Source organism: Somniosus microcephalus, chromosome 10, assembly GCF_052327205.1.
Source record: "Somniosus microcephalus isolate GS21.2 chromosome 10, FLI_Smic_1.0, whole genome shotgun sequence".
NCBI lineage: Eukaryota > Metazoa > Chordata > Chondrichthyes > Squaliformes > Somniosidae > Somniosus > Somniosus microcephalus.
Genome location: NC_140996.1, coordinates 207,196,176 through 207,340,354, shown reverse-complemented (window position 1 = coordinate 207,340,354; position 144,179 = coordinate 207,196,176). Strand labels below are relative to the sequence as shown.

At 45.1% G+C, this 144,179-nt stretch overlaps 2 protein-coding genes across 4 annotated transcripts; one reads left to right on the top strand and one right to left on the bottom strand.

Annotated features, from left to right (window-relative positions):
• Window positions 1–53,625: 53,625 nt before the first annotated feature.
• Window positions 53,626–118,222, top strand: ube3a (ubiquitin protein ligase E3A). Of its 3 annotated transcripts, none has more exons than XM_085999539.1 (11): window positions 53,626–54,049; window positions 73,708–73,752; window positions 78,961–79,274; window positions 89,194–90,440; window positions 104,310–104,454; window positions 106,624–106,829; window positions 107,727–107,891; window positions 109,072–109,227; window positions 109,331–109,404; window positions 113,372–113,515; window positions 114,917–118,222. In XM_085999539.1, the coding sequence occupies exons 1-11, from the start codon at window positions 53,997–53,999 to the stop codon at window positions 115,035–115,037; spliced, it is 2,670 nt and encodes an 889-aa protein (XP_085855665.1). In that variant the 5' UTR covers window positions 53,626–53,996; the 3' UTR covers window positions 115,038–118,222. The 3 variants fall into 3 exon arrangements, with proteins under 3 accessions (XP_085855665.1, XP_085855666.1, XP_085855667.1); XM_085999541.1 differs by having other exon boundaries at window positions 54,005–54,049; window positions 79,157–79,274; XM_085999540.1 differs by lacking the exon at window positions 114,917–118,222 and having other exon boundaries at window positions 113,315–113,495.
• Window positions 118,223–125,441: 7,219 nt separating this feature from the next.
• Window positions 125,442–132,872, bottom strand: LOC147112044 (uncharacterized). The gene has a single exon (XM_085999542.1). It carries the CDS (start codon window positions 132,724–132,726, stop codon window positions 131,539–131,541), a length of 1,188 nt encoding a protein of 395 aa, XP_085855668.1. The 5' UTR covers window positions 132,727–132,872; the 3' UTR covers window positions 125,442–131,538.
• Between the last annotated feature and the right edge of the window lie 11,307 nt (window positions 132,873–144,179).

Below are 144,179 nucleotides of genomic sequence, written 5' to 3'. Positions count from 1 at the left end.
AAGGGTCGGCCAGCTCGGCGGCCTTCTCCCCAGAGGGGGGAAGGGTCGGAGGGGAGTCCAATTGCTGGGCCCAGCGGCGTCCAGCAACGCAGGAAGGGTCGGCCAGCTCGGCGGCCTTCTCCCCAGAGGGAGAGTCCGGCCTCCAGTCCGGAGATGGTCTTCGCCGAGGAGATGGAACGCCTCCGCGGACTCGGAGCGCCGACACACGGAGCTCATGGGGGTAGTGGCACGGTTGCCTGAGGCCATCGAGTCCCTCTCTCGGAGTGTGACCGACGTCAGGGCCTCACAGGCCATCAGTTTGGCGGAATTCAGGGCAGAGCAGGCAGCGAGTCGGGCGGCATTCGGGGCAGATCAGGCAGCGAGTCGGGCGGCATTCGGGGCAGCTCAGGCAGCGAGTGGGCAGCTGATCAGTGGTGCCGTGCAGTCACTGGGTGCTCTGATGAGGTCACTGAACAGGTCAACACGGGCACTCACTGCTGCCACACTCGCTGTGTCAGCCAGGCATCGCCAGGGCACCCGGCGCGCTGCAGCAGCACAGCGGTCTGTCCCTCGGCAGATTGGTGCGCATGCTGCAGTGCTGGCCCGGGCGAGTGCCAGTGTCTCAGGCGACCAGCGAGCGCCTGCCATCCACCAGCTTGCCCCCATTCCTCCAGCCACCACTGCCACTCCCCCAGTGGAGCTGCCAGGAGCTGCTGCAGCGACTGATGCTGGCCAGCCACAGCTGCAGCATTCAACAGCCGCCCGCTCGACGGCCAGACCTCGACTAGGCCGACCCCCAAGGGCATCTGCCGTCACGACATGTGCCCCTCAGGAGCCTGCCCCCAGCCTTGCAGCAGCCAATGGCCTTACTTTGAGGAGGAGCAGCAGGGCGGGCAGGGGCCACACAAAGATGGCCAAGGCATCGCCCTAGCGGGCCAAAAAGTCGAATGTGTGGCCAGTTGTGTTTGTTTTTTGAGGCCGAGAATTGGATGTTTGTTTTTTGAAGGCCGAGAATTGGATGTTTGTTTTTTGAAGGCCGAGGATGTGATGTTTGTTTTTTACGAAGGCCGAGGATGACGGCCATTTTAGTTGCACTGTTTTGTTAATCCTCTCCAGGTTGTGGGAGCGAGTAATGTGTTTGAGTGTTTTTTGGGGGTTTCGTCTGTTTTTGGTTTTCATGTGGGAAGGGCCCTGAGTTTGTACAATAAAGCATTTTATTTATTAACATTGTCCATGTTTGATCTTTGAAGTGTTTGTTGCCTTAACCGGCTGAGGGCTTGCGGAGCGGCTGCAATCATGTTCTTTCATTGGCACAAGCCATTCCCTGACAGGGGGCCTAGAAGTGACGTTCAATAAGCCGCCGACGGGCGGCCCTTGGACCTTCTGCCTCCCTCCTGGGCTGGTACTCCTCGTCCTCCTCCTCCTCATGCTCCTCCTGCTCCTCTTCCTGAGGTGGTGGTCCAACGTGAGGTGGCAGTGCCTGAGTCCTGCGGATAGCCAGGTTGTGCAGCATGCAGCAAACGACGACGAATTGGGAGACTCGCTCCTGCGAATACTGGAGGGCTCCCCCGGAGCGATCAAGACAGCGGAACCGTTGCTTGAGGACGCCGATTGTTTGTTCTATGATGTTCCTAGTCGCTTGATGGCTCTCTTTGTATGCCTCTTCAGCAGGGGTCGTGGGCGCGCGGAGCGGGGTCATGAGCCAGGTACACAAAGGATAGCCTTTGTCTCCGATAAGCCATCCTCTTGGGTGAGGCTGTGCCTGGAACATGTCAGCCACAGTTGTCTGTCGCAGGATAAAGGCATCGTGGCTGCTGCCTGGAAAGCGGGCATTGACAGCTAGGATGCGCTGCCTGTGGTCACACACCAGCTGTACGTTGAGGGAATGGTAGCCTTTCCGGTTGCGGTAATCCTCGGCATGCTCCAGAGGTGCCCGCAAAGCCACATGCATGCAGTCAATGGAGCCCTGCACCATGGGGAAGCCCGCTATTCTTGCAAATCCCACTGCACGCTGCTGCTGCTTGTCCAGGGTCATGGGGAAGGAGATGAATTGATGTCTCCTTCTGAAAAGGGCATCGGTCACCTGGCGGATGCAGCAATGCACGGCGAACTGGGAGATGTTAGCGATGTCCCCAGCAGCGGATTGGAAGGAGCCGGTGGCATAGAAGTTGAGAGCCACCGTCACCTTCACTGCCACCGACAGAGACGTCCTGCGCATCAGCTGTGGCTGCAGATCTCTGTGAAGCAGCTGGCAGATGTCTGCAACCACCTCCCTTCTGAATCGCAGCCTCCTAACACACATCACGGCAGACATGGTCAGATAGGAGGACTGCTGGCGGTATACCCTGGGTGGGTAAGGCCTCAGTTGGCGACACCTGTTGCCCCCTCTGCATCTAGCCAGGGCTGCCACTCTCTCACGGCGTCTGTAAGCCCTTCTGGCATAAGGCTGAAAGTCAGCGTTGGCACCCAATGCAGCCCCCATTATATGCTGGCAAACACTGAGCTCTCAATGAAGGCAAAGATAATTGCTAAGCTCTGGCCTGAGCCAAAAATACCTGTCCTAGTGTTGGTCCAAACCAGTAAGCTCTCCTCCTTGGTCTCTCTCCAAAAAACCGTTGCACAAGAGTGAATGCTGCAAAATAGCTGGCCTTTATAGTGCAGGGTAAGTGCCCTTTAATTAGCGCTCCCCACGGCCCGCCTCGGCTGTGTACCGTTCCACTTCACAGTCGTTAGGGCCGCCCGGCGCACAATGGGCCGACGCGAGTGAAGTTCCGGTTCGGGGCGCACAAAGGGCGTTGCACTAGGAAATGACGTCATGATCTGCGCGCGCAGCAGGGCGCGCGCTAAGACTTTGCGCCGGCGCTAAATGTGTACTGAAGTTGGGGCGAGGCGCAGATCGTGCTGCGCCCGGGCGCTAAGCACCTAGCGCTCGAGATCTACTCCTCCTAAGGCGCTAACCGTTGGCGCGCCCAACTGAATTTCTAGGCCTGTATCTTTTACTGTTTCTTCTGCTATTTGCTTTGATTTTGTGTCTGACACGGGCAGCGCAGCAGTGACCATACTCACATGAACATCCACGTCTTCTTCAGTAGAGCTCACATGACTCATTGTGGGTGCTCGGGATAGTGCATCTGCTAACACTATGGGCTGGATTTTGCTACGGGGGCGGGTTGGGGTCGTGTTCCCCACATTTCGTGTTTCCCACACGAATCCTGAACGATGTGGGAAATTGATGCAATTTTGATTTTATAGCCCAATTGATTCCCCACGTGTGGGAACCCCTAGCTGGAGAGCTTTTCAGGTGGGAAGCTCGCCTCCGATGACATCATCACTGCTGCTTCATTTAAGGGCTTCCACAAGCCTTGCTCACTTCAGCAGACTGCCAAGCTTCTGGCCCTGGCAGCTGCTGCTACCATCATCAATCATGGTGACACATCGGAGTAAGGCATCCCCCAGAGTTGACGAGCCAGCCCTCCAGGCATTGGTGGAGGGAGCGACAGAGAGCAGGGAGGTGCTCTTCCCCTCCTCAGGGAGGAAGAAGCCACCCCAGCAAACCAAGGCTGTGTGGCTGAGGGTGGCAGAGCAGGTGAACGCCAGCTCGAATACCAGCAGAACATGGATCCAGTGTCGGAAACGCTTCCATGACCTTCTGCGCACTGGAAAAGTGAGTATCATGTTCCCATCACTCTTAATCTGATCCCCATTGCCTTTCCTCACCAGCTCTCAGCTTTACCAATCTCTTCCTCCACATCCCACTTGACACTGACATCCATGCACCCTTTCCCACTCCCTCTCTCTCTATGGTCACATTCACCTAACTAATGGACTATGCAGCCCTCACACTCCCTATCACTGTCATGCTATGAAAACAACTTACATCACATAGGGAGGGCCCTTGGTCTTGCCATCTCACTCCATCTTTCTCTCCTTCTAAGCATCTATGCCATCGATTCTCTACACTCACTCCTTCATTCTCGCTCAAACTCCACTTGTCTCCCCCATTGCAGGAAAAGAGAGCTCACAACCGAAGAGAGCGAGCCAGGACAGGTGGAGGGGCAGCCTCCTTAGCCCAGCTGACCCCATGGGAGGAGGCGATCCTGGAGATCGTCGGCATCCAGGACGACACACAAGTGGGGGACGGAGAGACCGGTGCAGCAGAGCAAGCTGGTGACAGAAGAGTTTTCCAACTCTCTCAATTGCATTGCATGACTCGCTGATAATGACTTGGAAGCTCTAGCAGATGGACCTCTGATCATCTGCAATAAGCACTGTGCAGGTAACCCTGGCCTCTCATCTCTGACACTTTCCTTTACTCCCCCACAGGACCATCGCAAGCTCCCGTCTCCAGGACGCAGGAGGAGGTTCAGCCTCAGCATCCAGACTCCTCAGAGGAAGCTGCAACCTCTGAGGGCGCAGCGTCAGCAGAAGGCAATGCACCCAGCACCAGCGCAGACACTCACACACCGGTGGGACCTTCGGGACATAGAGTAGTGTTGTCACCTGGTGTATCACAGCTCACAAGTGAGCCTCAGCAGATGGTGGAGACAGGGACAGCAGTGGAGAGTCCTAGTCGGAGGGCGCAGCACTCTCCCAGCTCGGCTCAGCTGCATGTCGACCCTCTGCCTCTGGGTCCATCCACAGTATCAGCGGTGATGGCACTCCAGGAAAATATGCAGGAGCCTCTGGCAGGTTTTGTCTCCAGGGTTGCTGCGAGTGTGGAGCGAATGGAGGAGTCCGTCGCTGGCACTGCTGCTCAGACATGTTGAGGTAGCTGACCCTGCATCTGTAGACCCTGTTTGGGGGGTATCTCCTGCGCCGACGGCCTTCCATGCGCTGGCCCCTTCTGGCCTGTGCATCCTCAGGTGGGGCAGCAGCAGCTTGGCGCAACTGTTGTTGCTGCTGCTGTTGGGCGGCCTCATGTAATATCCAGAAGGGCAGGACAAAAATGGCTCCCATGCTTCTGGTAGATGCCTCAGTTGAGGAAGCGCTCAGTGAAGGTGGCGAGAGGGGTTTCCCAGGAGGTCACACTGGAGATGGTTGTCAGGCTGCAAACTTCCAGAGCTGTGGGTATGCCTTCTGAAAGATCCCCCAGACCTGAGAGAGCAAAGTTATGCCACCTGCAATTAAAGCCTGTTCAAATCTGCCATTTAATGGTTGAGCTGCAGCTGCTACTCCGCAAGTCAGTTGTGCTCCCGCCAGGTTTCAGATGTGTGTTTCCCACCAGGCGTGTTTCACGTGGGAAAATGAGTAAACTTGCAAGTGGTTAGGAAAATGGGATTATAGAGCCAATTGAGGGCTTGTTAAGGGCCTTAAGGGCCTATCCCGCCTCCTGGAGGTGGGACGGAGTCGGGACCAGCAGACACGAATTTAGGAAAATTGCGTGGAGGCGGGATGGAGGCGGGTTTGGGCCCGCACGCCAGTTTTGCGATTTTTATCCCCCACATGCCTCCAATCCCGCCTCCCCGGCCCTAGCAAAATCCAGCCCTATGTGTTTGCCTGGTGTGTAGATCAGTTCAAAGTCATATCTTTGCAGCTTCATCATGAGTCGTTGAATCCTTGGAGACATCTCATTCAGGTTCTTTTTTATTATGGCAACCAGTGGGCAGTGGTCTGTCTCAACTATGAAGGTACGAAGTCCATATATGTAGCCATGGAATTTTCTAGTCCAACTACCAAGCCTAGACATTCCTTTTCAATTTGGGTGTATCGACACTCAGAATCAGTCATAGACCTGGAGGCATCGGCAACAGGCTTCCAATCTTCACCCTCTGCTTGTAGCAAGACCGCGCCTAGGCCATCTTTTGATGCATCCGTTGACACTTTGATTCTCTTTGTTGGGTCAAAGAAGGTGAGTACAGGTGTGGTTGTCAGCACTGTTTTGAGATTCATCCACTCTTGTTCATGTCTTTCTGTCCATGCAAACTCATTTGTTTTATGTAGCAGGTCTTGCAGACAGGTTGTCTTGGCTGACAAGTTAGGAACGAACTTTCCAATGAAGTTTATCATCCCCATGATGCGTAGCACTCCTTTTTTGTCAATGGGTCGGGGCATGTTGAGTATGGCATTTACTTTTTCCATATCTGGCTCTATTCCTTTACCAGATAGATTATCTCCTAGGAAAGTGACTTCCTGGACGCCAAACTGACACTTGGCTTTGTTGAGCTTCAGTCCATTCCGGCGTATGCTCTGTAACACTTTAGTCAGTCTCTCTTTGTGTTCTTTCAATGTGGAGCCCCAGATGATGATGTCATCAACATAGACCCGAACTCCTTCCAGACCTTCAATTATGTGTTCCATCGCACTATGAAAGATTTCAAATGCAGATATTATCCCGAAAGGCATTCTGAGGAAACAATACCTGCCAAATGGTGTGTTGAAGGTACAGTATTTGGTGCTTTCTTCATCCAGTTTTAGTTGCCAAAATCCTTGTGAGGCATCGAGCTTTGTGAAGTATCTGGCACCTGACATTTCACTGGTGATTTCTTCTCGCTTGGGAATCTGGTAGTGTTCACGTTTTATGTTTGCATTTAAGTCCTTTGGATCCATGCATATTCTTAGATCATTGTTCTTTTTCTTTACACATACCATAGAGTTAACCCAGTCTGTTGGCTCTTCGACTTTCCTGATGCCTCCTAGCGTGGTCATTCTGTCCAGTTCTTTCTTGAGCCGGTCACGCAGGGGTGCTGGAACTCTTGTGGAGCATGTATCACTGGCTGAGCATCCTCCTTTAGCTGGATCTTGTAAGTGAATGGTAGAACTCCAAATACTTTGAACACATCCTGGAAATTACTCACTACAGAATCCACCGAGTCATCTGGTCTGCTTATGGCACAGTTTATACGGTAGACTCTCTTGACCAGTTCTAAGTCCTCACAAGCTTTGTCACATAGTAGTGAATCAAGTCCTTCAGCCACAACAGAAAACAAGAGATGATGCACTTTGTCTTTGACTGTCACTTTAAGCCTGCATAAACCTAAGCTATCTATTTTCTGTCCATTATAGTCCTTCAGTAGTACTGACTTTTTCTGTATTTTGGGCTTTTCTTTCATGTTTTTAATGTCACTCATACTGATTAAGTTTGCTTTTGCCCCAGTGTCTAGTTTCAATGAAACGAATGCTCCATTTACCTGCAGTGGGATCATCCATTTGTCCTCTTTTACTGCATTAACTTTATGTTCAGCATTGTCCATTCCTGAGGGCTGCACATTTTCTGTATCCTTTTTGATATTGTCACATGACACCATTCCTACAGAAAATGTCTCACTTCCTGTGTAATGTCCTCAATCACATTAACTCATTGCCCTTTCTTAGTTTTTACTTTTGAAAAGCATTGTTTGGCAAAGTGATTCTTTCCATGACATTTTGTGCACATTTTTCCAAATGCTGGGCATTGTTTTAACTGGTGTTTGTAACCACAGCATTTACAATTAAAAATTCCTTCCTCTGATTGCTTTTCATTTCTGTTCTGCCCACGTTTCTTCCCTTTGTAGGACACAGCACCGACAGCAGCACTATCACTTACTACAATTGCATTATTATTAATTTCACTGAAAGTCTTCGCGTGCTTTTGAGCTAGCTCACTGGCTTGGCATATTTTCACAGCATTTTCCAATGTTAGTTCGGTTTCTCTCAACAGACATTCCCTGACCTTTTTATCATGAATACCAAACACAATCTGGTCACGAATCATGGATGATTTCAGTTCAGAGAAATTACATGTCTGTGCTTTCAGTTTCAGATCGGTCACAAAGCTATCAAAAGTCTCATTTTGCTGCTGTGTCTGTGAACGGAACACGTATCTCTCATAGGTCTCGTTCTTTTTGGGAGAACAATGTGTATCAAATTTCTTTAGCACATCGTCCAGTTTTTCTCTGTCCTCCTCTTGATTAAATACAAATGTATTAAATACCTCTATCGCCTGCGGGCCTGCAACCGTGAGCAGCAATGCTATTTTCCTTGCGTCTGGCATCGTACCGAACCTGATGGCAGCAAGGTAGAGTTCGAATTGTTGTTTGAAAGTCCGCCAATTGCAGTCGACATTCCCCATGAGTTTCATACCCTCCGGTGGCTTCAAAGTCTCCATGTCGCATTTCACAATATTCAGCAGATTTTACCAATCCTGGTACCATGTTATGTTCATTAATAACTAGTCGTTTTCATTGTGAACAGCTAGCTTCTAGCTAGTCACTTTATTCATGCCATGTGGACTTCTACAGCATCCATCTTGACTACTGCCTTCTGGGTAGCCTAGTGCATCGTGGGTAGCCCCACTCTTATATACATACAGCTCCACCTAGTGTACCATTCTAGAATGACATGTTACTGATCATTACAAATGGGAGCACCCCAAGAGGGAGGGGGAGCACTTGCAGTAGCACCCCTCCTCCTGCTTGGTCCGCTACCATTGAACTTTGGGTGCAGGGGCGCTAATTTTTTCAAGGTGCTAAAATTGGCGCCCCGGTGAAGTTATCACCCGAAAGGGGGCGCGAGCCAATTTCCCCACCCCACAATCTTTTTAAACTTTAATTTAAAAAAAAAATTTGTTCATGATGTTTCAGCTTCTACCTTATCCCCATGTGAACGTCTCAATCTTTATTTCGCTCTTTGTAACCTTTTTTAACAAGTCCGGATAAAAGCAGCTTCTCATTTCCCGCTTTGCTGTCTGTGAGAATTCTTCAACATGAGTGGCTGCTTAGACAGCGTGTTGACGTCACAGCAGCTCTTCACTGGGAATCTCCATGACAGAGCGTTGCAATCAATTGAACGTTAAAAACATCAAACTTTTCATCACAGAGATCGCGAGATCTTTGTGTGAAGCTTTCTTCGGGGCCAGCGGCGACCGCCTTTGCTTCGTCGCTGACCGCAAATTACAAGCCATTAATTTATTATTGAACCCGTTACTACTGAGTTTCTGCTAATGAATGCGAGTTGTGAGTTTTCAAATAAATAAAATGATGCCCTAGAGAGTTATCCTGTGAATTCAAATCTATTCTGGATAAACTAATAATTATTTTAACTCTATCAAGAACTAAGCAATGTGTTGTTTTTCACTGATAATTAAATCACAATGTTCATGGAGTCTGCTTTGAAGTTTAACAGTTCCAGCTACTGACTGCCAGACAACAATATCCATGGCAAGTACTAAGGGGCCCACATATTTCAGAACATAAGAAAACCTCACAAGTTAAAGAAAGTTCATCGTGCCTCCAATTTTAATATTGGAATATCTTGTACCTTTGAGACTCATCCAATGTTTACTATTCTAGTAACTTTGAATTTGATTGAAAAAACTTATGGCCTTTGCAATAAAATAATTGCATCTCGTTAACTTTGCGCCTTTTTCCCAGAATCCTAGCACTGAGAAGTCATAGAGTCGTAACGGCACAGAAGGAGGCCATTCGGCCCATCGGGTCCGTGCCGGCTCTCTGTAGAGCAATCCAGTCAGTCCCATTCCCCCGCTCTATCCCCGTAGCCCTGCAAGTTTATTTCCCTCAAGTGCCTATCCAGTCTCCCCTTGAAAACACTGAGTGTCTCCGCTTCCACCACTTCCGTCGGCAGCGAGTTCCAGGTCCTCAGCACTTGCTGCGTAAAAAAGTTTTTCCTCACGTCCCCCCTGTATCTCTTGGCCAAAACCTTAAATCTGTGTCCCCTAGTCCTTGTACCATCAACTAGTGGGAACAGCATTTCCCCGTCTAGCCTATCCAAACCCGTAATAATCTTCTACACCTCTATCAAATCACCCCTCAACCTCCTTTGCTACAACCAGTCCTTGTAGCTAAGATCCCCACATCCCCAGAACCATTCTGGTAAATCTCCTCTGCACCCTCTCAAGGGCCTCCACCTCCTTCCTAAAGTGTGGTGACCACAACTGGACGCAATACTCCAGCTGTGGCCTAACCAGCGCTTTATAAAGGTTCAGCATAACTTCTCTACTTTTGTACTCAATACCTCTATTTATGAAGCCCAAGATCCCATATGCTTTGCTAACCACTCTCTCAATATGTCCTGCCACCTTCAGGGACTTATGCACATTAACTCCCAGCTCCCTCTGTCCCTGCACACTCTTTAAAACTGTGCCATTAACTGTATATTGCCTCTCCCTGTTCCTTCTGCCAAAATGCATCACCTCACACTTCTCTGTATTAAATTCCATCTGCCACTTGTCTTCCCATTCTACTAGCCTTTCTATGTCCTGTTGCAATCAATTGGTATCATCCTCACTGTTTGCCACACCCCCAAGTTTGGTGTCATCAGCAAATTTAGAAATTCTACTCTGTATTCCAATATCCAGGTCATTTATATATATCAAAAAAAGAAGTGGCCCCAGCACTGACCCTTGGGGAACACCACTGTCTACCATCCTCCAGTCTGAAAAACAGCCATTTACTATGACTTGCTGTTTTCTATCCTTAAGCCAATTCCTTATCCAAGCTGCCACTGACCCACCTATTCCATGAGCCTCAATTTTGTTAACCAACCTTCCATGTGGTACTTTGTCAAATGCCTTCCTAAAATCCATGTAGACAACATCCATTGCATTCCCTTCATCAATCCTCCCTGTTACTTCATTAAAAAATTCAATTAAATTAGTCAAACACGATCTGCCTTTTACAAATCCATGTTGGCTCTCCTTAATTAGCTTAAACCTCTCCAAGTGCCCGTTAATTTTTTCCTTGATTATTGTTTCTAAAATTTTACCCACCACTGATGTTAAATTGACCGGCCTGTAGTTACTGCGATTGTCCTTACACCCTTTCTTGAACAATGGTGTCACATTTGCCACTTTCCAATCTTCAGGCACCTCCCTCGCATCTAGGGAAGATTGGAAAATTATGGCATGCCCTTCCGCTATCTCCTTCACTAATTTCCTTAGCAATCTGGACCAAGTGACTTATCCACTCTAAGCATACCCAGCCTTTCTAGTACACACTGTATCAATTTTCACAATTTCCATTGCTTGTACCTTTTCCACTTCTATCAATATTTTGTCAGCATCCACCTCCTTAGTAAAGACCGATACAAAGTACTCATTTGTGGTGGAACCACCAGAGGATTACGGACAATTGTATATAATTCCTTTTACAGCAATGTAGTACAGCTGGGGGCTGCACCTTTAATGTATCTGTTAACTGTACTAGGGCTTCTTTCCTGTACTCCGCGTGATGACGTCATGCCGTCCGTCATGTGATCTCTCAACGGCGGGAAGAACGTGATGACGTCATGACGTCAGAGCTCGGAACCTTCTAGCAGTAAAGCTCGGAACCTTCTAGCAGTTGAGCTCGGAACCTGTTAGCAGTTGAGCTCGGAACCTGCTAGCAGTTGAGCTCGGAACCTTCTAGCAGTTTCCAGAGAGACTTTCAAGCAGACCAGACCTATTTGCATTGTATCCTACAGTTTCCTGTACAGCTTCGTTTGTTCATTAAATTTTATTGTTTTTGATTTTCTGAGTCGATCTCAATTCTTCGGCTAGGAACCCCAGTTTCTACATTGGTGACCCCGATTTCTTCGAACAATTTTCGTTGAAGTTACATCATGGACATGAACGCCGTCACCCTCAAACTGCCGCAATTTTGGGAGCAACAACCGGCCGCGTGGTGGCCCAATTTGCAATCCGGGGAGTAGCAGCGGATTCGACCCGTTATTATTACGTGGTTTCCGCCCTCAACAGCGCCACGGCCTCGTGGGTCGTCAGCCTCCTCGAGAGTCCACCGAACAATGGCAAGTACGAAGCTTTAAAAGCACGTTTACTGCAGATTTTTGGTCTGTCCAAGTCGGAGCGCGCTCGCAGACTTATCTCCATGCCCGGCCTCGGGGACTCAAAACCCTCAGAGCTCATGAGCCAAATGCTCACGCTTTTGGGCTCGGAGTCGCAATGTTTTCTGTTCCGCGAGCTGTTTCTCTGTCAACTACCAGAGCCAGTACAGACGGCCTTGGCCAATTCCGCGATCACGGATTGTGCTGAACTCGCTGCGGAAGCGGATAAAATATTCACCATCTCACAACAATCTTGTGCAGCCACGAGGCGCCCATCCCCCACAAGAGCGAATCCGACTCCTCCTCCTGCAGGCTGGTGTGCATACCACGCTCGTTTCGGCACGAAGGCCAGAAATTGCCATCCGCCCTGCAGTTTCTCACCAAAAAAAAAACCTACCTCAAACCAGCGGTTTCTGAGAAGATCAATAAGGCCTAAGGGACGCGCCGGAGTTGCGATGGCCGTCGGGTCCGCAGGGAAACTCCTATACATTACAGACTCCCTGTCGGGGCGACGTTTTCTCTGTGATACTGGCTCCCAGTGCAGTATCCTACCAGCGTCGAAGCTAGATCTTCAATCCGGCGGTCAAGGTCCCCCCCTCGAGGCAGCAATGGTGCGGCCATTCGCACGTTCGGAAAGCGTAGGGTCCAGTTGAGTTTTGGCGGCCAACGTTTTGTTTGGGAGTTCATCACGGCGAAAGTCTCACAGGCCATCCTGGGGGCAGATTTCTTCTGCGCAAACGGGTTTTTCGTCGACATCCGACACTGCCGGCTAATCAGTGCCTCCACTTTTCACTCGGTCCCCTGCCACCGAAGCACCGCGATGTCTTGGTCAGTTGCCTGTGCAGTCCCATCTCCAAATGAGTTCTCTCATCTTCTCAGTGAGTTCCCTGAGCTCACCAGGCCCACATTTTCTTCTTCAGTTGCGAGGCACGGTGTGGCGCACCACATTACCACGACAGGATCCCCCGTTTATGCGAGAGCTCGAAGGCCAGAACCCGGTAAACTCGCGGCTGCCAAGGCGGAGTTCCATATAATGGAACGCCTGGGTATTATTCGACGTTTGAATAGTCCTTGGTCCTCGCCATTACACATTGTTCCTAAGCCGGGCGGCGGATGGCGACCATGCAGCGACTACAGATGCCTTAATGAGGCTACCACACCGGATCAGTACCCAATTCCTCACATTCAGGATTTTTCGGCCCATCTGGCAGGGAATTCCATCTTTTCCAAAGTAGACCTCGTCCGAGGCTATCATCAAGTGCCCGTGCATCCTCAGAACGTCCACAAAACTGCCGTCATCACACCTTTCAGGCTCTTTGAGTTCCTTCATATGCCGTTTGAGCTGAAGAATGTAGCACAAGCCTTCCAACGTCTCATGGATTCCATGTTGCGCGATCTGCCGTTCATCTTCGTCTACCTAGACGACATCCTTATTGCCAGTAACAGCACAAAAGAACACATTACGCACTTGCGTACCCTTTTTTCTCGTCTCAGCCAACATGGCCTTATTATCAACCCGGCCAAGTGCCAGTTTGGGTTGCACAGCATTGATTTCCTGGGACACAGAATCACCTCAGAAGGCGCCGTCCCGCTGGCCACGAAGGTGGAAGCAGTCACCTCGTTCCCTCTTCCTCAGACCATCAGGGCCCTCCAGGAATTTCTGGGAATGGTCAATTTTTATCATCGGTTCGTCCCCAAGGCTGCATTGTTGATGCAACCTTTGTACGAGGCCCTCAGAGGTAAATCGGGCAAAGGCCCGATCGATTGGACACCCCAGATGGACCAGGCTTTCCTCGACACTAAGAACGCTTTGGCTGCTGCGACCATGTTGGCACATCCCCTTCCGGGCGCAACCATTGCCCTTACCACCGACGCATCTGATTATGCCATCGGGGCAGTACAGGAGCAGTGGGTCGACAGCACATGGCAACCACTGACTTTCTTCAGCCGCCAATTGCGGAAGAACGAACGCAAGTATAGTACTTTTGATAGGGAGTTGTTGGCATTGTTTCTGGCCATCCACCATTTTCGCTTCCTACTGGAAGGATGCTCATTCACGGCTTTTGTAGACCACAAACCACTTACTTTTGCTGTGGCCAAGACAGCGGAACCATGGTCGGCACGGCAACAACGTCATCTTACGTACATATCTGAATTTACGACCGACATACAACACGTCTCGGATTGTCTCTCCCGCGCCCAGCTCCACGCAGTACACCTGGGGGTCGACTATGTTGGTTTGGCAAAAGAACAGAAGGCAGACCCTGAAGTGCAGGCATACCGGACCGCACCTTCCAGCTTACAAGTGGCTGATGTCAGTTTCCAGGCCACAGGGACCACACTCCTGCGTGACATCTCGATGGGCGTCCCACGTCCAATCGTTCCAGTCGAATGGCGCAGGAGAATTTTCGACACTATCCACGGGTTGTCACACCCTGGCATGAGAGCGTCACAACGACTCATGGCAAAGAAATTCGTCTGGAAGGGCATGCATCTTGACGTCCGTGACTGGACCAATACCTGCGTGAGTTGCCAGAAGTCCAAGATACAACGCCATGTTTAGGCCCCAGTTGCCACTTTTCCGGTTCCGGAGCGTTGATTCGACCATGTGCACGTGGACCTGGTTGGTCCTCTTCCTTCCTCTCGCGGGTACACTCACCTGCTCACCGTGGTAGACCGCACCACCAGGTAGCCAGAGGCAATTCCTTTGGTTGCCACCACAGCGGCAGACGTCTCCAGAGCCTTCATCTCGTCATGGGTAGCTCGGTTCGGGATACCGGCTGACATCTCCTCCGACCGGGGGCCTCAATTTACCTCTGAGCTTTGGAACGCCGTAGCTCAAGGTTTGGGCACCAAGCTTCATCGTACCACCGCCTACCATCCACAGGCGAACGGTCTGTGTGAAAGATTCCACAGGTCCCTTAAAGCCACACTGCGTGCTAGTCTCCGTGGGCCTAGCTGGGTGGACAGGCTCCCTTGGGTGCTGCTAGGTCGTCGCACGGCGCCTAAGGACGACCTGCATTCTTCTTCAGCAGAGCTGGTTTACGGCCAACCACTCAGAGTGCCTGGCGATTTTCTTCCTCCTCACATGGAACCCTAGTCCCCAGCTCAGCAGCTCGTCAGCCACCAGGAAGCGGCTAGGAATTTCATCCAAGTGCCTACGTCGCATCATGACCTGCAGCGCTCCCATGTCCCGGTGGATCTTAAGAGCGCAGAATACGTGTTCATTCAGCAGGATGCTCGCAAAAACCCGCTCAAACCGCCTTACACAGGTCCGTTCCGCGTCAGGTGACAAGTCCTTCACAGTCGACGTCGGCGGTATGCCTGACCACATCTCCATCGACCGGTTGAAACCGGCGCATCTGGATCTGAGCGAACCAGTCGTCACCGCTCAGCCGTCTCGTCGTGGTCGTCCACCGTCGACTGCCGGTCCAGTACAGCCACAGTCATCCGCCGAGTCGCCAGTGCCCGCCTCACCGGGTCGACCACAGCCGGCCTCTTCTTCTCCTCCGCCTGCGGCGTCATCCCAACCACAGCCAACGGCCAGTTCGTCTTCTAGCGCTCCGTTCCAGCTGCCGGGGTATCGCAGTCGGTCGGACAGACTTGTCAGACCCCCTTCTCGGTTAAAAGTAATTCTGGGGGGGCGCATGTGGCGGAACCACCAGAGGATTACGGACAATTGTATATAATTCCTTTTACAGCAATGTAGTACAGCTGGGGGCTGCATTTTTAATGTATCTGTTAACTATACTAGGGCTTCTTTCCTGTACTCCGCGTGATGACGTCATGCCGTCCGTCACGTGATCTCTCAACGGCGGGGAGAACGTGATGACGTCATGACGTCAGAGCTCGGAACCTTCTAGCAGTTGAGCTCGGAACCTTCTAGCAGTTGAGCTCGGAACCTGCTAGCAGTTGAGCTCGGAACCTGCTAGCAGTTGAGCTCAGAACCTTCTAACAGTTTCCAAAGAGGCTTTCAAGCAGACCAGACCTATTTGCATTGTATCCTACAGTTTCCTGTACAGCTTCGTTTGTTCATTAAATGTTATTGTTTTTGATTTTCTGAGTCGATCTCAATTCTTTGGCTAGGAACCCCAGTTCCTACACATTGAGTATTCTAGCCTCGCCCTGCACCTCTAAGCATATATCGGCCCAGAAATTCGGGTCTCCACGGGTGAGTACGCATGGGGTACGCACCCGTAGGCCCAATGGAAGTGCCGGTTTTGTGCATGCACTGCGCATGCGTGGGAAACCGGCACTTCCGTTCCCCTGAAAGAAGGGGTTGAGAGGTGGAACGCGTGCGCCAGAGAGGCGGTGCGTGCGCATCGAACTTACGTTTTTTTTCCAGGTTTTTCCAGGAGGGTAAGTCTCCAGCAGTTAAACTTCAAAAAAGCAGGCGCAAGGCCTGCTTTTAACAAGGTAAGTGGTGAATTAATTAAAATTAAAACATTTTTTCCACAGGTTTATTATTTTTAAATACTTTAAAGAAAGGTAAGTTTATTTTTAGCCCCGTTAGAAAATGTAATTAATTTTTTCAAAAATTTAAATTATTGTTTAAAATAGTTATTTCATGTAATTTATAGTTATTTTAAAAATGTGATGTTTTTTAAAAATTTATTTGAAGTTTTAATGATGTTTTAGGGCTTATAGTATTTATATAGGTTTGACAGTTCTTCCTGTCAAACTTATGAATGAAGCATTCCCAGCTACCATTGGCTCTCCATGACCCACGTGATCCCAGGGGACGCATCGAACTAACTGCGCCCCTGGGATACGCAAGCACTGCACGCCGGCAGTTGGAGGAGGCCCAGGATCGGAATCCCACGCAGACCCACAGCTCAACGGCCGGCGCGATAGGTAAGTGCAGGTCGGGGGCTGGCACCCGCGGGAAGCCCCCGGCCCGAATTTCTGGGCCATCACCTTTTTTCTCCCTAATAGGCCCCACCCTACCTCTTATTACCCACTTACTGTTTACATGCCGGTAGAAGATGTAGCCAGTTCAAGGAATATTAACTTGATTTATTATTGATGGATAATGTTGCTATCTTAGTGATTTGTCCGGTCAGATATTTGTTGGGTTATTCATGGTTCCAAACAAATATTCAATGACACGGAGGGATTTCCTGTAGTTAGAAACATAGAAGATAGGAGCAGGAGTAGGCCATTCGGCCCCTCGAGCCTGCTCCGCCATTCAATGAGATCATGGCTGATCATCCAAACTCAGTACCCTGTCCCTGTCTTCTCCCCATATCCCTTGATCCCTTTAGCCTTAAGAAATATATCTAACTCCTTCTTGAATATATTTAATGAATTGGCCTCAACTGCCTCCTGTGGTAGAGAATTCCACAGGTTCACCACTCTCTGGGTGAAGAAATTGCTCCTCATCTCTGTCCTAAATGGCTTACCCCTTATCTTTAGACTGTGACCCCTGGTTCTGGACTCCCCCACCATCGGGAACATCCTTCCTGCATCTAGTCTGTCTAGTCCTGTTAGAATTTTATAAGTTTCAATAAGATCCCCTCTCATTCTTTTAAACTCCAGCGAGTATAAGCCCAATCGACCCAATCTCTCCTCATACGTCATTCCTGCCATCCCAGGTATCAGTCTGGTGAATCTTCGCTGCACTCCCTCCATGGCAAGAACATCCTTCCTCAGATAAGGCGACCAAAACTGCACACAATACTCAAGGTGTGGTCTCACCAAGGCCCTGTACAACTGCAGCAAGACATCCTTGTTCCTGTACTCGAATCCTCTCACTGCGAAGGCCAACATACCATTTGCCTTCTTAACCGCCTGCTGCACCTGCATGCTTACCTTCAGCGACTGGTGCACAAGGACACCCAGGTCTAATTGCACTTCCCCTTCTCCCAATCTATTGCCTTTCAGATAATAATCTGCCTTCCTGTTTTTGCCACCAAAGTGGATAACCTCGCATTTATCCGCATTATACTGCATCTGCCATACATCTGCCCAATCACCCAACCTGTCCAAATCATACTGGAGTTTCTCGGCATCCTCCTCACAGCACACACGCCCACCCAGCTTTGTGTCATCTGCAAACTTGGAGATATTACATCTAGTTCCCTCGTCTAGATCATTAATATATACTGTGAATAGCTGGGGTCCTAGGACTGATCCCTGCGGTACCCCACTAGTCACTGCCTGCCACTCGGAATAAGACCCGTTTATTCCAACTCTTTGCTTCCTGTCTGCCAACCAGTTCTGTATCTAAGTCAGTACCTTGCCCCCAATCCCATGTGCTTTAACGTTACACGCTAATCTCTTATGCGGGACCTTATTGAAAGCCTTTTGAAAGTCCAAATACACCACATCCACTGGTTCTCCCTTATCTATTCTACCAGTTACATCCTCAAAAAATTCCAGTAGATTAGTCAAGCACGATTTACCTTTTGTAAATCCATGTTGACTTTGTCTGATCCTGTCACTGTTTTCCAAGTGCTCTGCTATTACATCTTTTATAATGGACTGTAGCATTTTCCCCACTACCGATGTCAGGCTTACCGGTTTATAATTCCCTGTTTTCTCTCTACCACCTTTTTTGAATAGTGTGGTAACATTAGGTACCCTCCAATCCATGGGAACTGTTCCAGAATCTATAGAATTTTGGAAGATGACCAGCAATGCATCTACTATTTCTAGGGCCACTTCCTTAAGTACCCTAGGATGTAGATTATCAGGCCCTGGGGATTTATCGGCCTTCAATCCCGTCAATTTCCCTAACACCATTTCCCTACAAATACTGATTTCATTCAGTTCCTCCCTCTCATTAGACCCTATGTTCCCCGACATCTCTGGGAGGTTATTTGTGTCCTCCTTTGTGAAGACAGAACCAAAGTATGTATTTAGTTAGTCTGCCATTTCTTTGTTCCCCATTATAAATTCCCCTGATTCTGACTGCAAGGGACCTATGCTTGACTTCACCAATCTAGAAGCTTTTACAGTCAGTTTTTATGTTCCCTGCAAGCTTACTGTCATACTCTATTTTCCCCCTCTTAATTAATCCCTTTGTTCCCTTTCACTGGAAATTAACAAAATTAGGGAGTCTATGATCCTGCAAATTTAACTTTTCAGATTAAGGTATATATATTTTTTTAACCAAAATGAGCCAGTCTCTGCTAAGTTTTTGCTCGTGCAGGTGAGTTGTTATTTTTGAACATAATTAAAAGATTACTTATAATTGATTCACCCCAGGGAGTTATCCTGTGATTTGGAATGCATTCTGGATAAAGTAAGAATTCTTTTAGCCTTATGTAGAACTAATCAATATGTTGTCTTTCAGCAATAATTAAATCACAACATGAGTGAGACTTGAAAGGTTTGTGATGTTGATAACCCAACTGAACTACACGCTTGCAGATTATGACTTTATTGGAACAACCCTCCCTTCATCCAATTTCTGCTTTTAATCGCATTACCCGCTCAAAATGGCAAACACAGGGGTCTCTGATGATTCAGTAAGTTTGTGATAATCGATACAGACCAACATGGGTAAGAAAAGAAGAAAACTTCAAATGGTGAAAATCTGAAATAAAAATAGGAAATGCAGGAAATCTTCTTCTTCTCTTCTTCTTAGGCAGTCCCTTGGAACCGAGGATGATTGGCTTCCACATTAAAAATAAATTCTCAGGTGACTGATGAGTCCAATGTGGGACCTACAGTCTCTGTCACAGGTGGGGCATACGGTCGTTGAAGGGGCGGGTGGGTAGGGTGCTTTGGTTGACGTGCGCTCCTTCCACTGTTTGTGCGTGGCTTCCGCTTGTTTCCGGCGAAGAGGCTCGAGGTGTTCAGCGCCTTCTCGGATGCTTCTCCTCCACTTTGTGCAGTCTTGGGCCAAGGATTCCCAGGTGTCAGTGGGGATGTTGTACTTTTTCAAGGAGGCTTTGAGGGTGTCCTTGAAGCGTTTCCTCTGCCCACCTGGGGCTCTCTTGCCGTGCTGGAGCTCCAAGTAGAGCGCTTGTTTCAGGAGTCTCGTATCGGGCATGCGGACGCATGCATAGCCGTTCCATTAGCAGTTGTAAAATGAACTAGACTGATGTCTTGGTTACATGTCCTTTGCCTGAACTGAAATTCTGACCGAGTTTGCTTCAACATTAACTTATCTTCTCTCATCCTAGATGCTATGGGCATTGTATACTCCAGCATTTCTATTTTTAGTTCACACCAGCAAGATCCCAGGTTCAATCACTAATTTGTTGCTAAATTAACTAATTGCAGCTGTGAAGAAGGGGGGGATGGGAGGGAATGGTGGTGCCACTACAGTTGGCCTCAGCATCCCTAAACAAGTGGAGAAGAGATTTTAAAAATCATCCAGGGTTCCTGAGCACTATTCTGTGATGCTTGTTGGAAAGTGCACTGGAGGCCTTGGTGCAGGAGGTGAACATGGAGGAGAGAGGTCCTGTTTCCAAAGGGGGCCAGGAGGCCCGCCAGGAAAATGCGTAAAATCCAATGAGAGCAGATAGCCGTTGTGGTGAATGCCAGCAGTATAGTCCCGAGGACTTGGACACAGTGCAGGAAGAGGTTTAATGACCTCACACGAGTGGTCAAGGTCAGTAAATTCATCTTCAAATTCAATATCCTACCATCTGTACCATTAGCCTCATACACTGCTCAATGCACCACACCCCCATCACTCACCTACCAACAATCTCTACCAAACACGACTCATACCATACATTCATAACTTCACAACAACCTCACACACTTACCACTGCTGCAAGCCTCACACCCACATTGCACAGCTTGCACACACTGTCAGCTATTCAACCATGACAGATATATCACCCAGACACATTGCACCACATTCACTGACACACTTCCCTTTCTCGTGCAGGACAAGATGGCTCACAACTGGTGCCAGCAGGATCTAATGAGTGGGGGACAGGCGGGCCTGTCTAAACTGACCCCGGTGGAGGAGATGGTGCTGGCCATTATTGGAAGGGCCATCGCTGAGCCCGTGACCAGCAGCGGGGCTGAAAGAATACAAGATGCCGGTATCCTCATACGTAATCCTTCTTTTCACATCCCGCTTCCCCTTCATCCCACAATCTCTTCTGATTTACCATCTGCACATGGTGTAAGCATGCACCTCTTGCTTTCTCCCCCTCCCTCCCCTCACCACAACCTTACCCTTGTGCCTTTCTCCTTTCAGCTAGCCAAGAACTGACACCTGGCCAGGCATTGGTGGAGGAGCAGGAAATCGAAGAACACCAAGGCACTGATGATGAAGACACAGCACCGTCATTCGATTTCACACTCGCAGCCACCAGCTCAGATACTGACATTGCATGTAATTTAGAGGATAGGTGGACGTGGTGAGAGTGGCATGCAGCCAGGACAGGGGGAAAGGATAGCGCAGGTGCCAGCTCCCCGGAGGGCAAGGTCACACACGAGTTCTGCAACACAGGACTCAGATGAGGACTTCGAAGGGGCAGCCTACAGAAGAACGCTGATGGGTATGCACAACGAAAGGCTGGGTGCATTGGCAGGCCTGCCATTAAGCCTGAGTGCAATGTCAAGAAGCATGGAGGAGTCTGGCACCAACCTTGCACAGGGCTTTGCGCAGAGGTTGGAGCCCATGATATCCAGCATGGAAGTGATGGGTAACTCCATTAGTGCACTTGTGGACCCAACCGTGATGCAGAGCCTGATGGCTAATGTCGCAGCTTCCATTGCAGTACGTCAGAAGCCACCCAATGTCTGAATGCTGCAGTGGAAGCTCAGAGTTCTGTCATGCAAGCTCAGATTGCTCTCCTGCAGGCTCAGCTTGCTGCCATGCTAACTCAGACTGCTGCCATCGTGGCTGCTTTTACCAGTGTGGAAAGGGGCTTGCAGGGTGTCACAGCAGTCCAGCAATCTGTCCTCCAACAGCTTACTAGGAATGCTGAGGTGCCACCCCGGGGAAGTGGCAGTGACTCTGTGAAGCAAGAACCTGCTGTCCTCTCGCAGGATGACAGCATTTCTGCTCCCACCACTGCCACTCCATCAGTGCCCTTGCTGCTGCCTGTCTGCCAGCCAGCCCAGACTGCAGCCGCCCATGCCGAGGTGGTGCAGTTCGCAGCTGGGCCTTCTAGGCCCAGAGCTGCTCGAGGTCATCCTGCAAGGCCATCTGCAGTGTCCCCCGCTGAAAGTCAGCAGCCTTCCACCAGCAATGCTGCAGCCATTGGGGTAGCATTTCGTAGGAGCACTAGGACAGGCAAAGGCACACTGAAGACAGGTACTAAGGGAATGCACAAGGGTGATCAGTTGACTTTGTTATCTAATATTGGATGGATCCATAGAATAGAATTATAGAATGGTTACAGCACAGAAGAAGGCCATTCGGCCCGTCGAGCCAGTGCCGGCTCTCTGCAAGAGCACTTCAGCTAGTCCCACTCCTCCGCCCTTTCCCCATAGCCCTGCAAATTTCTTTCTTTCAGGTACTTATCTAATTTCCTTTTGAAAGCCACAACTGAGTCTATTATATGATACTTTATCAAATGCCTTTTGGAAGTCCATGTACACCGGCCCAGAAATTCAGATCGGAGGCTTCCCGCAGGTGCAAGCCTCCGACCTGCACTTACCTAGCGCGCCAGCCATTGTGCTGTGGGCCCACGTGGGATTCCGATCCTGGGCCTGCTCCAACTGCCGGCGCACAGTGCTTGCATATCCCAGGGGCGCAGTTAGTTCGAAGCGTCCCCTGGGATTATGTGGGCCAGGGAGAGCCAATGGTAGCAGGGAATCTGTATTCATAGATCTGACAGGAAGACCTGTCAAATCTATGAATACAATTCAGCCCCAAAACATAACTGAAACTTCAAATAAATTATTTTTTTTAAATCACATTTTTAAAATAACTATAAATTACATAAAATAACTATTTTAAACAATAATTTAAATTTTTGAAAAAAATTTATTACAGTTTCTAACGGGGCTAAAAATAAACTTACCTTTCTTTAAAGTGTTTAAAAATAATAAACCTGTGGAAAAAATGTTTTATATTTATTTAATTCACCACTTACCTTGTTAAAAGCAGGCCTTGCGGCTGCTTTTAAAAACATAGCTCCTGGAGACTTACCCTCCCGGAGAAACCTGCAAAAAAAACGGAAGTTCCAGGTGAACGCGCTGCCTCTCCGGCGCACGCGTTCGACCTGTGAACCCCTTCCTTTAAGGAAACGGAAGTTCCGGTTTCCCATGCATGCGCAATGCATGCACAAAAGCGGCACTTTCGTTGGGCCTACGTGTGAGTACCCAGCATGTACTCACCCGTGGGGACCCGAAGTTCTGGCCTATTATATATATATATAGTTCTGTATCAAACTCGCGAACTCAATCTCTGTACACTCTTTGGTGAGGAGTTGCAGAATTCTGGGGGAGTTTTCCGGACCCTCATAATATCCAGAACGTTACAGTCTAGCTAAACTTATTAAAAGTGCTACCTGGAGGACGGTAACATTTTCAGGTTGTTCCTTTCCTTTAGGGAGAAATAGTCCAGACATTTAGACCCAATTAAGCGTCTTTAGGATTCGGCTACTTCAAACTTTAGTTGAAAGTGAACGTCTGAGGAATACGCCTGATCCAGGGTAGCCCTAAAGGGGCTAGGACTAGTAATTATCCCTTCAGTTTATCCTTACACTCTTTTTTGAACAAGGGTGTAACATTTGCAATTCTCCAGTCCTCTGGCACCACTCCCGTAACTAAGGAGGATTGGAAGATTATGGCCAGTACCTCCGCGATTTCCTCCTTACCCTCCCTCAGCATCTTAGGATGCATCCCATCCGGTCCTGGTGATTTATCTATTTTAAGTACAGACAGCCTTTCTACTACCTCCTCTTTATCAATTTTTATCTCATCCAGTATCTCCACTACCTCCTGAAGTAAGATTAAAAAATGAGCGTAACAGGGCACGTTTAGTGGAACGCAATTGCGGCAGCAAAATGTGTAAAGATGAAATGTACTAATTATTCGTATGTTTAATTGCAGAAATGACCATACCAGTTTAGAGAGATGAAACTTACAAAAAGAGACAATAACATAACCCTTTCCTGGAAAACGAAACTTAGTAGTGGTCAAGAGAGAGAGGGTCTCGTTTCTCAGAAATCACATGACCTGATGACTCATTTCCAAGAAATCAGAGGGTGCACAGGCCCCTGCAGTGAAAAGTGAAACTTATGTTATAGGCTACCTTGTATAAGTTGGACACACCTAGTTAGTGATTAATGTATAAACTTTTTAATCGATTGGATCTCTGAAGAAGGAGGGATTGGAAAATGTGTATAATTGTGTGGACTTTGAGAAGCTTGTTAGAGTTTGATTCAGACGTGATCTGGAGGCTCTTCTCAGGCCTGAGTAAACCATTTTGACTTCAATTAGTGGTCTGTCTTTCTTTCGACAAGCTAGTGACGTCGACCATGTATATCACTTGGTCTGCACTTTGGGGGCTTACATCACTCCTCTTTCACTATAAGTTTGGCAGTATCTACTTCCTTGATGAAGACAGATGCAAAGTACTCATTTAGTACCTCCGCCATACCCTCTGCCTCCATGCGTAGGTCTCCTTTTTGGTCCCAAATCAGCCCCACACCTCCTCTTACTACCTGGTCATTATTTATATGCCTATAGAAGACTTTTGAATTCCGTTTTATGTTAGCTGCCAATCTATTCTCATAGTCTCTCTTTGCCCCTCTTATTTTCTTTTTAATAAGATGGATTGATGTATAAAGTTGGTTTGGAATATTTGTTTTGTAGCAGCTTTTATTTCAGCATTGTGGCCAAGAGGATGCTGTGATGGTCGCTAACAGAAGGAAGGTAAGGTGTGGGACTATTGTTGAATGGGGAATTGGGTTTGCGTTCACTGATACCGCAAGTGGATGAGTCGATCACGGACAGCCCGGGCAGAAAGGGACTGTCTGGGTTGCCTCCTCCCTTCCACTTCCTCCTCTTCCGCTTCCTCCTCCTCCTCTTCCTCCTCCTCCTCCTCCTCCTCAGCTGGTCGCCGCATGCCTGGTGTCCTGGTGGCAAGCGCTGTGCTGTCATGATGGCGAGATTGTGGAGCATGTAACAGACCACAACGAATCTTGAAACGCGCTCTGGCGAGTACTGCAGGGCTCCTCCAGAGCAGCCCAGGCAGCAGAAGCATTGTTTAAGGATGCCAATGGTCTGCTCTATCATATTCCATATGCCAGCATGCTACCCACGTGTACGTGGGTTGTGCAGTGGAGTCATGAGCCAGGTGGTCAGCGGATAGCCCTTGTCGCCCAGTAGCCACCCTCTGGTTTCTTGTGGTGGCTCAAAGGCTGAGGGAACAGTGGACTGGTGCAGAATAAAAGCATCATGACTGCCGCCAGGATACCAGGCATTCACCATCATGATGTGCTGAGCATGGTCACACACCAACTGCACATTCAGCGAGTGGTACCTTTACAGTTGCGGTACATCTCAGCATTTAAATGTGGTGCCCGCAAAGCTACGTGCGTGCAGTCAATGGCGCCCTGCACCATGGGGAAGCCCGTTATCCTGGCAAAGTCACGTGCACGCTCGGCCTGCTTCCCTCTGGTCAGAGAGAGGACAATGACCTCCCCTCTCCTGGCATAAAGAGCGTCTGTCACCACTCTTATGCAGCAGTAGATACTGAACTGGGAGATGTTACAGATGTCGCCTGCTCCAGCCGGGAAGGATCCCGACATGAGGAAATTCAGCGCCACGATCACCTTCACAGCCACTGGCAGTGCTGTCCTTGCCCTGGTTGCAAGAGGTGGCAGAGTTCGGTGAGCACCTCCTTCGTAAAGCGTAGATGCCTCACACACTGCTGCTGGCTCAGGCTGAGGTAAGAGAATGGCTCTCGGAAGACCCGAGGTGGGTAAGGCATCCCACTCCTCCTCCTCCCTCTGTGAGCAGCTTGTCCTCTTCTTCGCTGCCTCTGCTCCATCTCCCTGTCATGCTGCAGGCCAAGGGGGTTGACAACCAGAGCACCCATGACTGGGAGCAAATGGTCTGACCAGAACCTTGAAGACAGAACCGAGGACTTTTCCACTTGCAGCACCAGTCTCTGTCACCTCACCAACTTTAAACAACCCTAGAAAGCTCCAAACACTTCCACAAACATACACACAGTCAGTAGAAATTAATCAGCAACTAACTTGAGAGAGTTTGCTGATCCCTTTAATTATCACTGGCGTGGGGCCCTTGCTGCTGCTGCACGCATGTTCAGCTGTCCCAGGTTGAGACAGGGCATTAGCTCCAGTGTTGAGGATGAAAATGGCAGCGCTGGTGTCAAATCAGCGTTGCACACTGATTGACGTCACGATCCGCCTACTCAACATACTTCTGGCGCACGCTCCTAACGCCCACCCTACCGCCCTCACCAACATGGCGTCCGGCGCAGCCTGCACCAGAAGTGAGCAGGTGCGGCACGGACGCATTTTTCGGCACAAAACGGCACCCGTAGCGCCGAAAAATCGGGCACTACGGATCCGAATATCTAGCCCATAAAATCATAGAATGGTTACAGCACAGAAGGAGGCCATTCAGCCCTTCCAGCCTGTTAAGTCTGTGTGTTATAGTGAGAATTACTACACAGAACACAAGAGTAAACTCAACAGGACTTTACTGGTTGGAGGTCGGACTATATACGTTATACAATATTATTACACTGTGCTTATATACCGGTGTGGTCACCACCGGTATTACGTATACAGCAGCCAAAGAAAGTAGTACCTTTCTTAAGGTGGACCAGGCTTAAGTTCTCTTAAGGTGGAACAGGTTACATACACCACAATCCTCCCTTTTTAGCTTAACAGTCATATCCCCAAATAAACATAACATATATACATATATAACTTCAGGTATAACAGTTCAAAGGTTCAGTCTCTCAGGAGGCTTTCTGATTCGGCTTGGATAACGCCTTTCAGTGGTCTCTGATTCTTGTTGTTGAGGTGCCTCCTCTAGTTGGTTGCCAATGTATTGGGTGTCATCATCATCAAATACATTCTCGGCTGAGGTAGATGCTTCAGGTTCATGAACGTCTTCCACAGCTGTCTCTGTCACAACCATGGGTTCGACCCTTGCTCTCGACTCTACCAGTTGATCCGCATGACGCCTTATCACATTATGACCAATATCTACGGTGTACATCAGAGGTCCTTGTCTGGCCCGGATTGTTCCGGACTGCCATTTTTCGTTTCCATAGCCCCTTGCCATCACTGGTTGTCCTACGTCGAAAGTTCGAGTGGTCTTGCTGTTAATATGCCGAAACTGTTTGTTTTCCACTTCCCTCCGCACATTTGGTTTTAACAAGTCCAACTTGGACCGCAACCTCCTGTTATAAAACATCATAGCAGGACTTTGGTTAGTCACGGCATGATCGGCGTTTCTATATGACATCAGGAACTTATCGACCTTGTGTTGCAGCGGAATCTGATCATCATTCATGGCCTTAATAGCCTTTTTGAATGTCTGGACAAATCTTTCAGCCAACCCGTTTGTCGCCGGATGATATGGGGCAGAGGTATAATGTTTAACTCCATTCTTCTTTAAGAATTGTTGGAATTCTTCCGATACAAACTGTGGTCCGTTGTCCGAACAGATCTGTTCTGGCAATCCGTTCCTTGCGAATATTGTTCTTAACACCGCAATTGTCTTTTCTGAAGTAGTGGTATTCATCTCGATGACTTCTGGCCATTTGGAATGTGCATCCACCGCGATTAGGAACATGGAGTCCATGAATGGACCAGCAAAGTCAATGTGTACACGTTGCCATGGGGCTGAAGGTCATTCCCATGGGTGTAGCGGTGCTATCGGAGGTGCATTTTGCACTTTTTGACACCCAGCGCAGCTTTTCGTTAACTCCTCAATCTGTTGGTCAATACCCGGCCACTATACGTAAGCCCTAGCAAGACTTTTCATTTTAACTCCCCCCAGATGACCTTCATGTAGTTCTTTTAAAACTCTTTCCCTTAACTTGGGAGGAATAATCACTCTTGCCCCGTACATCAAAGTACCATGGCAGACGGACAGCTGGTCTCGCCTTGCCGAGAATGCCGGTAACAGAGGATCACCCCGTGTTGGCCATCCTTTCACTGTCACCTCGTAGACTCTGGACAGTGTCGGGTCGTTCCTGGTTTCTCTTTCAATACTTGCGTTGGTGACAGGTAAACACTCGATAATGGTCGAATGAAATAACTCAACAGGGTCAACTTCCGTCGTGCCTTCATCTTCAGGTAGTGGCAGGCGCGACAGGCCATCAGCATTGCCATGCTGTTTCATACCTTTGAATTCTATCTGATATTGATGTGCCCCTAAGAAAAGAGACCATCTCTGGAGACGCTGTGCTGTCATCACCGAAACACCCTTCTTAGGGTTAAAAATGGACACCAACGGTTGATGGTCCGTCAGAAGTGTGAATTTTTGGCCCTGTAGGTAATGATTAAACTTCTTCACTCCCCATACAAGGCTAAGGGCCTCCCTATAGATCTGCGCATAGTTGCGCTCAGCGGAGGTCAATGATCTGGATGCAAACGCGACTGGCCTTTCTGTGCCATTTGGCAATTTATGTGAGAGTACTGCCCCAATACCATATGGAGAAGCATCACAAGCCAACCGAATAGGCAGTGTCGGGTTGAAGTGAGCCAACACTTCCTCTGAGGTGATCAATTCTTTGCTTTTGCGAAATGCCTTCTTACAGTTTTCGCCCCAGTCCCATGGTACCCCTTTCTGTAAAAGAGCATTCAATGGATGCAGCACCGTGGATAGATTTGGCAGAAATTTATGGTAATAGTTAATTAATCCTAGAAACGACCTCAACTGAGAGACATTCTCCGGAGCGGGAGCCTTTACAACTGCCGCTATCTTGTCAGGAGACTTATGAAGCCCCTCCCGGTCAATGACATGGCCACAGTACGAGATCCGCTTCTGGAAGAACTCACATTTCTGCCGATTTACTCTAAGTCCATACTCTTTCAGTCTGTTGAGCACCAGTTCCAAGTTAGCGAGATGCTGTTCATCACCATCACCTGTGATCAGAATGTCGTCCAGGTAACATTGTGTGCCTGGAATTCCCTGTAATACCTGCTCCATGGCCCTTTGCCAAATTGCTGGAGCCGATGCCACTCCAAAAACCAGCCTATTGTACCGGTACAACCCTCGATGCGTGTTGATCGTGAGGTATTGGCGTGACTCTTCTTCAACCTCCATCTGCAAGTACGCCTGCGCCAGGTCTATCTTGGTGAAGTGTTTCCCGCCAGACAGTGAAGCGAAAATATCCTCAATCCGTGGAAGCAGATACTGCACCGTGTGAAGCACTGGATTAACGGTGATTTTGAAATCTCCACAGATACGAACCTTCCCTGGATCTCCTGGCTTATTGTTCGCAGGACGTTTCATAACGGGAACAATGGGCGTAGCCCACTCACTCCAATCTACTTTAGACAGTACCCCTGAACGTTCTAGTGCTTCCAGCTCCGCTTCAACCGCAGGTCGTATTGCATAGGGTACCGGTCTGGCTTTAAAAAATTTTGGTTGTGCATGTTCATCAATCTTGATGTTTGCCGTAATTCCTCTCAGTGTTCCCAGTCCCGGCTGGAACACCTCTTTAGCCTCATCTAATATTCTGGACAATCGTTTAGGTTTGACAGCTGTTTCCCCGGAATCTACCGTTAGTGCTTTCAAGGAGTGCCAGTCCATATTCATTTTCCTAATCCACTCCCGTCCTAGTAGTGGTGGACCTCCTTCAGGTAGCACATATAAGTCCATTACTTGGCTTCCTTCGCCCTTATGGATCACTTCTACCTCTATTTTTCCGATGGGGTACACTCTTTGCCCCGTATACGTTTTCAATATAATCTCCGTATCCTGTAAGGGAATATGTTGGAATAACCTTCTGTAATCTTTCTTATTCATGACCATCAATGCCGATCCAGTGTCCAATTCCATTTTTACTTGGACTCCTGCTATCTTAAGAGTGACCCAAATTGTCTGGAGGTCTGTATCCTTACCAACGTTGTGTATTCCTAAGCTATCCAGTTCATTACTACTAGCGTCTGAATCTGACTTCTGTTCGGTCAAACTGTTCTTTGTCACCTTGTGTACCTTTGCATATTTTCCTTGCGGTGACTTTTTGTTGCTGGTCTTCTTTCCTGACCGGCATACTTTAGCTATGTGGCCAAGCCTGCCACACGTTCTGCATTCTTGGTTTTTACACCAACACTGGTTCTGATCGTGTGTTGTCTTTCCACAACGATAACATTTGACAGAACTCAAACCCAATTTGTTTGTACCGAGTTCCGGTGGCCGTAGCTGCATTACTGCCGTGCCTCTCGCTGCGGCCTCGTGTGCTGCTGCCATAGTGACCACCTTCTCGAGAGACAGCTCATTCTCCTCGAGCAGTCGCCTTTGTGTATCCTGTTTAAATAAACCACACACAACTCTATCTCGAAGTGCCTCTGTCAGTCCCGTTCCAAACTGACAATATTTTGCTAGCTTACGTAATTCCATCAAATATTCAGCATTGCTTTCATTTTGCAGCTGTCTTCTATCGTAAAATTTAAATCGTTCCGCTGGCATCAGCGGCGTGGGGTTAAGATGATTTTTTAGGACAGTAACAATCTGTTCGAACGTCTTATCCGCCGGTTCATCTGGTGATAACAGGTGTTTCAATTGCCCGTATGTCTTCGCACCCATTAAGTTTAGTAATGTTAGTGCTTTATCTGCCTCAGGAATTTTATTTGCCTTACAATAGTTTTGTATGCGTTCTACATACATAGCCCAGTCTTCTATATCACTGTCGAAGGCATTAATGTTCCCATGTTTAGGCATCGTAGCAATTTATCGTATTTTTAATGTTATCTAAGATGGCAGCTTCCCCCTCTTGCCGTCGTCCTCTGCCCACAAAATGGCGGTTTTCCCGCGCTTGGCGGTCTTCACCCGTCCCCCGACGCTGTCTCTGCTTCACCGCGGCTCTCGCGCCTTCAGTTTCCCCAGACGCTGTGCCTTTAGCCCGAATGCAGCCCTTATCTCTGGTCGCGATCGATGTCCCGCGCTGCGCCTCTCGCTCAAAAGCGGCCCGGCCCTTATCTCTGGTCGCAATCGACCTCACCGCCCTTATTCCTCCGTCTTCCCAGCCCCGTCTGTACAGCCAATGCGGTTGACTTTCTGTCGCGTCGCTGCCCGGCTTACCCACCACGAGGTAGTGGAAGAAGCTGACAGTCGCTGATGGAGGCTTCGAGGTCAGGATGTCTTCTGCACTCCGGTTGCTCGATGCCTGCCGCTCGACGTGTCTTCCCGTAGGTGATGAGGGTGGAAACCTCTCTTCGACGTCCTGTCTGTGGACGAAGTCGCCGTGGAAATTACTGCAGCAGGGTAAGAATCGGACTCATCGCCACTGTTAAGTCTGTGTGTTATAGTGAGAATTACTACACAAACCACAAGAGTAAACTCAACAGGTCTTTACTGGTTGGAGGTCGGACTATATACTATATACAATATTATTACACTGTGCTTATATACCGGTGTGGTCACCACCGGTATTACGTATACAGCAGCCAAAGAAAGTAGTACCTTTCTTAAGGTGGACCAGGCTTAAGTTCTCTTAAGGTGGAACAGGTTACATGCACCACACAGCCCATGCCGGCTCTCATGCAAGAGCACTTCAGCTAGTCCCACTCCCCCGCCCTTTCCCTGTAGCCCTGCAAAAAAAAATTCTTCAAGTACTTATCCAACTCCCTTTTGAAAACTACGATTCAGTCTGCCTCCACCACCCTTTCAGGCAGTGCATTCCAGATCTTAACCACTCGCTGCATAAAAATGTTTTTCCTCATGTCGCCTTTGGTTCTTCTGCCAATCACCTTAAATCTGTGTCCTCTGGTTCTCAACCCTTCCGCCAATGGGAACAGTTTCTCTCTATCTACTTGGTCTAGACCCCTCATGATTTTGAACGCCTCTATAAAATCTCCTCTCAACCTTCTCTGCTCTAAGGAGAACAACCCCAGCTTCTCCAGTCTATCCACATAACTGAAATCCCTCTTCCCTGGAATCATTCCCGTAAATCATTTCTGCACCCTCTCTAAGGCCTTCCTAAAGTGCAGTGCCCAGAATTGGACACAATACTCAAGTTGAGGCCTGACCAGTATTTTATAAAGATTCATCATAACTTCCTTGCTTTTGTACTCTATGGGCTGGATTTTATCAATGGAGGCGAGTAGGAGGTGGGACTCCCACTTTTGGGGTTGTAGTCCCGCCTCCATCGAGTTGTGGCCAACACTCTCGATTTTCCCCTGATTGACCTTGTTGAGCCCGCCCAGCAGGCTCAGCAGGCCAATTAAGGGCCACCCGGCAACAGGTGACATCACAGATTGACATTTCATCTGTCAAGAGCTTTTGACAGATGAAATATCAGCGTTTGACAGCTCTTTGAAGCTGTCCAACACTGACAATCTGTACTCAAAGTTAATTCCTTCCTCTCAGGCTGATTTAGAGATCTCTCCAGAACAGAAAGCAGAGGCTGCAGATTTTCACAGCTCGTGGCCATTCTGCTTTCTGTGCCGGTGAGATGAGGGATTCCCGAGACCTGAAGGAAGGAAGGCTGCATTATTAAGTAAAGGTAAGTAAAACTTATTTAAACACTTTACACACACCAAAGACACTTACCTCTGCACTCATGCACCCATTACTCACCTGAACACCGGACATCCTGAACCCTCCAAGCCCTTCAGCCTGACGGTCCACCTCGCTAACTTGGCGTGGTTTGGAGCCGTTGGGAAGCCCACACTTCAGGGATAAAAATAGGGATTAGGTTAAAAACTGCCTGTTAACTATCGGTTAATAGGCAGTTAATTGGCACTAATCCCCTTCCCGCCTCGGGGAGGAGGCTCCTAGCACAGGTCGGGTACCCGCCTCCTGTGAAACGGGCATGGAGGCGGGTTGGGGGCGGGATGGGTTTGTGCCCCCCGATTTCATGATTTTAACCCCCCACATGCCTCCAATCCCGCCTCCACGGCCCAATGAAAATCCTGCCCTATGCCTCTATTTATGAATGGTGTGGAGATGCCGGTGTTGGACTGGGGTGGACAAATGTAAGAAGTCACACAACACCAGGTTATAGCCCAACAGCTTTATTTGAAATCACAAGCTTTTGGAGCACTGCTCCTTCATCAGGTGAAGTGGAGAAATGCTTATATAGTCAGAGAATAATGTCAGATGTTTTCAGGTAATCTTTCTAACTGCCATTTATCACACCTCGGCAGAGGGATAATCACAGCAATCAAAGGTGTGAATGGTGTCCAAACAGGTCAGTCAGGAAAACATTACATCAAAGAACAATGAGGTGGGGTCACAAGGGGTCAAATGTTGCAGATGCTGGGGTCTGTATGAAAAACAAAAAAACAGACAAAAAACATTTTTTTTGCTGGAAATCACAGCAGGTCCGGCCGCATCTGTGTAGAGTGAACAAGCCAACGATGACTCGAGTCTGGATGACCCTACATCAGGTGGGGTTACATGTAGCGTGACATGAACCCAAGATCCTGGTTGAGGCCGTCCTCATGGGTGCAGAACTTGGCTATCAGTTTCTGCTTGACAATTTTGCGTTGTCGTGTGTCTCGAAGGCCGCCTTGGAGAATGCTTACCCGAAGATCGGAGGCTGAATGTCCTTGACTGCTGAAGTATTCCCCGACTGGGAGGGAACACTCCTGCCTGGCGATGTTTGTTTCCAGGAACTGCTACTTTGTGTACACAAGGGATTATCCACTTCAGACTGCGGTTTCGGGTGACCACAGAACAATGGCCTTCTGTTTACACTCCTCCCAAGCTGTTTACATAGTAATACAGCTCCATTCAAAACCCACAGGATGAATGGAAACGGTTCAATAGCCCATCACACACAATGAAGACACATCCAAACTGCAGCTTTGCATTCAAAGCTCAGCACAGAAGAGACATTTGAACTAAGAAAAGGAACAGTTTAAAATGAATGGGTTTGGATGAATCACCCATTACTGGACAATGGGGCAGTTGGGTCCCTTTTGTTTTAGCCCAGAAACATCCGGAGCTGGGCAGGCCCCAAAAGGGGGTATAAAAGATAGCTTCCCAGAAGCTCTCTCGCTCTCTGGCCTTGCCTCCGTGTGCCTCTACAGCGTGGGAGTCTGCCTGTGGAAGTGAAACACCAGCAGTTTACTTTTAAAACACTGGGGTGTTTTTCACTTCGGGGCAGTGAAGATCTAAGTTCGCAGGGCACGGAGCTGGCATTGCAGTGGTGAGCATATATTTTCTGGCCTTCCACAAGGCAACGGTGGCATAGTGGTTAGCACTATTGCCTCACAGCACCAGAGACCCGGGTTCGAATCCGGCCTCGGGCGACTGTCTGTGTGGAGTTTGCACATTCTCCCCGTGTTTGCGTGGATTTTCTCCGGGTGCTCCGGTTTCCTCCCACAGTCCAAAGATGTGCGGGTTAGGTTAATTGGCTATGATAAATTGACCCTTAGTGTTAGGGGGATTAAATACGTGGGGTTACAGGGATAGGGTGGGATATGTAGGGGTTACGGGGATCGGGTGAGATATGTGTCGGTGCAGGCTCAATGGGCCGAAATGGCCTCTATCTGCACTGTGGGGTTTCTGTGATTCTGTGAACTTAGGATAGGCATGGGGGTGGGAGTAAAGTGGGAATTTTGTTAGAATTGTGATTTTAGTCGATTTCCCTCGTTATGTCCGTTTTTCCTCCCCTAGTTAAGTAAGATAGTGTTGCACCTGGCAGAGAAGTGCTATAGTGAACACTGGATTCAGTATTTAAACCTGTATTAAAAGGGAGTAGCTGTTTTAAAGTACTGTATTTAAAACTGTATTAAAAGGGGTGTTGCACCTAGCAAAAGAGTGCTGTGGTGAATGCTGTTAGCTGTTTTTAAAGTAACTGCATTAAAGTGCTGTGTTTTTTTAAGTAAAAGCCACTAAGCTAAGGTGCTGTAGTGAGTAAAGGGTCTTTTAAGTAAGAAGTACTGGATTTAAAATAAAAGCAGTGTTGCACTGAGCAGGGAGCCCTCTAGTGGACACTGAGTGTACTGCGTGTATTAATCAAAGGAGAGTTGCACTGAGTAGGGAGCCCTCTAGTGGACACTAAGTGTACTGCGTTTAAGCAAAAGTGTTGTACCAGGCATAAGAGCCATATCGATTATTTTAAGTCATTTCTTTCTTTTGTTTTCAATAAATACTGCTCTGTTTTGCACCCAAACCACAAGTCACGTTGTTTTCTGTCTACATCACCACCGAATAAGTCTGGGGGTCAGAACTCAGGAATAGGGGAGCGCTTCGAAACCGCAAGGGGGTCCCTGGAGCAGCTCAGAGGCTTCTGACTGGCCAGAGACAAATAACCCCAGCCCCGCTGTTAATTCCTTACAATGGGGAGTCAAGACCAAGGCTGAGAAACATCTCAGGGCTGCTCCTGCTCTTCTGACAGCAATTCCAGCGAGTTAACGCCGGCAGTTCCGAGGAAATTTCTGGCCCAAGTGTAGTCTTCTGGTGAAGCAGGGTTAGAGGCCAGGGGATAATTGAGCCATGGCACACAGATGTAATCCAGCCCACATTTTTAAGTCATTTAGTCTGTCATTATTTTAATATTTCCATTTTAAATTCCTATCTTCATATTTATAATGCAAACTGAGTGACCACTAGGGGACAGGTGCAATTAGAGCGTGACAAGTTTACATAGGTGCCAGCCGTGACTCATTGGGAGCCCTCTTGACTGAATCAGAAGGTTATGGATTCAAGCCCCACTCTTGAGACATGAGCACATAATCCAGGCTGACACTCCAGTGCAAAATTTGGAGAGTGCTGCACTGTCGGAGGTGATGTCTTTCGGATGAGATGTTACACCGAGGCCCTGTATGTCTTCTCAGGTGGATGTGAAAGATCCCATTGTTCGAACACTATTCAAAGAGCAGGGGAGTACTGGTCAAAATGTTCCCCTCAACCAACACCTAAAACAGATGATCTTAAACATTTATTTAATCACTGTGCACAAATTGGTTGCTGCTTATCCTGCATTACAGTAAGTGACTATACTTCAAAAGTACTTCATTGGCTGTATAAAGCGCTTTGGAACGTCCTGAGGTCATGAAAGGCGCTATATAAATACCAGTTCTTTACAGCAAATTTCCATTATATTTGAGGGCAGTGTTTATAATGAGCAAAAGTGGACAGGATCTCTCAACAGTTTCCAGTTCTGATGAAAGGTCATAAGAACATAAGAACATAAGAAATCGGAGCAGGAGTAGACCATTAAGCCCTTCGAGCCTGCTCTGCCATTCAATAAGTTCATGGCTGATCTTCTACCTCAACTCCACTTTCCTGCACTATCCCCATATCACTTGATTCCCTTATTAACTAAAAATCTATCGATTTCTGTCTTGAATATACTCAACGACTGAGCCTCCACAGCCCTCTGGGGTAGAGAATTCCAAAGATTCACCATCCTCTGAGTGAAGAAATTTCTCCTCTTCTCAGTCCTAAATGGTCGACCCCTTATTCTGAGACTGTGGCCCCTGGTTCTAGACTCCCCAGCCAGGGGCAACATCCTCCCTGCATCTATTCTGTCAAGCCCTGTAAGAATTTTGTATGTTTCAATGAGATCACTTCTCATTCTTCTAAACTCTAGAGAATATAAGCCTAGTCTACTCAATCTCTCCTCATAGGACAATCCCCCCATCCCAGGAATCAGTCTGGTGAACCTTCACTGCACTCCCTCTATGGCAAGTATTTCCTTCCTTAGGTAAGGAGACCAAAACTGTATACAATACTCCAGGTGTGGTCTCACCAGGACCTATATAATTGCAGTAAGACATCCTTACTCTTATACTTAAATCCTTTTGTAATAAAGGCCAACATACAATTTGCTTTCCTAATTGCTTGCTGTACCTGCATATTAACTTACAGCAATTCATGTATAAGGACACCCAGGTCCCTCTGAACACCAACATTTCCCAATCTCTCACCATTTAAAAAATACTCTGCTTTTCTATTTTTCCTACCAAAGTGGATAACTTCACATTGCTCCACATTATATTCGATTTTGTCATGTTCTTGCCCATTCGCTTAACCTGTCTATATCCCCTTGAAGCCTCTTTGCATCCTCCTCACAACTTACATTCCCACCTAGCATTGTATCCTCAGCAAACTTGGATATATTACATTTGGTTCCCTCATCTAAATCACTGTAAATAGCTGAGGCCCAAGCACTGATCCACGTGGTACCCCACTAGTTACACCCTGCCAACCCTAAAATTACCCATTTATTCCTACTCTCTATTTTCTGTCCGTTAACCAATCCTCAATTCATGCTAGTATTTTACCCCCAATCCCATGAGCCCTAATTTTGTTTAATAACCTCTTGTGTGGCACCTTATCAGATGCCTTCTGAAAATCCAAATTCACTATATCCACTGATTCGCCCTTATCTATCCTGCTAGTTACAAAGAAATCATTGTGGACTTCAGGAAGTCTAAAGGCGGAAGTCACACCCCCATCCACATCAATGGGGCTGTGGTGGAAAGGGTGGACAGCTTTAAGTTCCTCGGAGTCCACATCACGGAAGACCTCTCCTGGCCCCTCAATACCTCCTCTCTGGTGAAGAAGGCCCAGCAGCGCCTATATTTCCTAAGGAGGCTGAAGGGATGTAACCTGTCACCCCTGATCCTCTCTAACTTTTACCGCTGCACAATAGAGAGCATCCTGACGAACTGTATCTAAAGCCTGCACATCTGCCAATGCACTTTATTATGGTTATGTTTATGTTAATATACGACAAGCCAAATGTATGTTGAATGTTTAAATGTCTTAATCTAAATGTGCACTCTCGGGAGCCGCAAGCCTACATTTCGTTGTACTGCACTTGTGCACTAACAATGACAATAAAAGTTGATTTGATTTGATTTGATTTGAACCTCATCGACCTGAAATGTTAACTCTGGGGGAAAAATTCAGTAGGTTAGCGCCTCCCATTAGTGCCTGCAGAGGTACAAGCTACTGCCGGGGACTTCAACACCAGGCAGATCGTGACGTCAGTGAGCATGAACGCTCACCGGGTGCCCAATCTGCAAAATTGTCACCACTTACCTTAGCGCCTCAACCGGACAGCAACAGGGCGAACTGGCGCACAACTCCAGGAAGCCAGCTCCCGTGATGTTATTTAAAGGCATCAGCATTAATCACTCACAACTGTCAGGGCAGGTTAGTTTCAGTGATTTCTTGTCAGTTTCAGCCAATGGAGCAGTTTGAGTAATTTCAAGCTTCTTTTTTAGCAGCAGTCTTCTGGCCAGTGCAAAGTGGCTACATTTATTGTTAAAAGATTCAAACTACTACACTTGGCAGCATTAATGGGGGCTGTATTGGCGCCATCTTGCCCTCCAGGATCTACGACGGAGGGAGCATAGGCAGCGAGAAATACGGGAACAAGTGCGCAGAGGGATGAGGAGGGACATCAGGGCTCTCACCAGGAGGCTTTACCCTCCAAGGGTATTCCAATAGCATTTCTTCTACATTCAATTAAGCGAGGAGCAGTGTATTAGATGGCTCCGCATCACCAAGGTGGTGGTCACAGAACTCTGCTACCTCCTCCAAACAGACCTCCAGCCTCAGAGCAGGATGACTTAAACCCCAGATCCCTTTTGCTCACCACATGCCCATCATACCATCCCTGTGTCATACCATATCACAGCGTCCTCCTGGGCGCAAAGGTGAAATGAGAGAGACCACAAAGTAATGCAAACTCCATGAATAAATTTATGCATAAACATATCACACATATCACAATCATTCTAATAACTAATGACCCTTGTACCCGCCATAATTGAATAACTGTCATTGCGTACAAGGCGTGAGATGTGGGTGTGAGTGTTGGTACGTAGAGATTGTTGGTGGGTGCATGCTGAGGGTGTGGTGCTTTGGGCAGTGTGTGAAGCTTGTGGTACAGATGGTGGTATGTAGCATTTGTTGAAGCATTCAATCACCCTGACCACCCAACTGAGGTGGATCTGCCAGCTCCTTCTCCTTGTTGTGCTTTTCCTTGCTGAGGCAGATGCACAGCCAGCAATGCTGAGAATGAGGTGCTGCAATATCAATGAAGCTCCCCTTTAAGTATTGGGAAATGTAAAGTCTGTGGGTTGTACAGTGATGTGCCTCAATAATTCCGAGACTCGATGTTAGCGAAACAAAACAAGGCTTTTATTAACTTAGAAAGTAACACGTAAGAGAGAGAGGTATCTTCCTTCTGGAGACTGAGGCCAGACTGAGCTAGCTTACAAAAGGGGCCAGGTATGGGCGGAGCCCTACACACACAGCACATTCCAGCACATTCCAATAAACAATACAATGAGGACTGGGGGAAGGGAAATGACACTGAAACCGACCACAGTCACAAGCAGTGATGAATGGAATATTTCATCACATTCACCCCTTCTATAGATTTAGTCTGTTCGGGGGTTTGATAGTCCTCTGCGACCGACGTGGCTGTTGTGGTGCCGCGGGTGTCGGCTGGGTGTCCCCGGTAGTCTCCTGGGTCTCTGCCGGGGGTGCCGCCAGGGTTGTTGAAGGGGTAGTTGGTGGGGGTGCCGTTGGTCGATGTTCTTCCGGGGGTGATGAAAGAGTAGTGGGTGGGTAAGAGTTGCTGTGATCGTTGTTGCTGCTATTGCCGTGGTTGTTGTCGATGCCGGCTGGGGCGACGTCTTTTATGGACACGGTGTCCTCCCTTCCGTCGGCGTGCCGGACATATGCGTATTGGGGGTTGGCGTGGAGTAGGTGTACTGGCTCCACGAGAGGGTCCGTCTTGTGGCCCCTCACATGCCTTCGCACGAGTACCGGACCTGGGGTGGAGAGCCATGACGGCATGGATACGCCTGAGGTGGATTTCCGGGGAAAGACAAACATTCGTTCATGAGGCGTGGCATTAGTGGCCGTACACAATAGCGACCGTATCGAATGGAGCACATCCGAGAGGACTTCCTGCCAGCGGGAGATAGGGAGGCCCTTGGTCCTTAGAGCTAGAGTGACTGCTTTCCATACTGTCCCGTTCTCTCGCTCCACTTGGCCGTTACCCCGGGGGTTGTAGCTGGTGGTACGGCTCGTGGCGATCCCCTTGGACAGCATGTACTGGCGTAGCTCTTCACTCATGAAGGACGCCCCCCTATCCGTATGGATGTAGCTCGGCATACCGAACAGGCAGAACAGGCTGTTGAGGCATTCGCCTTCATGTCTGGGCAGGGGAAGGCGAATGGGAACCGGGAGTATTCGTCCACAATGTTCAGGAAGTAAGCATTGCGGTCGACGGACGGGAGGGGGCCCTTGAAATGTAAGCTGAGCCGCTCAAAGGGCCGTGTAGCTTTGATTAAGTGGGCTCTATCTGGGCGGTAGAACCGAGGCTTGCACTCAGCGCAAGTGCGGCAGTTCCTGGTCAGAGACCGAACTTCCTCAATCGAGTAGGGTAAGTTACGGGACTTTATGAAGTGGAACAGCCGCGTGACCCCTGGGTGGCAGAGGTCGTTGTGGACGGTCTGTAGCCGATCCCCGGTGGTGCTGGCACACATCCCTCGTGAGAGGGCGTCAGGGGATTCGTTAAGGGCCCCTGGCCGGTAAATGATGTCGTACTCGAAGGTGGAGAGCTCGATCCGCCACCTAAGAATCTTATCATTTTTAATCTTCCCCCTCTGTTTATTATTGAACATAAACGCTACCGACCGCTGGTCGGTAAGTAGGGTGAAGCGCTTGCCGGCTAGGTAGTGGCGCCAGTGGCGCACTGCCTCCACGATGGCTTGGGCCTCCTTTTCCACGGAGGAGTGTCTGATCTCGGGCCCTTGGAGGGTCCTCGAGAAGAAAGCTACGGGCCGCCCCGCCTGGTTGAGGGTGGCCGCCAAGGCGAAGTCAGACGCATCACTTTCCACTTGAAATGGAGTGTTCTCGTCCACTGCCTGTAGCGTGGCCCGCTCAATATCCTGCTTAATGCTTTTGAAGGCGGCGTGGGCCTCAGCAGAGAGCGGAAAAGAGGATGCTTTCAAGAGGGGGCGGGCTTTGTCGGAGTAGTTGGGGACCCATTGGGAATAATAAGAAAATAACCCCAGGCACCTTTTCAGGGCTTTGGGAGTGTTGGGCAGGGGCAGCTCCCGTAGGGGGCGCAATCGGTCGGGGTCTGGTCCGATTTCCCCATTCTCCACCACGCTGCCTAGTATGCAGAGGCGCGTGGTGTTGAAAACGCACTTGTCCTCGTTGTAGGTGAGGTTGAGTTTTTGTGCGGTTTCCAGGAACCTCTCGAGGTTCGAGTCGTGATCCTGCTGATTGTGGCCGCAGATGGTGACGTTGTCGAGGTAGGGGAAGGTTGCCTGCAAGTGGTGGTCATCGACCATGCGGTCCATCTCCCTCTGAAAAACCGAGACCCCATTCGTCACCCCAAAGGGGACTCTGAGGAATTGGTAGAGGCGTCCGTTCGCCTCGAAGGCGGTGTACGGGCGGTCCTCTGGTCTGATAGGGAGCTGGTGGTACGCTGACTTGAGGTCGATGGTGGAGAACACCCGGTATTGGGCGATTTGGTTCACCATTTCTGATATGCGGGGTAGCGGGTAGGCGTCTAGTTGGGTGTACCTGTTGATCGTTTGACTATAGTCGATCACCATCCGTTTCTTCTCGCTACCCCTTACCACTACCACTTGGGCGCGCCACGGGCTGTTGCTGCGTTCAATAATGCGCTCTTTCAGGAGCCTGTCTACCTCGGTCGCGATAAACCGCCTGTCCTCCCAGCTGTATCTCCTGCTTTTGGTCGCTATTGGCCGGCAGTTAGGGGTAAGGTTCGCGAATAGCGAAGGCGGCTTTACCTTCAGGGTAGCCAGACCGCACACTGTGAGGGGCGGCTGGGACCCACCGTACTTGAGCGTGATGCTTTGGTGGTTGCACTGGAAATCCAGGCCCAAGATCACGCTCGCACATAGGTTCTTCATGATTAATACTTTAAAATTATCGTATACAGTTCTGTTAACGCCCAATTGTACCGTGCAGTAACCCAGAATGGTCGATGTCTGGGTTTTATCAGCCATAGAGATGGTACCCTGAGCCGGGACCACCTTTAGGGAGAGTTGTTGTGCCAGTTCAGGGTGGATAAAACTCTCCGTGCTTCCACTGTCAATTAAACATTTAACCCGGCACCCGTTTACCTCGATGTCCACCATTGATTTGGATAGCGGGTGCGGCCTGGTCTGGTCCACTGTGACCGATGCCACTGTAGGGCCCTGATCGATACAAGATGGCGTCCACGCTGTCTGCTCATAAGATGGCGGACCCCACGAGGTCGGGCAAGATGGCGTCCAAGATGGCCACTCCCACGGCGCACACGCGGCGGTGGCGGGTTTTCCGGCGGTTGGTTTTCCGGCGGGGTTCCCTCTGCACACCTTCCCGAAGTGCCCCTTCTTACCGCACTTAAAGCAGGTGGTGCCTTTCGCCGGGCATAGGTTTCTGGTATGTTTTGGCTGCCCACAGAAGTAGCAGTTGGGTCCCTGACGTGTCGCGGCTGTCGTAGGGCTTCTGGGGGGAGAGCGGGGCCCCGCCAGTGTCGGGCTGCTGGGCGGGGAAGATGCCTTCCAAGATGGCGGCGCCCTCGGTGCACACGTGGTGGCGTGGACGGCGCGGGCTGAAGAGTAGGCGTCCGAGTTTCTCTGGGCCACATCCAGGGATCGCGCGGTGTCCGCAGCCTGTTTCAGGTCCAACCCCGTTTTTTCCAGCAGTCTTTGCTGGATGTAAGTGGAGCTGAGGCCTGTGATAAAGGCATCGCGAACAAGCTCGTCAGTGTACACTGCGGCTTTTACATCTCGGCACTTGCAGTCTTTGCCAAGCATTTTCAGGGTGCTTAGGAACTCCTCCACCGATTCCCCAGGTCGCTGTGCGCGAGTAGCGAGCAGATGCCTAGCATACACCTCATTCGTAGGCTGCTGGTAATGCGCCTTTAAGATGTCGCAGGCGGCCAGGTACGTATCGGCGTCTTGGATGAGGGGGTAAACCCGATGGCTTACCCAATTCCGCAGAATTCCGAGTCTCATCCTCGCAGCGTCCGTAGCGTCTTTGACGGCTGCGGAATTGTCCAGGAAGAATTCCATACACTCAAACCAGTGTCCGAAGCGTGCTGATGCGTCCGGAGCATGTTGATCCAAATCCAAACGTTCGGGTTTCAGGAGTTGATCCATAGTGTTGAAAAATAAGTTAATAAAATTGATGTGCCTCAATAATTCCGAGACTCGATGTTAGCGAAACAAAACAAGGCTTTTATTAACTTAGAAAGTAACACGTAAGAGAGAGAGGTATCTTCCTTCTGGAGACTGAGGCCAGACTGAGCTAGCTTACAAAAGGGGCCAGGTATGGGCGGAGCCCTACACACACAGCACATTCCAGCACATTCCAATAAACAATACAATGAGGACTGGGGGAAGGGAAATGACACTGAAACCGACCACAGTCACAGGCAGTGATGAATGGAATATTTCATCACATACAGTTAATAACGACACAGACTTCAGGAATAACAAACAAACAGGTCTTTACTATTCGAAGGTCAGGGCGAATCTGCCCAAGGAATCATGCCACAACACTTATATACCGGTGTGGTCACTGTCAGTATTACAGTATACAGAAGCCAAACAAGTAGTGCCACACCTAAAGTAGTTCTCTTAAAGGTGAACGGTTACATACAATAGTTCTCTTAAAGGTAGACGGGTACATACACTACAATCCTCCCTTTTTAGCTTATTACATACGGAGTCCCCATTAAACATAACATATCTTCAACTTCATATAAAACAATTTACAGACATAGTCTCGGTGGGAAACAGTTCACAGGTTCAGTCTCTGCGGGAACAGTTCACAGATTCAGTCTCTGATCTTGACTCGGTCCGAACAACATCTCTTTGGTGTAGATGGTTCACATTGCTAGCGTGACTCCTCCATATCCTTTTCTTGACGTAACAGCTTGAACTTTCGTCCTGCTGAACCAGCAGTGCTAACTTTTACAACAACTGGGTTGCCTTGATATTTTCCTACTTCCCAACTGATTTAACTCCTTTCGTAGGGTCCACGCATGATCTGGTAGAAGTGATAATATTTGCAATAGTTATCATCTTCTGCTTCTTCTTTTACTTTTCTGCTTTTTGGAGACTCTCGGGGCTCCCTTATCAGCTGCCAGCTGTAGCGCCACCAACTCTCTATGTTCCTTCGACTTTAAGTGCTTCATCCTGATTTCGGCACTTTGGGAGTTTTCATCACAAACTGGGCAGACCACATCCTCGTAATATTCAGTGTCACTCAACAGGTCATGGTAATATTCGGGTTCGTCCTGAGTTAGGCCAGCGAGAGGGCCTTCTACTTCCTCCTTACCCATCTGGACGTTAGCTGACTGTGGTTCCTTCCCTAGACATCTTTCTTGAAAAGACTTCTTCATGCATTCATCTTCATCCCGCTCTTCCTGGGTTTCCTGCAAATCCTTCACTAATGACCTCATTTGTGATTTCAACACTTCCCCTTCCCTCGGGGATTGATTGATCGGGCTATTCAATCCTTCTACTGGAGCAGCTGTTTCAACATTCTGTTGTTCACATAGACGCGATTCAGCGTACTTTTGGCATCCCAGTAAAGTCTGTTTTGCAACCTCAGCTATTTCCCAAACTTTCGAGAGCTCCGAACTCCTTCCCGTTGAAGATTGAAGCTCGTGTTCAGATTGTTCCCATTGCAGAGTCTTTTCCCTCAGCATATGAAGGAGTTGGCTGACCGTTAACTCTTCCACGGGAACACTGTGGATCAGAGTCTTCTCCATTTCATCCACCTTTTCCTCCAATGCTTCCACCTTCTGTTCCTCTTGTACTTTGGCTTTCAGCGCTCGGAAAAGTTGCGCCCTGATGCTCTCTAGCTCATGTTCAGGGACCATTCTTACAGTCTCTGTGTTTCTTACAGTTTCCTTTTCTTCCACTGAAAGGATTCCCAGTTGAATCTATTCTTCAAGTTGTTGAACCTCGGACATTGCCGCCTCATATTTGTCTTGGGTTTCCTTCAATATTTTTATGAGTTCTTGGACATCTTGTCTTTCATGTTCTGCCATGTCTTTCACCTCTAATTTCTCATCTATGGATGGAACTTCTACCGATGAGTCTGTCTTGGCCTTGAGCTCATCAAGAATTTCCTGCAGCCTTTGGACTTCTTGCTCATGTTCAACCTTTAGTTGTTCATATGCTTCTACTGAAACTAGCTTTTCGGAGGTTGCCGAGCTAACCCCCTCCAGAATTGTAGCCTGGGCCTGTTCATACTGTTCTTTCAACTTCTCACACTCTGCTTGTAAGGAGTCGTAGAGAAGAACTGGAATAACATCCTGGCTTCCTGAAGATTCCTCTTCATTTGCTTCTTTCGCAATTTCCTGTTGGAGTTCAGCCAAGGCTGCTATGCTATCTGCCTCTCGAAGTCTCACTGCCATCAAATCTTCTTTATTCTTGCAGTCTATCTCAGCCATTTTCCGATTACTTTCATTTAACTGAGTGAGTAGTCCCTTATTCTGGGCTGAGAGATATTGCACCTTCTCATGTAGACCATAGCACTCCTTCTCTGCTCGACATAGCTGGTTACTGCTGATTTGGTTCTGTGTTTCAAGTTCCAACATCCTTTGCTTAGCTTCTTTCAGTTTCGCCCCTATAAGCTCCTCTTGCAACATGGCCACATTATTCACATCAGGTAAAGAAGCGTTTCTCTTTTCCATGTCCAAGATTTTTTTCTGCATATCTTTAAGTGCACACTGTGATTCAGCTTCTCTTAACCTTGCTTGCACTAGCTCCGTCTCCAATTGCAGAACAAAATCCTCAGTGTAGCGTGGTTTGCCTTTATGCTGTATCTCTAGATCATGCAAATATTCTAACTCCTGAACATCATAAGGGAGATGTGATCGGTAATTGGTCACGATGGCTCTATGGTCGCTCTTTGCTTGAGCTAGCTGCCTCTGCTGTCTTTCCAGGTTCTCCCATTCGGTGTCCCAGAACTTTTCCATTGTTTTCATCTCTTGTACGAGACGGTAACTCAACTGTTCTAATTGTTGTCGTACTTTGAAATAAGTTTGAGTCCGAGTTCGGTGTTCTTCCGTCGTGGATAAGTCCTTAACTTGAACAGGCTCAGAATTCTCTGTCAAACTGGAGTTCTGCTCTGAAGCTTTATTCTTCTCGGTAGCATAAGCCTTTATGCATGTCTTCGTTTTCTCCACCATAGTCGGCAAGTTCATTTTAGCCTTGTCTTCCATATTTGAGTTGGTCTTATCGTCATCCGTTTCAGAATCTGAGCTGATAGCTTGCACCGAGTCCTCACTCATTATGGCTTTTAGATAGTGCCATTCCATGTCTATTTTCTTGATCCACTCTCGTCCTAGAAGTGGTGGTCCTCCCTCAGATAATACGTACAAGTTCATTCTTGGGTGTTCTTTACCCCTATCTCTCACCTTGACTCTTATCTTCCCCATGGGGTATACCTTATGCCCCGTGTATGTCTGCAATACGAACTTGGTATTTCTTAAGGGTATGTGAGAGAATAGCTGGTGGTAGTCCCTTCGATTTATGACTGATAGAGCTGATCCAGTGTCCAACTCCATTCTTACTTGGACTCCAGCTATTTTTAGTATGACCCAGATAGTTTGTAGGTCAGCTTCCTTACTCACATTGTGAATTCTCAGACTACCCAGCTCCTGGCTGTTTGGGTCTGAGTCTGAATTCTGTTCGTCTGAACTCTTCTCAGCCACCTTGTGTACCTTGTTGTACTTTTCTTGTGGTGGCTTCCTTTGGTTGTTGGTCTTCTTCCCTGACCAGCATACCTTAGCGATGTGACCCAGTTTGCCACATTTCCTACATTCTTGGTTCTTAAACCAGCATTGATTCTGGTCGTGTGTTGTCTTCCCACAACGATAGCATTTTGTTGTACTTGAGGTAATTTGGTCCACCCCGAGTGCCGCCGCCTTTAGCTGCATTTCCGCCGTTCCTTTCGCTGCGGCTTCGTGCGATGCGGCTATAAGGACAGCCCTGTCAAGTATGAGGTCGTTCTCTTCGAGTAGTCACTTTTGTGTCCCTTCCTTGGACAATCCGCATACGAACTTGTCTCGCAGTGCCTCTGTCAGATTCCCTCCGAACTGGCAGCATTTCGCTAGCCTACGCAGTTCGACCAAATATTCCGCGTTGCTTTCGTCTTTCCGTTGCGTTCTTGCATAGAATTTGAATCGTTCAGCCAACATCAACAGTGTGGGGTTCAAGTGGTCCTTCAGAACAGCCACAATCCCTTCGAAAGTCTGATCCGCCGGTTTAGCTGGTGCTAGTAGATGCTTCAAGAGCCCGTATGTCTTTGCGCCCATCGAGTTTAGCAATGTTATCACTTTGTCGTCTTCCTCTATTTTGTTGGCTTCACAATAGATCTCGATGCGTTCCATGTACGTGGCCCAGTCTTCTATCTCAGAATTAAAATCGTTAATATTCCCTCGCTTAGGCATCTTCCTTTCCTTGGGAGCAGCACAAGTATTTCTTTAAAGTCTTATTTATTACTTATTTATTTCTAAGATGGCGGTTTTTCCCGTGAAAATGGCGGTTTCCCGCTCTTTCCTTCTCTCCCCGCCCCTTCAATGGCGGTCTCCCGCGTCTGTCGTCTTCTCCGCCTAATGGCGGCTTCCCGCGTTTCTTCCCTGGTGGGAGGGGTACGCTTTCCCCACAGCGGACAGGTTCAGCCACTGGGCTGGCTTCCGCACAGCTCCCCTTACTCGGCTCTGTCTTTCTCTCCCGCTCGCACGGCTCTACCGGCGCTGGGTACCCCGTTCACGGAGAACAGTTCAGCCGCTGGACTGGCTCTCGCGCAGCCTCTCTCCCCTTGCTCGGCTCTGTCTCTCTCTCCCCCACGTTCGGCTCTACCGGCGCTGGGTACCCCGTTGGTGGAGAACAGTTCAGCCGCTGGACTGGCTCTCGCGCAGCCTCCTTTGGTCGGCTCTGCCTCTCCCACACGCCTGGCTCCCGTTCGCCTCCCAGCCCTCACGCAGTCCGGTGCTTCCCTCCCCGGCTGCGGCTGAGTTTCTCTCTTCCCGCGCCTGCTCCCGGTCTCAGTGCTTCGTGGCTTCGGTCGCTGCCCGGCTTTTCCCGCCGATCGCGGTCTGGCTATCTCACGACGCCGTTGGACCCACCTTCCTGACCAGCTCTGCTCCCCCTCGACCGTGGTCGAGTGCACAGCCCTTATCCTCCGGATTTCGTTACACTTTTCCCTACTCACAGTCTCCGCGGCCGCCTTGTTTCCTGCTGATCGGCTCACTCCGCCCCGTGGTAGAAGGGTAGTCAGTGCCTGTTGCTGATGGAAGCTTTTGTTGCTAAAGTCTTCCTCCTTTCTATTGCTGCAGCCTCGTGTTTTCTTCCAGCAGAACGACGAGGGCGGTTGCCTCTCTTCGACGCTCTTTAGTTGCTTTGGTAGTCTTGCCACAGGGTACGATCGGACTCGTCGCCACTGTAAAGTCTGTGGGTTGTACAGTTAATAACGACACAGACTTCAAGAATAACAAACAAACAGGTCTTTACTATTCGAAGGTCAGGGCGAATCTGCCCAAGGAATCATGCCACAACACTTATATACCGGTGTGGTCACCGTCGGTATTACAGTATACAGAAGCCAAACAAGTAGTGCCACACCTAAAGTAGTTCTCTTAAAGGTGAACGGTTACATACAATAGTTCTCTTAAAGGTAGACGGGTACATACACTACAGGAAAAGTCTGTAGCAATGATGAGTTGAGATTAAACTGCACCCGATATTGGTCCACACTTTCAGTGTACTCTTCTTAGTTGGGTGATTAACCAAATGGACTGTAACTTAATAAAACTTTGAATAAAACTTAACAAATTAAATTAAAATTTCATTGGCCGGGGTGATGATGCCCTCCAGTCCCTGCGGCGCCCACCGGTCGCGGAAGGCCTCAAGCGTGCCGGCAGACACCGCGTGCTCCATCTCCAGGGCCACCCGGGCGCGAACATGGCCGCGGAAGAGAGGCAGGCAGTCGAGCTGAATGACCCCCTCGACCGCCCGCTGCCTGGACCAATTGATGGCTTTTTTGGCCAGGCCCAGGAGCAGTCCTATGAGGGGGTCCTCCGATCTGCCCGCTCCCCTCCGCACCAGGTGACCAAAGATTAGGAGCGTGGGACTGAAGTGCAGCCAAAAATCGAGGAGCAGCCCCTTACACTACTCTTTTGATTAAAAACATAAACAAATTATCTGTAAATTAACAAAACTTTAAATGAAACTTAACAAATCAAATTAAAATTGTGTTCTCCGGGTTGATTATGCACTCCAGTCCCCGCGGCGCCCACCGGTCGCGGAAGTAGTCAAGCGTGCCGGCGGACACCGCGTGCTCCATCTCCAGGGCCACCCGGGCGCGAACATGGCCGCGGAAGAGAGGCAGGCAATCTGGCTGAACGACCCCCTCGACCGCCCGTTGCCTGGACCAATTGATGGCTTTTTTAGCCAGGCCCAGGAGCAGACCCACGAGGAGGTCCTCCGATCTGCCCGCTCCCCTCCGCACCGGGTGACCAAAGATTAGGAGCGTGGGACTGAAGTGCAGCCAAAAATCGAGGAGCAGCCCCTTACACTTTCAGTGTAATGCCACTGAGCTAGGCCTTTAAGACTTGATTTAGCACGCCAATCATTTCTTTGAGCAGTGAGAATGAATTTTGCGTGCAGTCTAAAGCATTAGCTCTTGGTCCGTAGCCTTGTAGGTTCTGGCACTTCAAGTGCATATCCAAGTACTTTTTAAATGCGATGAGGGTTTCTGCCTCTACCAGCCTTTGTTCCAGACCTCCATCACCCTCTGGGTGAAAAAGGTTCTCCTCAACTCCCCACTAATCCTTCTATCAATTACTTTAAATCTATGCGCCCTAGTTTTCATCATTTCCAGCATTTTCTGTTTTTATTTTTGACAGGAAATGCCTGCAGACGTAAAAGAAAATAAAAGAAAGACTTGCATTTATATAGCGCCTTTCACAACCACTGGATGTCCCAAAGCACTTTACAGCCAATGAAGTAATTTTTGAAGTGTAGTCACTGTTATAATGTAGGAAACGCGGCAGCCAATTTGCACACAGCAAGCTCCCACAAACAGCAATGTGATAATGACCAGATAATCTGTTTTAGTGATGTTAATTGAGGGATAATTATTGGCCAGGACACCGGAGAGAACTCCCCTGCTCTTCTTCGAAATAGTGCCGTGGGATCTTTTGTTCCACCTGAGAAGGCAGATGGGGACTCGGTTTAACACCTCATCCGAAAGATGGCACCTCCGACAGTGCAGCACTTCCTTAGCACAGCACTGGGAGTGTCAGCCTAGATTTTTGTGCTCAAGTCTCTGGAGTGGGTCTTGAAACCCACAACCTTCTGACTCAGAGGCAAGGGTGCTACCAACTGAGCGCACTGGCTGACACACATATACATATAGGTGGAGAAACAGCACCTCATCTTTCAATTAGACACTTTACAGCCTTCCAAACTCAACATCGAGTTCAACAATTTCAGACCATACCCTCTACCCCTGTTTTTCCACATGGCAGCTGTTGTTGATGATTCTGCCATTCCCATTTACACCTTCTCTAGGCTCATCTTTACTTGTCCCATTCCTTTCGCTTTGTACTATCATCCCATTTGTCACTGAATCTCTCCTGCCTTCCACCCGATGGCAGACCTCACCTTTTGTTCTTTCCTCCACTCCCCCCTTTCCCTGCCCCTGCCCTTGCTTAAAAAATAAACTGTTACATCTCTAACTTTTTTCCAGTTCTGATGCAAGGTCATCGACCTGAAACATTAACTCTGTTTCTCGAGGCCCTGTCTGCTTTCTCAGGTGGACGCAAAAGATCCCGCAGCACTATTTCGAAGAAGAGTAGGGGAATTATCCCTGGTGCCCTGGCAAATATTTCTCCCTCAACCAACATCGCTAAAACAGATTATCTGGTCATTGTCACATTGCTGTTTGTGGGACCTTGCTGTGTGCAAATTGGCTGCCGTGTTGCCCACATTACAAGAGCGACTCCACTTCAATTAGTAAAATTGGTGGAAATAGTGGTTAACAAAGCATATGGGATCTTGGGCTTCATAAATAGAGGTATTGAGTACAAAAGTAGGGAAGTTATGCTGAGCCTTTATAAAGCGCTGGTTAGGCCACAACTGGAGTATTGCATCCAGTTCTGGTCACCACACTTTAGGAAGGATGTGAAGACCCTTGAGAGGGTGCAGAGGAGATTTAACAGAATGGTTCCGGGGATGGGGGATCTTAGCTACAAGGACAGGTTGGAGAAGCTGGATTTGTTTTCATTACAGCAAAGGAGGTTGCGGGGTGATTTGATAGAGGTGTACAAGATTATGACGGGTTTGGATAGGCTAGACAGGGAAAGGCTGTTCCCACTAGTTGATGGCACAAGGACTAGGGAACACAAATTTAAGGTTTTGGGCAACAGATACAGGGAGGATGTGAGGAAAGACTTTTTTACGCAGCGAGTGGTGAGGACCTGGAACTAGCTGCCGACGGAAGTGGTGGAAGCGGAGACACTCAATGTTTTCAAGGGGAGACTGGATAGGCACTTGAGGGAAATAAACTTGCAGCGCTACGGGGATAGAGCGGGGGAATGGGACTGACTGGATTGCTCTACAGAGAGCCGGCGTGGGCTCGATGGGCCGAATGGCCTCCTTCAGTGCCGTTACGACTCTAAGTGTCACACATGAAAATTAAGGCACATGTGGGGAAGAATTCAGTTGTTTGCGCCTCCCGTTAGTATTATGTCCGTGTGTAATTGAGACACGGACTGCAGGAGTTGGTTACAACAGGTGTTTACTGAGTGGAGACAAAACTGGAACTACTATGCAAAGTTACTACACAGACTTATATACAGGGGTGGTCACTACTGGTACTGCAGTATACAGGGGCTGCAGAATATAGTTCCTTCTGCAAAGTACATACACTACAATTCCTCCCCTTTTAGCTAAACAGTACATAACATTCGATTAATAATTAAATAACATATTTACAATTACAGTTGCTATATACATCAGCTGAAGTTAAGCAATTATAAGTTCAGTCTTTGAGGAGGCTTCCTGATTCTGTCTGGATAACGCCTCTTTGGGGTATCAGGTTCTTCCGGCAAAGTTGATTCGGAATCAACGTCGTTGTTTGGTTCGTCTGCTTCCAATATCACCGATTCTGAGGTAGATGCAATTGGTACTTCGGTTTCATCACCAGGTGTATCGGATCGTGGTGTGGAATTGACGTTTTCCAGTGACTCTAGAATCTGGTCAGCATGGCGTCTTACAATGCTCTCTCCAACGTCCACGGTATACATTAGAGGTCCTTGCCATGTGCAGATCGTTCCTGGCTGCCATTTCTCTGTGTGGTAGTCCCGGGCCAAAACTGGTTGACCTATCTTAAAACTCCTGGTCGGCGTTTCATTCATATTCTGAAACTGCCTGTTCTCCACATCTCTTCTGCAGAATATAGTTCCTTCTGCAAAGTACATACACTACAGTTAGCACCTTAAGAGGGCGCCAGTTGGGGCACAAAGCAACTAGAGGCCAGGCACGGTGATGTTTGTGCTGCTCGCGAAATTAACTAGACATTTTGCGGCGGCGCTAAACACTTCCAGCACGATCTTCTGCGCCGGCAGAGTGTGACGTTATTCGAGTGCGCAACGCCCCGGACCGGATATTTAGTGGCGCCTCCTGCCTTACCGCCTGCCGCTAGCAACAACAGGTTGAGGGGAGCGTTATGCTGTCAGAAAGGGACTAGGGGAGCGCTATTTAAAGGCGACCGCTTCCTGCCTTTTTTTGTCGGTGACATTTGCACCACGCAGTCAGAGAGAGAGAGAGAGACTTCTGGAGAGATTCTACACTGTGTGAAGGAGTTTTGGGTACTGAGCAGCACTTTGCAGGTTCATTTTGATTTGCCCTTCCTTGTACCTATTTAGAAGAGACTGTGGGGGCTGCACTCTGAGCTCTTTCCCTGGGTCTCTCCATTGTTCTTTCCAGCAGATTTGATGTACAGGTCTCTCCAGGCCGAGATTCAAGGCTGCAATGAGCAGGATGTAGATGGAGTGCAAAATCAACCCTCCCCTTTAAGATAAAAACAAAAAAATGCTGGAGAAACTCTGCAGGTCAAGCAGCATCTGTGAAGAGGGAAACAGAGTTAACGTTTCAGGTCGATGACCTTTCATCAGCCCTCCCCTTTAAGAACTGGCCGGCGCCTGTGTGCCTGTGTTCCATTGCTGACTGACATCAGAGGAGCTTCGCCAGCGCTCTGAGGTAGTGCCTCGCTCCTCAGCCTTTGCGCCTTAAGACAGGTGTGAAGCGCCTGATTTAGTGCTCCAATTACCTCCAGGGGCGATAAAAGCCAAGTTTGCCGTCGGAGGCGATAATTAGAGCCAGGCGCTAAACTTTGCGCACGGCCGCTAATGGATCCCCAAACGGGGTGATACTGAATTTTTCCCCCTAAGTGCCACACATGAAAATTAAGATGTGGAGATGCCGGTGTTGGACTGGGGTGGACAAATGTGAGAAGTCACACAACACCAGGTTATAGTCCAACAGCTTTATTTGAAATCACAAGCTTTCGGAGCGCTGCTCCTGACGATGGGCCGAAATGGCCTCTATCTGCACTGTGGGGTTTCTGTGATTTCTGTGACTTCCCACATATGAAAATTAAGTCACATACTATTGGAAGGGAAGTAGCTGCACTTAAAAAAAAGAGGCAAATGGGTCTTTTGGTTTGATACATGGGGTAGTGAGGTGGGGGTTCTTTAAGTGATGGTGCCAGGCCGGCAGTGGGTGGCCTGTCGCTTTAAGAGCTGGGGCTGACACTCGGCCTGGGCCGCGCGGCACGCCGGGAGCGCCAGCAGTCAACGAGAATCACAAGATGGCGGAGCGGGGAGCCGAGCAGGAGCAGCGGCGGCAGCAACAGCGAGGCCCGGGCCAGCTGGCGTTTTAGAGCCGAGCCGAGCCGAATCGAATCGCCCAACTCACCCCTACCACCCATCAACAATCTCCCAACAGGACATTACACCGGAGAAAGACGGAGCGGGACCCAGGGGGGAGACTCGAGAGCGGAGGCTGTGCTCGGTGCGCGGACACACACACACACACACACACACACAACACGCCCTCTCTCCCTCTCCTCAAGACACACCGGGAGAGGAGCAGACTCTTTTTCAAAAAAAACGAGGAAACTAACGGCACCCGCTTCCCACCCACTTTCGTATGAATTCCGCCGAGGAGGACTCGGAGTGTGCGCCACCAGAGGCGAACGCAAGGTCGGTGTTGAACCCAGCTCGGCCCCCGGCCCCCTTGCCTCCCCCTTTTCCTCGGTGACTAGGACTTATGGCCTACTCTGATGGCAATGCTCTGTTTCTCAAAGTTAAGCCAAATGGCAAAGGTGTATTTTTAATATATATATACATAATAATTAGTTTGCTCTACTGCTTGACACTTGTTTTGATGCTCCTGTATTGAATTACTTTTTTTTGTTAACCTCAGTTATTTTGGTTTTTACATTCATGATTTTTGTCAGCAAGTTGGGGGTTTTCTTAAAAAAAAATCTTGACTTTTGAAATTCATGTTGAATGTTGTGCCCAAGCCAGACCTCCGTTATTGCTGGATTTCCTGCTGATGGGAAATAAGAGAGGCTCGCACAAGTCTGTTGATTGCTTTTTGAAGGACTAGGGGAAAATTTTTTATTATTTTTGCTCCATGCTGGTTATTTGTAAGTGCAGATAGTTTCAATTCAAAATGAGAATATTTATCCCTTGATGCAAAGTATAATTTTCTGTTTTGTATAAGCCCACTTGTGTGGATAGAAATGACACTTTATTGCACGTGATTTGGTTGGTGCTAACTTACTGGAAGGTTTTGCCATTTTTAAACTTTGAAGTGAAACCAGGAGTAATGCACCAATGGAATAGGTCACTGTTGGGGTTCAAGATATTCGCACTTGTGCATGAGATTGTTGTTTACGGTGCTTGTGAGTTTTGCGTCTTTTGCAAGTTGCTGGCGGGATATCTCGTGGGGCTACGTTTAAAGCAGTGGCGCTGATTGCATAATATGAACAACCAAGTCGTGTGAAATTGTCTGATCAGGTCGTGGGTTGCGAAGGACATCATACTGAAACTTGAGCTTTCGATGGGCTTTATAAATAGAGGCATAGAGTACAAAAGCCAGGAAGTTACACTAAACCTATATAAAATGCTAGTTTGGCCCCAGCTGGAGTATTGCGCCCAATTCTGGGCACCACCCTTTAGGGAGGAAATGCAGGTTTTGGAGAGGGTGCAGAAGCGATTTACTAGAATGGTGCCGGGGATGAGGGATTACAGTTACGTGGATAGACTGGAGAAGTTGGGGTTGTTCTCCCTGCAGCAGAGAAGGCTAAGAGGAGATTTGAGCGAGGTATTTAGCGTGAGTAAATAAAGGGAAACTGTTTCCAGTGGCGGAAGGGTCGGTAACCAGAGGGCACAGTTTAAGGTGATTGGCAAAAGAACCAGAGGCGACATGAGGAAAAACTATTTTACGCAACGAGTGGTTAGGATTTGGAATGTGCTGCCTGATAAGGTGGTGGATACAGATTCAATAGTAGCCTTTAAAAGGGAATTGGATAAATACTTGAAGGAGAAAAAATTACAGGGATATGGGAAAAGAGCCGGTTATTGGGACTAATTGGATTGCTCTTTGACAGAGCCGCTGCAAACTCGATGGGCTGAATTACCACCTCCTGTGCTGCACTATTCTATGATTCTAACTGAACATTTTGATGAAATAATTGCTCTGTTTTTGTGTTTGTTACACAGAAATATCACTTGCAATATGTGTTGGGAGGCTTGTATTTTGTAACTTGGTTTCTTTTTTGAAAACCTAATTTGATTAGAGAGTGACTGCAATAGTGTAAACACAGATTTTGTCACTCGTGTTATCCAGTCAGTTCCACTTGTTTAAACCTGGCACTTTAGGACCCGTACGATATCAACAACAACTTGTATTTATTTATCCTCTCTCCGAGAGCAGCAAATGTAGCTCACAATCTTGTGAATTAGTGTTTTCACGTTGCTGTAAAGGCCACAGGTGTCTAAATGTCATCCTAAATATTGGATTTCCCTAAATAGCTTCAGGATTTAGTAAATCAATAATAATTTTAATAAAAATTGACTGATGAGAGCAGCTGTATGTTGGTTGGATTTTAATGATCGAATGGAAGTATTGACCTGCATCACTGCAACTGCCATCACTTGGTCAGTGGTGGAAAAAGCCTCTATTTTGTAGGAGTTGTGTAACTTTAAATAATTGGGTAATTATTCCACAAATTGCTTCTGGATTTTGTCATTTCAAATTTGGATTTTGTGCATTATGTAGAAAAATCTAATCATCGACAGGGTGTCTCCCCCCAGAAGTGGAAGTAATTCCTCTTTCTGGAAGCAGTGATGGATCAGGAGTATTAACTGCCTAGCTTTTTGCAAGGGAGGAGATGTATCTCAGAATTGGCCATAATGGTTTTCTGCTTACATCCAGAATAACTTTTCTATAAATTATTCTGTATTTGGGTAGTAAATGCAGTAGAGTTGCCATATTTAGTTGGACTGGGGAGTTCTGATCACAGATACATTTGCACAGACAAGGCCAGACTACCTCAGGTCAGCTCTCCAGATGGTTAAGTGCATCACCTTCTTGGCTTAGCACCCCGCAGGCCAGGAATGTCCTTGATTGGAAGCTGATTCTGCTGGTTAGTGGTAGGGGACCACAGTTGGCCACGTCCCCAGGTCATGAAGCGGCAACTTCCTGCTCCTGATTGCTATCCATTGACCCTTTTAAAAAGTGTGCGTAGAGACAAAATTGGGCTCTGATGATTCCTGTTCATGGTCAGTCATTTCTGTGGCTCATCCCTAAGCATTGACCATTCATGAGCTGCTGAAGGGAAAAGGAGCAGGGGAATAAAACCTCAGGGAGGGATGAACATTCATATGTGTCTTTCATTAAACATCATTTCATGTAATGATGCAATAGGTATTCAGGCGGTGTGCTGGAAGAACACTAAAAACACCACTCTACCCATAGTTCTTGTAAGTTTTTAGACTAGTTTTAGAACTTGTTGAAACATACAAGATTCTTGTCTCATTGAAACCTATAAGATTCTGAGATGGATTGACCGGGTTAGATGCTGAGGTTGTTTCCCCTGGTTGGAGGGTCTAGAGCTAGGAGGCACAGTCTCAGGATAAGGGGTCGGCCTTTTAAGACCGAGATGAGGAGGAATTTCTTCACTCGGGTGGAATCCTGTACCCGAAAGGGCTGAGGATGCTGAATCGCTCAGTATATTCCAAGTCTGAGATATAGATTTTTGCATTCTATAGGGATTGGGTGGGAAAGTGGAGTTGAGGTCGAAGATCAGCCATGATCTATTTGAATGGCAGAGCAGGCTCGAGGAGTCCTATGGCCTACTCTTGCTCCTAGTTCTTATTGACCATTTTTAAAATGAAGAACTTATTTATTGCATTGGATGTTCTGTGGTGGTCTTAACTGTAACTGGCATTTATAATTATTTATAGGACAGCATACTGCCAGTGCATACCATTTTGGATAAACTGGTTTGATTTGTTTTGTTAAATTTGAGTTGATTGTCGTGCGTGGATGAATAATGAAGAAGGCTATAGTGAAATGCATGTAACAACTTTTGCAAAATAAAAGCTGAACAATTCAAGAACCTCAGTTAAAGTAATTGAATATTAGCGAGCAGTTAATATGGAATGAACGCCAATGTGCAGCTGGCTTCAATCTCACTAGTATCACATTCTAGGAACGTTAAACATGCCAGCCATACGAGGTACATCCTTAACGCAAATGCTGCTCATAGGAGTTGAAGCAATCTTCTTAACACCCTAAGTGTGGGAATGTGCAGTTTCTAAGCTGGAGTAAGAATCCAAGGGTAGAGTTTCTGTTGGTTTTGCACCCAGATTCCAGCAGAATCGGTCGAACCAGCGCAACAGATTGGGGAATTTAAAACAAGAGTCACGCCCATAAACACGTGTGCTCATATTTTCCACGATCTTTTACGCTGCTTCAAGATTCGGTGCACCTGAATCGGTCCCTGGCTGCGCCTCAGTCGAAATTGCGAGATTGTGCTGGATCTGGAAGGCTCTTCAAATTGCACTCAGTTTCTTAGGCACTAGAGGCACGCTTTAAAAGTTTTTTTTCTTACCAAAAATATTTAATTTGCTAGGAAACTGACTACACCAATGAAACTGTTAAATGGTTCAGTATAGTTCTAATTTTCAGTGATTTTTAAATCGGGTTACTCACAGGTGGGAGGCCATCCGTGCTACAAATGCCTGTTTTTGGTGATGAACCCATTTTTAGCTATATTAATAAAACTGCATCAGGTTACCACTCTTCAGTACATCAAGGAATACTTTGTACAGGTAATAGAAAGGGGAGAAAAAGAAGGTTGCACTGGTTTTTGGAAGATTTTAAGTTTGTAATTATGCAAATGAATTTTAGTGGAAACTTGAGCAGTAACCTAACCAGCGCATTTTGGACACAATTTCCAGATTGCACCCAAAGCGGAATCTCTACCCCCCCCCCCCCCCCCCCTAGAGTTTAAGCTTTTCTGTATCTCCTCCTTACACTATGAACGTTACTTGCAGGAACTTTAAAGAATTCTGAAATCATGTACATAAAGAGAGATGTATGCAATTTATCAAAACGCCTAGATTGGAACTTCCCCTGATGGCTTAACAAATGTATTCTGTGTGTAGCTGAGCTATGCAGACCCAGAAAGGTTCTGTATTCAAGGCCTGGCCTATGTTGAGTTAGGTGGGTCTCTGTTGGGGTAGTGGGTAGAGATCTTGCAGTTCATCTCGGAATCTGGGGAAACAAAAATCCGCTCACCCTGATCAATATCCAGCAAACGAAGCTGAACATGACCGTCAAATGAAGACAGGATTAGGTTCAGCTGCAATGTCTCTGAGGCCAAATAGCCCACTGACATTCACAGTTGGGCTGCACACTGATTATAGCCACTTGGGTGAGCTATTCGAAGGGGTCCTTGGAACTGTGCCAAGGGATCGATGCCTTCAGGAGTGAAGGTGAGATAACTGTCAAAGAAAAAACGAGGTTAAATTGCAGCCTGTGGCCAACTGTTCCATGTTTATAGAGTTTTGTTTTTTCGAGCGAGATCTTGTTTTCTTTCACTTGGATTCCTCTGTTTATTGCCACTGTAGAGTTACACAAGTTGACCATGAGCATTAAAGGGGAGGAACGTGTGGTGATAAGTCTTGTGTTGTATCATTTTCACAGACCATGATGGCAGTACTGAAATGTCCCTGGTAACTAGTAAAACGTTTCTGAGCAGGAATTGAATTTAACCTGAGCAGACTATCAAAAATGCTGGTCTTCAGTTGGGACATGGGAATGTACAGGACCAGAAAAGACCATTATAGTCCACCTGATTGGCCCCAGTGTCTAGGAAATCTAATTTCCCATAATATTGCTAATGCTTCCTGTCAGATGTTTCTCCTGATACTTGTCCAACTCAAATTTGCTGCGACGATATTTGTCAAAGGAATTAATTCTACTGGACTACCCATATCTTGAACTGGTGTAGCTCATTTCCACTTCTGTAAAAGTACTGTTATATCTCGATTTTGTGTGTGAGCGTGAAAGAGGGCATCATTGTGCAAAGCACCGAAAGGACTGAAATAAGCACACGCAGGAGAAGGCAGAATGAAAAAACAAGCTTGAACGGAGCTTAGCTGTCTATTAGAATGTTGCCTGAAACACTGGTTACTAAAAGAAAATTCTAAGTCTAGTTTGGAAGGTTTTAAAAATAAATAAATAAACTAACTCGTGCTGGTTAATGGTCACTAACAAATGTTTTATCAGCTGAGAAGAAATACGCGTGTATGATAGAATTGTGACCCAGGATTTCCTCAATCCCACTTGTGTGGAAATTGTGCTGAATGTTCTGCCTATTTTTATGCCAGTCATGCTGATGGCAATGTGCAGCTTAATTTCCTGATCTCATTAGAGTGTTAACAAACTAACTAATCGAGGCCCAAAGAAAGCACAGAACTTGGGCCATATTTCTACTTTAATTCCTATATGCCTGAAAATTAAAGTTTGAAGCATCAACCCATTTATGCACACTAGGCACAGCATGTTTTTATAACTGCAATTGTGGGAGCACTTCAGTTTTTTAATGTAATTAACTCTGATGCCATAAAATGCATTCAAATATACAGAAAATACAGTGCCGGTCTTGAAGGAAAAAAAAATCTCCAGAAATGTGAGTTTGGGTCCTGTTGCACCTAAAATTTTGGGCGTAAATTTACAGCCCATTCAGAGCTGGTTTAAGTGCAGGAAAGTCACGTTCTCTGGTCTTTTGCATGGGGGCGGGGCCATGTTGATGGACAGAGGGTTTTGGCAGAGGTTTAATCGAATCGGCACAAAAGTTCAAGAAAACTCTGGTAGCGTTTTAAAAAAAAAAAGTGAGAATTTCCTCTCTCTTTTATGATGAAAATTGGCATTACGCCGGTGTCCTGTCACAGGTTTTGAGGAAATTCCTGGCTTGAGAGTGAACTAAGGGATGAAAAAATACTTGATTTATAAGAAACAGTAGCTCAATAAAATTACCTCAGTTGCAGCTGGGAGAAAAGGGTGAAATGCTGAATACCTTGCACCCTCTGGTTAAAGGTCATTATCCACTTTAATGCCAGTTCCCCAGCTTTGTGCAGTTCTTTTGTGTTATGTGGAGTTACGAGATTAGTGGAGTTCTGTTTTCCAAGAACATGAGCATTATACTGTGTAATGCACTATATTTTCTGTTTTTAAATTGAACTATCACACACCATCTCGATTCTGAAATTTACAGGCAGTTACAACTGCCTTCTGACCTCAGTTACAAGTACTTAAAATAACTTGGATTTAGCTGTTTAGAGCAGTGGCTTTAAACACACAGGCTAGGTTAGCAGCTTAAATAGCTGTGTTCCAGAGACGACTGGGGAGCATCACCACAGGGGATCTGTTAGTAACTTTAAAAATTGGGGTTCTGCTAACATCCATACACGAGCGGAGCTTGGCTTGTGTTTGACATCTGAGTCTTTTGAATTGTTCTGTAGCTTTCGAGTTTTGCAACCGGATTATAGAAAATGGGCATTTTGAGTGGTACAACATAATTTGCTTCATCTTGCCTAGGACGGATGTTGGGGGGGTTGTGAGAAACTTTGTGCATGTGCCACTTTTGCATCCACAAAGTGGGAATAGCCATTAGGCAAGTCACTAACCAGATGCCAGGGAGTTGCCCAGCCTCTCGTCTCCAATTCCTTTTCTGGGATATTGAGGTCATCTGAAGGGGGCGGGGGGGGCGAAGGAAATCATTTTATTTTTAAAAGGTAACTTTGTGTGAAACTGCAAAGTTCCTGGGCATTTTGGGTGTCGTGCCTTGAAACAGTACACTTGTGCATGTTGAATTTAAATATGCTTTAGCTATCGAACTACCTTTTCCCATTGCTTAGTGTAAATAATATCATGGGTTTGCAAAAGGAAAGTCACAAACGTTAACTGGTGTGTTCTCTCCACAGATGCATGCTTAACCTGCTGAATCTTCCAGCTTTTTCTGTTTTGTTTCAGTTGCAATTGCTACTTTTGAGCAACTACCCATATTGTTGCTGGTACTCTGATATCTGATCCACAGTTAATAGGTAGTGATTCACAGCACAGGAAGCCTCAACATGTGCTGCAAGTAAAAGCAGTTCTGCAGTATACATGGAGCATGAGTTAACATTAGTCGAGAGTCATTAAGCTTGGGTACTTTATGCATTTTGTTTTAATTGTAAACTCTGTTTCCTTAACCTGTCGGACTCTGTGTCTATTCCAAAATAATTCAGTGTTCATTAACTAAAAGGCCGTAAGGATAGGCAAAAACAAAAGGAATTTAATCTATCTTTGTAATGTAATTCTTGACGGTTTGACTGTTGCTGGTAAAATCCCTCGATACCCTTTTATGTTTCAGAATTCCCCCCCCCCCCCCCCCCCCACTGGACAGTGTTGTAATATAAACTGGATCTCTAGAATTTTGTGACACCTCAAACCAATTGCTGTGGCCAGCTCAAATCAAATTCTGCAGCAAGAGACTGTAGATTATGCAGCACATTACTAAGTGATCACATTTATATCTTAAAGGGTGACAGCAACATTTTTAGTTTTACCAAAAACAAATGCGAGTTTGGAGAGCAGCAGCTGAACTATAAATGTCGAGTGGCTGATGATTGAGAGCAGAAGCTGGTGTGCTGCTGGCTGCTATAGTCTTTACATCAGGAAACCTGGAGCAAGTAGCCAAACTGTAGCCAGCCACTACACTGCCAGTCGCCTCCATCAGAAGCAGGAAAGAGCTCGGGTTTCTTAAGTTTATGGGATGGGAGCAAGAGCAGTGGGGTCATCAGGAGCAGCAAAGGTGGCATTTTTAGAATAGGCAGCAGCAGAACTGAGAGCTCGCAGAAGAATCAGGAATAGGATAAATGCCATATACTATAGGCTTTTACAGTAAACCTCTTGTCTCATACAGCTTGACTCACCGGTAGCATAGTCACCTCCTGGGTAAGTAGATTGTGGGTTCAAACCCCACTCGGGACATAATCTGGGCTGACTTCAGGGTGCGTCACACTGTTGGAGGTGCTATTTTTGGAATGAGATATTAAGTCAAGGCTTTGCCTGCTCAGGTGGCTGTAAAAGATCCCATGGTACTATTCAAAGAAAAGCAAGAGTTTTTTCCGAGTGCCCTGGCCAACATTTATTCTTTAACCTACAACAGCAACTGATTCACTGATCATTTATCTCATTGCTGTTTGTGAAACTTTGCTGTGCACAAATTGTTACATTTGCCTACTAAGCAACAGTGATTGCACTTCAAAAGTAATTTATTGGCTATAATGCACTTTGGGACATCCTATTTTTAAAAACAGGAGTCTCCGAGCCCATGACTTCCCTACTAACTGAGGTTTACTGCAAAAGCCACCTGTGTTTATCATGTTTCTCTTCCCTGATTTTTTTTTTTACGTTTCTTCTGCTCTTGCCAGCTCTCCTGCTCCTGATGCTGCGGGGGACAAATTGTGCATCGCAGAATCACAATTCATTTCCTATGTCTGGAGGCAAAGATATTCTTCTTAGGCAGTCCCTCAGAACCAAGGATGACTTGCTTCCACATTAAAAATGAGTTTGCAGGTGACTGCTGAGTCCAATGCGGGACCTACAGACTCTGTCACAGGTGGGGCAGACGGTGGTTGAAGGGGCGGGTGGGTGGGGTGCTTGGGTTGACTTGCGCTGCCTGCACTTGGCTTCCGCTTGCTCCCGGCGAAGAGACTCGAGGTGTTTGGTGCTTCTCCTCCACTTTGTGCAGTCTTGGGCCAGGGATTCCCAGGTGTCGGTGGGGATGTTGCACTTTTTCAAGGAGGCTTTGAGGGTGTCCTTGAAGCGTTTCCTCTGCCCACCTGGGGTTCTCTTGCCGTACCGGAGCTCCGAGTAGAGCGCTTGTTTTGGGAGTCTCGTATCGGGCATGCGGACAATGTGACCCGTCCATCGGAGCTGATCGAGCGTGGTCAAAGCTTCAATGCTGGGGATGTTGGCCTGAGCAAGAACACTGACGTTGGTGCGCCTATCCTGCCAATGGATTTGCAGGATCTTGCGGAGGCAGCGTTGGTGGTACCTCTCCAGTGCTTTGAGGTGCCTGCTGTACATGGTCCATGTCTCTGAGGCATACAGGAGGGCGGGTATCACTGCTGCCCTGTAGACCATGAGCTTAGTGCCAGGTTTCAGGTCCTGGTCCTCAAACACACTCTTCCTCAGGCAACCGAAGGCTGCACTGGCACACTGAAGGTGGTGTTGGACTTTATTGTCGACGTCTGCCCTTGTTGACAGTAGGCTCCCGAGGTATGGAAAGTGGTCCACGTTGTCCAAGGCCTTGTTGTGGATTTTGATAATCGGGGGCCAGTACTGTGTGGCGGGGGCAGGTTGGTGGAGGACTTTTGTCTTACGGATGTTTAGTGCAAGGCCCATGCTCTCGTACGCTTTGGTGAAGGTGTTGACGATGGTTTGGAGTTCGACCTCCAAGTGAGCGCAGGCGCAAGCGTGTCTGCATACTGTAATTCAACGACAGAGGATGGGACAACCTTGGATCTGGACTGGAGGTGACGGAGGTTGAACAGTTTCCCGTTTGTTCTGTAACTTAGCTCCACTCCAGCGGGGAGCTTACTGAGGGTGAGATGGAGCATTGTAGCAAGGAAGATCGAGAAGAGTTGGTGCGATGACACAGCCTTGCTTGACCCCAGTTCGTACATGAATTGGGTCTGTGGTGGAACCGTTGGTCAGGATCACGGCTTGCATGTCGTCGTGAAGCAGGCGGAGGATGGTGACAAACTTTTGAGGGCAGCCGAATTTGAGGAGGACACTCGATAATCCCTTACGGTTGACAGTGTCGAAAGCCTTTGTGAGATCAAAGAAGGCCACGTACAGTGGTTGGTGCTGTTCCCTGCATTTCTCTTGTAATTGGCATGCAGTGAAGATCATGTCCATTGTGCCCCTTAGTGGGCGGAATCTGCATTGTGATTCTGGGAGGAGCTCCTCGGCCATTGGGAGAAGGCGATTGAGGAGGATTCTTGCGATGACTTTCCCTTTGGCAGACAGCAGAGAAACTCCTCTGTAATTACTGCAATCGGACTTGTCACCTTTCTTGAAGATGGTCACAATTACGGCGTCTGAGATCCCCTGGCATGCTCTCCTCCTTCCAGATAAGAGAAATGAGTTTATTAGCAAAGATATTAAGGGTTGACTGACTGATGTTGGGGCTGTCATTTGATTCTGACCATGAGGTCTCAGCTCAGTCACTGTCTTTAGTGCAATTTTGACTTTGGTGACCTGTATGGACATTCCCCTAATGTTGGGGAAAAGTCCATTGACCAAATAGCACAGTTGTGAATATGTAGACACTGCTCTTGATGTTCTGGTGTAGCTACAAGTTGCTAAATCTACCTTGACGTTTCGATGAGTGACTTTGGCACAACAGGAGCAGTTTCAGTATAAATGGAGTACAAGATATTCCAGTCAGACATGCCAGATGAAATACTGCACCCAAACCATAAATTTCCATCTTTTTAAACTCTCCTTGTTTTGCAAAGGATGAGTAGTGTTGTAGCTTTAGAGATTAGTAAATGGTATTGTATTTCAAGCTTGTCATTAGGAAGTATTGGTGTACATTTTAATTTCAGTGCTGTCTACTCCCCTTAACTATGATTCATTTTTTTAACAATTAAGTTCCCATTTTGATGTGTAATTTACATTGCTTAATTCAAATTGGGTAATTAAATTCATAGAATCATAGAATGATTACAGCACAGAAGGATACTATTCGGCCCGTCGAGCCCGTGCTGGCTCTCTCCAAGAGCACTTCAGCTAGTCCCACTCCTCCGCCCTTTCCCTGTAGCCCTGCTAATTTTTTCCTTCAGGTACTTATCCAATTCCCTTTTGAAAGCCACAATTGAATCTGCCTCCACCACCCTTTCAGGCAGTGCATTCCCGATCCTAACCACTCGCTGCGTAAAAAAGTTTTTCCTCATGTCACCTTTGGTTCTTTTGCCAATCACCTTAAATCTGTGTCCTCTGGTTCTCAACTGTTCCCATTTGTGGAAAGGTTTCTCTCTACTATCTAAATCCCTCATGATTTTGAACACCTCAAATCTCCTCTCTATCTTCTCTGCTCTAAGGAGAACAACCCCAACTTCTCTAGTCTATCCATGTAACTTTTAGCAGACAAAACAGTGCATTATCAGGCATAGACTATCTTCATCTACAATGGATAGCTCAAATTAGAACTATTTTAGTACAATGCACAAACAGGTTTTAATTCACTGAATTGAAGTATACACTTAAGGAAAAACAAATTTGATAGAATTTTGGAATTCGTTTACCAAGATAAGCTCGTATTATTTCCTTTATGCAGTGGAAGATGTGTTGACGGTGGATACATTTACAGTACAACTGTAGTAGTCTCAGTGCAAAGTGGTTCCACCTTACACTCAATGGTAAACTTGTAGCATTATGGGTGGGATGGCGCAGTGAGTTTGACACTAGCCTTTCACCTCTGGGGCCTAGGATCAGAGCCAACCTAGAAGGGATGAAAGTCTTCTCTGGTTAGAAAGGCCCTGTGTGAAATGTTTATGGGCTGTCTCAATTCAGTTCTAAGTAGGCATGGACCATAGTGTAAAACAGTGCCTAAAATGCCACACTGCTGCTGTAGGGAGTGCACTTGCAGGGTTGGGGCAGAAGCACATTTAGTGCAGAGTAGAGGGAATTTTGCTCTGCATTTTGCTGCACTATCTGCTGACTGAGTACCCGAAACACACACTTTTTTAAATTTGTAAATCTGTCCTTAATTTCAACAAAGTTACTTGCATCTTTCACCTTTTCATTTGATTGTCAAATCTTGTATACAAATTGTACACAAAGTAAGAGTAAATTGAGATTGAGAAGAATTACTGTGGATAAAAAGTTTTGTATGGAATTCAGTTATTTATAGCTATCCTTCATACCGAATATGACTGGACCACCAGAAACCTCTGCTTCTGGTCACTGAATCTGATGCAAGAATTACACACAGGTTGCTGAGTAGGATGGTGTATTTGAAGTCGGTCAGTTCCTGCAGGCAATGTCTAGAGAACTTTCTGCTGAACTTGCATGGACATTTGTAATTTTTAAGTAGAGATATCAACACATTAATATATACAGTCTTGGAAAGTTGCAATTGTACAGATATTCAGTTGAAATATTACAAAGTTGTAATCCAATTCAGTAGGTCTGCACGGGAAGACTAAGTTTATCTGTGTGGCAGAAACAAGTGAGAAAATATCAAGAGTTAACTTCTCGGTATATTAGGTGTCAACTGTGGCTCAGTGGGTCGCACTCTCGCCTGAGTCCGAAGATTGTGGGTTCAAACCCCACTCCAGAGACTTGAGCATATAATCTAGGCTGACACTTCAGTGCAGTACTGAGGGAGTGCTGCACTGTTGGAGGTGCCGTCTTTCAGATGAGACATTAAACTGAAAGGTAGACGTATAAGATCCCATGGCGCTATTTGAGGAAGAGCAGGAGAGTTCTCCAGGTGTCCTGGCCAACATTTATCCCTCAACCAACACCACTAATAACAGTTTAAATGGTCATGTATCTCATTGGTATTTGTGGGACCTTGTTGCGGTGTGCACATTGGCTGCTGCATTTCCCTACATTACAACAGTGACTGCATTTCAAAATGTACTTAATTAGCTGTGAAGCACTTTGGAACATCATGAGGTTGTGAAAGGTACTACAATATTGGGAAATCCCTACTAATTCCACAACTAACCAAGATAGTAATGTCAGCACTATACAGGTCGATTTTTCTTAATCTTTATTCTCGTGATGGGGTATTGCTGCAGTAACTTTCTGTGAAGTAATGCATTCAAAGTAAGTGTTTGGCCTCTAAGTAAAGGATCGCAAAGGAAAATCATTAAATAATAGACTGTTATTTTAATCCATTAATCCTCTATCCCTGAGAATAGTGCAGCACGTTTATCTTTTGGTTTAGCTTTATTTACTTGGTATGGTTTAGCTTTATTTACTTAGTATTTAAATATACAGTGGTGGATGACCTTTTTTAGTAAGTGCTAGTAAGATAACACCGGTATGTAAAGTCAAGAAATCGGAGAATACATCTTTTCATATATTTTGCTTTTTTAAATTAAGGACTTTTTAAATATTTGTTCATGGGATGTGGGTGTCGCTGATGATCAGCATTTATTGCCCATCCCTAATTGCCTTCGAGAAGCTGCCTTCTTGAACCGCTGCAGTCCGTGTGGTGAAGGTACTCCCACAGTGCTGTTAGGGAGGGAGTTCCAGGATTTTGATCCAACGACGAAGAAGGAACAGCAATATATTTCCAAGTTAGGATGGTGTGTGACTTGGAGGGGAATTTGGCGGTGGTGATGTTCCCATGCACGTACTGCCTTTGTCCTTCTAGGTGGTAGAGGTCATGGGTTTGGGAGGTGCTGTCTAAGAAACCTTGGCGAGTTGCTGCAGTGCATCTTGTAGATGATACACACTGCAGCCATGGTACGCCGGTGGTGGAGGGAGTGAATGTTTAAGGTGGTGGATGAGGTGCCAATCAAGCGGGCTACTTTGTCCTGGATGGTGTCGAGCTTCTTGTGTTGTTGGAGCTGCATTCATCCAGGCAAGCGGAGAGTATTCCTGACCTTGTGTCTTGTAGCTGGTGGAAAGGCTTTGGGGAGTCAGGAGGTGAGTCAGTTGCCACAGAATACCCAGCCTCTGACCTCTTGTAGCCACAGTATTTGAGGTTCACAAGATTGATGATTTATCAAAGGTTCACAAGATTTACAGAAACTTCCTTTCTGTTTTTAGCCAAAATGGTTCCCTTTCCTCGGGCATTGTTTCCTTTCTCCACCAGGCTTTTAGACAGTTTGAGGTCTATTTTCCTTATGCCTATGAAGTACCCTGAGGCATTTTTCTATGTTAAAAGCACTGTATAAATGCAAGTTGTGTTGTGAACTGTAGATTAACTATTCAGTCACACCACCTGCTTTTCCAACTGCAGTACTTAAATCAGCAGTGGCTCAGTTGGGAGCATCCTTCCCTCGGAGTCAGGAGGTTTTGGGTTCAAATCTCTCTCCAGAGACTTGTGCACAAAAATCTAAGCTGACACTCCAGCACAGTACTGAGGGAGTGCTGCACTGTCGGGTGCCGTTTTTCGGATGAGACATTAAACCGAGTCCCCGTCTGCTCTCTCAGTGCCATGGGATTACGTCCACCTATTTCGAAGAAGAGCAGGAGTTCTCCCCAGTACGCTGGCCAATATTTGTTCCTCAATCAGCATCACTAAAACAGATTATCTGGTCATTGTCACATTGCTGTTTGTGGGAGCTTGCTGTGCGCAAATTGGCTGCGGCATTTCTTACATTGCAACAGTGACTACACATCCAAAAGTACTTCATTGGCTATAAAGCACTTTGGAATGCCCGGTGGTCGTGAAAGGCTCTATATAAATGCAAGTCTGTCTGATTTTTATCATCTTTACTGTTTTAACTCTTTGCCTTTTCAGTTCTTGCCGTCTTCTCTTAACATCCTTTAGAAATGTTTCTTAATTTTCTTTCTACAGTGTTGCATTTCAACTTTTGTTTCCCTCGCAAATATCTGAACAAACTTGTGGTATTAACGCAGTGCCCACTTTGAGTCCGCAGTAGCGATCTCTTTGCTGTTACCACTGATTTGAAGGGAGATTAGAGGCTGAGGTAACACGAGGCAGAGGCAGAGCTCTGGGACAGCATGATAAACAGTCATGACAGACTAGAAAGTTAGGACAGAACGAGACAGCTGGGATGGGACAAATTGGAGAGCTAGGATAGAGTGAAATACAGCAAGGTCAGAGACAGGGTAGAGGAGACAAATATGTGTTTCAGTGTTTTGCAAATGTTCTATAAATAGCATGTTAAGTACCCAGTTTATTAATGTGCTGTAATGTACCATGTTGCCTTTATCGTTAAAAGCACTGAAGTTACAAACTTCCTTCTATATGACCATAGTTGGAAATTGCATCCATTCAGTACACTATGTACTACGTGGCACAGAACATCCAGGTTTCAACATTGTATTAGGTGCAAGATAACTCTAAAATTTAACCTAATTACCTTTTGGTGACGACTTTTGTAATACTATGACCATTAATGAGATATTTGTGAAGTGTAGGTGGTCAGAGCTGAATTGTGTGGGTCGTATGGTTGTTAGTATTAAGAGTCTGAGAGAATGTTATTCTGGAGGATTAACTGCTGGATTGCCAGCTACAGAAGATTTGCGTGGATTAGATATAGTGATACAACAACAACTTGCATTTATATGGTGTCTTTAACGTAGTAAAACATTCCAAGGCGCTTCATGGGCGTTTTCAAACCAAATTTGACGCCGAGCCACATGAGGTAAGAGGTAGGTTTTAAAGAGCTCCTTAAAGGAAGAAAGGTAGAGAAGTTTAGGGAGGAAATTCCAGAGCTTAGGGCCTTGGCAACTGAAGACATGGCTGCCAGCAGTGGAGAGATTTTTAAATTGTGGATGCGCAAGAGGCCAGAAATAGAGGAGCGCAGATATATCGGAGGGGTGTTGGGCTGGAGGAGATTGCAGAAATAAGGAGGGGCGAGGCCATGAAGGGATTTGAAAACTAGGACGAGAAATTTAAAATCGCGCCGTTGCTCGAACGGGAGCCAATGTAGGTCAGTGAGCACGGGGTGGTGGGTGAACGGGACTTGGTGCAAGTTAGGATGCGGGCAGCAGAGTTTTGGATGAGCTTAAGTTTACGGAGGGTGAAAGATGGGAGGCCGGCCAGGAATGCGTTGGAATATTCAAGTCTAGAGGTAACAAAGCACAGATCAGGGTTTCAGCAGCAGATGGGCTGAGTCGGTGATGTTATGGACCTGGTAGGCGGTCTTCGTGATGATGCAGATATGTGGCCAGAAGCTCATCTCTGGGTCAAATACGACACCAAGGTTTAGAAACATAGAAGATAGGAGCAGGAGTAGGCCATTCGGCCCTTCGAGCCTGCTCCGCCATTCAATGAGATCATGGCTGATCATCCAAATTCAGTACCCTGTCCCTGCCTTCTCCCCATATCCCTTGATCCCTTTAGCCTTAAGAAATATATCCAACTCTTTCTTGAAGATATTTAATGAACTGGCCTCCACTGCCCTCTGTGGCAGAGAATTCCACAGGTTCACCACTCTCTGGGTGAAGAAATTCCTCCTCATTTCAGTCCTAAATGGCTTACCCCTTATCCTTAGACTATGACCCTGGGTTCTGGACTCCCCGGCCATCAGAAACATCCTTCCATCTAGTCTGTCCAGGCCTGACAGAATTTTATAGGTTTCGATGAGATCCCCTCTCAATCTTCTAAACTCCAGTGAGTATAAGCCCAATCGACACAATCTCTCCTCATATGTCATTCCTGCCATCCCAGGTATCAGCCTGGTGAATCTTCGTTGCACTCCCTCCATGGCAAGAACGTCCTTCCTCAGCTAAGGCGACCAAAACTGCACACAATACTCAAGGTGTGGTCTCACCAAGGCCCTGTACAACTGTAGCAAGACATCCTTGTTCCTGTACTCGAACCCTCTTGCTACGAAGGCCAACGTACCATTTGCCGCCTTAACCACCTGCTGCACCTGCATGCTTACCTTCAGTGACTGGTGCACAAGAACACCCAGATCTCTTTGCACTTCCCCTTCTCCCAATCTATTGCCGTTCAAATAATAATCTGCCTTCCTGTTTTTGCCACCAAAGTGGATAACCTCACATTTATCCACATTATAGTGCATTTGCCATGTTTCTGCCCAATCACCCAACCTGTCCAAATCGTACTGGAGTTTCACGACATCCTCGTCACAGCATACCCTCCCCCCCAGCTTTGTGTCGTCTGCAAATTTGGAGATGTTACATCCAATTCCCTCATCCAGATCATTAATATATATTGTGAACAGCTGGGGTCCTAGAACCGATCCTTGCGGTACCCCACTAGTCACTGCCTGCCACTCGGAAAACGACCCGTTTATTCCAACGGTCTGGTTCAGCCTCATAGTTGCCAGGGAGAGGGATGGAGTCGGTGGCTAGGTAGCAGAGTTTGCGGCGAAAACAATGGCTTCGGTCTTCCCAATATTTAGTTGGAGGAAATTTCTGCTCATCCAGTACTTGATGTCAGACAAGCAGTCAGACAGTTTAGTGACAGCGGAGGGGTCAGGTGAGGTCGAGCTGGGTGTTGTCGATGAACATCTGGAGCATCTGATGGGAAAATTGTACAGGCAGTGCAGAGGGTTTGGGTTTGATTTTTTTTAACCCCTCGCCGTTCTATGAGGACAACTCGGAAGGGGAGGTTTGTGATGTGAAGATAACTTCAAAAGATAGTAAAGGATTTCTTGGATGAGGATTTAAACCTTTTTGAGGGTAAGTCAAGTCTCCACATATACTTGGATAAATGGGGAGGTGGGAGGAAACTGTTCTCTTGCTTACCATTTTCCCTCCTACAAATACAGTCTACTCATGGGCCTCAGCCTAAACTGCTATGAGCTGCATAAAAGTTTTTCCTGATTTTTGAGAGTCCTTTATGGGTTGTAAAAATGCCTCGCTACTGACTTTGAGCTGATCAAATATTTGTGGTATGGAAGGTTATTGGAATGCAGCAAACTGCTCTGGCGTAGCATGTTGGTATATCGTTGTGCTCTGTCACTCAGAACTCCTTTTTTATGCTTTGAAATCTGGACATTTTTCACGAAAGGAATAAAATAAAGCGGATGTACAATGAAAGTGGTTAAAACACTGAGCAAAGCAAATTGTAATCTCCATTTGTACCTTAAAGTCTGATGTCCAGTTTACCTTTTGGTGACTTGCATCTTCCAAGCACTCTTGTACGACACATTTTTCAATTAAATATATGGAAATGACCGTCACCATTTTTTTCATTTTAGCACAAGTTCACTATTGCACATCTGGAATAGTCTAAGTTCTACTGTCTGCCATAGAAATTGGAGTCTCTAACCTGTTAATCCAAAGTCTAAATCTTCCAGTGAAAATGAAATGATTTTCCTGCTGTGGTAGGGATAAATCTGGGTGTTACTGGTTTTGTCTCTGTGATTAGTCAAAAATCCTTGGTACAGTTGCCAGTAGCACCATTCTTGGTTCCTGCCAGAAGAAAATCCAGTTTCATCTTTTTTATTTAAATAGGGAATAGAAAATGATTTTGAATTTTCAATTTCTGTCTATTGCATTTATTCATATTCAAGTGCTTTTTTGCCTGGCATTTCCAGATTTTTGTCCTGTTTAACTGTAACTTGGATCATAACTTGCATGACATCTGTCGTTTGGGGTATACCGAACTACCGAAAGTTAATGGTAATCTATTTTGAAAAGTATGTGTGAAAGACTTGAGTGCCTGACACGTGAACAGAATTATAAGTGGTTATGCACTTAGCCAGAATGAACTATTGCCCCTGATGAGCCTGACTGACACCAGTGCAGCAACACAAGTGGAACAACACTCCTAAATGTCGCAGCAGCCAAGGACCACTTTGGTTGTTTTCTTAGCTGAAGGGCCAAGGACTACATCACAAAAGGAGAGAAGTTGAGAATCACTAATGGACTCTTTCCAAGCTGGTGCTTTCTTGAAATTTTTTTTTTTCAAAAATATATACTTTATTCATAAAAATTTGTTGAGATACATGACAATACAGTTCACATCACATACAATACAAATTAACGTGGTACATGGCACTCAATTTACAGAGACCCGTTACAAAGCATTTTCATTACACATTTTATGAGTCATACAGCCAGAGGGGTTCCAACACTTGTCAAAATACATTACATTACAATCCACCAATCATATTACATATGGCATAATACACATGAATGCAGTACATGGCACTCTATTTGCATCCACAGATTACAAGTGCTTTACAATTAACACACTTGTACATCATACGGCCCGAGGTGGGGGGGGGGGGTTGTGTACACTGGTGGGAGGGCCTTAAACTGTGGCCCTTCAAGTTGAGAATCACTAATGGACTTTTTCCAAGCCGGTGCTTTCTTGAAATAATGTCCCCAAAATGGATCCACGTTGAATCTGAGGTATTTGTTTCAGCAGCATGTTTGGGTGTCTACATTTTGATCTGCCTTTCCAGTGATGGTGGGTGTTAGATGTTCTGAAATCTAACTTATTGATATAGATGATCACATACTAGCACATAGGTGAACAGTTTTGTGAATACCTATTCTGTAGCAAAGCAACTCGTCTGTGGATGATGGTCTTTCTAAGTAATTGCAGCACATGTAGTTGTCTAGTAATAACCTATTGTTTCTTTAATTGCAGTGAACAGGGAGAACCTTTAGCAGTGAACCACACAGCAAGCCGAATGTGAGTAATCTTTGTCCTGTTTCTATTTTAAGCTTCATCCATTATCAAGTTTGAAAGATATTTTCATGCCGTCAGTCAGGGACATATTGACAAGTTGGTTTGCTCCTTCCAATGTAGACCTGAGATTAATCATGTTCTTATTTAACCTCCTTTGTGCAAGTTTTAAAAAAAACTCCAGATAGTTTGTCATGTTTGAAAGATATACAACCAGGATAGCCTACTGACAAGCAATTTAATCTTATTTAGGGGCCAAAAGGGCAGCAAGATGCTGGGAGGACTTTAATTAACCAGAGCACTGTGGTTTCTCCCTAGGTTTTGTGATTAATAATTAAATGATTATTATTCATATTATCTAATCAAACAGTGCGTTTTTTGCTTAATGCAGCATCTGGGTTGTGTTGGGTTCTGGTTGAAGTTGGCACAGTCTTTTGGTTTAGGAACATAATTGGCACCACAATAACACCACGGCGATGATGATGATTAATGAGTTTCCTGAATTGTCATCAATTTTGTACACCTTGCATTGATCGATCAATGTTGACTATTTGCATAAGTATTCCAGAGCCAGGATCTTTTAGTGGGAGGACTGCATGCATCAATTTTTTTGCAGAAAGCTGGTTACTTCCAATTTTGTTAGTTAATTAGTGAGTATGAGAGAGAGATGGAGAACATGTGATAGTTGTGAGGTGATGTGCGCACACAGGGCATGTTTAGGTTGGCCAGTGGTATAAATTAATGTGATAGAGCCGCACAAAATGACATTGATTCTGGAGCCGCACAAAATGACACTGATTCTGGAGCCGCACAACATGACACTGATTCTAGAATTTATATTCTACCTCATTTGGTTGCATGTATAAACAGGAAATTGCTGTTAACTTACAGAAAAAAATGCCAGGGCACTGTCTTCCTTTTTGATCTTAAAGCTTGCATCAGGTGCTGTTCCCTGTTCTCATCTGCTTTGTGATGCACTTTAGAACATAGGAACAGGAGTAGGCCATGCAACCCCTCCAGCCATAAATCCATTCAGTTAGATCATGGATGATCTGTATCTTAACTTCATCGACCAGCCTTGGTTCCATCTCCCTTAATACCCTTGCCTAACAAAAATCTATGCATTTCAATTTTAACATTTTCAAATGTCCTAGCATCAATAGATTTTGGGGGAAGAGGAGATTTCCACTACCCTTTGTGTGAAGTGCTTCCAGGCATCATCCCTGAATGGCCTAACACTAATTTTAAGGTTATGCCCCTTGTTCTGGACTCTTACACCAGAGGAGATAGTTTCTCAGTGTACTTTTCCTTTTGAATCTGTGCCCCCTTGTCCTACTTTAGTCTGGAGTAGTGTTCTAGAGTTGCCTTTCTTTACTGTTGTACCTCTAAGGTCACGTCTTGGTCATCTCTTCTCAAGGCTGAAAAGTTCAAGTTTTGTGAAGCTCCTCTAACCCAAGTTCAGATGAGATGCAACTAACTCCACTGGGCAGGGTTTTCTCCTCCGAGGGCCATGCAATTGCATAGTTGCTAAAATAGACCATGTTGCCTTTACTGTCACTCTCTGCCCCTCATCGAATTCAGGCTGTCGTGCTACAGGACCAGACAGCAGTTAACATTTTGGATTCAGATGAGAACCACGGCTTTTAGTATTTTGTTTCACAGAATGGTATGGCTAGATTTAATTCCCATAGGAGTTTCAATGTCAGCTTCTACATTTGTTGGGAAACATTTTTGGTGGTCAGGTAGAGAAGTTGATAGGTTGGTGCTTGTTAAAAGCTTCTAATTTGCAAAGAACTTTGGAAATGGTAGTGTACCGCGAGACCTCTCTTTAGCACGCTCAGCCCATAGAGCATGACCAACCCGCTTGTACCAGCAGCCTTTTCATGGCACCACCCATGAATTCTAGGCTATATCCCTTAATACAGCAAGCCACTTCAGGACAGGATCCATGCCATAAGTTCTCATTGCAGTTTCTTTCATGAATCATAGGCCCCCTCAGGCTTTACCGCAATAGCTCACTATATGCTCCCCACCACCAATGTCCCAGTGGGTGATTGCATGTAACAAATTACATTGAAAGTGGAAAGACTTAAGAAAACTGAAACTGTTAAGAGGGAATGGTCATTCTTTTTATTTCATAAGCACCACATACATGCCCACTAACATTTTGCAAGTAATCCAATCGAATTGCTTACACGCTGACAATTGTTTGCCAGGATCAATTTATTTTTAAAGTTTTACTCCAAGCAGGAGAGAGAGACTAATGTCCAGATATTTTGTACTTCCCAGGAGTGTTGCACCCCTGTCAGGCTAGGTTCCCAGTTATAGGGGGACTGAGTTCAAGCAGGGAAGGACATCACACTCAGGATGTGATCAGGATGGCAAACTAGTAAGAGCACTGTCTGCCTTAAACAGGAAGGATAAAGAGAGAAAGGAAAAAGCCATAGCAAAGGAAGATAGCCTGAGGAAAAATAACTAAGAAAGGAGTGTGTGCTGGAGGGTTTGAGGAGAGGGACAATGGGGGAGGGGGGGGAGAGGAAAAAGCATTCTTGCAGCAGAGAGGAGAAAAAGTTGGAGGAAAGTAAGAGGGGTTAAGAGGAAGGAAGAGAATGAGCCTGAGGAGGGAGAGAGGGAGGGAGAATAGAGCACAAGTGAGTCTGCCAGAGTCAAAATCAAATCAACTTTTATTGTCATTGTTAGTGCACAAGTGCAGTACAACGAAATGTAGGCTTGCGGCTCCCGAGAGTGTACATTTAGATTAAGACATTTAAACATTCAACATACATTTGGCTTGTAATACATTAACATAAACATAACCATAAGAGTGGAGTTAGTGTCAGGGGTGTGAGTGAGGGAGGGCGATGCACAGGGAAGGAGAGTGAGACGCAGAGAGACCTGGACGTAGGAAGGGGGGGCACGCAAGAGCCAAAGGGTGAGCTCGCTGGAGGAAGCCAAGCTGTAGAAAAGGAGAGAAGGAACTGAGGAGGAATGAGCAAGCCAGAGGAGGGAGGAGTGCGTGAGAGAACTGGAGTCAAGGATGTGGCGGCATGAGTAGGAAGGAAGGAGCGACTGAGCCAGAGGAAAGGAAATAGTGAGTGCGACAGAAGGTGGGAGGCAAAAATGGGGCGAGGAAGAGGACCTAAGTGAGCGAGAGAGAGAAAGATGGACCGAAGGAAAGGACAACCAATATTGATGTAGGCCACTAGCCACTTGTCACACGTAAATCGGTCTCACTGCTCTAAAAGGTTCGATATGCCTTTGTTAGAGAATATATCTATGTCTGCTTTGACATCATGTCCTCTTCAAGTTTCATTACATGCCAGGTAGGTGTTTGAACTGATTGGATAACTGATTTGTTCAACGCTAGCTTGTATTGATGCTCTGACTCATTAATCCTTGATCAGTGAGCAATTACTTCCATCAATGTTACAACAACTTTGTGATCCAATATGAAGAGGTTCTTGTTCAACACCATCTACAAGGCAACTGCCTATCGCAACTTGTGTTTTGAGTGATCTTTATTGTTTACATCTAACTGTTCAGGACATTGAGCACTTTGGTGTTGCTGCACTCCAAGCTGATCTGCATATTTACATCAGAATGTTTGATCTATTATTTGAATGCACTGTTGAATAATAAGGAAGAATATTTAGCAACTGGTATGGATGTGGTCTTCCTCCTTTGAAATTTTTACTACCCCCGCCCCCAATTCTTTACAGTGGGTATCATTTCAGGGGTTTTTGTGCATGTCTGCATTGGTTTCTTACTGCCTGTGCTGGTCAAGAAATTATGCAGCTCAAAGAGGATACTCTTTACTCCTCGTAATTCAAATTATGCAGTAATTCTTCCTGTCAACAGTGGAAAAGCAAGGATGAAGGACCTTTACGCATTCTGTGTACATTTGGGGCGTGGGTCAGCTTTGTCCCTATAAATGCACACCACCTTCTGCATGCGTTTTCATTCTCCATGTATCTTTCCAAACCAAGTTCTTCAAAATTTTTATTAAGTAACATTTTGTTCAACTGAAAAATTATGCTATTTTTTGAGGTTTGTCATTTTGCGTTTCTACTAAATGATTGTCATTTTGGGTTCTGCGTCTTAATTTTTGTAGGTTTACCAGATGCATGCTTGTGGCATGTGCCAATGTATACACTTGCAGTCTGGAATTTACATGTGAAATTCTGAGGATCTGAGAACAAAATAATGCCACATTTAACCCTTAAGAAATTGTTTCATCTGATCTGACCTTGGAGATGCTTTTAAAGGAATGTTTTGACACTACCCAATACAAATTTAGAAACATCAGTGCATGTTTTAGGGACTCATTGTGTCCTTTTGCCCATAACCCCCAAGAATAGAACCTGGTGGGACCCCCCCTTTGTGTGCCTGTGCAGTGTTTCATTTAAGAGCCTCATGCTAGCATCAAATAAGGAAAGTGAGAACCAGGACAAATCCAGATGAATAGTTATATTTCTAGCTTAAAATACTGCTCTGTGCAACAAGTCTCTGCTAGTACACACTGGCATTGTACATATGAATTAGATACTACTAAGGCATTGTATTGTAAGTAATTGCAATTATACTTACAGGAAACTCTTTATTATCCGGCACCAACGGGACCGGCGTGGTGCCGGTTTATCAAAAAGTCCGGATTACAGAGAGGTATAGTTTAAAAGGTACGAGAGCTCCGTACACAGCAACAAATCCAGGCGTCCCTGTTGCTTAGCAACATGTGCAGGAACACCGGCCACAGACCAAACGTCCCTGTTGCTTAGCAACAAGTGCACGAACCCCAGTTACACAGCCACAGATCCAGGAACTGCCACTAATATGAAGTAAAACTTACCTGGACCTACTCCTGAATTTTGCCGGTGAAGAGATTTCCGGTTGTTTAGGTGCCGGTTAAGAGAGTTTCCTGTACTACACAGGGGTGCTAAATCAATTTTATGTGACAATTCTTGAACAGTAGCTTCCCATTCTGTTCTTTGTGTTTCCCTTCAGTTGTCACTTCTAGTAAGAGCCTCTTTACCAGTAGAAAAAAATCTGCAGGTAGCACAAATGCTATGGGGAAGAGCAGGGTTGAACATCTCGTCTCGACAATATATTACTATGCGAGTCATTTAAATGAAACACTGCTGTGCTAATGCTGCACTGAGCTTGGTATTTGAAGGCTGTACTAATCCCTCTGCCTACCGTTTTGAATGTTTGCCACAGGAAGCGAGCAGCTGCAAAGCATCTAATAGAACGCTACTACCACCAGTTAACTGAGGGCTGTGGAAATGAGGCCTGCACGAATGAGTTTTGTGCTTCCTGTCCGAGTTTCCATCGTATGGATAACAATGCAGCGGCCATAAAGGCCCTTGAGCTTTTTAAGATTAATGCAAAACTCTGTGATCCTCATCCTTCCAAGAAAGGAACAAGCACTGCCCATATGGAAAACAGCACGAAGAGCTCCCACAGCATCATCTGTTGTTCAGAAACAAAAGTGAATAAGCGCGAGATGCAGGCTCAAAGAGAAGATTTTAAAGGTGAGTCTTAAAAATTAAAGTAATTGATCGTTTGCCATGATGTATGCTGACCTAAATAGAGATCTTTAAATTATGAAAAGTTTTGATGGAGTGAACAGTGTTTCCGCTTGTGAGGAAGAGCAAAACTAGAGGCCATCAATATAAGATAGTTACCAAGAAATCAAATAGTGAATTCAGCAGAAACATCTTCACCCCGAGAGTGGTGAAAATGTGGAACTTGCTACCATAGGGAGTAGTTGAGGCAAATAGTATAGATGCATTTAAGAGGAAGTTAGATAAACATATGAAGGAGAAGGAAATGGAGGGTTATGCTGATACAGGAAACTCTCTTTTATCTGGCACCGATGGTGCCGGTTGATCAAAAAGTCCAGATTACAGAGAGGTATACTTACAAGGTACAAGAGCCCCGTACACGGCCACAGGTGCAGGAGCCCCGGTTACCCGGCACTTGTGCAGGAGTCCTGGTTACATGGCCACAGATCCAGGAGTCCCTGTTGCACGGCAACAGATGCAGGAACCCTGGTTACACAGCCACAGATCCAGGAACCCCAGTTACATGGCCACTAATATATAGTAAAACTTAACCGGCAAAATTCAGGAGTAGGTTCAGGTGAGAGAGATTTCCGGGTATTTGGGTGCCGGTTAAAAGGGAGTTTCCTGTAGTTAGTTGAGGAAGGATGGGAGGAGGCTCAAGTGGAGCATAAACGCTGGCATGGACTGGTTGGGCGGAATGGCCTGTTTGCTGTATATTCTATGTAATAAATCAGGCAAATGCAACTGGCCTCAAGTTTTCAGTATCAATACTGCTCCGCACTGAGGTGATGAGAGACATTGTGTCCATTTCTCTTCACGATGTAAAATGCACTTCAGTATTTGGATGTTCCATGTAGTGACCCATTGAGTTCTCGCAAGGTTCTTCAATCTTAGCTAGTAGCCTTGGAATTCAGAACATAAGTGAGTTGCTAGGTTAAAAACTGTTAATAATTCAAAGTTGCATGTAAACTATTGATAGATCACTCTTAGTCTGTTTTCCTCCCTGTCTTCATGTTCCATTAAAATAATATGCTGGGGTCAGGGGTTGGAGGGAAGGCAAAAAGGACTCGTGGCGTGGCTGAATGTTTTATTCATTATTATGAATGGGACGTTTTACTATGTTTAAAGGCGCTATATAAATGTAAGTTGTTGAATGCTAACGTGAGCTCTGCTTAAAAATGGTGCTTTATTATTCCTCCATCTAGTATGGGATTGTTTTTAAAAACACATTTCAAGATGTCAGCATTCAGATGTGAGACATGGCGTCACTTCCTTTTATCTTCTGGAATGCTTTTGTAAACAAGAATACTAAAAATCACAAGAATGGTGAACCTTGTATTTGTAAACCAATTTCTCAGCTCAGCGACTTTAAAATGTAGCAGATTTGATCATGGCTTTTGCCAGCAAGCTTTTCACCATTCCTTTAGATGTCCTCAAGGTAGTTTTCAAATTGCCTAATGTTTATGTACCTTTAAACACTGACTTTCGACCTCAATAAATCACATGGTTAAATGCATTTTGGGAAAAAAGTCTGCTTTGGCTGATTAACCCAGCCAAACATTGCACTAAATTTGCTCCAAACTCTCACTCACAAATATATCTAACATGCCAAAAAGTTAAAAGCCACTACGAATTTTTTTTACAACCTGGTTTCGTTCATTTAAATTAGTTTACATAATTTTCTGATCAGAGTACTTTGCTCCTTGTTGAGCATGGGGGAATTTGTGGATTTTTGTTTCTGGTTAAGATGCAGCCTTCATCCAACATGATTAGTTTTTCATACCTACAATTAACACATGAATTGAAGTTTTATCAAAGAGATCACGACTTGGATCATGTTTGTGCTCGCTCCTTTGGTGTAGCAGTGGGCTATTGGGCAGCATAAATTAATGCAACTAGACCCAACAACAAAATGGAGGGATGTCACCATTATGGCTGTTAGCACGCAAGGACTTGGATGTTTTGTTGAAGTGCCAATGAGCAAGTCAGATTTTTCTTCCCATGGTTCAGCTATTGATTAACTCTGTATTTAAACTTGTGTGTACTAGTGTGGGTAGAAACTTCACAGTCACAAGTAGTGGGGTGTGAAGCTTTGATGGTGTTCCTCGACTGCAGAACATTGAAATACTGTTCTAATGTAACCTTTGAGCTCTGGCTTATGTGCTGGCAACTCTGATGCTCGGTTCATATCTTGTAGAGGCCTGACAGCTTTACCACATTTCTTCCCTGTTGCAGAGTAGAGTAAATACCCGTTTCTGCCGCTAGCCTCATGAGCTAACAGGAAGACCAGCTACCCTGTTTTTAAAAAAAAAAAAAAAAAAAATAGAATTGGTTATTAATTTCAAGTGCAATAAGTAACACAAGACAAATATAAAATTAGCAGTGTGGCTGTTGGATCCCACAGCTAACAAGGTTACAAGTTTCATAATCTTCTACCGTACAATGATGTCCCTTTTTATTGACATTCAGGGGCAGATTAGCCATATGAGGATCAGGAGATTTCCCGAGTGCCTTTGTGAATGGTTCCATAGCATTGTATTTGCAGCGCCCACCACCTCCCCCTTTTCCCTTAAGAATCCCACATCCTTTTGGGGAGCCAGTCGACCCCTGTTGGTATTAATGCTTTAGTGTCCTTCAAACACCTTCCAGATGTATGTGTTTCCATACAAAATTATTTTTCTAATTTAGTTGTGCCTATTCTTTGAATAAATGATACTTTATGAAAATCTGGCCTATTTTCCTTTCCTATTTATTGCCTTTTTGACACCACATATCTGATGCATTTTCTCTCACAAATCTGCATTAGCAGCTGGCCATGTCAAAACTTATCATGCTGCTGTTTCTCCTTCACAGAATAGTTCCCCGAACATTATTCCTACACTGCATTTGGTTGTGTTGACTTACACATGTTAGTTACGAAATAGTCTTCACAGGACAGTTAAAAATTGCCCTGTGCATACACTGCAGCAGCTTTTTAGCCTTGGATTTTGGGCCAGCACTTAGAAATGTGCCACATGTACAATTAGTAGACCTTTAGCATATTTTCCCACCGGATAATTGAATGCAAGACAGTCCTTTGTACTTTCTGGTAAATCTTTTTGCAGATCAAAAAAGGATGTTCATGTTGGGGATTGTAGGTTGGTGGCAGCATCAAGTGCTTGCAGGTCAGAGTAAAGCTTCTCTAGTCTACCCATAACTGAGCACTTAGAAACTAATAGTAAGATTGGGCAGAGTCAACATGGATTTATGAAAGGGAAATCCTGTTTGTCAAACCTATTGGAGATCTTTTGAGGATGTAACTAGTGGAGTAGACAAAGGGGAACCGGTAGATGTGGTGCATCTGGATTTTCAGAAGGCCTTCGGTAAGGTCCCTCACAAGGTTGGTGAACAAAATTAGGGCACATGGAATTGGGTGTAAAATACTAGCATGGATTGAGAATTGGTTAACAGACAGAAAACAAAGAGTAGGGATAAACGGGTCTTTTCAGGATGGCAGACTGTGACTAGTGGGGTACCGCAAGGATCGGTGCTTGGATCCCAGCTATTCACAATATATATCAATGATTTGAATGAGGGGACTAAATGTAACATTTCCAAATTTGCTGATAATACAAAGCTAGGTGGCAGTGTCAGTTGTGAAGAGGCTGCAAGGGGATCTCGACCGGCTCAGTGAATGGGCGAGAATATGGCAGATGGAATATAATGTGGATAAATGTGAAGTTATCCACTTTGGTAGTAAAAACAAAGGCAGAGTATTTCCTAAATTGGGAAGTGCAGATGCTCAAAGGGACCTGGGTGTCCTTGTACATGAGTCACAAAGTGAATGTGCAGGTGCAGCAAGCCATTAAGAAGGCAAATGGTATGCTGGCCTTCATTACAAGAGGATTTGAGCACAAGAGTAAAGAAGTCTTACTCCAATTATGTAGGAAGTCACACAACACCAGGTTATAGTCCAACAGCTTTATTTGAAATCACAAGCTTTCGGAGCGCTGCTCCTTTGTCGGGTGAAGTGAAGAGTTGCATATAAGCACAGCATATATAGTCAGAATACTGCCAAATGATTACAGGTAATCTTTCTAACTGCCCTTTATCACACCTCGGCAGAGATAATCACAGCAATAAAAGGTGTGAATGGCATCCAATTATGTAGGGCCTTGGTGAGACCACACCTGGAGTACTGTACAATTTTGGTCTCCTTACCTAAGCAAGGATATACTTGCCATAGAGGGAGTGCAACGAAGGTTCACGAGATTGATTCCTGGGATGGCGGGACTGTCGTATAAGAAGAGATTGAGTAAACTAGGCTTGTATTCTCTTGAATTCAGAAGAATGAGAGGGGATCTCATTGAAGCATACAAAATTATTACAGGGCTTGATAGGGTGGATGCTGGGAGAATGTTTCCCTTGGCTCTGGAGTCTAGAACCAGGGGCCACAGCCTCAGGATAAAGGGTAGGCCATTCAGGACTGAGATGAGAAGAAATTTTTTCACATAGAGGGTGGTGAATCTTTGGAATTCTCTACCCCAGAGGGCTGTGGAGGCTCAGTCATTGGGTATATTCAAAACAGAAGTTGATAGATTTCTGACTAGTAAAGACATCAAGGGATATGGCGATAGGGCCGGTGAATGGAGTTGAGGTAGAAGATCAGCCATGATCTCATTGAATGGCGGAGCAGGCTCGAAGGGCCGAATGGCCTACTCCTGCTCCTATTTCTTATGTTCTGAGGATGTGTCCAAGTCACACTGTTAGGAGTACCGGTAATTTGCACCAGTGTGATATTTCTATTCTCCATTTTGGATACAACCAGCCTTGATTCAGTGGTAGCAGTCTTGCCTGTGACTAAGAAGGATGTGGGTCCCCATCCCAGGATTTGAGCACATAATCTAGGCTGATACTTCATTGCAGTACTGAGGAAATGGTGCATTGTTGGAGGTAGATCATAAAAGATCCCATGGCACTATTCAAAGAACAGGAGAGTTCTTCCCTAGTCCTGGTCAACAACCAACACCACCAAAAAGATTAACTGGTCATTCATCTCAACTGTTTGTGGGACCTTGCTGTACACCAATTGGCTACTGTGCTTACCTACAAATCGGTGACTGCACTCCAGGAGTTCCTGATTAAACTTGTCATGAAGTTGAAAGCACAAAATGCTATAAATATACAGGTCCTGAGGATGTGAAAGTGCTATATAAAGGCAGGATCTTAACAGTTTAGTAATAAATTAGCGCCAGTTTGTGCCTATATTGATGAGAACCTTGGTCGACACTGGCTGAACTCATTCCTGCAGAATGCTTACACCCAACAGTTGGCTTAATTTTAATCCACAAAGTTTTTCTTGAGACTAGTGGTGTTGAACTTCTCTAATCAGATAAAGCAATGAGAGAAACTGTTACTGCTGATGCAATCTTTTTCATAGCAGTACTGTGATTCTATCAGTTTTTTTAAATCAGAGGTATAAAAATTGCAACAAAAAAAATCCAAAAATAATCATATAGAATAATGGTGACAAAGAGAGGGTGGGAAGGACTAGAATGAAGAACCAAATATAAGGCATCAAGAAACTTTGTTGAACCTTGCTGTATATATTCCATTTTCTTCTCTCATTTAAGTACTTGGATTCCATTCACTGCTTTCAGGGTAAAGTGTGACTTGCTACCCTTCAGTCCTGGAGACACATAAGAACATAAGAAATAGGAGCAGGAGTAGGCCATTTGGCCCCTCGAGCCTGCTCCGCCATTCAGTAAGATCATGGCTGATCTACCTCTGCTGCACTATCCCCATATCCCTTGATTCCCTTAATATCCAAAAATCTATCAATCTCTGTCTTGAATATGCTCAATGACTGAGCCTCCACAGCCCTCTGGGGTAGAGAATTCCAAAGATTCACCGTCCTCTGAGTGAAGAAATTTCTCCATCTCAGTCCTAAATGGCTGACCCCTTATTCTGAGACTGTGACCCCTGGTTCTAGACTAACCCATCCAGGGGAAACATCCTCCCTGCACCTACCCTGTCGAGCCCTGTAAGAATTTTGTATGTTTCAATGAGATCACCTCTCATTCTTCTAAACTCTAGAGAATATAGGCCTGGTCTACTCAATTTCTCCTCATCGGACAATTTCCCCCCCCCCCCCCCCCCCCCCCAATCCCAGGAATCAGTCTGGTGAACCTTTGTTGCACTCCCTCTATGGCAAATATATCCTTCCTTAGGTAGCGAGACCAAAACTGTACACAGTACCCCAGGTATGGTCTCACCTGGGCCCTATATAATTACAGCAAGACATCTTTACTCTTATACTCAAATCTTCTTGTAATAAAGACCAACGTACCATTTGCTTTCCTAATTGCTTGCTGTACCTGCATGTTAACTTTCAGTGATTTGTGTACCAGGACACCCAGGTCCCTCTGAACACCAACATGTCCCAATCTCTCTCCATTTAAAAAAAAAAAAAAAAATACTCTGCTTTTCTATTTTTCCTACCAGAGTGGATAACTTCACATTTCTCCACATTATATTCCATTTGCAATGTTCTTGCCCACTCACTTACCTTGTCTATATCTCCTTGAAGCCTCTTTGCATCCTCCTCTCAACTTACATTCCCACCCAGCTTTGTATCATCAGCAAACTTGGATATATTACATTTGGTCCCCTCATCCAAATCATTGATGTAGATTGTGACTAGCTGAGGCCCAAGCACTGATCCTTGCTGTACCCCACTAGTTACAGCCTACCAACCTGAAAATGACCTGTTTATTCCAACTCTCTTTTCTGTCCATTAACCAAGCCTCAATCCATGCTAGTATATTACCCCCAATCCCATGAGCCCTAATTTTGTTTAATAACCTCTTGTTTGGCACCTTATCAAATGCCTTCTGAAAATCCAAATACACCACATCCACTGGTTCCCCCTTATCTATTCTGCTAGTTACAACCTCAAAAAACTCCCAACAGATTTGTCAAACACGATTTCTCTTTCATAAATCTGTGTTGACTCTGCCCAATCCCATTATTATTTAAGTGCCTTGTTCCCATGTCCTTAATAGATTCTAGCATTTTCCCAACTACTGATATCGGGATAACTGGTCTGTAGTTCCCCGTTTTCTCTTTCCCTCCTTTCTTAAATAATGGGGTTACATTTGCTACCTTCCAATCTGCAGGAACCGTTGTAGAATCTGGAATTTTGGAAAATGACAACCAATGCATCCACTATCTCTATAGCCACCTCTTTCAAAACCCTAGGATGTAGGCCATCAGGTCCAGGGGATTTATTGGCTTTCAGTCCCATTAATTTCTCCAGTATTACTTTTTTTTTTTTTAAATTTCAGTTCCTAATTCTCGCTAGACCCTTGGTTCTCCACTATTTCCGGGAAGTTTTTTGCGTCGTCTTCTGTGAAGACAGACACACAGTATTTGTTTAATTTCTCTGCCATTTCCTTATTCCCCAATATAATTTCTCCTGTCTCAGCCTGTAAGGGACCCACATTTACTTTTGCTAATCTTTTCCTTTTTACATACCTATAGAAGCTTTTATAGTGTTTTTATGTTTCTTGCTAGTTTACTCTCATTCTATTTTCCCTTTATCAATTTCTTGGTCCACCTTTTGAGTTCTAAAATCCTCCCAATCCTCAGACTTGCTACTCTTTTTGGCAACATTATAAGCCTCTTCTTTTGATCTAATACTATCTTTAACTTCTTGTTCCCCACGGTTGAACCACTTTTTCTGTGAGGTTTTTGTGCCTTAATGGAATGTATATTTGTTGTAAGTTATTTATTAATTCTTTAAAAGCTAGTCATTGCTTCTCTACCATCATGCCTTTTAATGTAATTTCCCAATTTACCTTAGCCAACTTGCCCCTTATACCTACGTAGTTTGCTTTGTTTAGATTTAAGACCCTAGTTTTGGATTTAACTAAATCATCTTCAAACTCAATATAAAATTCCACCATATTATGGTCACTCTTCCCTAAAGGTCCCTTTACTATAAGGTTATTAATTAACCCTTTCTCTTTGCACAATACTAGATCTAAAATAGCCTGTTCCTAGTTGGTTCCTCAACCTACTGATTTAGAAAACTATCTTGCATACATTCCATGAATTCGTCCTCCACACTATTACTGCAAATTTGATTTTCCCAGTCTATATGTAGATTAAAGTCCCCCATGATTACTGTATTACCCTTGTTACATGCGCCTCTGATTTCCTGATTTATACTCTGCCCTACATTACAACTACTGTTTGGGGGCCTATAAACAACTCCCACCAATGTTTTCTGCCCCTTGCTGTTTCTTAGCTCCACCCAAACTGATTCTACTTATTGATTTTCCGAGCTAAGATCCTTTCTCTCTCCTGTCTTTATCCCATCCTTTATTATCAGGGCTACCCCTCCTTTTCCATTTTGCCTACCTCTTCTAAAAGTTAAGTATCCTGGAATATTTAGTTCCCAACCTTGGCCACATTGCAACCATGTCTCCGTAATGGCTATTAGATCAAACCTATTAATTTCTATCTGCATCTGATAGCGGCCACACTTTCTGATTGAACTTTTCAGGATTGAGAGCACTAAATGCTGGAAATGCATAGCTACTCCATTAGCATCTGATAAAGGAGGTTCCCATTTCGGGTATAGACCCTTTGTCCAGATGCTGACCACGGTTTCTCAATTTGAAATGTTAACCTAATCTTGTTTCTTCAGATATAAAAACAGCAGGTCAGGCAGCATCTGTGGAGAGAGAGAAACAGTTAATGTTTCAGGTCGATGACCTTTCTTCAGAACTGGAAAAAATTAGAGATATAACCAGTTTTAAGCAAGGGGAGGGGAGGAAATAACAAAAGGGAAGGTCTGACAGGGTGGAAGGCAGGAGAGATTAGAAGACAGGGATGATGGTGAGAGGCAAAAGGAGATGGTAATGGGGCAAGTAAAGAAACAAAAGATGGGCCTAGAGAGGTATAAATGGGAATAGCGGAATTATCAACAGCTGCTGTCTGGGGGGAAAAATGGGGGCAGAGGTTGTGATCTGAAATTGTTGAACTCAATTTTGAGTCCGGAAGGCTGTTTCTTCAGATGCAGATGAGCCTGCTGTGTTCTTCCAGCATTTCTGTTTCGGCCTTCCAGTGTTGCAGATTTTTTTCTCTCTCAACTTTTCACAGGGGTCTCTGTTTTTAAGCAAACATCCTATTCTCTAGTAAGAGGCCCTGAGAATTAACATAATTTCACTGTGATTAATTGTTAACCACTTCAATGCAATTATTTTTCTCAAGCTATTTATCACTTAATTGGCCACACTAAAGTTATACTGTGACTGATCAGACTGTACATCAGGAATATTTTGCAACATGCATTTACTGTAATTGTCACTCATTTTTTGTCGTACATCTTGATTTAATAAAATTATTTTCATTGACACAGATTCGGTTGGTGGGTGAAAACTTTTTTTTTCTTCCATCTTTGTCTCTGGCATTATACATAATTTCCAGGATGTGCAAACTGCTTCTAGGTCATTGTAAATGCTGCTTACAATTGGCCTGTTGGAAGAGGCATGAGAGATGATCTTCCCTTCATTTTGTTTTTAATATTTATTTCTCCTTTGAGGAATCATCTGATAATTGGCCAAGATCAGGAATTCACCATGTGTGAAATATATTCCATGTATTTATAGCAAGTGAGAAATATATTTTATATAATTATACCAACAGTATTGGTTCCTTCTATCCAACTATTTGTGAAGCACGTTGCTTACTGCAGTGATGTTCCCATTAAGGGGCAGCTTTATGAAATATTCTAGTATAAAGTTCTAAACAAACTAAGGAATGAAATAGTTTCAGGTTACCCTGTACTAAGTACTGTCATAAAAATCATAACCATCTTCCCATTGTGTTTCTAATGTAGATGTGAGTTACCTGACTGAGGAAAAGGTATATGAAATCTTGGATTTGTGTGGAGAACGAGAAGACTATTCACCATTGATACGTGTTATCGGTAGAGTTTTCTCTAGTGCAGATGCCTTGGTGCAGAGCTTCCGAAAGGCCAAACACCATACGAAGGAAGAGCTGAAATCCCTTCAGGGAAAGGATGAGGATAAAGATGAAGATGAGGAAGAAAAAGCTGCTTCTGCAGGGTCCATGGATGATGCTGAGGCCTCTTCGTCAAGAAGCTCCATTGGGAGCACACAGACCAGAGACAACAATGTTCATAAATTAGGACCTGATGAAGTGTCTATTGATGTTGATGCAGTCAGACGGGTCTATAATAAATTGCTTTCCAATGAGAAGATTGAAACCGCTTTTCTTAATGCTTTGGTGTACTTGTCACCAAATGTGGAATGTGATTTGACTTATCATAATGTGTATTCAAGGGATCCTAACTATCTGAACTTATTCGTTATAGTCATGGAGAACAGCAACCTTCATAGTCCTGAATATCTGGAAATGGCCCTTCCACTATTTTGCAAAGCAATGAGCAAGCTACCCCTCCCAGCTCAAGCCAAATTGATTCAATTATGGTCAAAATACACTGCAGACCAGATCCGCCGAATGGTGGAAACCTTTCAGCAACTCATTACATACAGGGTCATAAGTAATGAATTCAGTAGTCGAAATCTGGTGAATGATGATGATGCTGTTGTTGCTGCTACAAAATGCTTAAAAATAGTGCACTATGCAAACATTATTGCAGGCGATGTAGATACGGGGCACAATGAGGAGGAGGATGATGAGCCAATTGCAGAATCCAGTGAGATTACTCTGCAAGAACTACTGGGTGAAGAGCGAAGAAATAAAAAAGGACCCCGGGTGGACCCCCTGGAAACAGAGTTGGGTGTGAAAACAATTGATTGCCGAAAGCCACTTGTCTCTTTTGAAGACTTTATTAATGAACCACTAAACGATGTACTAGAAATGGATAAAGACTACACTTTCTTCAAAGTAGAGACAGAAAACAAATTCTCCTTTATGACCTGCCCCTTCATTCTGAATGCTGTAACCAAGAACTTGGGACTTTACTATGACAACAGGATACGCATGTACAGTGAGCGGCGAATCACTGTCCTCTACAGCCTAGTACAGGGGCAACAACTGAACCCTTATCTTAGACTTAAAGTCAGACGTGACCACATCATTGATGATGCACTTGTCCGGGTAAGTTTATTTTTGATATGCTATGGAAACCAATCATGCTGGAATGAGTGTTAGAGTTTTTGAACTCTACAAAGTAATACAAATGATAAAAATGTGTTCCTACTATAAACAATAAGGGAAACAAGTAACTTTATTATCCAATTTAGAACAAGAGAATCTTCGTGTTTTGTCAGCTGCTTCATGTCTGACCCCAATGTTCCAGTAGAGTGGTAGTGAAAGGTTTGCTTTGCCCATACATACGTTAATAGCAATTTGTAACCTTAAGTTAATTTGACTAGATACTAACCAAACTAAATAAGTGTCTTTACTGTGTGAAGTGCTGAGTTCCTTTCAATGACGTGCATTCCTTAAACTAAATTTGGGTTTGTGTCTGGAAGAAGAAATGCATCAATGTGGTTTTTGTTTTTAGTTTTGCCAAGATGGTCAATAATTTCCTTATCGAGATGTGTAAGGAACCATGTGTCTAATCATTTGATACGCAAATGCTGGTTACCTTCGCTCAAAGACCCAGTTTCACTGACACACGGGCCTTTGTGTCCTTTGCCTAGATATGGCATGAATTTCCTAGGGTACCCACCCCTCATTTTCTGGAAAGCACACATGCAGACGAGATCTGGCTTGGCAATGATGTCCCATACAGTTGAATTACCTGCCAGTGCTCGCGACCTAGGTTCACGCGTAAAGATTGTTGAATTGCGCAAGGTGCCAGAGGGAGGCGATCCACAAAACAATACCTCAGCATAAGGCAGATTCAAGAGAGCAGGTGTAAGCGCAAATAAATTATTGGCGGATAGGATGCTGGATTTTGTTGATCACCCAATATTGCAAGTGATGTCATGGCTGCTCTTTTGTGTGTCTAATGCAGCTGCGTTTTGCCAGTTCTAGGCTGTTACAAATTCGGGTCTGCTGCAGGCTTTTTTTTATTTTACAGAATTAGATTTGTGTTGTCTTGTATCTGCTGGTGTGGTATCATAGAATGGTTACAGCACGGAAGAAGTCCATTCGGCCCGTCGAGCCCCTGCCGGCCCTCTGCAGGAGCCCGTCAGCTAGTCCCACTCCCCCACCCTTTCCCCGTAGCCCTGCAAATTTCTTTCCTTCAGATACTTATCCAACTCCCTTTTGAAAGCTGTGATTGAATCTGCCTCCACCACCCTTTCAGGCAGTGCATTCCAGATCCTAACCACTCGCTGCGTAAAAAAGTTTTTTCTTAAGTCGCCGTTGGTTCTTTTGCCAATCACCTTAAATCTGTGTCCTCTGGTTCTCGACCCTTCTGCCAATGGGAACAGTTTCTCTCTATGTACTCTGTCTAGACCCCTCATGATTTTAAGCACCTCTATCAAATCTCTCCTCAATCTTCTCTGCTCCAAGGAGAACAACCCCAGCTTCTCCAGTCTATCAACATAACTCGAGTCGCTCATTCCTGGAATCATTCTCGTAAATCTTTTCTGCACCCTCTGAAGCCTTCACATCCTTCCTAAAGCATAGTGCCCAGAATTGGACACAGTACTCCAGTTGGGGCCGAACCAGTATTTTATACAGGTTCATCATAATTTCCACCCTTTTGTACTCTACCTCTTTTATGAAGCCCAGAATCCCATATGCTTTTTTAACTGCTTTCTCAACCTGCCCTGCCACCTTCAATGATTTGTGGCAGCAGGACACAGTAGTGTAACAATGAAATTCTCTTGTGATCTGAACCAGATCGTTGTGTCTTAAGCGCATATACTTATTTAATCTTTCCAAAAGAGTTAACACTGGTCGAGGTGCTGTTTAGTTCAGCTCTTAGCTGCTTTGCCCCATTGGAGACCAAACGTACAGAACACAAAGTATAATGAAATCATAATCAGTACAATTTTTATTAACATACTGTTAATGTGTGTTCCTCTAGCCCACTTCAGGGAATCTTAATATAAATGAATACTCACTCTCGCTCTGCTGTCCTAACAACTAGGGCAGAGGTTGCATTGCACCTTGCCAGCAACCTCCCCTGATATCTGTTGTTAATGCTGATTTTTTTTAAAATCCTGAGATCAAAGAAATTCATCAACACCTAAGTGCTGGATTTCTTAGGATTTTGGTTTTAATTTATATTATTGACTTCTAACAATCACTGACCGACCAATCATACTTTGATAGTTGCATTTTGTCATTAATTTTTGGCTGAATTTAAGTGCCAAAGATTTGAGCTGAAGGAGTTAAAGTAATAGTGCCAGGCAACATGAGAAATATATATTCCTAACTAATCTTTAAGGATAATAATCTGTTGATTGTATTACTGTGCTTTGCAGTTTCAATACATTTTATAAAAAGGAGTGTTCCCAAGTGTGGTAAACCACTTTTATCGTTCACTATCGTTACACTATAGTTATCACTGTTGTATTGTTATCACTGTTCTCACTGTTGTATCACTATACGAGGTCGCCTCTTGTCGCGCTGTTATACCTGGGCTGACCACCTCCGACTCCGCCCATGGCTCCACCTACCTGCCCAGGTATAAAGGTAGTCGACTGGCTGGTATTCCTCCTTGTTGGACCCGATCACCCACGAGGGTGGGCTCTGTTATTTAGTCAATAAAAACCTTTAGTTACGTTCCTAACTCGTCGCTTTTTATTGGATGAATTGATAGGTATATCAATTTTATTGACTAAATTTTAAAGATGTCTACTACTGGCCAGCCAGAAGCACAGCCACAGCGGCTTTCAGACACCGGGCTACACCAGCCACACCAGCCGGCTTGGCTGCAAGCCCTCAAACCACCGTACCTGGATCTAAACCCACAGGCAGCAAACTCAGCCCTCAACTTCAAACACTGGCTGGACTGCTTCGAATCCTACCTGGAAGAATCCGGCGTCCCTCAGAGATCCAAACTAAGAGTTCTGAACGCCCAAGCGAGCCCGAGAGTATACGCACTCATCCAGGACACGACTACATACGAGGCTGCTATCAACCTACTGAAACAGCAGTACCGGAGCCCGGTAAATTACATGTACACCAGGCACCTCCTGAGATCCCGCCCGCAACAGCCAGGAGAGTCTGTAGCTGAATGTTTACGGGCGCTAAGAGCACTCGGCAGGAACTGTGACTTTAAAGCGGTGACGGCTGTTGAAAATACGGAAGATAATATCCGCGATGCCTTTGTGAAAGGCCTACGGTCCGACTACTCACGGCAAAGACTGCTTGAAGCTAAAGACCTCGACCTGGACAAAGCTGAAGCCCTCGCTCTCTCCCTAGAGGTGGCCCATCAGGACCAGGAGGCGTTTTCCAGGTACTGCTCGCGACCCTGGGACTCGGGCCCGACCCCTACCGCAATACCCTTCGCAGCGCCGCCCCCGGGACCTACCTCAGCGTCGGCGTCCCGGACCCGACCGGGACCGCCACCCCCGGTACCGGCTCCGACATCGGGCACCCGCGATCGGGCCGCCGGCTGCTTCTTTTGCGGCCAGGAGAAGCACCCGAGGTCGTGCTGCCCAGTCAGGAACTCTACCTGCTCAACCTGCAGGAAGAAAGGCCACTTCTCTAAGGCCTGCAGGAGCGGATCTTCAGAGGCCAGCAGTGCCTCATGCGAACTGTGGGGGCGGCCATCTTCTTTCAAGGCAACTGAGGCCAGCATCCCCACACGTGAGTCATGGGGGCGGCCATCTTTGATCAAGGCAACCGACCCCAATAGTGCCTCATGTGAGTTATGGGGGCAGCCATCTTCTCCGCCATTTTGTCCTACCTTGTGGGAGACGCCATTTTACCCACCACGCCCGACGGCCCCCGGACCCGACGACCGCCTCGCCCGCAGACGACAACGACTTGCTTACCTACACACTAGCCTCCGTCACTCTGGATCAAGCCCGCCCACACCACCTGTCCAAGTCGATGATGGACATCAAAGTAAACGGCCACGCCACGACCTGCCTGTTCGACAGCGGAAGCACGGAGAGCTTCATCCACCCAGACACGGTGAGCCACTACTCCCTCCCTGTCCTGCCAACGCGCAACCGAATCTCGATGGCATCGAGGTCCCACGCCACGGACATTAGCGGCTACTGTGTTGTGACCTTGTCGGTTAAGGGTACGGAGTATAAAAATTTGAAACTCCTCGTCCTCCCCCAGCTCTGCGCTGCCGTCCTACTAGGGCTGGACTTCCAATCCCACCTCCAAAGTGTAACCCTAGCATACGGTGGACCCCTCCCCCCACTCACAGTCGACAACCAGCGAATGTTAAACCGTCCACCGCATAACACCTGCAGCCTATCCACCCTCAAGGTGCCGCCACCTTCCCTGTTCGCTAACCTCACCCCCGACTGCAAACCCGTCGCTACCAAGAGCAGGCGGTACAGCGCTGGGGACAGAGCCTTCATTAGCTCTGAGGTGCGGCGCCTCCTGAAAGAGGGCATTATCGAGGGGAGCAACAGCCCCTGGCGTGCCCAGGTCGTGGTCGTTAAGACCGGCGATAAAAATCGCCTGGTCATCGACTACAGCCAGACCATAAACAGATACACCCAGCTGGACACATACCCCCTTCCCCGCATATCTGACATGGTCAATCAGATTGCACAATACCGCGTATTCTCGACCATCGACCTTAAGTCGGCCTACCACCAACTCCCTATCCACCCCGAGAACCGCCAGTACACCGCCTTCGAGGCAAATGGGCGCCTATACCACTTCCTTAGGGTCCCCTTCGGTGTCACCAACGGGGTCTCGGTCTTCCAAAGGGAGATGGACCAGATGGTTGACCAGAACGGACTGCAGGCCACATTCCCCTACCTAGATAACGTCACCATCTGCGGCCGCGACCGGCAGGACCATGACGTGAATCTGGAGAAATTCCTCCGTACGGCCCAACGGCTGAACCTCACCTACAATAAGGAGAAATGTGTGTTTAACACCTCGCGCCTTGCCATCCTTGGCTGTGTAGTAGAGAACGGACTCATCGGCCCCGACCCCGAAAGAATGCGCCCCCTCATGGAGCTACCCCTCCCCCACTGCCCTAAGGCACTGAAGAGAACCCTGGGGCTCTTCGCCTACTATGCCCAATGGGTGCCCAATTATGCGGACAAAGCCAGACCCCTCATGAAGTCCCCATCCTTCCCCCTCACGGAGGAAGCGTGCGCGGCCTTCTCCCTCATCAAGGGAGACATAGCCAAGGCCACAATGCACGCAGTGGATGAGTCCATCCCCTTCCAAGTGGAGAGCGATGCATCCGACTTTGCCCTAGCCGCTACCCTTAACCAGGAGGGGAGGCCGGTGGCCGCCTTCTCAAGGACCCTACAGGGCCCCGAGATCCGACACTCGTCGGTCGAGAAGGAAGCCCAGGCAATTGTGGAGGCGGTACGGCGCTGGAGGCATTACCTGGCAGGCAAACGATTTACCCTCCTCACCGACCAACGTTCGGTTGCTTTCATGTTTAATAACAAGCTGAGGGGCAAAATCAAGAATGACAAGATCTTGAGGTGGAGAATCGAGCTATCCACCTACGATTATGATATCTTGTACCGGCCAGGTAAGCTGAACGAACCCCCTGATGCTCTTTCACGAATTACATGCGCCAGCGCGCATATTGATAGACTTCAGACCCTCCACAACGACCTCTGCCACCCCGGGGTCACCAGACTTTACCATTTCATTAAGGCCCGCAACCTGACCGACCTCCATCGAGGAGGTCAGGACCATGACCAGGAACTGCCAGACCTGCGCCGAGTGCAAACCGCACTTCTATAGGCCGGACAGAGCAAGCCTGATCAAGGCCACCCGCCCCTTCGAGCGCCTGAGCATCGACTTTAAGGGGCCTCTACCGTCATCTGACCGCAATGTGTACTTCCTCAACATCGTTGATGAGTACTCCTGTTTCCCTTTTGCCTTCCCCTGCCCAGACATGACCAGTACCACGGTCATCAAGTGCCTGAACGACCTCTTCGCCTTGTTCGGGTTCCCGAACTATATACATAGTGACCGGGGCTCCTCCTTCATGAGCGAGGAACTCCGTCAGTTCCTACTAGCGAGAGGTATTGCAGCAAGTAGGACCACCAGCTACAACCCCCGAGGGAACGGCCAGGTGGAAAGAGAGAACGCGACGGTATGGAAGGCCGTCCTCTTAGCCTTAAAGTCTAAGGGCCTCCCAACCTCCCGCTGGCAGGAAGTCCTCCCGACAGCGCTGCACTCCATCCGGTCACTACTTTGCACTGCCGTTAACGCCACCCCCCATGAACGAATGTTTGTTTTCCCCAGGAAGTCGACTACGGGAACCACTCTACCAACCTGGCTGACCTCTCCGGGGCCCGTCTTGCTGCGAAAGCACGTGAGGGCCCATAAAACAGACCCCCTGGTCGAGAGGGTGAACCTCCTGCACGCCAACCCCCAGTACGCCTACGTGGCTTACCCAGACGGGCGGGAGGACACTGTCTCCTTACGAGACCTCGCACCCTCGGGCACTCCGGAGACACCACCTTTACCCCCCCCCCCCCCCCACCACCCCCCCAATTCCAGCCGAGGTAGACGGCATGCCGGAACCCCACAAGTCTTCGCCGACCACGCAGACACCAGCATTAACACCGGATAATGCAGCACCGCCGCTGCGACGATCGGAGAGGCTTACGAGGCCTCCGGACAGACTGACATACCAGAACTGGTAGTACACTTCACCCCGCCGGACTCAAACCTAAACAAGGGGTGAATGTGGTAAACCACTTTTATCGTTCACTATCGTTACACTATAGTTATCACTGTTGTATTGTTATCACTGTTCTCACTGTTGTATCACTATACGAGGTCGCCTCTTGTCGCGCTGTTATACCTGGGCTGACCACCTCCGACTCCGCCCATGGCTCCACCTACCTGCCCAGGTATAAAGATAGTCGACTGGCTGGTATTCCTCCTTGTTGGACCCGATCACCCACGAGGGTGGGCTCTGTTATTTAGTCAATAAAAACCTTTAGTTACGTTCCTAACTCGTCGCTTTTTATTGGACGAATTGATAGGTATATCACCAAGTTGACGTCATTTAGCTATTTTTTGTTTTTATTCATTCATGAGATGTGGGCGTCGCTGGCAAGGCCAGCATATATTGCCTATTCCTAGTTGCCCTTGAAAAATTGGTGGTGAGCCACTGCCTTAAACCGCTACAGTCCCTGTGGTGAAGATACTACCACAGTGCTGTTGCATAGGGAGTTCCAGGATTTTAACCCAGCAACGATGAAGGAACGGCAATATATTTCCAAGTCAAGATGGTGTGTGGCTTGGAGGGAAACGTGGAGGTGGTGGTGTTCCCATGCGCCTGCGGCCTTTGTCCTTCTAGGTGGTAGAGGTCGCGGGTTTGGGAGGTGCTGCCGAAGAAGCCTTGCTGAGTTGCTGCAGTGCATCTTGTAGATGGTGTACACTGCGGCCATGTTGCGCCAATGGTGCAGGGAATGAATGTTTAAGGTGGTGGATGGGGTGCTGCTCAAGGGAACTGCTTTATCTTGATTAGTGTCCAGCTTCTTGAGTGTTGTTGGAGCTGTACTCATGCAGGCAAGTGGAGAGTACTCCATCACACCCCTGACTTGTGTCTTGTAGGTGGTGGAAAGGCTTTGGGGAGTCAGAGGTGAGACACTCACTGCAGAATACCCAACCTCTGACCTGCTCTTGTAGCCACAGTATTTGTGTGGCTGGTCCAGCTAAGTTTCTGGTCAATGGTGACCCACGCAGGATGTTAATGGTGGGCGATTCGACGATGGTAATGCCATTGAATGTCAAAGGGAGGTGGTTAGACACTCTCTTGTAGGAGATGGTCATTGCATGGCACTTGTGTGGCACAAATGTTACTTGCCACTTACCAGCCCAAGCCTGGATGCTGTCTAGGTCTTGCTGCATGTGGGCATGGACTGCTTCATAGAAACATAGAAGATAGGAGCAGGAGTAGGCCGTTCGGTCCTTCGAGCCTGCTCCGCCATTCAATGAGATCATGGCTGATCATCCAAATTCAGTACCCTGTCCCTGCCTTCTTCCCATAGCCCTTGATCCCTTTAGCCTCAAGAAATATATCCAACTCTTTCTTGAATATATTTAATGAACTGGCAGAGAATTCCACAGGTTCACCACTCTCTGGGTGAAGAAATTCCTCCTCATTTCAGTCCTAAATGGCTTACCCCTTATCCTTAGACTATGACCCCTGGTTCTGGACTCCCCGGCCATCAGAAACATCCTTTCTGCATCTAGTCTGTCCAGACCTGACAGAATTTTATAGGTTTCGATGAGACCCCCTCTCAATCTTCTAAACTCCAGTGAGTATAAGCCCAATTGACACAATCTCTCCTCGTACGTCATTCCTGCCATCCCAGGTATCAGCCTGGTGAATCTTCGCTGCACTCCCTCCATGGCAAGAACGTCCTTCCTCAGGTAAGGTGACCAAAACTGCACACAATACTCAAGGTGCGGTCTCACCAAGGCCCTGTACAACTGCAGCAAGACATCCTTGTTCTTGTACTCGAACCCTCTTGCTACGAAGGCCAACATACCATTTGCCTTCTTAACCGCCTGCTGCACCTGCATGCTTAACCTTCAGCGACTGGTGCACAAGAACACCCAGGTCCCTTTGCACTTCCCCTTCTCCCAACCTATTTCCATTCAAATAATAATCTGCCTTCCTGTTTTTGCCACCAAAGTGGATAACCTCACATTTATCCACATTATAGTGCATTTGCCATGTTTCTGCCCAATCACCCAACCTGTCCAAATCGTACTGGAGTTTCACGACATCCTCCTCACAGCATACCCTCCCACCCAGCTTTGTGTCGTCTGCAAATTTGGAGATATTACATCCAATTCCCTCGTCCAGATCATTAATATATATTGTGAACAGCTGGGGTCCTAGGACCGATCCTTGCGGTACCCCACTAGTCACCGCCTGCCACTCGGAAAACGACCCGTTTATTCCAACTCTTTGCTTTCTGTCCGCCAACCAGTTCTCTATCCAAGTCAATACCTTGCCCCCAATCCCATGTGCCTTAATTTTGCACGCTAACCTCTTATGCTGAGGAGTTGCAAATGGAACTGAACACTGTGCAATCATCAGTGAACATCCCCACTTCTGACCTTATGGAGGGAAGGTCATGGATGAAGCAGCTGAAGATGGTTGGGCCTAGGACACTGTCCTGAAGAACTCTTGCAGCAATGTCCTGGGGCTAAGATCATTGGCCTTCAACAACCACAAACATCTTTATTTGTGCTAGGTATGATTCCAGCCAGTAGAGTTTTGCCCCTGACCCCCATTGACTTCAGTTTTACTAGGGCTCATTAGTGCTGCACTCTGTCAAATGCTACCTTGATGTCAGACAGCCACTTTCTCGCCTCACCCCTGGAATTCAGCTCTTGGATCAATGTTTGGACCAAGGCTGTAATGAGTTCTGGAGCCAAGTGGTCCTGGCGAAACTCAAACTGAGCATTGGTGAGCAGGTTATTGATTAGGAAGTGCTGCTTGATAGCACTGTCGACACCTTCCATCACTTTGCAGATGATTGGGGCAGTAATTGGCCGGAATGGATTGGTCCTGCTTTTTGTGGACAGAACATTGTGGGCAATCTTCCACATTGTCGGGTAGTGCCAGTCCTGTAGCTGTACTGGAACTACTAGCTAGAGGTGCAGCTAGTTCTGGAGCACAAGTCTTCAGCACTACAGCCAGGATGTTGTTGGGGTCCATAGCTTTTGCTGTATCTAGTGCGCTCAACTGTTACTTGAATTCACATGGAGTGAATCAAATTGGCTAAAGACTGGCATCTGTGATGCTGGGGAACTCAGAAGGAGGCCACAATAGATGATCCACTTGGCACTTCTGGCTGAAGATGGTTGCGAACGCTTCAGCGTTGTCTTTTGCACTCACGTGCTGGACTCTGCCTTTGTTGAGGATGGAGATGTTCATGGATCCTCCTCCTCCTGTTGTTTAATTTCCACCACCATTCATGACTGGATGTGGCAGGACTGCAGAGCTTTGATCTGTTGGTTGTGGTATCACTTAGCTCTGTCTATTGTATGCTGCTTCTGCTGTTTAGCATGCATGTAGTCCTGTGTTGTAGCTTCACCAGGTTGGCACCTCATTTTCAAGTACACCTGGTGCTGCTCCTGGCATGCTCTTCTACACTCCTTGTTGAACCTGGCTTGATCGTAATGGTAGAGTGAAGGATATGCCAGGCCATGAGGTTAGATTGTGGTGGAATACAATTCTGCTGCTGCTGATGGCCCACAGTGCCTCATGGATGCCCAGTTTTGAGCTGCTTGATCTGTTCGGAATCTATCACATTTAGCACGGTGGAGGGTGTCCTCTGTGAAGACGAGACTTGGTCTCCACATGGACTGTGTGGTGGTCACTCCTACCAGTACTGTCATGGACAGATGCATCTGTGACAGGTAGATTGATGAGGACACGCTCAAATGGGTTTTTCCCCTCATGTTGGTTCTCTCATCACCTGCCACAAGTCCAGTCTGGCAGATAGGTCCTTCAGGACTCGGCCAGGTCAGCCAGTAGTGGTGCTACGGAGCCACTCTTGGTGATGGACATTGAAGTGCCCCACCCAGAGTACATTCTGTGCCCTTGCTACCCTCAGTGCTGCTTCTAAGTGGTGTTCAACATGGACTACTGATGGGTGATGGGTAGTAATCAGCAGGATGTTTCCTTGCCCATGTTTGACCTGATGCCCTGAGACTTCATGGGATCCAGAGTCGATGTTGAGGACTCCCAGGGCCACTCCCTCCCGACTGTAGACCATTGTACCGCTGCCTCTTGTGGGTTTGTCCTGCCGGTGGGACTGGACATACCCAGGGATGGTAATGGAGGAATCTGGGATGTTGGCTGATGGGTATGATTGAGTATGCCCGTCCGGCTGTTGCTTGATTAGTCTGTGGGACAGCTGTCTCAATTATGGCATAAGTCCCTAGATGTTAGTGAGGAGGACTTTGCAGGGTTGACTGGCTGGGTGTGCCTTAGTTGTGTTTGAATCTGATGCCTAGGTCGAAGCCGAGTGATCCATTTTTTTATTGCACGTGTGAAAATAACATCTGTGACATTTTTGTAGTAATTGTCATTTATTCCTTAAAGAAGAGAAACTGTTTTCAAATGGTCCTCTTGTCTCTCCATATGTTCTCTTGTGTAATTCTGTTTCTGTGCTTTCTCACTCTCCTTCCAATTTTGCCTTGCAATGGAATATACATTCCTCCTTCCTCTTATGGCTGCCTGTCTTTAGTCCCCGCTTGAGAAGAGCAGATGAAGTAAAAGAGAAATAGACAAACTGGCACATGAAGTGGAGGGGAAAAGAGCAAAAAAAGGCAAATGAATTGCTGATGAGCAAAATGCATAATCAAAAGGAAGGAAAAAGGCAAAATTGAACAGCAAAACAATATAGAAACATAGAAGATAGGAGTAGGCCATTCGGCCCTTCGAGCCTGCTCCGCCATTCAATGAGATCATGGCTGATCATCCAAATTCAGTACCCTGTCCCTGCCTTCTCCCCATATCCCTTGATCCCTTTAGCCTTAAGAAATATATCCAACTCTTTTTTGAATATATTTAATGAACTGGCCTCCACCGCCCTCTGTGGCAGAGAATTCCACAGGTTCATCACTCTCTGGGTGAAGAAATTCCTCCTCATTTCAGTCCTAAATGGCTTACCCCTTATCCTTAGACTATGACCCCTGGTTCTGGACTCCCCGGCCATCATAAACATCCTTCCTGCATCTAGTCTGTCCAGGCCTGACAGAATTTTATAGGTTTCGATGAGATCCCCCCTCAATCTTCTAAACTCCAGTGAGTATGAGCCCAATCGACACAATCTCTCCTCATACGTCATTCCTGCCATCCCAGGTATCAGCCTGGTGAATCTTCGCTGCACTCCTTCCATGGCAAGAACGCCCTTCCTCAAGTAAGGCGACCAAAACTGCACACAATACTCAAGGTGCGGTCTCACCAAGGCCCTGTACAACTGCAGCAAGACATCCTTGTTCCTGTACTCGAACCCTCTTGCTACGAAGGCCAACATAACATTTGCCTTCTTAACCGCCTGCTGCACCTGCATGCTTACCTTCAGCGACTGGTACACAAGAACACCCAGGTCTCTTTGCACTTCCCCTTCTCCCAATCTATTGCCATTCAAATAATAATCCGCCTTCCTGTTTTTGCCATTTATCCACATTATAGTGCATTTGCCATGTTTCTGCCCAATCTGTCCAAATTGTACTGGAGTTTCATGACATCCTCCTCACAGCTTACCCTCCCACCCAGCTTTGTGTCGTCTGCAAATTTTTAGAACTAATCTCTCAACTATCTGTGCTACTCGGACTTCAATAGGAGGGGAGTTGTACTGCATTTCACAATTCCATGAGAACCCCGATGTGTATCTGCAACAGCGGTGTATAGATTTTTTTAGTGGTATGACATTGCTCATAGTTTTCACTGCTAAATGACTGCTCATATCCAGAGCACAGCAAACTCCTAATGTTGCTTCTTTGAGTCAAATATTCATGACCTTTGTGGAGCATTTTGATGATTAAAGACAAAAATTTGAGTGGCCTTTTAGTCTGGATCACACAAATTAGTTCTGTTGACTGCCTTTGACCCCTGTCTATGGCAAGCTGTAAATTAGCTCCTTAGCACTCTTGTCCTACAACTGTGAAAGGAGAACTGGGGAAATTATGGAACAGCATAATTTCACTTGCTACATTATATTTTCTAATTAGTTGCAGTAGCCTAGTGTTTATGCTGCTAGACTAGCAACCTAGAGGTCATAAGGTCAAATCCCGCCATGGCAAGTGAGACTGAATTGCTGACATTGTGACACTAATTGTGAAAGTTGCCAGATTGTCTTAAAAATTGATTGCTTCATTAGTGTCCTCAGGAAAGGGAACCTGCCACTCTGATATGTGACTCCTGTCCCATGCTACACAGTTGGTTCTTAATGTCCTCAGGGCAAATGGGCCTTGAGTTGCCCACATTCTGAGAACAAATAGCAAAAATTGGGACATTTGAATTCTGGTTGGCCCTCTTTGATTTGCTGATGCATGGGTCTTTGACTGATATAATTTGTCTATTATAAGCATGTGAAATTGTTGAATATATAAATAGCATATTTTCTAAATCTATTACCTTGGTTAAGAGATTTTATGGAATCTGATTTATGGTGAGCTCTGTGGGTGAGTGCTGTAATTTGTGAATGAATTGTAGCAGTACTTAACAACATAATTACCCTGTTTACAGTCCATGGCGGAATCCAGGTTAAAGATTTCAAGGCACCACCTGGTGTGTGGGCTTCACAAGCAAGGGAGGGAAAAATATGGCCATACTCGAGCAAACATACTTTGTCTGTCTACCTCAGCTGGCCATGAGCAGATTTTAAGATTTCTCTTCTCCTCCTCCCCTTCCCCCCCCCCCCCCCCTCTCCATTTTAAGTGTTTACCCCATTTTAAACTGAATTCAAAACAGCGGGTGCAGCAGGCAGGATGCGCATTAACAAAAGTCCTGTAACAAAGGCTGGTGGGTGGCCCTCTTTTACTGTACCAGAAATTCAGCAATTGAAGACTGTCAGCATTTATAGCACCAAAAGCTTCAAATGTAGTGCCATCTGAACGAATCCACTAGAAAGAGTTTTCCTTTCCTCCAGTTCTAAATTTGCTAGGCTTTTCATTGTGAACAGAACCTGAATTGCACTTTTTTTTGCCAATCGGGCTCCAATTTGCACCTCGAGGCTTGCCTCAGTGATGGACTCGGTGTAACTGATAAATGAAACTAAGTGACCAGCTCAAACTAGTGTTTACACAATCTGGATGGAGTGTTATCAAATCTGAAGTATTTTGAAGTGGGTGTTGTCTTAAGATCTGAGGTAAAATATTAATCTATCAACGTTAAACTATTTATAATAGCTGGAGATGATTGCCATGGAAAATCCTGCAGACCTGAAGAAACAACTGTATGTGGAATTCGAAGGCGAGCAAGGTGTGGATGAAGGAGGTGTTTCCAAAGAGTTTTTTCAACTTGTTGTGGAAGAAATCTTCAACCCTGACATTGGTATGGATTTCAGTCTTGTAGTGCTCCAATTTTGGCATGCTGCTATAGCTTCTTAGAGTTGCCCATATGATTTTAGTACAGGTACAGCACCGGTAATCCGGCACCCGATGGTCCGGCACCTTCAGTGGTCCGGCACGAGGAAGGTCCTGCTGTCGCATTCCCTCCCTGAGATGGGTCCGGCTCGGGTCCCGGGACCGCCGCCGGGTCAGGATCAGCGCCTGGACCGCGCAGCATCAACGACGGCTCGGCGGAGCGATGGAGCCCGAGCAGCCCGTGGGCGACGGGGTCGGCGGCGGCACAGGGAGGGCAGCAGCAGGAAGAGGAGGAGCAGGTGGTGGTGGTGTTTGTGGTGACTTTCGACACCTTCAGTGGTCCGGCACCGGCCTGGTCCCGAGGGTGCCGGATTACCGGAGTTGTACCTGGTAGCTAATGGTCGTGTGGCACTGAGCCATATAGACCAGGAAGGTCCTGAATTCAACCCCTGCTGTGTGCTGAGTTAGCCAATCTCAGCTGGTGGCAGTGGGAGCGACACAGTTGGCCTCTATCAAGAGGAAAATTATCCATGGTCCTTGCTCCTGTTTGTTATTTAGTGACTACTGCTGGAAGTACCTGTATTTAGATGTCAGGTGAGGCGGCGATCAGGATGAATATCACCAACATTCATTATTCATGTGTAAAATGACCATGTTGATGTACTGCAGAATTACCAGTACTCATGGAGCTGTAACCCAGCATGATTGATGCCTTCAGGAGAGGAGAAAGCAAATTTGGAGGAGAGAAATAATAGCCTGTAATTTGCGGTCAGCAGCAAAGCAAAGACGTTCTTGTCTATCTATTTTCCCTCCAGTAACTGAAAATTAGCTAAGCTAAAGGAGAGCAAAGTGCCGGGACCTGACTGGATACATCAAGGATCCTGAGGCAAATGGCGGAAAAATAGTTGAGGCCCTAGAAATTATATTTCAAGGTTCTTTTGAGAATGGATGTGTACTGGAGAACCGCAGAGGACCAATGTAAGACTGGGTGATGTGAAAGAGCACAGTGATTTGGGGATTCAAGTTCACAAGACCTAAAAGCAGGACCTCGAGTCGATAAGTCTATAAATAAGCTGGGTTTTATGGCAAAAATACAAAAGTTAAAGATGTAATGGTGAATCATAGAATGATGCAGCATAGAAGGAGATCATTTGTTCCATAGTGTGCCGGCTCTTTGGCAGAGCTATCCAATTAGTCCCACACCCCTGCTCTTTCCCCATAGATCTGTAAACATTTTCCCTTCCAAATGGAAATTGGATAAATACTTAAGTTACTACTGAATCAGCTTCCACCACCCTTTCAGGTAGTGCATTCCAGATCGCAACAACTACCTGCGTTTATAAAAAAAAAAAAAAAAAAGTTTCCTCATGTCGACTCTGGTTCTTTTGCCGATCATCTTAACTCTGTCCTCTGGTTACTGACCCTTCTGCCACTGGAAACAGTTACTCTATCAAAACCATTCATGATTTTGAACACACCTTTTAAATTGCCTCTTAACCTTTTCTGCTCTAAGGAGAACAACCCCAACTTCTCCAGATAACTGAAGCTCCTCATCCCTGGTACCATTCGAGTAAACCTCTTTAAATTGATAAAGCAATGAATCCCATGTTTCAGGATTTAATCCACCCTCTCCAAGGCCTTGACATCCTTCCTAAAGTGTGGTGTTCAGAATTCAACATAATACTCCAGCTGAGGACTAACCTGTGTTTTATAAAGGTTTAAGATAACTTCCTTGCTTTTTTACTCTATGCTTCTATTAATAAAGCCAAGGATCCATATGCTTTTTTAACAGCCTTCTCAACTTGTCCTGTCAAAGATTTGTATATGTACTCCCCCAGGTCTCTGTTCCTGCACCCGCTTTAACATTGTACCATTTAGTTTATATTGCCTCTCCTCAGTCTTACCAAAATGAATCTATATAAAACCTTAGTAAGACCATAATTGGGTCAAGCACGAGTCCCAGCTGATTGGTTGCCCAGCTAACCTTCTCCCTGGTAGTAAGGTGTCTCTGCACAGCATCTTTTTTTACTGGAATTGACGAGGTGAGCCCAAGTCTCACCATTCCATGGCTCATTAAACTTCTAAGTTTAAAAGATTTTTGTGTTTCCCCCCCCCCCCCCCCCCCCCTCTTCCACAGGAATGTTCACATATGATGAATCTACAAAATTGTTCTGGCTCAACACTTCCTCATTTGAGACTGAGGGACAGTTTACTCTAATTGGCATAGTTCTTGGCCTAGCCATTTACAACAACTGTATACTGGACGTGCATTTTCCTATGGTCGTTTACAGAAAACTGTTGGGCAAAAAGGGAACCTTCCGTGACTTAGAAGACTCTCACCCGGTAATGTACAAGCATTAAAGCCTTCTTAATTTTTATTGTTTAAATAACAAGCTCCATGATAACCAGTATAGGTTATGGAGCAGCTTGCCTTGGCAGCACAAGTAAGTTTCTTAGTTTGGATCTGATTCCCTTAATCTGCAGAGGGAGGAGATGGGGAATCTGGAACTAGGGGGCATAGTTTCAGAATAAGGGGTCGCCCATTTAAAACGGAGATGAGGAGGAATTTCTTCTCTTAGAGGGTCGTGAATCTTTGGAATTCTCTACCCCAGAGAGCTGTGGAGGCGGAGTCAGTGAATATATTCAAGGTGGCGATAGACAGATACTCTAGCTACAGGGGAGTCGAGGGTTATGGGGAGCGGGCGGGAAAGTGGAGTTGAGGCCAAGATCAGATCAGCCGTGATCTTATTGAATGGCGGAGCAGGCTCGAGGGACCAAATGGCCTACTCCTGCTCCTATTTCTTATGTTCTATTATGTTAATAGGTAAGTGGGAAAATTGAGGGGGTGAAGTAAAGGGGAAATGAAGCAAGGGGGTGGGGGGAAGCAAAACTGAAAGGAAAACAGTCTGCCCTCTTAATTCAAAGTCAGTTTTTGCTCAAATTAGTTATCCACTGGTTTGAATTAAGCAATTTGAATAAAACAATACAAGAGATGGTTCTGCATGATTTCGCTTCAAATTAATAGATCACTTGAATTAAGCAACTTCAAATTTAGGGTGTACTTCTCATGCTGAGTCGTGACATTCAGCATTGTGCTTTACCAAAATCCTATTGTTAACTCAGTCTCTACCACACTGAATGCTATAAATATTACTTTAGCTTCTTATGAGTAGATGTTATCAACAATCACTTTCATGAAACCCCATAAATAATGTACATGATTTTGGCTTTCTTTCCTAGATCTTGCACCAGAGTTTAAAAGAACTTCTTGAGTATGATGGCAGCGTAGAGGAGGACATGATGATTACTTTCCAGATATCGCAGACTGACTTGTTTGGAACTCCAGTGATGTGTGACTTAAGGGAGAATGGAGATCAGATTCCAGTGACAAATGAAAACAGAAAGGTAATGTCAGGATCATAAATCCCAAAGTTTGGAGTTAAAGGATCTAAGGCTGCAGTAATACTACTTTTGCATCGACATAAAGGCAGCAGCATAATTCTGGGTTCTGGTCCTGATGTGACTCCAGAATGGACTAAAACCAAGTGGTGCACGACCTCCTCCAGGGGGACTATCTTACACTGGTTGGACTTGGCACTGGTGTGAACTATAACCCCAGTGTGATTTGAAGCGGGGTGTCCTCCCCTCCCCATTTCTCCCTTCCGCGACCATTTTTTCCCCTCTCCTATTGCAACAGCTCTCGGATGGCCTTCCCCCATACTCGCCTCTGACCTGATGCATGATGGCTGCCACCTTGCTGTTTGCCTGGGCTTTAAAAAAAGGAAAATATCAATTTGGATAAATTAGAAAAGGAGCATGAGTGGAAGACATACAGAAGAGAGAGAAAACAGAAGAGACGTGCAGAAAGAATGAGACACCTGGGAGACATCGCTACAGGGGCGAGAGAAAGTGAGAGGTATACAGAGAGGGTAGAAAAAGATAATGCAAGACAAGTGGCAAAACAGAGGGGGATAAAGAACTAGAGAGTAAGAGATAAATGGGACTCAGTTGCAGGAAGAGATTTTATTTTCCATATTTGAGCAATTTTTCGGGTGATCAGTGGGTAAAATGGTAATGTTTTGCTTGCTACCTTGCCTTATGCATCAACTTTACATAGCTCAAAGTTGCAACATTTCCAGTAACTATCTATTCTTGGGGTAACTCTAGCTTCTTTCCAAGATCCTAATACATTTAGGAGCTACTAAAAGCCCAGTGGGCCCTTCTAGTTTTGTAGTCCAGCCTAGTTAACTATGCCTAGACCACCCAATGCAAACCATGTTCCCCTTGAATTTGAGAACTTTATTGCAAAAAGGTGCAACACAAGAACCGTCCCAATAGTTGGGCATGCATTTGAGCGAAAGTTAAAAGATAAATGGAGGAACTCACCAATATGAAGAAGAAAGAGTAGAGCTAGCACTAGGAAACTTTTGAGTTGATGGAAAGAGTCAGAGAATGAGCCATCATTTACAGTACAAATAGAACTGAATCATGAATTTGTAATTGTAAATATACTTGTGCTGGATATACAGATGTTTGTTTCCTGTTAATATTCTATGTAGATCTAATGTGATGTTTTGTACCACAGGAATTTGTTGACCTTTATACAGATTATATTCTCAACAAGTCAGTAGAAAAGCAGTTTAAAGCCTTTAGAAGAGGTTTCCATATGGTAACCAACGAGTCACCACTAAAGTATTTATTCCGACCGGAGGAAATTGAGCTACTAGTCTGTGGAAGTCCGGTAAATCAGTATTTAAAAACCTTTTTCCTAAACTTGCTGGAATAGAGACCATGACATTTTATACTGTTAAAGTTGCTAATAAAGAGAGATGTCTCAAATTTAGAACCTAGATTTTCAAGCACTTGAAGATACTACAGAGTATGATGGTGGATATACCAAGGACTCCCGTATTGTAAGGTATGGTTTTAGGTTTACTCTCATTTTTATTAAGATTGCAGTTTAAAAAAAAAAGTTAACATTGTAACTAATTTCTTTCAGCATTGGACTGTACCTCCAATATTTGGTTCTCAAATAAAGTTTCTTGCCTTCTAGGTTTTGGTGTGATTGATCTCAATTTACATGCTGCCCTATAGGGTGCCATTTTCTAATATAGATCTCATGACTGAGTGCATCAAAATCCAGAAATCAAATCAACTGTTTCATTACCGATCACTGCCATTGGAGGCGAGTGGGCTACCACTCTCGACATCTTGATTACCAAAATGCAAACAATGGTGAATGATCAACTTAATTATTCTGAGCCAGTGTTTTCAAACATTTCTATGTGGGACCCCTTTCCAAATATTGAGGCACCCCTAGCGGCCCCTGTTACAACTTTCGAAAGACAATGGGCCACATTTGCTGAAAAAATAAGCCCATCTGAATGATGCATGCCGTTAATGTGCAAATCGACCAGCAACTTGTAACAAGGAAGAGAGATGTCGTGAATTAAGAATTGTCACAAATTGCTGGCTGATTTGTGCTGCTCTGCCGTTAGCTTCTTGAAAACTGTATCTTGCCCTTGACAACCCCGTGATTTTTGTAAAGTTGTAGCATTTGCACATTAATTGCCCATTAAACTCGCCACAAAGTTTAAGTTTAGTAATTCTCAGTTTAAGTATCGTTCCAGCGATGTGAGAATTGTTAATGACTGCCAGTCAACCTCTCTTGCCCAGAAAGTAAACAATTATATGTGTGGGCTTTCATTCCTTCAGGTTGTGAATGGCTTGAGATTTAAAAATGTCAAATTTCCTTTTTTTTTCCTCTCAATCCTATCTTTCTTTCTTGCTCTTTATTTCTCTTTCCCTACCTGATTTTGACTTGAATTCAACCACTCTTTTTACCCTCCTTCTCAGTCCTTCCTCTGTTTATTTACCACACCTTTAATCTCATTTGTTTAAGGAAATACATTGTTTGTCCTGTTGTTCGCCAAGGTCCCAGGCGCCCTGTTGCCCTCGCACTTCCAGCACCTTTATGGACAAATAATTTTAAAAACTAAAAGTGCACGAGCAAGTCTAAATAGCGGGGCACGCTGCGAGATGCCCGCTCCAGCAAAATCTGGCTCCTAATCGAATGCTGAAAGGAAAACAATTGTTTTTATTCTTACACGGCACCAGAAATAACTGCCAATAAATCAACAAATACAGAACACTCGCGAGATGGGAAGAAATCTGATCTTGTCGTACACTTCAGGGTCTTGGGGTTTCAGCCAGAGTTCATTTTGTTTTCCTATATTTGCAAAAAGAAAACTGGTCACTGAAGTGATTCTACCGTGACAGATTTGGCAATGTTGCATTGAGAGTCATCTCTAGTTGTTTCTTCCTCTTGGCCTAGAGTTTAATGTTGCAGAGGGAAAATTGATCATAACATTTTGTATGCTTAAAAATTAGGCATAGAAAACCCTATCTAAACTGTTGTACAACTGAACAAGATTTATTATTTGAGTATTTGTTTTCTTACAGCAATTGCTAAAATATTGGAGAAATGCCTATATGAGGACACTTTGATTCAATAGATTCTTCACGCATATTGCAATAAATGCTGCAGTGGTTTGTAAAGATCGCATATATTCAAATTTACAAACTTTTAAATTCTACGCCTAGTTCAAAAAAGTTGAAATGAGAAAAAGCATAACAGTTCGTTAACTGGAAAATAATGGGTGCCTGCAGTTGATCAATAACTTCAGTCTCATCAATATATCTGTTACTTATGCATTGTGGACTTGGGTGCGGGCTGTTTTATTTAGTGTTCGCATATTTTTTTTTTTTTTTAATTCATTGATGGGATGTGGGCGTCGCTGGCTAGGCCTGCATTTAGTGCCCATCCCTAATTGCCCTTGAGAAGATGGTGGTGAGCTGCCTTCTTGAACCGCTGCAGTCCATATGGTGTAGGTACACCCACAATGCTGTTAGGAAGGGAGTTCCAGGATTTTGGCCCAGCGACAGTGAAGGAATGGCGATACAGGTCCAAGTCAGGATGGTGTGTGGCTTGAAGGGGAACTTGTAGGTGGTGATGTTCCCATGCGTCTGCTGCCCTTGCATGTTGCGAGTAGTTAATGAATAAAGACCATAACATAATCACCACACATTTAATGAGTGATCTGTAGGTTTTTTTTAAATTGAGGATCCAAGTTCTAGGTTGCTGAGCGAAGTAAGGGTAGAAATTGCAGAGGTACTGGCCACAATCGTCCTTGGATACAGGGTGGTGCCAAAGGACTGGAGGATTGCAAATGTTACACCCTCGTTCACAAAAGGGGAGAAGGATAAACCTGGCAATTACAGGCCAGTCAGTTTAACATCGGTGGTGGGGAAGCTGTTAGAAACAATACTCTGGGAGAAAATTAACAGCCACTTGGACAATCATGGACTAATAAAGGAAAGCCAACATGGATTTGTTGAGGGCAAATCGTGTTTGACTAACTTGATTGAGTTTTTTGATGAGGTAACAGAGGATGGATGAGGGCAATGTTGATTTTGCGTATATGGACTTTCAAAAGACATTTTTTTTAAATACTACCTATTGGGCTTGTTACCAAAATTGAAGCCCATGGAATAAAAGGTGCAATAGCAGCATGGATACAAACTTAGCTAAGGGATATAAAAACAGAGTTGTGGTGAATGGCGGTTTTTCGGACTGGAGGAAGGTATACAGTGGAGTTCCGCAGGATTCAGTACTAGGACCACTGCTGTTTTTGATGTACATTAATGACTTGGACTTGGGGGTACAGGGCATAATTTCAAAATTTGCAGATGACACAAAACTTGGAAATGTAGTAAATAGTGAGGAAGATAGTAATAGACTGCATGAGGGCATAGACAGGCTGTTGGAATGGGCGGACACATGGCAGATATTCAATGCAGAAAAATGTGAGGCGATACATTTTGGTAAGAAAAATGAGACACAAGACGTGCTAAATGGTACAATTTTAAAGGGAGTGCAAGAAGTGAGAGATCTGGAGTTGTTTGTGGACAAATCTTTGAAGGTGGCAGGACAGGTTAACAAAGCAGTTAATCAAGCAAATGGGTTCATGGGCTTTATAAATAGAGGTGTAGTACAAAAGCCAGGAAGTTATGCTAAACCTATATAAAACACTAATTCAGCCCCAGCTCTAGTATTATGTCCAATTCTGGGTGTCCCACTTAGGAAGGACGTGAAGGCTTTGGAAAGGGTACAGAAGAGATTTGCTGGAATGGTTCTAGGAATGAGGGATTGCAGTTACGTGGATCGACTGCAAAGCTGGGGTTGTTCTTGGAGCAGGGCATGCTAAGAGGAGATTTGGTAGAGGTGTTTCACATCATAGAGGGTTCAGGTAGAGTAAATGAAGAGGAACTGTTTCCAGTGGCTGAAGGGTCGACAACCAGAGGACACAGATTTAAGGTGATTGGCAAAAGAACCAGAGATGACTTGAAAAACTTTTTGGATTTGGAATGCCCTGCTTGATAGGGTGGTGGATACAGACTCAGTAGTAGCCTTCAAAAGGGAATTGGATAAATACTTGGAGAAAAAATTGCAGGGATATGGGGAAAGAGCGGGGGAGTGGGGCGAACTGGGTTGCTCTTCGAAAGAGCCGGCGCAGACTTGATAGGTGAATGGAGACCATTATGAAGGACAGTATATTTTAATAGTGAGAAAGCAACTTCATCTATGAACGTTATAACTACTTCGTCCAACATGGCATCCATTTCTCATCAAATGGTCATTCACCAAGTCATAGTGAATTAATTTTGTGGACCTGACGCCTGAATTCTGAGTCTAAAAACAGGCTACCGCAATTATTGTCTCCAACCCACCATTGTTTATGGTTTCATGAGATAACCTTCTCTTTCAGAGTTTTAGTCCACTAAAGTGGTGAACATCATGATATTAACAAAAAATATTTTGTCAGGGAGTTCTGGGAAATCGTCCATGCATTTACAGAGGAGCAGAAACGGCTCTTCCTGCAGTTTACAACGGGCACAGATCGAGCGCCGGTTGGTGGCCTTGGAAAACTTAAGATGATTATAGCTAAGAACGGACCAGAGTCTGACAGGTAATGAGTCTCCTAGAGACATTTAATGCAGCTATCTGCTTCAACTCTAGTACAGTGTGTTTGTGTATACTTGTATTGCAAGGCATCAGTGGCTTCTTGCAGAACCTCTGCTTTCACAGATCATCGTTTTGAACAACTATGGATCACGCTGTGGTGTAGGCCCCCTGTTGGGAGTCTAGCATCATTGTTCTGACACCCTTTGTTCATTTAATGTAATTGGAAACTTTTCAGTTGGAGCACTGCAAGTGTGTGAGCTAAATGCATTCAGCTCACCACTACACACGTTTAGTCTTGCTATGTGAAATGTATGCAAAGACGGTTCTCTTCCAAAGGTGACTCTGGGTCAATGCACCACCTGAGGTGGTATTGAGCTATATAAGTAAGGAAGTTCCTGGGTTTGATCTCTAGAATTATAGAGAAATACATTGCACTCATCACACCTGTGCTGGCTCTCAAAAGAACCATTTACTCCTGCCCCATTCCTGCACCCTTTAAAACATTTTCTTTTCAATAATTATCCAATCCTATTAAAAGCTTAAGGATTCTGCTTCCATGGCTATTTCTTGTAGAACACGCCATGTCCTGACAACCATATACATAACAAAAATGTGTGTCCTATTGCCTTTCACCTTTTGGTGGTGATCTTAATTTAAGTCCTCTAGTTACCAAATCACTGACCAGTATCAATAGTTTTTTTTTCCTGATTTATCCTACCAAAACCCAGTATAGTTTTGAACACCTCCATCAGATCTGCTTTTAACCTCTTCTAAAGAATAGAGCCCCAGTTTCTTTAGTCTTCTAGTTAAGCCTCTCATTTCTTCTATCGTAGTGAATTGCTTCAGTACTCTTTCCATGGCTTGGTATCCTTCCTAAGCTAGGGCACCCAAAAGTGGACACAATATTCTAACTGGTTTAACCAATGTTTTGTATAGGTTTAGAATGACTTTCTTGCATTTGTACTCTGTGCCCCTATTTATAAACCCATGGATCACTTCTTTTAAATATATAGCTTTGCAAACTTCTCCCACTCCTAAACCTGAGTTCTACAGCAAGTTTGTACTTAAAGCTTATCAGCTTGCGGATGTTGGTAGACAACATGGAGATTCTACACAAATTTCTTATCTGCTCGGTTAAGTTCGATAATAGCTAGATGTTGCTAAGGACCCCATAAGCTAATTAAGGAAGTGAAATAAATCAGCCAGGGTTCCTGCTTCTCATTAAAACTCCTGCTTGAAAGTATTAGAGCTTGGCATTGTAATCCATAACCGCTGCCAGCAAGGAAATCCTGTTTTACTGGTGGCTACCTCAAATATTTATTCCTCCAACTTATTTTAGTCTTCATCAAATTAACACCAGTTTTTCCCCTATTACTGGACCTAATGTATCACTTTCCTCTTCCAGGTTGCCAACATCGCACACGTGTTTTAATGTCCTCCTGCTTCCTGAGTATTGCAGCAAGGAAAAGCTCAGCGAGAGACTACTAAAGGCCATTACCTATGCCAAAGGGTTTGGCATGCTGTAAAAGATATGAATGTAAAGCGTGTGATAAAAAGTAAAATTATGGGTGTCAGTGTCCCTGTTTTTTTTTTAAAAAGGCCATAAGATAGTCAGCTACAATAGTCATCCATGTCTGTGCCTCCCCTCCTGGGGACACTGGGCTGGAACAGCAGATTTCAGCTACTTGTATGAACAAATTTTTTTGTTAGTGTGACTTTCATATCATTTGCTTGTATGTATAGTAAACTTTTTCTGAATATTTATTTTAAAGTTCCAGAAAAAATTACTCAATCATATGTTTGTTACATTACTGAATTGAGCCTTTTTTGAATTTATAAGAGGAAATCAAATTATCCTGAATAACGTTCCTAGGATTATCATCAATGTATTTTTAAAATATGTACTTTTGTTTCCTTGTAGCCACTCAGTTCAGGGTGCACTTTTTTTCTTACCCCTCCCCCCCCACATCATTGCTTTGGAGCTTAAGTTTTGGAGTGGTTTGGTGCAAGTGCTGCTGTTCTAGTCCCAGAGAGCAAATTTTTACTTACCTTTTAGATCTAATAAAGATGGAAGGGAGAACCTGGAATGTTAACTGCGTTCTTGAGGTCTTGCTTTAGTTACAGCACAACAATTCTTGGAAGGTTTTAGAAAAAAAAATAAAAAGAAAAACTTCACTGTTGGTAGTTTTCAAGTCTGGAAATACATTTTCTGTTTAACTTTTCAACTCTCACATTGGAATGTTGGAACGCTGGTGGACAGGATTCTACTAACGATTTTTATTTAAGTCCACTGTTTGACATTTTCAGAAAACAAACTCCCACACAAGTAGAAAAGTTATTGACTTTATTGCAAAATTGTAAGTGGAATAAGTATGTGAAAGTGCCCTTGCAAGAATTGGAGCCGAAGTTTCATCTTTTGACTCTCCGAACAAATATTCAGAATTTTCTGTGCTTTTTTATCCTTATTTTTTTTTTCTTGTCCTTTTATCTGCTGTACCTAAACAATTTATTCTTCAGGAACAACATTGCGTTTAATCCTATAGGCCTTACATTAGTTCGAATGGAGAAAAGGCTCATTACATTTGAAATAGTATATGCTATGGAGGGTGTGGGTGCTGATGAAAGAAGGGTAAACAGCACTATTTAAACACTTTTTACTCATTGGCAAATGGACGAAGGATGTTAACATGAATGATACTAAATAAAGCAGACTAAAACAATTTCTCTTGTTTACTGGCACGATAGGTAATGACTCAAATTAACGAGAGTTCAGAATATTTTATTAAACACCTTTCTATATGTGAAACATAAGATTTAAAAAAAAAAAGTTTTCCAATATTGACGGTTGCAAACAGATCATGATGAAAGGTGGAGTAAGGATTTGAACACAAGGTTAGTTTTCCAGATTTTTTTTTTTACAGAAACAGGAATACCATCCCTTTACAATTTAATTTTAGAAATGCTTATTTCGTACTCAAGGAATCATCACGCCCTGTATTGAACTTGTTCATTGACTCCCCCCCACCACCATGAAAGTTTTTCCTCCCCTGTTAGAAATAAATAGAACTCTTTGGAGTTGTTTCAGATTCTTGAGATTCTTTGGAACATCTAATGAGAGGTGAACTTTTATCACTCAGTTCTGGGCTTCATTGGAGGCCTAGGTTTCAGTGATGTTCGGTCATATGGTAACTTAGATAACTGATAAAATCCTAAAATGACTTATGTACATCATTTTGCAGTGTGGTTCGTTTCTATTGAGATGTTTAATGGATTTTTCTTACAAGTAGTCCCCAACACTGATCAACTGCTGGACTACAGCTACTGCATTTTCTGTTCATCTATTTTTAACTTCTAAAGAGGCTGATGTACTGCATTTCATCTTGCTTTCACACATGACTAAACATTCCGTGAAGCAGCCTACTAATCAACGAAATCGCGCTGTGGGCACCAAAGTTGATTAAATCTGAGATTTGACAAAGCTTTAAACCTGCTCCATTTGATTGTACATTTTATGAAAACTAGGATTGGGTGTGTTCTGTACATCCGTTTTATTTAAAGTAGGTCCCACGTAATATAAGGAAGCTTCAGGAAATGCATGTAAAATGAGCTGTGCAATCATTGACTTTCTGTTGGTTAACCAGTTGTCTGACTTGGGTAGAAACTCGTCACCATTTGTTAGAATCTCCAACCAAAACTACCAGGAAATTACAGGAACCGGAGTAGGTCATCTGGCCCATTGCATCTGTTTTGTTAAACATAGCACCTCTTATCTTTTTCATCCCAGTTCTGTGCCCTTTTTCAGTATCCCTTATTATCCTTACTTTCCAAGTAAGTATCTACTTCCCTTTCAAACAACTCCATTGGTTATGCATCTATGACCGCCTGGTGCACTGCATTCTTACAACCCTTTGATGGAAGAATTTTCTGGGTTCACTTTTAACCAGCTTAATTCCAGTTTTAAGATTGTGTCCCCTCCAGGGTTCCCTTACTAAATCCACTCTGAGCTTCTGCCTGGAGCAGAGCAAGAACTATTCGCAGTCACCAGTGACTGATCTACCCCCTCCACGTGCCATTAATCAGCCAGGCTGACTAATAGTCACTGGAGTATTGAAGATTTCTCAGGTTCGTGTATTAGATTACTGAGTTTGCCATGTGGCATGTTCTTAGAATACCTAATACTAGAGTACACTGCGAACATAAATGTAGCAAACTTAAATTTAGTGAAAGCCTAAATTAAAACTAGGCTGCTAAAAAAAAATTTTACCTTTGCGCTCAAAGTTCAGTTTCTAAGAGGTTTATGGTATATTCACTTTTTTAAATACATTTCATAAACTTAATAAATTCAGAATAAATTGGCTGATGCAAACATATGTAGAGGGTTTGGCATAGGTGCTTTAAATATGTAAAGATCATTTAATGGTGTACCATTTCATTCTGTATCAGCAGTAAATTGGTTTCTTAATGTCAAGCTATTGATTTGATAGGTTGCTTTTTAATGTACTTGTTTCTATATAATACTGAGCTATGATTGTTAAACACTTTAATCTATGCAGGTACAATATTTTCTTGTCAAATTAACTAGACTCAAATTTAATGACCAGTTCAAGTGCATGCTCCTAAGTTACAATATTTTTGTTATAACCAACTACAGTACTTTTAGAAATTAAATTTACTACCTGTGTAGCAATAAATAGGTCTGTCCTTAACCTTGTTTTATTTGCAAACTTCATTGCACACTGATTTGCACTCATTTATTCAGTGCCTAATTTTATTTATTCTGTAGTTACATGTTGTCTGTCTAAAATTGATCATCCCCTACATGGCTGTCTGCAGGAAGGTCTGTTGATTGCTCTAAATCTTCCTGACTTTGCCGTTCCGCATAATGGGGTGCTTTTTCCCTTGGGTTGACTTAATATATTTAAGTTTAGTTGAGCGTCAGGACCCTGCAGTTTTAATTTATGTAAATTTTGCCTACCTAATATACTAAAGTAATAGCCTTACCCATGTCGAAGTGTGGGTCACCATACTTGTGTACACTTGACATAAATTCCCATGGTTTTCTATTAAATTGGACAGCTTAATGCTGCAATTTCATGTTAAATCTTGTACTCTTTACTGCACCAGATACTGGAAAGCAGCATTAAAAAAAACTGATGAGTGGTCATTAAGAAAAAATTTCCTGGCATTAAAAGATTATTTTATTTAAGGCCACATAAAAACAGACTAATGAGAATGCTGTATTCTTCCCTACCAATAAAAATCTTAGCAGTACTTCAATCTGCTAATGTATCTGCAAACATTCGAAATGATTGGGCCTTTTGGATTTTTAGTTGCAAAAAAAGTCTGGCCTTCATTTTTTTTGTTCCTAACCATTGTCCCAAGTCAGCATTCTAATATGAGCAATTCGAAAGAAAATATATATTAGAAATACTTTTTGGCATAGTGTGCAAACATTACTTTTTTTTTTTAAATAGCTTGAACTAGGGCTTGATGGGGGAAGACAAATCTTAAATGGCAAGATTGCAGCCCTTAATTGCATTTTGTACGTTATTAAAAAATATATATTTTAAAATGCCTTCATTCGGGGTTTTTTGCATTACCTATATAATTCATAATTTACATAATGTGTATATGTAAGTGCAAGTAGAGTTTGGTTAATTATTCTTGTAACCCATGTTTACTTGTCTAGTTTGATAGTCCAGTTATCTAACCATTAAGTCTTTCCTTTTAGTCAATGGCTGCTGTCCACATAGTTTACATTTTTGCTATCAAAGATCCCTGATTTATTAACTCATTTTAAAATTTAAATAGCTAGATTCAGCTCTGCCAGATGTATATTCACTTCAGGTTCTAGCTTAGCGCAGAAACACTACTTCCATGGCAGATAATTGAGTTAGCCAAAGATGTGCGGTTAGGTTGATTGGCTATGATAAATTGACCCTTAGTGTTAGGGGGATTAAATACGTGGGGATAGGGTGGGACATGTGTTGGTGTAGGGGTTACGGTGATCGGGTGGGATATGTGTCGGTGCAGGCTCGATGGGCCGAAATGGCCCCTATCTGCACTGTGGGGTTTCTGTGATTCTGTGAACATTCCAAAGAATGCCCTAAAAAAATCCATTAATCCAACTATTGGTCACGACCCTGCCCAAACCAGTGGGCTGAATAATTGCTCCATTGGTGCCAAGGTAGTTTATTTGACTAAAGACTCAATCAGGCAATTTCTTGGCACAGACTTTATTATTATCAGCATTTCTTGCAGTAATCTCGATCAACCATAACAGCAAATCTGCACACAATGTCATAATTTTCTGAGTCCACCATCTAGCATAAGTATGTGTCTTGAAAGTGGAGGGAATGGACCTCTAATTATGCATTTCTTAAAGAATTCCTTTGCTGTATTGTCTTCAGACAGTGGAAGTTTGTTCTAATGTACGGCCAGCTGTCTTGAGCTGGTTGCCTCTTCACCTTTGGCCTTGGAGTTCTTAGGACAATGAACCTGGCAGCAGCCCCTATAGAAACTAGTGCTGCTTTGGTATTTATTACATGAGATAGTGGGATTTTCCTGATTGTCAACTTTCCTTCATCTCAGGAGAGAGAGGTGTTTCTCTTTCAAGGTGCAGTATGGGACAACTCTTAGCTCAGGGTCTGTTTTGGAACTAGCATATCTCTCTCAATAGAAAGCAAAAATGTGCTTCCTGGTGTGAACATAGGTGAAGAGAGGAAAGGCAACATTGGTATATCCCAGTGCTAGTATGGGCTTATTGACTCAGATGCATCTGGTGTCACATTTTCATGGTAGAGGGAATTTCCACGTCGCTGCCGTAACTTCTCTAGAAATGTGGCAGAGTGGGAGCAGCTCCACCTAATGTGTAGACTGCTGCAAGGATTATTTTGGGAGTGACTGAGCTGCACTTCCTCAAGTTGCAAAGCAGCCTTTATTTAGCCAGCCAACTTCAAATTCACCAGTCATATTGAGTGTGAAGTATGACAAATTTCCCATCTGGATTAAAGCTATAGTGCCTCTAAACATTTGGGGGATGATTTATTCCTGGGAGCACTTTAGGTATGTATCGGGTTCAAAGGGTGAAATGATTCAAACTGACTCAGCCACTGCTCTTCAGGCGTGGGCTAACCTAGGGCTAAGCTACTGCAGCAGTCGGCCATGGGCATATTAAACCTGAGCCAAAATAGTAACTTGGCGTTCCATCATCAGTTTTCACATTTATAGTCTTGAGATAATATAGGCAGGTTATTTAAGTTGTACTATTGGTACATAATTAGAGATGATGAATACTAACATCTTTAAATACCCAAGAGTAGTTGATCTGTGGAACAAGAACTCAGCAAAAACAGCTGTTCCTTTTTTATTAAAGTGCTATATATTGGTTAGGAATGTTGTAAAGATAAACAGATGTAGAGACAATCAAATACTCAATGCAATTAGTTCCTCTATCGCATTGACCATGGAGCTCAACTGTGGAGAGGCTTATTGAGCTTGAATAATGAAGGTGTAAGTATAAAAGTATTATGGAGTTTTGACCATTGGGAAGACATTTTGCAGAACTTTCAGGTGATTTATTAGGTGGTGTAAACTCCATGATGTGGCAGATTGTATATCGAAGTAGCAGGTGTGCTGGGGCAAGTAGCCTTTTCTCATTCCATCCTGTTGGTTGATTTCAGGGTTTCTACTAAAACTTAAAAGGCCAATGGAGCTGGCATAGGGTGACTTAGTTCCAGATGGATACCACCTTGGGGACTTCAAATACACCAAGGGAATGTAAGCAATCCAAAATGTGAGAACATGAGAAGCCCAGTTTAGCATGTGATCTGTCTTTATCAAAAAGTGGTTTCCCTTTCAAATTAAGGGAGGATTGACTGAGGGACAAGTTATCCCTGACGAATTGTTCAGTGTGCCCAAGCGAAGTGGTTTCTGCCATCTAACATTTACTGAGTTATTGTCTTTCCTGATCGTTAGAGGGCACTCAAGCAAATGGAGGGACGTTATGGGGAACGCGGAGGTGTGGGACTAATTGAATAGCTCTAAGAGCTGGCTCAAGCACGATGGCTAAAATGACCTGTGCTGTAAGGTTCTATGATTCTAGTTGTCTCATCTCCCCACCTCCACTAGCCAGAAATGTTCAAGAATGGTGTTCCAGGACAGTCCAAAGATGTATAAAATACCTTTTCAGTAAAATATATTGCTACTCACTAGAGACATATAAAAGGACTCCATTGGGACAAGGTCATTCAGGGTTTTACTTTTATTTGCGCTTTCTGATGGTACCAGGGAGGATTGGTTCTCTGGGTTCTGAACGACTTCATTCTGGAATCCATATTTTCAACCTACAGATTATGCGGGCAGTACATCGGATAGTGTGGCTCTATAAAGTCAACTTGTATATTTTCATAAAAGAATGATGGAATTTCTAAACGCAACTAACTGAAGGGAGGTGTGGTTCTTGGAGCTCCTGCCCATCAACTTCGGCCCATTGTAATGCTAGAGAGAGGACCTCCTGTCTCACATGAGAACTAAGAAAGCTCTGTAGGCTTCCATCAACTGGACTCATTCATTTTCAGATTTGACAGCACCCCCCGCAGCTTAGATTTGAGGGTACAATTTCTGAAATAATTAGCTTGTGGGTGGATGGTAAACGTTTTAAGCAGTGTTTGCTATTGTGTTGCCATCCAGGAAAGCTTCTACTTTGAAGGCTTACAATGTGAACTGGAAGTTTGTCTATTGGTACTCAAACTACTATTTTTACTACTAACCTTGATGTGATGTCATGATATTGTTTGCATATGGTGCTAAATTGAGTATGATCTGAGCTCATTGAGTGTCCATGTTGCTATTACCACTTGTCTGTCAGGCACAGCAGTTTGTGAATACCCCATTGTGTCATGGTATTTGTAAGATGTGACCAAGTTGTTCTGGGGTCTGGGACATGTCTCTGAACAAATTGCCGTCAGAGACCTTTTAAATCTGTCGACTTATTTTTCTTTCATTTAGTCCTATTCTTGTCATGCATGGCTAGCAAGCTGCATGTAACATTATCTTGCCTGTCGTAATTCTTCTAATTTTCTTATAAATATTAGTACCGGAGTTAATTTTCACTTCCAGTTTCATCCATTAACAGAAATTTTTCAGTAACTTTTGTCTGAGTTTCTGAAGCAACATCACATGGCCAGTGACTTCACTAAACCCCTCTTTGGATGTTCCATGTGGAGTAGGCATTGCAAAATGGAGACTTGAAGATTGCAGGAAAAACTTTATATTCCTAGCTTAACTGGCCTCTGCATAAAATGCTTTCAATCAATCAAGTTCAAAACCACAGTAGTAGAGGTTGCTTGCATATCATTTTGGCAACTTCACAGGACTTTCTAATGCTTTAAACTTTTGAACAAAGCTCCCCCTACCTGATTAGTTACCAGATTAGTCAATCGAGCCTGTTGTTTTTTCTATAGATAGGCTGACTCCAATCTCATTTTCCAACTTAATAAGGAAAGATCGCTTTCGTCTTTACCCTGGTTGTGTTTTCTTTTACAAAAGTTGCTTTACTAAAGTGTTCCTGTTTGAAACACCAGTGGAGCTCTGCTTTTCCAAATGAACATGATTCTTTTTAGAAAACTCACTATTCTATACAATTGGAGTGAGATATATCCTTCAATGGAAAGGATGCGGGTGTCATTATAAAATCAGAAAACAAATTTCCTGTTGGCAAAATTATTGTTCACACTTGGGTGAAGAAAATGTATGGTTTCTTAAGCACACGTGAATTATTTTAAGTACTGAAAAACATTTTACTACTTCTGAATTATAAAAAGTAATAGCTTAAGAAATAGTATGGAAGGTAAATAAAGTATTAAGTGATATAGTAAAGTGAACCTAGAATATAACTTCAAGGTAAGTCGGACGGGTAGGACAAGAGGACAAAAGTTTAAATTGGTGAAAATGAATTTAAAATTGGAATTGGAAAAGTGTGATAAATGTTGAGAATAATCTAGATCAATGAACCTATGAGATACAAAAACGGATGGGAACAAAAGAAGCTTGTCCATTAAACCTGTCCAAGTTACAGTCAAAGACATTGAGTATTTAAAATGAAGCTGGAGCCGAGGCTGCTTGAGCTGAAGTATTAGACAAAATTCAATGGATCAAGTGTGGATAAAAGCACTCCAGGGGGAGAACAAGATAAAGATCAAACTCATACACTTACTATTCTGGCTCACACATGAAGAATGGCCACTTGGATGAGGCACAAATGGGCTGCCACACCTATGAAGCGCTAATGCAACATGAATCTCTGTCTAATGACAAACTGATGACTGTCCTTGGAGTAGTTCAGTCCCTTTGGGGAGAGGAATGGTTGAAGACACTTTTGGTCACTGATTTTTTTGTTGTTAGCTAGCTGTCTTGACAGTCATTGAAACCCATCATCATGTGTATGAGACTCCAAACCAATCTACTGAGAAATGCACAGGTAAGAGTTTCTGTTTGCCCAATATGGAGTACAAACACTCTGCCCTTAGGACACACCCGACTTACCTAAATCCAGAGAGCTGGTTGATGAGAACGAGGGCTTAGGGACCCTCAAGTGTGTGAAGGATTGCTGGGATTTAATCACCAAAAGCATCTCTGTTGCCTCCTTTCAAACCTGAAAAGCCCAGATTTCTCTAGTTCTCATAATCCTCTGATGTTAAGGATCGGCCTTGTGTTCTTTACTGAATTGTCTCCAGGCCTTGAATGTCTGCACAGTTTCAACATGACTTCTTTAATTTATACCCTACTGTTTTGACTGGAGTTCAGTACCCTATCTTCTGTATATTATTGCACCACAGTGATTCAGCATGTTAAGTTTCAAATCAACAAAATCCCCAATTTCTCTTTCAATTTCACCATTAGCAATTTTGACAGCACAATGCCTATGTTCCCATTTTTCACTTACTGTCTGAAGCGTCTTAACACCCATTTATCCAAAGTTTCCCCACATAACCCAATGGCAATTTTTGTGTATCAACTACATTCTGTTTCTCAACTTTCGAAAGACATTCTAAAAATTATAAGTAGCATTGTGTGCACCAGGAGAAACTAAAAGGCCTGATTCTTAATAGTGGTAGATTACTAGGAACAAGAATAGGCCATTCCGTGCCTCAAGCCTGCACTGCTGTTCAATTAGATCGTGATTGGTCTATACCTCAACTCCGTTTATCTGCCTTCCCTCCAAATCCCTTGTTACCTTTCCTGAACAAAAAAAAATCTTTCAATCTCAGCCTTTAAGCTCCAATTGTCCCAGCACTCGGGGGAGAGAATTCCAGATTTCTACTACTATTACTGCATTCATTCTGAGAAGCTGCATTTTTGAGGCAATGCCCCATGTCAGAGTAGGAATTTTGCTGCTTCCTTTCCTCCATCCCACTCTATCTGAATGTTCTATGGTGCACCCATTAGCCTGCCTGAATCCAAAGTTCATTGGCAAGTATTGCATGTGTGTTTACATCCACATGGTATACTGGTGAACGTCAAGTCAATTAGAGCGTGCTCCTTTAAAATTAAAAAATCTCAAAGAATCATGAAAGACTGTCGAGTGCCAACTCTCCTCCTCAACTGTCCCCAATGATTCCGAATGGTACAGAGCTAGGAGTGAATGCAGCCAGACCTGTGATTACATTATGGAACTGAAAGTTCTTGTAAATCATATTAATCTGAAGTGCTCTCTTCTGCGATTTGGAGAAAAATGGGAATTAAAACAGCAGGGTTTAGACCGAGCCTGCCAGTTTTCCTGCAGAGGATCACTCGGTATTTACAGCTGGTGCTTGCCATTTGTGGATAGAAATGAAGGTCAGTTTACCATCTTTGCATTTTAAACTTTTCTTCATTAATTTGCAACCATTGATTGAAATAATGTTACAAAATATGTTTTGAAAGCCACATTTGAAGCTTTATTTCATATACATCAACTTTACAATGAATATAGGTGGCACATTATTTTGGTCATCTGCTATATGGTGAATTGAGAGTTCTGAATGCAACTAATTATGAAATGCCCTTTGATATTTGTTCTTGTTTCCTGCAATTATACCTGTAGGAGGAGCTCTTGTCATTCTAGTACAGAATGAAACAATAATTTGACTGAACTCTAACTGTAGGAGTAAACATTTCAAGGATTGAAATCACATCACAACCTTGGTCTTTACTTGAATATTTTCTCTACCCACTGTAACTTAATAAATATCTCATCAGGTATTGTGTAGGGGTGAGTAATTGCACCTCAAAATTGAGTTGAGGACTATCTCAAATGTGGCTCTGGTAGCACTCTTGCTCGTGAGTCAGAAGGTTTTGAATTTAAGTTCCACTCGTAGTGACTTGAGCAGGTAATCTAGGCTGACACTTCAGTGCAGTACCAAGGGAGTGCTGCGCTCAGAGATGCCGTCTTTTGGATGAGATGTTAAACCCCCCATCTGCCCCCTCAAGTGCATGTAAAACTTCCATGGCAATATTAGAAAAAGAACGGGTATTCTCCCTAGTGTCCTAGCCAACATTTATCCCTCATCACTGAGGTCGTAAGAGGTACTATATAAATGCAAGTTCTTTCTACGGATTAATCAGCAGAGTCCCTTCAAATTTGCATTTTGGAAATATTGCCACGAGCCTTTTTGCTCTGTTCCTTTATTGACCACCTATAGTTTTAAAACCATTGCATTTTCAAGTAACCACTTATTTAATTTAAGTCTTGCTTCACTATACATAGTAAAACCTAATAAAGTGAGCTGTGTGGATATTTTGTTTTTTTTCTCTCTTTATTAATGAGAACAAGGGAAAGCCATTCAATCAAGTAACCCCACATTTCCACAGACTTTAGACGATCTGCTCCATTGTGGACTCTGCTCAACCCATTTAATCTGCAAGTATAAGATCTGAAAAGGTTCTGCTACTTCCCGCATCAAATGGAACTTCACAGTATCTGCCCGCTTTCATTATTCAATCATTTTCCATGACATTACATTCCTATGGTCCCAACAGCTCAGAAGCAGTCATGTTCAGCATAGCTTTTAATCATTTCTATCTACACTTATCTATAGAATCTACAGTTCAAAATAGGTATTCAGGCAGCTCTTTTTAACTATATTAGTCGTTTTAGCTACAGATATGCTATACATTCAGTAAGGGGAAAAATCTTCATTTTTCAGTTTTACTTCATCTTTATTAATTATCCTCCTCTCGTCTACGTGTGCCACACTCAGCATTTTAAAGGCCAGGACCATCTCTTCTCTCAATTTTTACTTCAGAACCTTCTCCAATGCCTCAATGTATAGAATGGCTAGATTCAATTAATATTTGAATTTGTACCAATTGCAGATGTCCTTTAAGATAAGTGGTTCCTTGCAGAACACCATTTTCCACTTCTCACCACAAGTTTATAACTATCTTGGCAGGTGAGTACAGGGAGCTGGTGCCTGTTGCTGGAAACACAGTAAGTGAGTGGATGTTAAAATAAATGATTAAAACATAATGGTCCATTACACGGTATCCATTTCCTGGTAATGAGAATGCGCCCAGTTCAATGATGAATTGTTACTATAGTTGTGGGCTGTGATATTCATCCGTTACCTAATTAAGTTTGAGTTTTCCCAAACTTTTTATTTTGTACCTCCAAATGTAGCCACCAATCAGTGGAGATTTGCATCTCCTTTGAGTGGGCTGAATTGGAACCACAGGGACCATGAGTGAAAGAATAGTTTTGTAGTCACTGCACAGTTCAACCATCTTTCAGTAGAATTCTGGCCAGAAATTTAAAAAAAATAAATTTATTGAGTTCTAGTTATCAAAATAAAATTAAAAGCTTTCTGACTTTTTTAAACAAATGGTTAATGTCTAAAGTCACACTTATATGTGCAACCAGTTACAATACTGCTTTTAGCCTAGGAACTAGTTATATTTTTAAAGGGAAGTCATTCTGTAGTTGTAGGGCAGCAATATCAACAAGCACATGCAGCGTTGTCCATGTTAACATACTTTTTGAGGTGAGTCATTGTATGGAAGTCAGGCCCAGCAACAAGGAAACAACTAACAAAAAGTTCCAAACTACCCCACCTCTCTCTAGTTTCCATATTTTTAAATACATTCTCTCTCATTTTTGTTAGTCTATATCACCTAAATGTGATCAGCCTTGCCTCTGAGGCAGAACGTTGTGGGTTCAAGTCCCACTCCAGAAACTTGAGCACAAAAATCTAGGCTGCCACTCCAGTGCTGCACTGTCAGAGGTGTCGTCTTTCAGATGAGACATTAAACCGAGTCCCTGTCTGCTCTCTGAGGTGGACGTAAAAGATCCCACAGCACTATTTCGCAGAAGAGCAGGGGAGTTATCCCTGGTGTCCTAGCCAATATTTATCCCTCAACCAACATCACTAAAGCAGGTTATCTGGACATTATTGCATCGCTGTTTGTGGGAGCTTGCTGTGTGCAAATTGGCTGCCACATTTCCTAAATTACAACTTCACAAACTACTTCATTGGTGCTTTGGGATGTACGGTGGTCGTGAAAGGCGCTATATAAATGCAAGTTTTTTTTTTCAAATTACAAGACAAAGGGAAATCAGCATTTGGTTTCCCCAGGTAATGACTATCTCCAATAAGCGAGAATCTAACCACCTCCCCTTGACATTCAATGGCATTACCAGCACCGAATCCCCCACTATCAACATCCTGCGGGTCACCATTAAGCAGAAACTTAACTGGACCAGCCATATAAATACTGTGGCAACAAGAGCAGGTCAGAGGCTGGGTATTCTGCGGCGAGTGTCTCTTCTTCTGACTCCCCAAAGCCTTTCCACCATCTACAAGCCACAAGTAAGGAGTGTGATGGAATACTCTCCACTTGCCTGGCTGAGTGCAGCTCCACCAACACTCAAGAAGCTTGACACCATCCAGGCCAAAGCAGCCCGCTTGATTGGCACCCCATCCACCACCTTAAACATTCACTCCCTCCACCACCGGCATACCGTGGCTGCAGTGTGAATCATCTACAAGGCTTCTTCGGCAGCACCTCCCAAACCCGTGACCTCTTCCACATAGTAGGACAAGGGCAGCAGGCGCATGGGAACACCACTGCCTCCGAGTTCCCCTCCAAGTCACATACCATCTTGACTTAGAAGTATATCGCCGATCCTTCATTGTCGCAGGGTCAAAACCCTGGAACTCCCTCCCTGACAGCACTGTGGGAGTACCATCACCACACGGCCTGCAGCGGTTCAAGAAGGCGGCTCACCACCACTTTCTCAAGGGCAACTAGGGATGGGCAATAAATGCTGGCCTTGCCAGCGATGCCCAGGTCCCATGAATACATTTTTTTACGCCCATCCACATGCTGCAATGCTCAAAAGAGCACCCTTCTGTACTTGCGAATTTGTTCCATTTCTCATGCCAAACATCTCTGTAACCTTTCTGAGTGAAACTGCCATTTTAGTATCAATTAATGCCATATTATGGATACGTTTGCTCTGTGAATCTACTTCGATTAGAAACTGGGTTGAAACTGTCCCGAGAAAGAGGGGTTGGAGATATTGGCCTGGAATTTGCGGTTGCAAAGACAGTGAAACTGTTAGCGTTCGCATTCATTATTCTCAACCTGACAGCAACTTCTTGCATCTGCACATGCGCAGTTAAACGTGGAAATCCAGAAGTTGCTGCCAGTGATTCCCCACTCCTCCACAGGGTGCGCTGTTAGTCCTCGCAGTTGGAAATCTTAGAAATCACTGAATTGACATGAACTTCCACTTTTTACACTCTAATCTTGCTGTAAAAGCCCCCGCAAATGTTAAGCCTTGTTGAATGAGGTGTAGCTGGGTTTTAATGGCATACTATGTCATAATTACTGCTAAACAACCTCTCTGTCCTGAAAAACTAATTTTATATTTGTGGAATGTCAAATTTCTCCATTCCATAATAAAAAGTCCATAGATTTTTAAAATAATAAAAATAATTTTTTAATTTGTTTATGATATTTCAGCTTCTACCTTAATCCCATGTGTATGTCCCAATCTTTATTTCGCTTTCTGTAAAATTTATAAAAAGTGAATGATAAAACCTGATTGTTACTTCCTGGTTTGCTGTCTGTGAGAATTCTTCAGTGTCATTGGCTGCATAGCCTGCTTGATGCCATCACTGTTGCTGGATGCCAGAGATCCCTTATAGATGATGCCAGAATGAAATTAACATCGGGAACAACAACTTGTATTTATATAGCGCCTTTAACATAATAAAACATCCCACGGCGCTTCACAGGTGTATTATAAGACAAAAAAGGTGAAATCCACACAACAGAGATCTTTGTGGGAAGCTTTCTTGGAGGTCAGCGGCGAATGACATCATTTCACCACTGAACGCAAAATTTGGGCCATTCTTTGTTATCGCAGTAGTCTGGGCTGGATTCAAACATGGTTTCCAATGTGAAAAGACAGTTCTTCAGCTCAGTCGATCATCTAGTCCTTTGGTAATATATACTGAATACTTAATTACTGAACTTTCAAGTTTTTAATAGCCATCAACTAGTGGTAATAATAAAACTGGACCCCCGCCCCCCCCCCCCCAAATCTGCCTGATTGGTTCTCAATCAGGCTTCCAATTGAGTGCACCATAGCTGGGTAGGAAGGGGCAGGAGAGAACAATAATCAGAAGTAAAACCCACCCCAGTCTATAAAGTAAACCTATTGGTCAATACCCACACTGTTCTTCCAAGTCAGAAAGAAAGACTTGCATTTATGTAATGCATATATATTTATTTAGGGTGTCCTAAAGCGCTTTACCAGTCAGTCAAGTACTTTTCAAAGTGCAGTCATTGTTGTGGAAAGACAGGAGAGGTATTACTAGAAACAAAGTAGCCGAAGGCTGGAATTTACAGTTGGCCATGTTATAGTATAAAGGATTTACGTTTTTCTCTAGAACGACACTTATAAAAATAATAATTGGATGTTGAGGACTTTGGAACAAATCGAGGAGTGCGAACGTGCGAGAGAAGCGCAATTTCTATTTATAAAATTCGCCTCTCCGCCGTTAATGGGACTGTTAACTCATTGAGTCAATGACTCAGTTAAGATACGAGAGAGAGGGGTTTTGAAACGTTTATGCTATAATAGCTCCGATAGTAATTCCCAGGCTCAGAACATAATTTGTAACGTATTCCAAGAATACAGTGTGTGAACTATGGCCTTGTGTAGACCTACCAGTTATGATACTAATAAGGACAGCATGCAGGTAATTTGACAGATTCAACCCGACTGAGAACTCGGAGTTTTAAAATATATTACAACACCCTCGTGTAATTAAAATGCCTAGGGATGAAATAACCGCAATTTCTACCAGAAAATAAGAAACGCAATATGTTAAGGGATGGCTTGATTTGGGTTGTTGGTGAATAAACCAGAGGGTAGTAAATCTATGGAATTTGCTACCCCAGAGAGCTGTGGAAGCTGCAACATTAAATAAATTTAAAATAGAGATAGACATTTTCCTAGCAGATAAGGGAATTAGGGGTTACGGGGAGAGGGCAGGGAAGTGGATGTGAGTCTAGATTCAGATCAGCCATGATCCTATTGAATGGCAGAGCAGGCCCGAGGGGCCGTATGGCCTACTCCTGCTCCTACTTCTTATGTTCTTATGTTCTCTGCTGCGGGTTCTCTCCAGAGCACCAAGACGTCAGAAGCAACATCTGAGGAGAGACTGGATAGGCTGGGGTTGTTTTCTTTGGAACTGAAGAAGCTGAGGGAAGACTTGATTGAGGCGTGTAAAATTATGAGGGGCCTAGATAGAGTGGATAAGAAGGACCTATTTCCCTTAGCAGGAGAGGTCAATAACCAGGGGGGCGTAGTTTTCATGTAAAGGGTAGAAGGAGTTGAGGAGAACTTTGTTCACCCAGAGGGTGGTGGGGGTCTGGAACTCACTGTCTGAAACGGTGGTAGAAGCAGAGACTCTCACCGCATTTAAAAAGCATTTGGATATACACCTGAAGTGCGGTAACCCGCAAGGCTACGGATCAAGAGCTGGAAAGTGGGATTAGGCTGGATGGCTCTTTTTCGGCTGGCGCAGACAGGATGGGCCGAATGGCCTCCTTCTGTGCCGTTAATTTATATGATCCTTTCGAGCAAAATTCCCAGTCGAGTTTTTTAAAGGTAATGCTTCGATGATTCACTTCCTTGCCGACAAAATCCCAGCCGGCCGTATCTTGGTCCAGTTCCCGCAACAGCTCCAGGTTCCTGCTTGGAGGTGTTGGTATTGCCGTTGCTCGGAGTTTCTCCGAGTAGTAATCGCGCAGCTTCGTGCCGCGTTGTTGGACTGCCTGGACCTCTTCGATAAAACTCCTCACCCGATCTTCCAGCCGCGTCTCTCTGGTGAGACAGGCGTGGATCTCCAGCAGAGACGGCCTCGCTTCCCGCTCTCTGATGTTAAGGAAAAGGTTGAGTGCAGATTCCCGACTTGCCAGGCTCTCGGTCTTGCTGCCCTTGGGTCGGGAGCTGCCCCTGTCTGGCTCTGACGGGGCTCCTCCCGCGTCTGTCTCAAATTGCTCCGACTGGCTAAAAATAACCGACTTAACTCTCGCACTTCTGCCTCCCTCCTCACGTTGCTCTGTGTAATTCTGGCTGGGTTCCGTGTACGGGCGGTGGGGCAATAATTGCGATTCCTGTTCAGGGGAAACTAACAACGTGGTCGTGTGTGGTCTCAGCGCAGGAGATTGACTCATCCCATTCTTCTCATCTCCCCCCTCAGTTGCCCCGGCCACCGCTGTCCCCGCCCTGCTGCTGCTGCATTGGGAGTCCGCCTTGACATTCCTCTGGTTTCCCTTCGTGGTCAGACCGCTCGAGTGAGGCTGGGGACTCTCGCCGCCGGCTGAGGTGTGCCTGGAAGCCCCTCGCAAGATGCCGCTCACCGCCGCCTTGCTGCCGTCCGTCACCGTGGTGTTGAAGCAGGAGAAAGCGCTGGACTTCAGCTGTTGGACCAGGTCTCGTCTCCCCATCAAGCGAGCGTGGGCGAGCTCAGAGCGCCTGAGTTTGGTTCGAAACCGATTGTACAAAACCCTCTGGTCGAGTGTGTAAGAATCTGCCACCTGCCTCTTCAGAGAATCCAAGGCGCGGAGTCTCTTCTGCAGTAACATTTCCTCCTTCCAATTGATCGACAGAACTTGCTTTGACTGTTCAATTTCCCTCACTCCGCTTCTCTGCGCCATTCTTCACGAAATGTGTCCAAGTGTTGGTCTATCTCTCAGGTTTGATACGAATTCTATAAAATTCCCACACCGGTTTTCTTCCCTGTGTTCCAATATTCTAAATTCGAGGTATTCCCTGAAAGGTGTTCGTTCCCTGGTATTCTTTACTTCCAGCCAGTGGTCGCACCCCGACCGAAAGATAGTAATTCAATCCCTTTAATGTTATTACAGAGTTGACAACAGTGCAAAAGGCCAATCCAATCGCGCCTTGTCGGTTGTTAGGGAGGCAGAATCTCACGTCTCTGCCTGGGAGTATAAACACTTTACATTCTTGAAACCGCGAAAGGCGGGCGCTCGTCTGAACTCAATATTCTGAGGACAGTTCAAACTGAGCAAGGTCCCATCAAAAATTTCCGCGTTACCAAGCTGGGGGAACTATTCCAAGTTATAGACACACTCGTTCAAATATTCCGAAGTGTAACTAAGAAATACTGGCACCAGGTAACTCTGCGAAATATGATCCCACTCATTATGTCTTTATTTGAACAGCAATGGACAATATCCTGGCTGAGACGAATAGCATGGATGCATTTAAGGCAAAGCTGGATAAGCACACGAGGGAGCAACTAACAGAAGGGTCTGCTGCAACTGTACAAAAGCAAAATACCGCGGATACTGGAAATCTGAAATAAAAACAGAAAATGCTGGAAATACTCAGCAGGTCAGGCAGCATCTGTGGAGAGAGAAACAGAGTTAACCTTTTAGGTCGATGACCTTTCGTCAGAACTGGAAAAAGTTGGAGATGGAACAGGTTTTAAGCGAGTGCTGGGGCAGGGAAAGGGGGGAGGAGAGGAAAGAACAAAAGGGAATGTCAGTGGTGAACCTGTGGAATTCTCTGCCACACAGGGCAGTTGAGGCCAATTCATTAAATATATTCAAGAAGGAATTGGATATATTTCTTGCGGTTAAAGGGATCAAGAGATATGGGGAGAAAGCAGGGACAGGGTACTGAATTTGGATGATCAGCCATGACCGCATTGAATGGCGGAGCAGGCTCGAGGGGCCGAATGGCCTACTCCTGCTCCTAGCTTCTATGTTTCTATAAGAACATAAGAACATAAGAAATAGGAGCAGGAGTAGGCCAATCGGCCCCTCGAGCCTGCTACGCGATTCAATAAGATCATGGCTGATCTGATCCTAACCGCCAATCCACTATCACAGAACCATCTCCTGAATCTAACAGAATTAGACACACGAAATAGGAGCAGGATCAGGCTACATGGCCCCTGGGCCCGCTCCGCTACCCACAGGGCCATGACCGATCCGAACCTAGACTCATGTCCAAATTCCTGCCCGCTCCCCGTAACCCTTAATCCCCTTTACTTCTAGGAAACTGCCTATTTCTGTTTTAAATTTATGTAATGATGTAGCTTCTACAGCTTTTTGGGGCAGCATATTCCATGGACCTACCACCCTCTGAGTGAAGTAGTTCCTCCTCATCTCAGTTTTGAAAGAGCAGCCCCTTATTCTAAGACTATGCCCCCTAGTTCTAGTTTCACCCATCATCGGGAACATCCTCCCCGCATCCACCCGATCCAACCCCTTCACAATCTTATATGTTTCAATAAGATCGCCTCTCATTCTTCTGAACTCCAATGAGTAGAGTCCCAATCTACTCAACCTCTCCTCATATGTCCATCCCCTCATCCCCGGGATTAACCGAGTGAACCTTCTTTGTACTGACTTGAGAGCAAGTATGTCCTTTCTTAAGTATGGACACCAAAACTGTACGCAGTATTCCAGGTGCGGTCTCACCAATACCTTGTACAACTGAAGCAATACCTCCCTATTTTTATATTCTATCCCCCTAGCAATGAAAGCCAACATTCCATTGGCCTTCTTAATCACTTGCTGCACCTGCATACTAACCTTTTGAGTTTCATGCACCAGGACCCCCAGATCCCTTTGTACTTCAGTACTTTCCAGTTTCTTGCCATTAAGATAATAACTTGCTCTACGATTTTTCCTGCCAAAGTGCATAACCTCACACTTTCCAGTATTGTATTCCATCTGCCAAATCTCTGCCCACTTACTTAACCTGTCTATGTCCCCTTGCAGGTTTTTTATGTCCTCCTCACTCACTACTTTCCCTCCCATCTTAGTATCACCTGTAATAGGGTGGAAGGCAGGAGAGATTAAGAGATGGTGCAAGGCAAAAGGAGATGGTAATGGGACAAGTTAAGGAATAAAAGATGGCTCTAGATGAAGTGTAAATGGCACTGGCAGAATGAAAGACAGCTGCCATGTGGGAGAGAGAAAAAAATTTAAATAAATGGAAAGAAAAGGATAGGGGCAGAGGTTATGGTCTGAAATTTTTGAACTCTGTTGAATCCTGAAGGCTGTAAAGTGCCTAATCGAAAGAAGGATCTGGTGATAGGGTTAGATGATGAAGGGAGGAGAGTGGAGCATAAACACCAGCATGGGCCAGTTGGGCCGAATGGCCTGTTTCTATACTGTAAATTCTATATGTAATTCAATGTAATTCTATGTTTTTTTTTTAAAAAAGCATTCAGGAGGTCATTCTCTTCTACCATTTATGAAACCTTTCTAACAAATTGTGAAGCAATGTTCTCTTTAGAAACCGTACTCAGTTGCATTAACTCACAGGGTTACCAGCTTATCCAAAGAACTAAAGGATGTCAATTATTTTAGAAAAACATTTTATTTTCTGTCTGATTCTGGAAATCCTTGTTTATAGATCTACATAGTAAATGCAAAAATGTGACTGACTTGCTAAATGGGGATTGTACACATTTAGTGAAAATGTATTAAATAATGCAGGGACAGTTCTAAAGGCATTATAAGGCACCAGTATATCTTTTATTTCTAAATACGTTTCACAAACGGCATTTGCTCTACATAAAATGTGAATTAACCATTTATTCAGATAGTCTGGCATAGTTTGTGGACTGTGGAACCAATTTTCAGACATTTTATATGCCGAAATGCCACAAGATGTTGCAAATCAGCTTTGCTTTCACTCCACATTTCAAAGGGAGAGCGTGAGGGTCTGCAAGGAGCTGTTGGCATTTGATGGTTGGGCTGAGATTCGAGAAATCTCGTTTTAAAATCTTTTGCAAAACCTTCAATGAAGAACTGTTACACGTAGCCCCTTGGACATCGCGGTTCATCCCGAGCCCCCCTAAATGTCATAGAAACATAGAAGATACGAGCAGGAGTAGGCCATTCGGCCCTTCGAGCCTGCTCCGCCATTCAATGCGATCATGGCTGATCATCCAAATTCAGTACCCTGTCCCTGCTTTCTCCCATACCCCTTGATTCGTTTAAGAAATATATCCAACTCCTTCTTGAATATATTTAATGTATTGGCCTCTACTGCCTTCTGTGGTAGAGAATTCCACAGGTTCACCACTCTCTGGGTGAAGAAATTCCTCCTCATTTCTGTCCTAAAAGGCCTCCCCCTTATCCTTAGACTGTGATCCCTGGTTCTGGACTCCCTGACAATCGGGAACATCCTCCCTGCATCTAGTCTGTCCAGCCCTGCCAGAATTTTATAAGTTTCAATGAGATCCCCTCTCATTCTTCTAAACTCCAGTGAGTACAAGCCCAATCGTCCCAATCTTTCCTCATACGTCATTCCTGCCATCCCAGGTATCAGCCTGGTGAATCTTCGCTGCACTCTCTCCATGGCAAGAATATCCTTCCTCAGATAAAGCGACCAAAACTGCACACAGTACTCAAGATGTGGTCTCACCAAGGCCCTGTACAACTGCAGCAAGACATCATTGTTCCTGTACTCGAACCCTCTCGCTACGAAGGCCAACATACCATTTGCCTTCTTAACCGCTGCATGATTACCTTCAGCGACTGGTGCACAAGGACACGCAGGTCTCGTTGCACTTCCCCTTCTCCCAATCTATTGCCATTCAGGAAGAGTCCCTGACCGGCCTCTCTGGTGGATCTCAAGGAGGGTTTAGTATCTTTACAACCAGCTACTTGCAGTTCCTTCAATGTGCAACCATCTCTTCAAAGCCCTCGGTGGACCTGTTCATGACCTGGGTTCCACTCTCCTGCAGGAGTTTTAAGTTACTAACAAAGCTCGGCTCCCTTCATCCTCTAATTCAGTCTAACATACACCAGTGCTCCTTTTGACGTCATCTGACCAATGTCACAGTTGACGTCACCTGGCCTCTGTCACTCAGTTGATGCCACCTGGCCTCTGTCACACAGCTGATGTCACCTGGCCTCTGTCACACAGCTGATGTCACCTGGCCTCTGTCACACAGCTGATGTCACCTGGCCTCTGTCACACAGCTGATGTCACCTGGCCTCTGTCACACAGCTGATGTCACCTGGCCTCTGACACTCAGCCTGGCTTTCTCCTCAACCGGTGCAAACTCAACTGCTGCAATAAAAAATATAACCTTGTTGGAAATACACATCAGGTTAGCCAGCATTAGTGATGAGAAAAGACAATTTAATGGTTCATCAGGACAGTTCAGCTCTTTTATTTCAGATTTCTAGTAATTTGCAGCATTTTTATTTGGAAAGCTCTATCTGCTGTTTTCCTTCTGACCAACCCGTAATCATACCAGCAACATCAACCCCACGTGTCTCTGGAGATCCCAACCCACTCACAGAAGTAGCAAGAAAATGGACTGAAGTTCCAATGTGTGGGGTTGAAAAGTAGCGACTCTACACAAACACAAGGCATCACAGTGAGCCCTGGAACTCGCCGCAAATCCATTGCTACAAGCAACATCACTAAAACCGAGGATCTGGTCATTATCCCATTGCTGTTTGTGGGACCTTGCTGGGCACAAATTGGCTGCCGCATTTCCTACATCACAGCAGTAGCTTCACTTCAAAAGTACTTAATTGGCTGTAAAGTGCTTCCTGTGGTCACAAAAGGTGCTATATAAATGCAGGTTCTTCTCGTTCCATCTTTAATAGGAGAAGTAAAAAAGATGAGACTGAAATATTGAAAACCAGTCTGTATCCCATTCCATTGTAATGGGGAAATTCAGCGTGTAGCACTGAATTTCTTCACTACTCGCTGGGCCATAGATCCTCCATTGATTTTATTAATTATATTACAAACAAGGTACACCCAACAGAGACATGTTCACAACACTTGCCAAATTATTTTGTTAGCACATTAAATACATTACTAATTATTCCTTTTTAATGGGGTAACCTTGAAATTTAAATAAGCAGCACATTTTTAAATCTATTTTTAAAGTAATTACTCTTTGTTGTACCAACTATGCAAGCATAAATCATTTTTGTAGATACCATGCTGTTGAACTAGAACGATCAAGCACTACTAGGAAGATATGTGCTGTGATTTAGAGGGGCTTTCACATTCATACACAATAGCAATTTATCTAAGTATGATATTTGGTATTTAGGTGAGTCAACTTATTACTCAAACACTTATGGTTGAAGCGAATAGTATAGATGCATTTAAGGGGAGGCTAGATAAGCATATGAGGGAGAAAGGAATAGAGGGTTATGCTGACAGATTTAGTTGAGGTAAGACAGGAGGAGGCTCAAGTGGAGCATAAATGCTGGCATGGACTGGTTGGGCCGAACGGCCTGTTTCTGCACCATAAATCCTATGTAATCTGAAGTAATATGTAAACACACAGAAATAAAGGTTGTAACCAATGGTCTCACTGGAAACTTTAACCTATCTTTTCTCTTTCAGGTGCTGACTGACATTCTGTCTATTTTCAACAGTTTCTCTTTTTATTTAAGATTTTCCAGCATTTGCAGTTTTACTTTTGATCTCAGAAATCTTGTTTTTGAACCACAGTTTTGTAATGATCAGTAACATGTCATTCTAGAATGGTACACTAGGTGAAGCTGTATGTTTAGTAAGGGGCTCCCCACAAGGCAGTAGTCAAGATGGATGCCTGTATACTAGTCCACATGGCTGAATAAATGACTAGCTCAAGCTAGCTGTTCATAATGAAAACATCTATTTGTTTATGAACATAACATGGTACCAGGATTGGTAATATCTGCTGAATATTGTGAAACGCGACATGGAGAATTTGAAGCCACCGGAGGGTTTGAAACTCATGGGGAATGTCGACTGCAATTGGCAGACTTTCAAACAACAATTTGAACTCTACATTGCTGCCATCGGGTTCGGTACGAAGCCAGACGCAAGGAAAATAGCATTACTGCTCACGGTTGCAGACCCACAGGCGATAGAGGTATTTAATACATTTGTATTTGATCAAGAGGAGGACAGAGAAAAAATGGACGATGTGCTAAAGAAGTTTGATACACATTGTTCTCCCAAAAAAGAACGAGACCTATGAGAGGTACGTGTTCCATTCACGGACATAGCAGCAAAATGAGACTTTTGATAGCTTTGTAACCGATCTGAAACTGAAAGTACAGACATGTAATTTCTCTGAACTGAAATCATCCATGATTCGTGACCAGATTGTGTTTGGTATTCATGATAAAAAGGTCAGGGAACGTTTGTTGAGAGAAACTGAACTAACATTGGAGAAAGCTGTGAAAATATGCCATGCCAGTGAGCTAGCTCAACAGCACGCAAAGACTTTCAGTGAAATTAATAATAATGCGACTGTAGTGAATGACAGTGCTGCTGTCGGTGCTGTGTCCTACAAGGGGAAGAAACATGGGCAGAACAGAAATGCAAAGCAATCGGAGGATGGAATTTTTAATTGTAAACGCTGTGGTTACCAGCACCAGTCAAGACAATGCCCTGCGTTTGGGAAAATGTGCACAAAATGTAATGGAAAGAATCACTTTGCCAAACAATGCTTTTCAAAAGTAAAAACAAAGAAAGGGCAACAAGTCAATGTGATAGAGGACGCTGATTTAAGTGAGACATTTTTTGTAGGAATGGTGTCATATGACAATATCGAAAAGGATACAGAAAATGTGCAGCCCTCAGGAATGGACAATGCTGAACATAAAGTTAATGCAGTAAAAGAGGACAAATGGATGATGCCACTGCAGGTAAATGGAGCATTAGTTACATTGAAACTAGACACTGGGGCAAAAGCAAACTTAATCAGTATGAGCGACATTAAAAATATGAAAGAAAAGCCCAAAATACAGAAAAAGTCAGTACTACTGAAGAACTATAATGGACAGAAAATAGATAGCTTAGGTGTATGCAGACTTAAAGTGACAGTCAAAGACAAAGTGCATCATCTCGTGTTTTCTGTTGTGGCTGAAGGACTTGATTCACTACTAGGTGACAAAGCTTGTGAGGACTTAGAACTGGTCAAGAGAGTCTACCGTATAAACTGTGCCATAAGCAGACCAGATGACTCAGTGGATTCTGTAGTGAGTAATTTCCAGGATGTGTTCAAAGGATTTGGAGTTCTACCATTCACTTACAAGATCCAGCTAAAGGAGGATGCTCAGCCAGTGATACATGCTCCACGGAGAGTTCCAGCACCCCTGCGTGACCGGCTCAAGAAAGAACTGGACAGAATGACCACACTAAGAGTCATCAGGAAAGTCGAAGAGCCAACAGACTGGGTTAACTCCATGGTATGTGTAAAGAAAAAGAACAATGATCTAAGAGTATGCATGGATCCAAAGGACTTAAATGCAAACATAAAACATGAACACTACCAGATTCCCAAGCAAGAAGAAATCACCAGTGAAATGTCAGGTGCCAGATACTTCACAAAGCTCGATGCCTCACAAGGATTTTGGCAACTAAAACTGGATGAAGAGAGCACCAAATACTGTACCTTCAACACACCATTTGGCAGGTATTGTTTCCTCAGAATGCCTTTCGGGATAATAGCTGCATCTGAAATCTTTCATAGAGCGATGGAACACATAATTTAAGGTCTGGAAGGAGTTCGGGTCTATGTTGATGACATCATCATCTGGGGCTCCACACTGAAAGAACACAATGAGAGACTGACTAAAGTGCTACAGAGCATATGCCGGAATGGACTGAAGCTCAACAAAGCCAAGTGTCAGTTTGGCATCCAGGAAGTCACTTTCCTAGGAGATAATCTATCTGGTAAAGGAATAGAGCCAGATATGGAAAAAGTAAACGCTATACTCAACATGCCCCAACCCACTGACAAAAAAGGAGTGCTACGCATCATGGGGATGATAAACTTCATTGGAAAGTTCATTCCTAACTTGTCAGCCAAGACAGCCTGTCTGTGAGACCTGCTACATAAAACAAATGAGTTCACATGGACAGAAAGACATGAACAAGAGTGGATGAACCTCAAAACAGTGCTGACAACCACACCTGTGCTCACCTTCTTTGACCCAACAAAGAGAATCAAGGTGTCAACGGATGCATCAAAAGATGGCCTAGACGCGGTCTTGCTACAAGCAGAGGGTGAAGATTGGAAGCCTGTTGCCTATGCCTCCAGGTCTATGACTGACTCTGAGTGTCGATGACTGACTCTGAGTGTCGATACGCCCAGATTGAAAAGGAATGTCTAGGCTTGGTAGTTGGACTAGAAAAGTTCCATGGCTACATATATGGACTTCCCACCTTCACAGTTGAGACAGACCACTGCCCACTGGTTGCCATCATTAAAAAAATCTGAATGAGATGTCTCCAAGGATTCAACGACTCATGATGAAGCTGCAAAGATATGACTTTGAACTGACCTACACACCAGCCAAACACATAGGCCTAGAAATTGAGTGGGGTTAGCGCCCAATTAGAGGTGCTAGAGGGCCTTGCGCCGGAATTATAGCCGCTTCGGAAATTGATTTGGGCCCTACCATCGGCGTTAGCCGGTAGTGCTGCGCCGGCACCGATGACGTCATCGGTGTGCGCAGCGTCCCGGTTGCCGTGGTAACGCGGCCGGACGCCGAAATTCAGTTGCGGCCGCCTCGCCCGTGGCAGCCGCAACCAACGATTTTTCAAAAGCTTCTTGCTGGACTTAGCGCCGGCGCATTAAGGTGGCGCGGCGGCCGGCCACTTTCCCGGCGGCCGGCTGCCCGCACCTCCCTCCCCGGACTCCTCCACCACCCCCCCCGCAGCACAGATGTGTGTGGGCCTCGAGCCCGGCACTTCTCCGAGGTGCCGGGCTCATTTTTCGTGCGATTCCACCGGCCAGCGGTCGGCTGCAGGCAGCTCCTCCTTAACAGAAGGAGGAGGCCTGCAGTACCCCAGCCTGCCGCACTGCATCGGGTGCCGCAGCGGGGGATTAGCGCCGCAATCCTGCATTCAGCGCCCATTGCGAGGCGCTGACACCCTCCATTAGCGCCCGCAGCCGTCTGGGCGCGGCGCAGCTGAATTTTTGGCGGGCGCAGCGGCAATTAACGCTGGCGCTAAATTTCAGGCGCTACAGCCCTGGCGGAGGCAAACTCAATTTCTAGGCCATAGTGTTAGCAGATGCACTATCCCGAGCACCCACAATGAGTCATGTGAGCTCTACTGAGGAAGACGTGGATGTTCATGTGAGTATGGTCACTGCTGCGCTGCCCGTGTCAGACACAAAATCAAAGCAAATAGCAGAAGAAACAGTAAAAGATACAGTATTACAAACAGTAATAGAGAACATTCATCATGGTTGGCCAAAAGGTTCCTGTCCAAAGTACTATCACATCAGGTCAGAGTTAAGTGTCGCAAGTGGACTATTACTAAAACAGAACAGAATAGTCATTCCACAGGCTCTACGTCGAGACATGCTCAAAAGGATTCATGAGGGACACCTCGGAATTGAAAAATGCAAAAGGAGAGCAAGAGACACTGTTTATTGGCCTGGCATAAATAAGGACATTGAGAACATGATAGGCATATGTGAGACATGTCAGAAACACCAAAACAAACAAGCAAAGGAACCAATGATAGTAGCTGACTTACCAACAGCACCATGGCAAAAGGTTGGTATGGACCTTTTTCATTTGAATGGTAAAGACTATCTATTAGTGATTGACTACTATTCTAACTATCCTGAGATGGCGCTGCTCTCAAGCACATCAGCAAGCAGTGTCATAATGCATATTAAATCCATCTTCACCAGACATGGAATTCTCAGGATTGCCATTAGCGACAATGGTCCGTGCTTCAACTGTAAGGAGTGGCAACAGTTTGCAGCACATTATGACTTTCAACACATCAAATCCAGTCCTCTGTATGCTCAGTCGAATGGTAAGGCAGAGAAAGGTGTTCAAGTTCTCAAACAGCTACTGAAGAAAGCAACAGAAAGCAAGTCTGATCCTTATCTCGCCCTGCTGAGCTACCGAGCCTCCCCTTTAGACTCTGGTTCTTCACCTGCTGAACTCCTAATGGGTCACAAGTTGCGCACCATGCTACCCTGCTGTGCAAAAGAAAAGCAGAGTAAGGAACTAGGACAGAGACTTCAACTGTTAAAGCTGAAACAGAAATCACACTATGACAAGTCATCCAAAACTCTGAAACCATTGACAAGGGATGATGTTGTCAGGATTGAGGATCCAAATGCATGGAACAGGAAAGATACAGTTCTTGAGGAAGTAGGACCAAGGTCATACACCGTTAGAACTGAGGAAGGACAGATTCTCAGGAGGAACCGCCATTCCCTCCTGAAAACACAAGAAACTATCCAAGAGCAAATCGATGAAATGCCGCAACTGAATCTTGTCACTCACCACCAGAACAATCTAACACAAACACACATACAGGCTCTCATGAAAACACATCAGACTTACCTGTGCTGAGAAGAGCCACACGTGAAGTAAAAAAGCCTGATAGACTTAATCTTTGAGTACAAAGAAAACTATAATAAAAGAATGAAAAGCTTAGAGTTCATAAAGTAAAGCTTTGAAAATGTGTTGACTGTTGTGAAGATGTTTATGTCGTTATGATTGATTGATATTGATTGATATTGATTTTGTTTAACCTCTAAGGAAGGGGGATGTAATGATCAGTAACATGTCATTCTAGAATGGTACACTAGGTGGAGCTGTCTGTTTAGTAAGGGGCTACCAACAAGGCAGTAGTCAAGATGGATGCCTGTATACTAGTCCACATGACTGAATAAATGACTAGCTCAAGCTAGCTGTTCATAATGAAAACGTCTATTTATTTATGAACATAACAAGTTTGTTTCCAGCAATTGTGCTAGAGAATTGGATAATAGTCACTTGTCAGAGGGAAATAGCAGGGAAGATGGTAAAATGATACACTAATTTGTGACACATTTTGATATGAACTGTATTTTACTCCCGTATTAAACAGTAACAGAAAAGAATGCCTGACAACATATTTCAATTCAAAACAAAAATTGACAAAAGGTTGTAAGACTTAATTTAAGGTTACATTTACAACAGTCACAAACAAGATGTGCATAAAAAAAAATGAAAGTCACCTTTTAGAAACAAAAAGGAGGAAAACTAACAGTCTCTGGGTAATAAATAAGTTAGATCAGGCGCACCAATGCTCAGTCTATTTGTTAGTTTGGTAAACCATTTTCAAGATATAAGCT

Coding starts and splice junctions, on each gene's coding strand:
- LOC147112044 (XM_085999542.1), bottom strand. CDS start 132,726: ATGGCGCAGAGAAGCGGAGTGAGGGAAATTGAACAGTCAAAGCAAGTT.
- ube3a (XM_085999539.1), top strand. CDS start 53,997: ATGAATTCCGCCGAGGAGGACTCGGAGTGTGCGCCACCAGAGGCGAAC. Junction 73,753..78,960: donor AACCACACAGCAAGCCGAAT/GTGAGTAATCTT, acceptor TGTTTGCCACAG/GAAGCGAGCAGCTGCAAAGC. Junction 104,455..106,623: donor AATCTTCAACCCTGACATTG/GTATGGATTTCA, acceptor CCTCTTCCACAG/GAATGTTCACATATGATGAA.